This window comes from Balaenoptera borealis (assembly GCF_965194805.1).
Source record: "Balaenoptera borealis genome assembly, chromosome: 2".
In the NCBI taxonomy this organism is placed as follows: domain Eukaryota; kingdom Metazoa; phylum Chordata; class Mammalia; order Artiodactyla; family Balaenopteridae; genus Balaenoptera; species Balaenoptera borealis.
Window position 1 is genome coordinate 179,762,763 of NC_138867.1, and position 104,183 is coordinate 179,866,945.

At 51.4% G+C, this 104,183-nt stretch overlaps 3 protein-coding genes across 6 annotated transcripts; 1 reads left to right on the plus strand and 2 right to left on the minus strand.

The window, feature by feature from the left end:
* Positions 1-6,755: 6,755 nt before the first annotated feature.
* On the plus strand, positions 6,756-14,621 carry PEX11G (peroxisomal biogenesis factor 11 gamma). Its single transcript, XM_082379844.1, has 5 exons — positions 6,756-6,863; positions 8,224-8,412; positions 10,803-10,981; positions 13,379-13,441; positions 14,055-14,621. The coding sequence occupies exons 1-5, from the start codon at positions 6,804-6,806 to the stop codon at positions 14,284-14,286; spliced, it is 723 nt and encodes a 240-aa protein (XP_082235970.1). The 5' UTR covers positions 6,756-6,803; the 3' UTR covers positions 14,287-14,621.
* Positions 14,622-16,635: 2,014 nt separating this feature from the next.
* ARHGEF18 (Rho/Rac guanine nucleotide exchange factor 18) lies at positions 16,636-77,468 on the minus strand. Of its 4 annotated transcripts, XM_082379824.1 has the most exons (20): positions 77,322-77,468; positions 43,365-43,503; positions 41,707-41,819; positions 41,409-41,549; positions 39,709-39,959; positions 38,838-38,963; positions 37,019-37,136; positions 35,878-36,126; positions 34,238-34,314; positions 32,546-32,724; positions 31,641-31,732; positions 23,773-23,955; positions 22,588-22,725; positions 22,056-22,180; positions 21,244-21,300; positions 21,103-21,153; positions 20,515-20,994; positions 19,797-20,130; positions 18,903-19,019; positions 16,636-18,816 (listed from the first exon to the last, which is right to left on the minus strand). In XM_082379824.1, exons 2-20 carry the CDS (start codon positions 43,430-43,432, stop codon positions 18,662-18,664), a joined length of 3,054 nt encoding a protein of 1,017 aa, XP_082235950.1. In that variant the 5' UTR covers positions 43,433-43,503; positions 77,322-77,468; the 3' UTR covers positions 16,636-18,661. The 4 variants fall into 4 exon arrangements, with proteins under 4 accessions (XP_082235950.1, XP_082235948.1, XP_082235947.1 ...); XM_082379822.1 differs by lacking the exon at positions 77,322-77,468 and having other exon boundaries at positions 21,103-21,150; positions 43,365-45,237; XM_082379821.1 differs by lacking the exon at positions 77,322-77,468 and having other exon boundaries at positions 43,365-45,235.
* On the minus strand, positions 52,975-89,511 carry LOC309623204 (rho guanine nucleotide exchange factor 18-like). The gene is made up of 9 exons (XM_082379843.1): positions 89,204-89,511; positions 87,937-88,087; positions 87,160-87,274; positions 86,415-86,472; positions 86,041-86,085; positions 85,664-85,741; positions 84,653-84,755; positions 84,368-84,509; positions 52,975-58,018 (listed from the first exon to the last, which is right to left on the minus strand). Exons 1-9 carry the CDS (start codon positions 89,305-89,307, stop codon positions 57,924-57,926), a joined length of 891 nt encoding a protein of 296 aa, XP_082235969.1. The 5' UTR covers positions 89,308-89,511; the 3' UTR covers positions 52,975-57,923.
* Positions 89,512-104,183: the final 14,672 nt, after the last annotated feature.

Consider the following 104,183-nt stretch of genomic DNA (forward strand, 5'->3'; position numbering starts at 1 on the left):
ATCTGGCAACTGAAATGACTAGCCGGGCCACCTTGGAATAAGTAACTGGGCTCCTGTGAGCTTCATTTTGTTTCCTGATCAGGGATGAGGGGAGTGTATTTACCTCGGGGGCGGGGGGAGGGGGCTAATGAGTCTTAGAAGATGTGCTTGGCATGGGCCTGACCCCTGAGACTCCCTCTGTCCCTGGTCTCCCAGAGGATGCTCAGATGTTCCATCTGAGTCTGCATCCAAGTGTGGTCCAGCCCTGCCCACTGTGACCCAATAAGCTGCCTGGGACAACGCTATCACAATGGCCCCCCAGAAACTCTGGCGGGGGGGGCAACGGGAGGAAAATCAGGAGCGAGGCCAGAGGATCTTGCCTCCTGAGAGCTCAAGGGAGCCTGGCAAGTGACTTGACTTCTCGAAGACTCAGTTTTATCATCTGGAAAACGGGGCTGGGAATGGCAACCACTTCAGTGTGGAGGATTTGATGTCAGAGGCCGCTGATGTCCATTATCCCCATTTCCCCAGGTTTTCCTCCTTGTCTGCTTTCTAACACTCTTCTGCACAGGATAGGCCAAACTGTCTGAGTCACTGTACCGCTTAATGCCACTCCAGGGCTCATATACCTCCAGTGTAGCCTTAGAGACCTCTGTGCTCTCCACCTCCAGCCCCAAGACCGCCAGGAACACACATGTATTTGAACACATAGGGCTTGTTACTTGTTACAGCGGGGAGGGCATACTCTATGGACCTATCAGACTTGGGCTTGTCTTAGATGCTTCCTGGGAGGTTTCAGTAAGCGGGGCTTTGCTCTGTGTTGGATGCTTTTACCGGTTGGAAATATGACTTCCTTTTTTTGAGATGTTCTGACAAATAAAAATAATATATAAAAACATCAGGACAGGGAAGAGGGGGCGGGGAGATGGGAAGTTGATGCTTAATGGGGACAGAGTTTCAGTTTGGGAGGATGAGAGAGTTCTGGAGGTGGATGGTGGGGATGGTTGCACAACAGTGTGAATGCACTTAATGCCACTGAACACTTAAAGATATTTAAAATGGTGAGTTTTATGTATATTTTACCACAATACAAAAAATTTTTTTAAAGGAAAAAGCAATTTCTTAAAAAAAAAAAAAAACAACTAACAAACAGATGAAATAAAAATGTAAGGGTGGTGAACCTGTCCCAGTTCATGGTGCCCTAAATCACCTACTGAATGGGATCTTCCCTTCCTTCCTCTCTCCCTCCTTCCCTCCCTCCCTCCCACTCTCCCTCTCCTCTCCCTTCTTTCCTCCCTCCCTCCCTTCCTTCCTCTCTCCCTCTTTCTTTCTTCTTTCCTTTCCATATAGCTGACATAACACTGTGTGAGTTTAAGGTATACAACATACCGATTTTTGATACATTTCTATTGCAACATGGTTGCTATTGTAGCCTTAGCCAAAACCTCTATGGTGTCACATAACTATCACTTTTTTTCTAGTGCCTGCAACAATTAACATCTGGTCTCTTGGCGGGTTTAATGTTTATAATACAGTCTTCTGGTCTGTCGTCCCTGTACTTTGAATTTGAGCTCCAGGACTTATGTACTCAGTGGGTTCCTTTTCACTAAATTCAAGCGAAGTGTTGTTTTGTCCACTGGGTCGAGGTCCCATAACCTGCTCCCTAGCCCAGGGCTCTGCTGAGGGCTTTGGCCCAGCCAGGTTGATGCAAATACACATTTTCCCTGCCTGCTGGGAAAAGGAGGACCCAGGAGGGTGTAGATCCTGGCTGCTGTCAGGAAGCAAGGGGGAGAGGTAACACTCTTACAGAGAAACAATCATTTTGATCACGAAGTCTAAGGAATGAAGTAAGATTAAAGCAGCGATTGGCAAAGACACAGAAGTCATTTAGATTAGCCAGGAAACGTCTGGTCGCTGTTGTGATTTGGACAATGTTCATGTTTTGTCTGTGTTCAGACACCATGACGGAGTGGGCTTGTTTTGTCTTGTTCCACCACGGTCACAGAGCGGCCTTGTCCGACGTGGGCGTTCTGTGAAATTATTTGTGTCCAGCAGGAGAACACCAGCGCCTAGCTGTGATCACCAGGCCAGGCCCTAGCAACCACAAGGCCAGCTGTGAATGCCAGGCCAGCTCCTGTCTCTTTCCCAAAGGTCAAGCTCAGCCCTAACCCGATGGTGGCAGACGCTGGGAGGGCGGGGCCCTGCCCACAAGACTCACCGCTGTCTCCTTGGTGCCTAGAACGGAGCCTGGTTCACAGGAGGCATCAGAGAAATGCCTTGTGTTTTTACAAGGTCCATGGGGACAGTACAGGCTCAAGAGAAGGGATCCTGTCACTCATGGAGCCGCGCCACAGCCCAAGGGCCCCCTTCCCTCTGTGGGCCTTGGGCTTGGCTTGGACTTTTTCTGCTTTTTGAGTGTGTGTGTGTATATAGTTTTTGTTTTTAATTTTTTTTGGCTGTACCATGCGACTTGCGGGATCTTAGCTCCTCGACCAGGGATCGAACCCGGGCCCCCTGCAGTGGAAGCGTGGAGTCCTAACCACTGGACCCCCAGGGAAGTCCCTGGATTTTTTCTGCTGATGGAGCAGTGTCCCCAGTTAGGGGGTTGGGGAGCACACAGACCCCCACACCCAAGTCTTAAGCAAGGAGGGCTGTGGTCGAATGTGAGGATTAAAGAGTCTCTTGGATGTCGTGGGGGAAGTCAGGCCCTCGGGAGGAGGCTGGGGCTTGGGGTCCAGGTGAGAGAGAATGGGGGCTGCCTATGCAGGAGGCTGTGGGCTGGGAAAAAGTGGATGGATTCCAGGGATATTTTGGTGGCTGTTGGGACATGGGAGGGGCGTACTGAGGTAAAGAGGTGACAGTGATATCCAGGTCTGTGCCTGGGTGATGGGCAGGGGAGCCTCGAGATCTGAGTACAGAAGAGCAAGATGTTGCTGATGTCAGGCTGATGTCAGTCTGGGAGTAGCTGAGTGTGAGCGGGCTTGTAGGATTTGCAGGGCAACTGTCCACGGGGCAGGTGGGAGCAGGAGACAGGGCAGGATTGGAGAGAGATGGGGGGAGAGGCCAGCAAAGAGGTGGCTAGGGAAATCGTGGGAGTGATTAGGATCTCCCAGGACAGCGTGGATGGAGCAGAAACGGTGAGCTTTTGACAGGGCGCTGAGCCCCACAGGCAACACCGCTTACTGAGAACCTATTTTGTGCCACGCTGTGGGGATCTAGCTGTGACCAAGACAGATCAAAAGCCCTGCCCTGGTGGAGTTCACATTCTGTTGAGGAGGGACAAATAACTAGACAACCAGACAAATAACTAGATGACTACCTTAAGCAGCAACATAGACAGTTACGTTAGGTAGTGTTACCAACTAAGAAGAAAAATAAGACAGCAAGAGATGTGGGCAGGAAGTGCCCAGGAGGGTGTGCAGGGGAGGTCCCATGAGAGGATGACATTTGAGTAAACGTGAGGAGGAGGTGAGGGAAGGAGCCATGTGGGTATCTGGAGGGAGAGCCTTCCAGTCAGAGCCAACAGCACATGCAGAGGTCCTGAGTCGGGTATGGGCTGCAACTTCAAGGAACAGGAGGAGGGCAATGTGGTTGGATAGGAGTGAATGATGCTGGAAGAGTAATAGGAGTTGAAATCAAGAGGAAATTTTTTTTTTTTTTAAAGGAAATCAGTCAACATCATTAGTGATTAGGGACATGCAAAACAAAACCACAGTGAGATACCACTTCACAGCCAGTAGGAGATGTGCCGTCTGTCTCTCCTTACTGGTAAGCCAGCTTATCTTTCCCTGACCTCTATTTATTATTTTAGCCTCAGGAAAAATAGGAGGGCAGATGCAATCTTTCAAAGGAGGAAAGTATGTGCAGGCATCTCCTCAGCTGACGAAGAAGAGGAAGAAGAAAGCTGATGCACTATGAGAAGAGGATGGAGGTGGGGGGAGTAGGTGGTAAGACGTACGTACGTTAGTCCGGACTGATCCCATGCTGGCATGACAATATTTTTGGATATGCTGGGTTAAAATGTATTATTAAAATTAAGAGTCCAAGTGTTGGCATGAATGTGGAGAAATTGGAACATTTGTGCATTGCTGGTGGGAATGTAAAATGGTGCAGCCACTGTGGAAAAGAGTCTGGTGGCTTCTCAAAAAGTCAAACATTGTTACCGTATAATCCAGCAATTCTGCTCCTAGGTATATGCCCAAAGGAATTGAAAGCAGGGACTAGAATGAGTACCCGTACACCACGTTCATAGCAGCACTATTCACAAGAGTCAAAAGGTAGAAACAACCCAAGTGTCCATCAACCCATGAGCAGATAAACAAAATGTGACAGAGCCAGAATATGGAATATTATTCAGCCACAAAAGGAATGAAGTACTGAGACATGCACAACGTGGATGAACCTCGAAAACAGGGTCAGTGAAAGAAGCCAGACACAAATGTTCACATATGGTATGATTCTATTTATATGAAATGTCCAGAATAGGTAAGTCCATAGACACAGAAAGCAGATGGTGGTTGCTAGGGGTTAGGGAGAGGAGGAATAGAGTGACTGCTCAAAAGAGTGACAGGGTTTCCTTTGAGGGTGATGAAAACATTTTAAAACTCTAAAGGTGGGATGTCTGTACAACATGTGAGTGTACTAAATGCCACTGAATTGTACATCTTTTTTTTTTTAATATTTATTTATTTTTATTTGGTGGCTCCGGGTCTTAGTTGCAGCAGGTGGGCTCCTTACTTGTGGCTTGCAGGCTCCTTAGTTGTGGCATGTGAACTCTTAGTTGCAGCACGCATATGGGATCTAGTTCCCTGACCAGGGATTGAAACTGGGCCCCCTGCATTGGGAGTGCGGAGTCTTTTTTTTTTATTTTTAATAAATTTATTTATTTATTCATTTATTTAATTTTTGGCTGCATTGGGTCTTTGCTGCTGCACGCGGGTTTTCTCTAGTTGCTGAGAGCAGGGGCTACTCTTTGTTGTGGTGCGCAGGCTTCTCATCGCGGTGGCTTCTCTTGCTGCGGAGCATGGGCTCTAGCCGCGCGGGCTTCAGTAGTTGCAGCTTGCGGGCTCTAGAGCGCAGGCTCAGTAGTTGTGGTGCACGGGCTTAGTTGCTCCGCAGCATGTGGGATCTTCCCGGACCAGGGCTCGAACCCGTGTCCCCTGCATTGGCAGGCGGATTCTTAACCACGGTGCCACCAGGGAAGTCACTGAATTGTATATCTTAAAATGGTGAACTTTTTGTTATGTGAATTTCACCTCAATTAAAAAAAAAAAAAAAGGAAACAGGCTATGCTAACTTTTTGAGAAAATGTCTGATTTTTTTGACCGGCTAGTCCATGCAGACTGAGCAAAATTCAAAAGCTACAAAACAGTACAAAGGTGAACATTTTAATCTCTTCCCAGTGACAACCAAAGAACGTTGCTCACTGTCTGGCTCTACAAGGACTGAGTCATTGGCAACTGCAGTCACTGACCTTCATCACACCCTGACAGGAGTTCAGGGCGGAAGATCAGGAATGAGGCTCTCTCTGTTCGGGGAAAACCGGCAGGACTTCAGATAGATATTTTCAGGACAGATCTTTTATGAGCCTGGATTCTTGCATCTTTCCAAACTAAGGAAAGCACTAAAATCATTAACTGCGGTATCTGTTCCTCGTGACCAGAAGCAAACTTCTCCTGAGATGTGTGATTACACACACCGTTCTCCAAAATCACACATATACTGACCTTCCCCCCACCTTTCCCTCAGAGCTGTCTGAGGCTGTCTCTAGGGCTACAGTCCTCAGTAAATCCCTCAATAAAACCGAAACTCGGGCTTCCCTGGTGGCGCAGTGGTTGAGAATCCGCCTGCCAATGCAGGGGACACGGGTTCGAGCCCTGGTCTGGGAGGATCCCACATGTGGCGGAGCAACTAGGCCCGTGAGCCACAACAACTGAGCCTGCGCGTCTGGAGCCTGTGCTCCGCAACAAGAGAGGCCGCGATAGTGAGAGGCCCACGCACCGCGATGAAGAGTGGCCCCCACTCGCCCCGACTAGAGAAAGCCCTCGCACAGAAACGAAGACCCAACACAGCCAAAACCAAATAAATAAATAAATTAAAAAAACAAAACAAACAAAAAAACCCCGAAACTCACAGCTCTCACGGTGTGCGTTTTTATTTCAGTCAATACCAGCCACCTAGTTATTCTCTCTGGTGCAATTCCAGTTATCAGATTCTTGTCTATTCTTCTAGAACGGTTCTATGCGTTTCCTTGACTTTTTTTTTTAAAGGGGAATAGTTTATTTATTTATTTATTTATGCATTCATGCATGCATGACCTTAGTCCCAGGGACTGAACCTTTGCCCCCTGCAACGGAAGCACAGCGTCCTAACCACTGGACCGCCAGGGAATTCCCCAAAGTTTCCTTGACTTTCTAAAAATGCCTTACATGATATGACAACAGCCATCCATGCTCCCTACAGACAAGCAGACAATGCAGAAAGGGTGACGCAGGAAAATTAGAGAACTCCCTTCTTGGCCCACGGCAAACAGGTTGGTGCTTTTGCTTGGAATATTTGTGTGTGTGGGGGCAGTTGGTTACCTTTGAAAACACGGGTCGCTAACTCCGAGGGTCCACCTGGGGGCACAGGCCCTGGGGAGCGCACACGTGGCTGGCGCAAGGCTGCAAACTCCGTCCCTCCCAGCAGCAGACAAAGGGTCACGGCCCCGACAAACAGTCGCGGCCGCGCCTGCGCAGAACGTTCCTGGGAGCGCGCAGCCTGGCGCCGGGCCCGCCCCCCGGCGCGGCGCGCTGACGTCGCGGTGACGTCACGGCGGAGTCGCCATGGTGGCCCTGAGCGGTCTGGCGTCGGCGCTGGAGTCCTATAGGGGCCGCGACCGCCTGGTGAGGCTGGGGTGGAGCGCGGCTAGAGGTCTCGGAGTCGGGCCAAAGCCCCGAGACCCGGACACTGAGGCCAGAGAGGGAGCGGGGTCACTCAGGATCCCCCAGGGCAGAGGCCCTGTCCCCGAGTAGTGGACATGTAGGTTGTTCCGGCCACCCCATCGTGACTGGACATTTACAGGACCAACCAAATCCTCACGTTTGCACATTGGGATCCGGCCGGATCACTGTAGCTGGGCGTTGTGTGTCCCAAACAATATCGTATGAGGATTTAGGATGTTGCAGGGTCCCCTCTGGCTGGACATTTGGATCCTGAAAAATCCCCTGTAGTCGGGCACTTAGGTTGTTCTGGCCAATTCAACCTGGCTGGACATTTCCATGCCAAACAAATCCATGTCTGGACATGTAGGATCGGACTAGGCCACTGTAGTTGGTCCCTGAGTTGTCCCAAACAATCTCGTATGGGGATTTAAGATTTTGCAGGGCTTTCCCTATGGCTGGATGTTTAGGGTCTGACCACATCCCCTCTGGTTGGGTATTTAGATTGTTCCTTCCAGGCCCCTGAGGTCAGACTCTGAGCTTGTCCCAATCAGTCTCTTACAGGTAGGCATTCAGGTTGTACCAGGGAGTGTACCAGTAGCTGGGCATTCAGGTTCCAACCAAATCCCATATGATTGGGTGTTCAGGTTTTAACAAATGCCCCCGAGCTGGACATTTAAATTGCAGCGTTTTTGCCATTACAAAGGTGCTGAAAAGGAATTACAAGTAAAAATAATATATACAACAACAGGAAAAAGCAACTTCTGAAAAGCAGATGAAATAAAGATATAAGGGTGGTGATGCAGACCCAGTTCCCCGTGCCCCAAATCACCCACTGATTCCCAAATCACCACCGGGTTCCTTCTCACTAAAGTAATAAAAACAAATTATCCTTTTGTCCACTGGGTTGAGGCCTGGTCACCTTCCCAGTCAGCCCAGCCACAGAATTTGGTACAGCCAGGTAGATGCAAATATATTCAATACATTTCCACCTAGCCCTCCTACCTGCTGGGAAAAGGAGGATCCAGGAGGTGGGAAATGGAGGTTTCTTTTTCTTGTCCCCATCACATATGTCTCCAAAGACTGTGCCATTCAGTGACATGAGCCAATACTCTGTTAGTTTCCCAGTGCCTTTTGGACAGTGATGTCATTTGTCTCCATTTATCCCACCTACAAGTATCCTTTTCAACTTTTGGCTTTTACTGGAAGTTTGTTGATTGAGACTCGTCCTTCCACTTGATCTTATGGGGTCCACGGCCAGGTCAGGGGTGATCCAACTCAGTTCTGCATCAGGGCCATGCTGACTGCTTCTGGTTTCCCACAGATCCGAACGCTGGGGTACTGCTGCCAGCTGGTGGGCGGGGTCCTGGTGGAACAATGTCCTGCCAGGTCAGAAGTGGGGACACGCCTGCTGGCACTGTCCTCCCAACTCAGCCACTGCAGGACCGTCCTGCGACTCTTTGATGACGTGGCCATGTTTGTCTACACTAAGCAGTACGGCCTGGGGGCAGAGGTAACAGGGCGCATTGGGCTGAAGGGAGGGGGTGTGGACCCCGGGAAGTCAATGTCTTATGGACTGGTCTTTATAAAGGCAATCATGTGGGCAGTTTATTATTTTTTTCAATTTTACTTTTTTTTTTTTTTGGCCACATTGCACAGCATGTGGGATCTTAGCTCCCTGACCAGGGATGGAACCTGCGCCCCCTGCATTGGAAGTGTGGAGTCTTGACCACTGGACCGCCAGGGAAGTCCCCAATTTTACTTCTTTTGGAGACAATCAGATGTTCTCATTTCAATTTTAATTAAAAAAATTAGCTCATACGTTTGCACATCCGTAAAGACTGCATAATTAAAAAGTCTCTCTCCTTCCTGACCCTCTGGCCGCCAATTTTCCTCTTCAGAGGCAGCCACTGTTGTCAGCTTCTTGTGTTTCCTTTATGAGATCTCCTGCACCTGCACAGGCAAATACACATTGCTGACATAAATAGTTGCATGCCATTTACACTCTTCTGCCACTTGCTTTTTTCACGTAACAGTACAACTTGGAGGTCATTCCATATCAATCCAAAAGAAGCTCCTTCCAGGAATTCCCTGGTGGTCCAGTGGTTAGGACTCCATGCTTTCACTGCCGAGGGCCCAGGTTCCATCCCTGGTCGGGGAACTGAGATCCTAGCAAGCCACATGGTGCAGCCAAAAACAAAAACAAAAAACAAAAGAAGCTCCTTCCTTCCTTCGTTATGGCCACATAGTACACATATATAGCCAGGTGGTGATTTATTTAACTGATCCCCTGTTGGACATGTAGATTAGTTACATCTTGCCGTTACAACAGAACCGCATTATTTCACCAGTGGGTCTAGAGCAGTGTTCCTCATCCGGCCGGGATGGTGGTGTGATCTTGTCCTCCCCAGGGGATGGGCTGAGAAGCTGCCCTGGGCCAGCCTGGCTGAGTCATGCCCCCTTCCTGGGCTGCCCTGCCCCTCCTCACTGCTCTCCAGGGGTCTCCTCTCTGACCCGCTTACTCAGATGCTCCCCCATTCTGCCCCAGTGCCCGTGGCCTGATCATCCCCAATCTCAAGTGTTTCCCTGGACTTTCCTCCTGCTTTGACACCCATCTCTTCGGCTTCCCGTGCATCCCCCCATCTCCTCTGTGAGGACTCCCCTGAGTCCCCCGGCAAGGGGTGGGGGGCTCCCTGCATCTCCTGTGTCCCTTGGCCAGAACAAGAACCTCTTTTGTTGGTCCCCCCCGGCTCCCACCTCCCGCCCCGGTGAGAATCTCCTCCCCAGCATAGGGCCCGGACCTTGCTGCTTCTCAGGAAACACCAGCGGAATGAGCACGTTGGGGTGGGGGTGGGAGGCCCCGTCCTCACGGAGGGGTGAAGTGTGCCAGAACACCCCAGAAGGCTCAGGATGGCGGAGCTGGAGTGGGATTCAGAACCCAGAGGGAGGCAGGATCGCAGCTGGCCAGTAGGAAGGAGGCGGGCAGCGAGCATTGGTGGGGCCTTGGCTGGGAGGGCGGGGTTCCTGGGAAGACAGAGAAGAGGCAGAGGGTATGGCAGGCAGTGAGGATGACGAGGTTAAAGGTAGAGAAGTGAAGGACTTAGCTGGCGACCCGACCAGCTTGGAGGCCTTGAGGGGGCCGGACCCTGAGGGGTGGAGCCCAGGGTAGAGGCTCCGGCAGCCTGGACTGGCCCTGCCTCGCTGGGTGCAGGCAGGGGTTCAGGACTCAGGGTTGGGGGGCATGGGATTTGCAACTCAGCAGCCTGAGGCCCATCCCTGTATGAGACGGGGCAGCTGGCAGCTTCCTCTAAGAGCCTCAGTTTGCCTGTTTGCAGGGGTGGTGACCCCTTTCCGCTTTGGGGGAGGTGACCCAGGCCTTGCAGCGTAGTGCCTGCTGGAACTGGGCACCGGGTGTGTGGCAGCCCACCCGGCCCCCCCGGTCTGCCTGCTCAGGGTTCTCTGTGGGGCTGCCTCCGCTGCTCCCCTCTCAGGGTCCTGTACCAGACACCCACGCACAGGAACTAGGAAGGCTCTGATGCAGGGTGTCCCAACTTGTCCTACGCGGGAATCACCCGGGGACTTAAAAAAAAATTCCTCGTGCTGGGGCCCACCCCAGCCTTGGTGACGCAGAATCCCTGGGGCTGGGGGCTGGTTGTGGCATTTTTGAAACTCCCTGGGGGATTCCACTGAGCGGCTGAGTTGAGACCCGCCACTCCGCTGGGCAACGTTGACCACACTGCTGAGAAATCAGGCCTTTCTTCTCCTGCAGTGCCAGCTACAGGCCAGCCTGCCAGGCCTGGACGTTGCCCTGTGACTGCCACCTGGCATGGCCCGGGCCCCTAACATGGGCAGTGAGTAGGTCTGATCCCAGGCCCATCTCCCCCACCTCTCCCGGTCCCGCAGGAGGAGGCCATCTTTGTCCGCTGCGTGTCTGTCCTGGGCAACCTGGCTGACCAGCTCTACTACCCCTGCGAGCACGTCGCCTGGGCTGCCGACGCCAGAATCCTCCACGTGGAGTCTGCGCCGTGGTGGACGCTGAGCACAGGCCTCTGGGGCCTCTCGCTGCTCCTGGGGATTGCTAGGTGAGCAGCGCTGCCGCCCGCGGGGGGCCGCAAGGGAACACCTGAGACCCCCAGGCGGACGGGAAGACAGGCTGGAGGCGCGGGGGTCTTTGCCTCCTCACCACCTCACTGTATCCGCCCCCTATTGCTGCTGAAACAGATTTCCACAAGCTCGGCGGCTTTAAGCAACACACATTGATCATCTTAACAGTTCTGGAGGTCGGCAGTCCAAAATGGGTCTCACTGGGCTAAAATCAAGGTGTGGGCAGGGCTGAGTTCCTTTCTGGAGGCTCCAGGGGGGAACCTGTCTCCTGGCCTTTTCCAGCTTCTAGAGGCTGCCTGCATCCCTCGGCTCGTGGCCCCGTCCTCCATCTGTTTTTTGTTTTCTGATTTTTCAAAATTTTACTTATTTATTTATTTATTATTTTTGGCTGCGTTGGGTCTTTGTTGCTGCGTACGGGCTTTCTCTAGTTGCGGCGAGCGGGGGCTACTCTTTGTTGCAGTGCGCGGGCTTCTCATTGCGGTGGCTTCTCTTGTTGCAGAGCACGGGCTCTAGGCACGCGGGCTTCCGTAGTTGTGGCTCGCGGGCTTCAGTAGTTGTGGCTCGCGGGCTCTAGAGCGCAGGCTCAGTAGTTGTGGTGCACAGGCTTAGTTGCTCTGCGGCATGTGGGATCTTCCCGGGCCAGGGATCGAACCTGTGCCCCCTGCATTGGCAGGCGGATTCTTAACCACTGCGCCACCAGGGAAGCCTGCGGCTCCTTTCTGATGTCAGCTCCCCTCGCAGCCACAGTGGCTGTCGTGGAGCTGGCCCGTCTCTCTGGGCATGGCCTTCCCCGCGTGATTGGGCTGCCTGGGCTGGGCTCTGGCTGCTCTGAGGCTGCAGTGTCTCCTCAGGCTGCCTTGTGACCTCCGGCCCCAAGAGACTTCCCGTTCCTGCTTAAGGGGCTGCCTTGGTTCCCTTAATTTTTTTTAATAGTCTTTTTCTTGGGGGCAGTTTTAGGTTCACGGCAAAACCGAGCCGAAAGTAGTGTTCCCATATACGTACCCCCTACACACACACAGTCTCCCCTACCGTCCACACGGCACCAGAGCATGACATTTGTTACAATCGATGAACCGACGCTGGCACAGCATAATCACCGCGCGTCCATGGTTTACATCAGGGTTCACTCCCTGTGTTGCCCGTTCTATGAGTTTGGACAAACGTATAATGACATGTATCCACCAGTGAAGTATCATACAGAATATTTTCACTGCCCTAAAAATCCCATTTTTAGGATGAATACGCTCTGCCTGTTATTCCATTCATTTTTAGAGCTTCTGGTTTTCCCCTCATTTCTCTGTATGTGATGTGAGCAAGGGTGTGGGGCTTGGGAAGCATTTAGTGGGTGCTCATCATGACCAGGGGTTCCTAAGACCCCAGGGTGCCGGAGAGTCATGTGGGAGGTTGTTGAAATGTAGGTGCCTGGCCCAGGCTCCCAGAGGTCCTGATTCTTCAGGTCTGGGGGCCCAGGAAGCATCATGTTGCCTGAGTCCCCCCTGGTGGCTCTGATGCAGAGCCGCTGACCTCACTGCAGGTGCTGCCCTCTGTCCCCTCCCCTTAGGGGACATGTCACCTGGATGGGTACACAGTGGCTGGGAAGATGTGATCAGGCCCTGGACGGACCTCTGAGTCAGGAAGTCTGGCTGAGGTCAGCCTTCCAACTGGTGGGACTCGGCACATTCACGTCCCGGCACGCCCCACAGCCCAGGCTGCAGGGTGCAAGGGCTGCGCAGAGCAGCCTGATTGGACACCACAAGGGCCCCCCGAGTCCCCAGGGAGCACTAGAGGATGCCCGTCTGATGGCCGCCGCCTCAGTCTGCAGGCGCCAGCCCTCGGGGCCCAGAAGGTCATCTAGTTTCACCTCACACAGGTCTGGCCAGTGTCCAGGGTGTGTGTATGTGTGGGGAGGGGACAGGCCTGGCACCCACCTGGACCCCATTTCCCTGGTGAGCCAGCCAAGGCGCAGGGAGGGGAACAGCTTTCCCAGGCGAGCTGTGGGCCAGCCTCGGTGTCCTCATCCACAGAGGGGTGGCTTCCCGGCTGGGCCATCACCCCTGCACGTGGCACAGTGTTCTTTTGAGCTGTGGTCCTGGGGCCAGTGGTTCACAGGGGCTGGGCTGGAGCCTGACTGGCCAGGTCAGAAGCACCGGATGCTCCGGAACCTGCAGCCCAAATGGGTGGGGGGCCTGCCTTAGGGATGAGTCCCCAGGAACTTCTGGGGCTCCAGAAGGGCGCGGGACAGATGGAGCCACCCACTGGCGAGGCTGGCAAACTTTACAGGGAACCTGTGGCCACCGCGGCAGGCGGGGAGCCTCCCCTCAGGCCCCTGCGCACCCCACCCGGCTTCCCCAACCCCGTCCTCTGTGGTGTTGCAGGTCCCTGTGGATGGTCCTGAAGCTGAGACAGAGGCTGAGGAGCCCCCTGGCAGCCTTCACCAGGTGCGACGTCCGGGGTTTCGCCCAGCAGACAGGCTGACTTCTTCCTGCAGGCTGGGTCCCCCAGAGGGTCTCCCCAGGCCAGGGAGGTGCTCAGTCACCAGCGATCAGCCCTGCCCTGTGCAGGCCCCGTTGTTGGGGGGGCATGATGTGTGCCACGCCGAGGGGCCTCGCTGCTGCCTCCGGGTGGATGTAGCACTTTTACAGATGGGGAAACTGAGGCTAGCTGGAGGCCCCCTAGGCAGGAAGTGGCGGAGCCAGGACTCCAGGGCTGAGCCTTCACGGCCGTGCCCCCATCAGGGAGGATGATGGGAGATGGAGTCCGTTTGCTGAGGACCAAGGTCAGTCACTGTCTCATCCTGGGAGAGAACACGGGGTAGGGCCACGCCCAGCACAGGCCCAGAAGCTGCCCACCCCCCTGCCCAGCTCCAGGGTTCAGGAGGTCGGAGGTGTGGACCTGAGACTGTCGCTCCCGCTGTGGGCTCCCTCTGGCGAGTGTGACCTGGACGCAGCCCGGCCAGTCCTCCTCCCTCCCCAGCACTCCTTGCCCTGCCCGTGCGGGTGGGTGGGGGGCGCCCGGGCCTTCCCTGAGCGCCACCCCCCTCTGCTCCCACAGCCGGCTGCCCCAGGGCAAGCGGAGGGCCGTGGAGGCCCAGATCCGGTCGGAGGCGCTGACCCTCCTGAGCAACCTGGCTGACCTGGCCAACGCGGTGCACTGGCTGCCCCCGGGCATCCTGTGGGCCGGCCGCTTCCCCCCGTGCCTGGTGGGCCTCCTGGGCACCATCTCCTCGCTCCTCAGCATGTACCAGGCAGTCGGGGCCGGCGGCCAGGCCTACGCCGCCCCCTGACAGACCGGGGAGCCGGAACCCTGACGGCGGCCCTTCCCGCGGAGCAGCGATCGCCAGGGAGGGGCCAGGTCTTTAACTGAGCAGATCAAGGCCAGGTGTGGGGAGCTTGGCCAGAGGATGCGCAGAGCAGCCTGGGGCACGAGCCCCCAGAGGGGCGGGTGTGTGTGGGTGGAGTGGGTAGACCCGGAGACTCGGTGCAGTGGAACAGGCACCCGCAGGCCGGAGTCCTGTATCCAGAAGGCGAGCGGGGGAGCCGGGCTGGGACGGTGAGCGCCAGGTGGGCCTGAAGAAAGTGAAATGAGAATCAATTAAAGGTGGCAGTGCGGGTGCCAGGCCAGGTGTGGGAGCTTATTCCTAACGCCCCGGTCCCCCCTGTCCGCTCACTCACACGCCCTCTCTCCCGGGCGGGCGGGGGTGCCCCTGGGCCTTATTTTAGGGAGGGTGTGCAGGTGCCCCCGTGGGCCTGGGTTCAGCCTCCCGCGGGCCGGAGCCGCAGTGGGAAACCACACTTCCCCGCCCGCCTTCTGGAGCATCCTCGGCCGGTGGTCCCCTCCGACGCTGCCAAGCGCAGCCCGCCGACCCTGAGTGGCCCTCAGCCATGGAGGGCGGTCCTCCCTCCCCGCGGGCTCGGGCACCCCGGCCGGCCGTGGATGCTGCCTCCACCAGGCTGTGCCCGGGCCTCGTGCTCCTGGGCATCGCGGGGTGCCTGTCATGGCCGAAGCATCGCACAGCCACCGCTCGGACCCAGAGCTGCCGTTGTCCGTTCAGGGCTGGTCTGAGCATCTCCGGAGACGCCCGAGGCTCCTGTCTCCCAGCTCGTGGAGAGCATGGCAGGCAGGACAGGACGAGCTTGTTTTCCAGTCTGACGTTTGAGAGGCCACACGCATGTGGCCTCGGTGGGTGGTGGGCGGCCCACATCTGCCCCTCGCTCTTGCCTGTGACCCTCCACCTCTGAGTCCCGGCGGGAAAGCGGAGGGAATGGCGCTCTCCCTCACAACTCAGAAGCACCGGGAAGAGCCAATGAACTGGCCGTGTTTATAGTCCCTAAGGCCTCATGTGCTTTCAACCACATTTTGTTCTTTTACAAAGAAGGTACGTGGCTGGGAAGAGCTGGGGTGGGTGCAGGGACCCCACCTGGACCCTGGCTGGAGCCACTGCCCCATCCAATGAGGGGGGGCTCCTTCTGGGCTAGGGGAGGGGGGAAGAGGAGGGAGGGGGGAAGAGGAGGGAGGGGGAAGAGGAGGGAGGGGGAAAGAGGAGGGAGGGGGAAAGAGGAGGGAGGGGGTCCCTCTTCCCTCTGGTAAAGGGGGGCACGCTTGGCCTTCCCAGCACCCAGGGGCAGCAGCGACATTAGGGTGGGGGTCGGAGCAGCACCTGCTTGTCAGGAGACTCAGTGAGTTAACACCTGGAAGGCAGCGTGTTTGTCAGGGGATCACGTGAACACCTGGATGTGTAACACGGCAGGTCACAGGTGCCCCAGGAGGCTGGCGTACCCCGGGCCTGGGCAGCGGGGCTGGGACGCAGCTGCAGGGCCTCAGGCACAGCTGGGTGGGCTGGTGAGGAGGAACCGGCTGCAACTGTTGTGTGGCCACACCCCCTGCCCCGTGCCCTTCCCTGGGCTGGCAGCTCAGCTGCAGGTTGGGGTGAAGCAAGACAATTCCAGGGGACCGGGCCCCGGCGGATCTCCAGCTGTCATGCAGGACTCGGGGGGCGCACGCTCCGTCAGGGAGCAGGGAGGCTGAGGGGCCCCACCTTGTCGAGGAGGCTGACACCCCAGGACCACAGGGGCGGCCTAAGTGGGAGGGGACCGGCCAGGGCGGGAGGACCTGGCGGCATTCTCCGCACCCTGGCTTCGTCAGCGCTCCCCCGGGGGGCCGCCGTAGCCACCTTGGCACTGGCACTGCCTCCAACTTTGTCCAGATGGAGTCACTGTCCGGGGCTTCCTCAGCGGGAACAGAGCGGGCTACCTGGCCTGGGCGCTGTGGGCAGTCCATGCAACCCCTGGTCTGAGCTGCTGCCCAGCGGGGGGTAAGGTGCTGTCACTCGCCTGGGAGGTGTCCCCGCCTCCCTACATTCCCCGCCCCAGCCTCGGGGCGGGGGGAGCAGTGCGCCCAGCCGGAGAGGTGACAGCGGCGGCGGGCACTGCCGTGGTGTCCTGGGCCCACATGGGAGGGACAGGGCACCACAGTCTGGTTGGCAGGCAGGCCCTGGGCCTGGTGTGCAGGCCTCCTAGTGCAGCAGAGGGCCCGAGGCTCCCCTCCTCCCCGCCCCCCGCCCCGAAAGCACACTGCAGCACCAACCTTTGCGCAGGTGATCCTAAAACAAAACTCCGAAGAACCGCCACTCCGGTCAGCTTATCTCAGACACATTTATTGCTAGAATCAGGTCTTAAGTTCTAGGGCGGTTCCGACATATATCACAGTGAGGAAATGCTGCCATCATTGTAAAAGTAACTGTCGGGTGGACTAAGGTCATGGTCACGATGAACGTGCACAGATCCCACAGAAATAGGAACATCTGCTCGACCCCTAACTTTACAAATAAGACTGAGCTCTACCCAGGAGTGACCTCGGGGTCCTGGTGAGATGTGCCCACGGTGCTGCCCCGCTGCTGGCACCACCAGGAAATCTCCTCGGCTGATATCCACGTGGCCTCGAGCTGCTGATCGCCCGAGGAATCCTCTGGGAGGGTCACAGCGGATCTGTGGGTGGGGCTCGCGGCCCAGCAATGTCCTCTTCACAACAGGACAGGAACTTAAAAGTCAACTTTTCTAAAGTGCTCTGATGCGTCTCAGTACAAAACACAAACACTGATTACAGACGTGGCGCAGATGACCTGGACGTGTCCCGGGGCAGGGAGGCCGCTGCTCTTTGCTGCTCGCTGGTGCCGCAGGCCCTCGGGCAAGGGCGAGGTGGGGGAGGTCCCCAGAGGGGCAGGAAACAGCTTGGGAGAGGTCCGGAACCACTGTCAGTTCCTTGTCACTGCTGGCTGTGTCACCTCGCCGCGGGTGCCCGGGCTCCTGTTCCGCCAGGACTCAGTCTTCCCGCCAACGCTTCGGGAGGTACTGGGCTGTGGGTTCCACTGGGGAGCCTGGGGTGCAGGAAGAGGCTGGAATGCCCCGTCGTTCCCCTCCTCCCCCTGCCTGGTACCCAAGCCTGCACTTGGCCAGAGCTGGAACGTGGGTCTGACCCAGTTGCCACCCTGGGACTGTTCATGGACATGCGACGCCATCCCCGACACCTACAGCCTCGCCTCGAGGCTGGACCGGTGGCCCTCTCCCTCCTCCTGGGTGTTTGCTGACGATAAGCTGCGACAGCTCACTGCATGTGAGGTGCCCGCGAGGCGGCCGTCTGTGCGCTCACTGGCAACTGTCACCACCCAGGCCACATGGGTCCCTCCAGCGTTCCGCCCCACTGCCCTTTGTCCCAGCATCTGCCCATCGGCTCGGGACACCAGCCCTATAGGGACTACCCCCTGGCAGCCCTGGAACAACTGGCCCATCTCATGGGGATGGAGGACCCTCCACCCGGGGCTGGGACCCTAAGGTGTGTGCCAGCCCTGGCTGAAGCTCTGGACTTGGCTTCCTGGGCGCCTGGTATTCGAGAGGGCCACAGAACCACGCTGCCTTGGTGAGGCGCCTTGGGAAAGCACCGAGTTTGACAGGAGCAGGTTTTAAAAACCTCCACCAGATTAAAATGAGCTACGGTCAGTCCCTTCCAGGTCAGCCCCTTTAAGGACGAGTTTCTGCACCTGTAGGACCCGCCAGGCAAGCCATCAGCCAACCTCTCTGGCTGCCCAGCCCTGTGGCCCTGTCCCAGGAGAGCTGTGTGCCACCCCTGGCTGGGCTCATGTCTTGGCCTGGAGGTTCACCATGAACCCACTCATGGAAGTCAATTCTGCCTGATTCTGTGGACAGAGCCAACACCACTGGGCCCCTTCTGGTGCCATCATGACTCGCTCCAGGGTCTCCTGGTGGCCATGGAGCCCAGCCTGGGCCAGCATCTCCTCAGGCCGGGGTCTGGCCTGTTATCATGCTCTAGGTGGAACCACCACAGTTGGTCACTACCTTGGAAACACAGCCTGGAGTTGGTCTCTCTACCCAAACGGGGCGCTACGATGACAGCTCCATGGGTTAGCTTTGGTTCAACCTTCCGTTAAAAACTTTCCTTTTTGTGTTAGAAAAAATAGGTTTAAAAGTTGCCCAGGCACCACTGCTAATCCTACAGAGAGCCTCAAGATGGCAGGCCAGCGCTGCCCCGGCCTGGTGGTGGTTGGCAGAGGCCTACTTGGGAATGGGAGAGGGCCGGGGGGCGCGTCCCCAGAGAGCACGGACGGTGGCGGCACAGGGAGGGGTCTGTACCCCGAGCCACGCCCCCTAGAAGAAGATGACATCTTCCTTGCTGGCTTCTTCCTTGTCGAGTGGTGTGGAGGACAGGGCCACGGGTGGGGAGGATGCCCCCCAGGCCTTGAAGGTGAAGTACTCATTGGGGACATCAGCCGGGACCAGGGTCGAGGCTGGGAGGCAGGAGTCTGGAAGAGAGAGGGGGTGGTGGGTGTCACCAGCTGCCAGGCACCGTGGGTGCCAGGGAGTGGGGGTGGGGTGCGGGCCGGCTCACCTGGGGGGGGTGTGGAGCTGCGCAGGACGGGACTCAGCGAGCGGCGGCTCCGAGAGGCGTTCTCCTCTTTGCCCATGAACTTGTTGAGAAGCAGTGGCTGCTTCAGGTCAAATGAGGCTGGAAGCGGGAGGAAGGTGCCGGCTGGGGCGCTCGGCCTCGCTCCAGGCACAGGAGCGCTCTGCGGACCCGGGCCAGGGCCTCATCCCACTTCTCGCCCACACTTTCCCCAGCGCCCGTTCCCAGGGAGAGACCCCACTCAGACATTAGGCCCCAAATTCAGTGACAAAACCCAGGGCAGACACCCCTGCCCGACCACAGAAGGCCCTGCAGTCATTTAACCTTTGGACGAGAGGCCCTGTGACCCTGCTGTGGTCCTGGGACACAGGCCGTGCGCCCCGGGAATGTCCCAGGGACGCTCCCCCTGGGCCTGCCCTACCGGGGACCACTGGCTGCAGGGTGCTCTGGTGCAAGGGCTGAGTGTGCCGTCGGTGGAGCGAGGCCACCAGCAGAGCTGGCAGCACCTGGGCCAGCGCAGGGCGGGGCTCGGTGGCGGATAGGGAGCGTAGATCACTGCGCAACTTCCTGCCCGACTTCCCGCCCCGGGCGACTAACTGCGCAAAGGTTTCCAAGGCTCGTTTCTGAATCACCAGCACGTTCCCTTGTCCCTGATCCCAGTTTGAGGGCCAAGGCGGGAACAGGAGCTGAGGTTTGATGTTTCCATTTTTTTGCTCTTTGAGATGAAAGACCTCCACATGGGGGGTGGGGGGAGGGGGCAGCCTCAGCTGCATCACCAGCTGTGCCTTGGGGTTTCCTCCCGATGCCCCCTCCAGAGGCGAGGGGCCAGGCGGGCCCTGGGCAAGGTAGGGAAGGGGCTGCCAGGAGGCCCCGACTCACCTGAGCTCTCCGAGCGGTGGGAGCCCCGGCTCTTGCCGCCCTTGTCCTTGCCGCCCTTGGTGGAGGCGGCCAGCTTGGTGGGGATCTGCTGCTGCACGGCCGCCTGCCTCTGGATCTGGTTAGTGGCGCTGAGCAGCTGGATGGGCACGTCGCTCTTGGCTGGCCGACCCTCAGCCAGGGCGCTGTCCCTGCGGGTCACCTCGGGGCGCTCTGCGTACTCAGGCCCGGCACCAGACAGCAACAAGCTCACCCGGGGCCCTGGCGCTTTAGCCAGGGCCGCGGGCCCTTCCAGCCCTTCCCCGTTGAAGCTGGGAGTGTGGCTGGGGGGCTGGGCCTGAAAGAGCGACAGAAGACACCAACGGTGGTTCCTGCGGGAAGCCCTTCCGTGTCCCGCCAAGGAGCCGCGCCCCGCAGATTTGCATGGCGCCGCGGGCCAGCCTCGCCCGCACTCTGCCGGCTCCCGGGTGGGGCGGGGTTTTTGGAGATGGATGGACCTGGCCTGCCTGCCCGCCCAGCTCCCGGGCCAGGGGTGGCTTAACGGAAGCTTCTTAGCTGGGAGGGTCAGATCTGGGCAGAGGCTGACGCTGGCCCGACGGAGCTGCCATTTACCGCCTGTCCCGAAAACAGAGACATACACACCCACGCATGTGCTCACGCACTCACAACTCACAGACGTGCCCGCGCCCGCACGGGCCCAGGACGCACCGCCAGCGCTCACCTCTGCAAGCACCTCGGGCGGCAGCGCCCCGGCCGCCCCGGGCACCGTGCTCTGCTTCTTCACTCTGCGCAGCAGCTCCAGCCGCTCGCGCTCCCGCTCCACGGCGCGCTGGGCTTCGCGCAGCCGCTCCAGGTCGTGCTGGTAGGCCTGGCGCTGGCGCTCCAGCTCCTCGCGCTCCTGGCTCAGCTGCTCCTGCACCCGCAGCGACTCGCTCTCGCGCTGCCGCAGCCGCGCCGCGGCCACGTCCAGCTCCTGGCGCTGGCGCCCCCGCTCGCACTCCCAGCGCTGCTGCTCTAGCCGCAGCTGGCCCTGCAGCTTCTGCACGCCCGCCAGCTCCTCCCGCTGCTTCTCGAAGTTGCGCTGCCGCTCCTGCTCCAGCAGCAGGTTCCCGCGCGTCGACTGCAGCCGGAACTGCTTCTCGCGCTCCTGGATGGCCGCCCTCTGCGTCTCCACGTAGCTGTCCTGCTGGGCGATGACCGCCTGGGGGAAGGGAGGGCCGGTGAGCGGCCGGCTTGAGGAAGAGCCCAGCCTCCCCCCAACCCGGAGAAGGGCACGTGCGGCCTGCCACGCTCCCCGCAAGCCGCGTACCTGGAGGCTGAGGAGCAGCTGGGACAGTGTCTGGATCCGCCGGACGAGCTGCTGAGAGAGGGAGAGGGACGTTGGCGCTCTGCAGGAAGCCCCGCCGGGCGTGCGTGCCGGCCCCGGGGGGACGCACAAGCCCGCGCTTACCTCCGACTCCAGGAGGGCAGGCAGCCGGGGGCTGGGCTCAGCACCTGGTGCCTCCGCCTGTGGAAACACGGCATCACAGCACAGAGAGCTTCTAAGGGCCAATCCAACTCGAGCGGGACCCGCAGTATCGCTAAGGCATCCCCTTAGCACGGGACAGGCCCCTGCCTGCTCGTCTGTCTTGTGCCAGCCTTGGTGTCTGGAAAACGAGGGCGCAGGGTGGGTGCAGGGTGGCCTCCGGGAGGCGCGAGGGCGGCGGGCGGCGGGCGGGCGGGCTGGGCCCGCCGTGTGGGAAGCTCTGAGCCTGGCCCCGGGGGTGGGGTGGGAGGGGGTGGTTGTCGGAAGAGCCCAGGCCTCAGACCTCAGAGGCTCAGAGGTGGCCAGAGGCAGCCGGCCTCCAACTCTGACCCCAGCACTTGGCAAGGGTGGGCCTTCTGAGTCAAAGAGGAGGGAACAGCCAGTGACCTTGGCATCGGGGGGGGGACGGGGGAGGACACCCGTGCAGACTGAAAGCTCGTGGTCCCCGCATGGTGGCTCTCACCTGTTGCTGAGGCCGCCGCCCTGAGCCCGCCCCTCCCCTGCCTCCCGCCCCGCCCTTGCCAGGGCCTGCAGGAGGAACCAGGAGGTTCACCTGGCCACACGTCAATCTGCACATTGACTATTAGTCACCGTCAACCGGGACGACGCTGCTATTTGCCCTGAGACGGAAAAACCAGACAAGCCAAGCACAGGCTGTTCACCCTCACTGACGACAACTGAAAGCACTGGGGCCGACTGTGTGTGGAGCTCGGGAACATCCCAAGGAGGCAGCGTACCGCTTGCGGTGCTTCCTCGGAGGCCCCCGGGGTGTCACCGAGCCTCGAGTCCGGGCTGCCCGCGGGGCCCTGCCAGTCTCGGAGGCTGGGGTTGCTGCTGCAGACGTTCTTCTGAAAACTGCCATCTGAAACCCCAAGCCAGGCGCGTGAGATGCCGCGGGTCCCGAGGGGTCTGCATGCCCTGTTCCCCACCCTGCCCCCATCCTGGGTAGGAATCGTGGCCGGGCTGCTGCCTTCCGACCTGGGCAGAAAGGGCGGCATCTGGGGCGCAGAGACCAGCAGCAGGAACTGGCCTGGGTGCTGCTGTCAGAACGTGACTCACAACCCCTGGAAAGTTCCAGAACCCTGACCCCGGAGAGTTTATAGAAGGTTGAGGGGAATCAGCAGCAGAGATGCTGAACAGTAAACGTCTGGGCTTTGCCAAGGATGCTTTGTGAAGGGAACGTTTTAAGAAACTGCACATCCTCCTGTACCCGCCGACCTCCCGAGGTCCCGAGAAGCCCCAGCCCCGAGAGGAGGTGGCGCCACTCACTCTTGCCGGGGCTGCTGGCGCTGTCGTAGCCCCCGGAGGCCTCCACCCTCCGAGCTGGGGCCGAGGAGCCGCCCCCGTCATCCACCTGGCCGTTGGCGCTGCCCAGCCGCCTGCAGATCAGGCTCTGGATGTCCTCGACTGCGGAAGGAGATGGAGGGGAACCGAGTCACCCTGCGGCCCTGCCGTGGGCATCAGAGCAGGGTGCAGGGACCCGGGCCACGGCCTCGCAGGGTGTCGGTCACCCCCTCTGACTCTGTGCACCCCCTACTGCACCCAGGATGTGCCAATCTGTATCTACACGAGGCCGGACCTCGGGGCGCTCCGGTCCCTGGGCCTGGGGCTGCGCTGGGTCTAGGAGGGAACTCGGTGTGGCCACTGCCTGTGTGCTGACGGTCATACAGGAGGTCAGGGGCCACGGGAGGTGGCCTTGGGGGGGGCAGGGCTGGTCACACAAGGTGCTCGAGGACAGACGGGCTTTGGCCAGGTGAGGAGGTGGGGAGACTACTCCAGGCCGAGGCACAGGACATGAGAGGGTCTCGGGAGCCCAAGAACAGTGGTGACTGGAGGCGTGGGAGGCACGGCCGGAGGGAGCGAGGCCGGGCAGGAGCGCAGTCCCCGCGGGGCCCCTCTGGCCTTTCCACTGCGATGGAAAATTCTGTGTCGCCTGCCGCTCAAACAACAGTGACTGCGCGGCAGGAGGACACGCCCTGGCCTAGCATGGGGCTCAGCAGCTGCGTGGAAGTTTCTAGGAGCTCTGCAAGGACCCTGTCAGCTCCCGGAAGCAGGCCTCTTACGGGCCAGCGCCCTCCCGTGGCTGTGCGGCCAGGAGCCCCTGAAACGACCCACCAAATGTGTGTGTGTGTATTTTTCTGGGGACAGCATCAGTGACCCACTCATCAGAAAAGAGGAACCGTCTCAGCCAATTTGAGACCCCCGGGTCCAGCCCCGGGAGTGTTTGTTGAGTGAAGAGGAGATGGTACTTTAAATCTGCAGCGAGGGGTCTGCACCCGACTGGGTCCAAGGACCTTCCAGCTCTAAGCAGAACAGAGGCAGACAGAATCGTGCCCGGACAGGGCGGCCTGTGGGCCCCACGGGGCTGTGTGCCCAGCCTGGGGTCTCCCGGGAGCCCACCAGGCAGCACAGGGAGGGCGGGCCGGCGCTCAGCGAGGGCTGGAGGCCACTTACTCTCACTCATGGCCGACTTGAGAATCAGCTCCCCCTGCAGGTTCTCGGGGGCGTCCCCTCCCCGGAAGAGGAGGCGAGCCGGGGCGAGGTCCTCGAGGCCGCTCATCTCAGCCATCGCCAGGTAGATGTGCTGCTTCTCGCTGAGGCTCTGGGCGATCTGCTGGTCTTTAATGTTAAGCCGCTCTGCAAAGTGGCGATGGGCGTGGCGGTCGGCCTCCTCTGGGGTGGTTCCCCCCAGGAGCCGGTGTAAGGATGCCTCACAGGGCCAGGCGGGCCTCTGGGAAGCCTGCTGACCCACGCCCTGTCCGGGGCTGGACCTCTCCCTTCGTCCAACATTCCCGACAAGCAGGCAAGGGCGTGGCCCTGTCTCCAGCTTGTTTCCCTCAATTATAAAAATCAAACACGGTGGGGGCATGGGGGAGGACCATAACGGGCTGATTTTTATTAGTTTGGGACAAATTCAGAGCCTTATAAGACTTAGTTTTCTAATCTGCTTACAAGTCTCTGGGTTTTATACTTTTTTTTTTTTGGCCGCACCACAAGGCATGCGGGATCTTAGTTCCCTGACCAGGGGTTGAACCTGGGCCCCCTGCAATGGAAGCATGGAGTCTTAACCACTGGACCACCAGGGAGGTCCCTATACCTTTTTTTTTTGCTGCCATGACTACGACTTATTTTATTAGACTTTCTCACTGGTGATTGCTAGTATAAATATACACATCCCGTTCAGCTAAATTATTGAGCTCTCTTACATTTCAAATAGTTTTCCAGTTGATTCTACAAGATTTCCTAGGCAGATAATCATGTCACCTGCAAAAAATAATTCTGCCACCTCCCTACCAATCGTGATCTCTTACTTCCGCTTCTTCCTTTATTACCCTGGCTGGAACGTCCAGGAGGAAGATACTAATGGTGAGAGTGGGGGGGGTGGGGGGCCCTGCCTCGCTCCTGACTTTGATGGGAGTGTCCCTGATGGTCCAGTGTGAAGGATGAGATTGGCTTTTGGTCCAAGATAATAAAGAAGATCTTGGTGAAGGAAACATCTATTTCGAATTCACTAAGACTCTTGTCAGGAATGGGTGATGAGGAGACGTTCCTGTATGATTCTGTGGTATCCATGGAGATGCATCTGTGCAGGGCATGTATTTTATTACCCTCCGGCAGAAATAAGAGTTAGAACGGGACACACTGGAGAGGAGGTGCACCAGCCCCGAGGGAATGGCGGAGCCCTGACAACGTTGGAACAGCCCTGAGGCTGAGTGGATGGGCCCCTACTTTCTAGATGTTGGCCTTCTACCACTATTTGCCGTGTGGCTGACAGGATCTTGGTGCTCCAGCCTGGTGTCAGGCCTGAGCCTCCGAGGTGGGAGAGCCGAGTTCAGGACATTGGTCCACCAGAGACCTCCCGGCCCTACGTAATATCAATTGGCGAGAGCTCTCCCAGAGATTTCCGTCTCAACGCTAAGACCCAGCTCCACCCAATGGCCAGCAAGCTCTAGTGCTGGATGCCCCATGCCAAACAACTAGCAAGACAGGAACACAGCCCCACCCATTAGCAGCGAGGCTGTTCAAAAATCATACTAAGTTGACAGACACCCCAACACACACCAACAGATGCGGCCCCACCCACCAGAAAGACAAGATCCAGCCCCACCCACCAGAACACAGGTAGGCACCAGTCCCCTCCACCAGGAAGCCTACACAAGCCAGTGAACCAACCTCACCCACTGGGGGCAGACACCAAAAACAACGGGAACTACGAACCTGCAGCCTGTGAAGAGAAGACCCCAAACACAGTTAAGTTAAGCAAAAGGAGAAGACAGAGAAACACACAACAGATGAAGGAGCAAGGTAAAAACCCACCAGCCCAAACAAATGAAGAGGAAATAGGCAGTCTATCTGAAAAAGAATTCAGAGTAATGATAGTAGAAATGATCCAAAATCTTGGAAACAGAATGGAGAAAATACAACAAAAGTTTAAGAAGGACCTAGAAGGACTAAAGAGCAAACAAACAATGATCAACAACACAATAAATGAAATTAAAAATTCTCTAGAAGGATTCAGTAGCAGAATAACTGAGGCAGAAGAACGGATAAGTGACCTGGAAGATAAAATAGTGGAAATAACTACTGCAGAGCAGAATAAACAGAAAAGAATGAAAAGAATTGAGGACAGTCTCAGAGACCTCTGGGACAACATTAAACACAGCAACATTCGAATTATAGGGGTCCCAGAAGAAGAAGAGAAAAAAAGGGATTGAGAAAATATTTGAAGAGATTATAGTTCAAAACTTCCCTAACATGGGAAAGGAAATAGTCAATCAAGTCCAGGAAGCACAGAGAGTCCCATACAGGATAAATCCAAGGAGAAACATGCCAAGACACATATTAATCAAACTATCAAAAATTAAACACAAAGAAAAAATATTAAAAGCAGCAAGGGAAAAGCAACAAATAACATACAAGGGAATCCCCATAAGGTTAACAGCTGATCTTTCAGCAGAAACTCTGCAAGCCAGAAGGGAGTGGCAGGACATATTTAAAGTGATGAAAGGGAAAAACCTACAACCAAGATTACTCTACCCAACAAGGATCTCATTCAGATTCGAGGGAGAAATTAAAACCTTTACAGACAAGCAAAAGTTAAGAGAATTCAGCACCACCAAACCAGCTTTACAACAAATGCTAAAGGAACTTCTCTAGGCAGGAAACATAAGAGAAGAAAAGGACCTACAAAAACAAACCCAAAACAATTAAGAAAATGGTCATAGGAACATACATATTGATAATTACCTTAAACGTAAATGGATTAAATGTGCCAACCAAAAGACACAGACTGGCTGAATGGATACAAGACCTGTATATATGCTGTCTACAAGAGACCCACTTCAGACCTAGGGACGCATACAGACTGAAAGTGAGGGGATGGAAAAAGATATTCCATGCAAATGGAAATCAAAAGAAAGTTGGAGTAGCAATTCTCATGTCAGACAAAACAGACTTTAAAATAAGGACTATTACAAGAGACAAAGAAGGACACTACATAATGATAAAGGGATCAATCCAAGAAGAAAATATAACAATTGTAAATATTTATGCACCCAACATAGGAGCACCTCAATACATAAGGCAAATACTGACAGCCATAAAAAGGGAAATTGACAGTAACACAATAATAGAAGGGGACTTTAACACCCCACTTTCACCAATGGACAGATCATCCAAAATGAAAATAAATAAGGAAACACAAGATGTTTTAATAATGACACATTAGACAAGATGGACTTAATTGATATTTATAGGACATTGCATCCAAAAACAACAGAATATACTTTCTTCTCAAGTGCCATGGAACATTCTCCACGATAGATCATATCTTGCATCACAAATCAAGCCTTGGTAAATTTAAGAAAATTGAAATTGTATCAAGTATCTTTTCCAACCACAACACTATGAGACTAGATATCAATTACAGGAAAAAAACTCTAAAAAAATACAAACACATGGAGGCTAAACAATACACTACTAAATAACCAAGAGATCACTGAGGAAATCAAAAAATACCTAGAAACAAATGACAATGAAAACACGACGACCCAAAACCTATGGGATGCAGCAAAAGCAGTTCTAAGAGGGAAGTTTATAGCAATACAATCCACCTCGAGAAACAAGAAAAATCTCAAATAAATAACCTAACCTTACACCTAAAGCAATTAGAGAAAGAAGAACAAAAAAACCCCCAAAGTTAGCAGAAGGAAAGAAATCATAAAGATCAGATAGGAAATAAATGAAAAAGAAATTAAGGAAACAATAGCAAAAATCAATAAAACTGAAACCTGGTTCATTGAGAAGATAAACAAAATTGACAAACCATTAGCCAGATTCATCAAGAAAAAAAAGAAGACTCAAATCAATAGAATTAGAAATGAAAAAGGAGAAGTAACAACTGACACTGCAGAAATACAAAGGATCATGAGAGATTACTACAAACAACTATATGCAAATAAAATGCACAACCTGGAAGAAATGGACAAATTCTTAGAAAAGCACAACCTTCCAGACTGAACCAGGAAGAAATAGAAAATATAAACAGACTAATCACAAGCACTGAAATTGAAACTGTGATTAAAAATCTTCCAACAAACAAAAGCCCAGGACCAGATGGCTTCACAGGCAGATTCTATCAAACATTTAGAGAAGAGCTAACGCCTGTCCTTCTCAAACTCTTCCAAAATATAGCAGAGGGAGGAACACTCCCAAACTCATTCTACGAGGCCACCATCACCCTGATACCAAAACCAGACAAAGATGTCACAAAAAAAGAAAACTACAGGCCAGTATCACTGATGAACATAGATGCAAAAATCCTCAACAAAGTACTAGCAAACACAATCCAACAGCACATTAAATCATGATCAAGTGGGATTTATCCCAGGAATGCAAGGATTCTTCAATATATGCAAATCAATCATTGTGATACACCATATTAACAAACTGAAGGATAAAAATCATATGATCATCTCAATAGATGCAGAAAAAGCTTTTGACAAAATTCAGTACCCATTTATGACAAAAACTCTCCATAAAGCAGGCACAGAGGGAACCTACCTCAACATAATAAAGGCCATATATGACAAACCCACAGCCAACATCGTCCTCAATGGTGAAAAACTGAAACCATTTCCTCTAAGATCAGGAACAAGACAAGGTTGCCCACTTTCATGACTATTATTCAATGTAGTTTTGGAAGTTTTAGCCACAGCAATCAAAGAAAAAGAAATAAAAAGAATCCAAATTGGAAAAGAAGAAGTAAAACTGTCACTGTTTGCTGCTGACATGATACTATACATAGAGAATCCTAAAGATGCTACCAGAAAACTACTAGAGCTAATCAATGAATTTGGTAAAGTAGCTGGATACAAAATTAATGCACAGAAATCTCTTGCATTCCTATACACTAATGACAAAAAATCCAAAAGAGAAATTAAGGAAACACTTCCATTTACCATTGCAGCAAACAGAATAAAATACCTAGGAATAAACTACCTAAGGAGACAAAAGACCTGTATGCAGAAAACTATACAACACTGATGAAAGAAATTAAAGACGATACAAACAGATGGAGAGACACACCATGTTCTTGGACTGGAAGAATCAACATTATGAAAATGACTCTACTACCCAAAGCAATCTGCAGGTTCAGTGCAATCCCTATCAAAGTACCAATGCCATTTTTCACAGAACTATAACAAAAAATTTCACAATTTGTATGGAAACACAAACGACCCCGAATAGCCAAAGCAATCTTGAGAAAGAAAAACGGAGCTAGAGGAATCAGGCTCCCTGACTTCAGACTATACTACAAAGCTGCAGTAATCAATACAGTATGGTACTGGCACAGAAACAGAACTATAGATCAATGGAACAGGATAGAAAGCCCAGAGATAAACCCACACACAAATGGTCACCTTATTTTTGATAAAGGAGACAAGAATATACAGTGGAGAAAAGACAGCCTCTTCAATAAGTGGTGCTGGGAAAACTGGACAGCTACATGTAAAAGAATGAAATTAGAACACTTCCTAACACCATACACAAAAATAAACACAAAATGGATTAAAGACCTAAATGTAAGGCCAGACACTATAAAACTCTTAGAGGAAAACACAAGCAGAACACTCTATGACATAAATCACAGCAAGATCCTTTTTGACCCACCTCCTAGAGTAATGGAAACAAAACCAAAAATAAACAAATGGGACCTAATGAAACTTAAAAGCTTTTGCACAGCAAAGGAAACCATAAACAAGACGAAAAGACAACCCTCAGAATGGGAGAAAATATTTGCAAACAAAGCAACTGACAAAGGATTAATCTCCAAAATGTACAAGCAGGTTGTGCAGCTCAATATCAAAAAACCCCAAACAACCCAATCCAAAAATGGGCAGAAGACCTAAATAGACATTTCTCCAAAGAAGATATACAGATTGCCAACAAACACATGAAAGGATGTTCAATATCACTAATCATTAGAGAAATGCAAATTGAAACTACAATGAGGTATCACCTCACACCAGTCAGAATGGCCATCATCAAAAAATCTACAAACAATAAATCCTGGAGAGGGTGTGGAGAAAAGGGAACCCTCTTGCACTGTTGGTGGGAATGTAAATTGATACAGCTACTATGGAGAATAGTATGGAGGTTCTTTAAAACCCAGCAATCCCACTACTGGGCATATACCCTGAGAAAACCATAATTCAAAAAGAGTCATGTACCACCATGTTCATTGCAGCTCTATTTACAACAGCCAGGACATGGAAGCAACCTAAGTGTCCATCGACAGATGAATGGATAAAGAAGATTGGCACATATATACAATGGAATATTATTCAGCCATAAAAAGAAACGAAATTGAGCTATTTGTAGTGAGGTGGATGGACCTAGAGTCTGTTGTACAGAGTGAAGTAAGTCAGAAAGAGAAAAACAAATTCCGTATGCTAACACATACATACGGAATCTTAAAAAAAAAAAAAAGGTTCTCATGAACCTAGGAGCAGGACAGGAATAAAGACGCAGACGCACAGAATGGACCTGAGGACACAGGGAGGGGGAAGGGTAAGCTGGGACGAAGTGAGAGAGTGGCATGGACATATATACACTACCAAATGTAAAATGGATAGCTGGTGGGAAGCAGCTGCATAGCACAGGGAGATCAGCTCGGTGCTCTGTGACCACCTAGAGGGGTGGGATAGGGAGGGTGGGAAGGAGATGCGAGAGGGAGGGGATATGGGGATATATGTATACATGGAGCTGATTCACCTTGTTGTACAGCAGAAACACAACATTGTAGAGCAATTATACTCCAATAAAGATGTTAAAAAAAAAATTTTAGAACGGGATGAAATGAATACTATGTTAACATTATACTTTCAGGGGTCAGTGGGATTTCTCTCCCTGATTTCTTTTGGACATTTTTATTCCTTAATACCCTCAAACTTGCACCTCTCCCCGCAAAAAGAGATGAAATACATAGTGCCTAGTTTTATGTGCTTACTGCTCCAATGTCCCCTATGTTAAGCATAAACGCCACAGTGAGAGAGAGAGAGGAGGGAGCTGACTGAGACCACAGAGTACTGAGCTGGATTCTTGGCAGTGACCTCGCTGAAATCTCACAGGGATCTGTTAAAACCGGGGAGCAGAATAAGCACGATGTGGTCCACCCACACAATGGAATATTATTCAGCCTTAAAAAGGAAGGACATTCTGCCACAGGGATGAACCTTGAAAACATCACGCTTGGTGAAATAAGCCAGTCACAAAAGGACAAATATCCCCATTTATACGAGGTGTCTGGAGTAAGTAAATTCATAGACAGATAGACAGTAGGACAGAAGTTCCCAGCTGCTGGAGATGGGGAAAGAACGGGAGTGACTGCTAATGGGGATGGGGCTTCTTTCTGGGGTGATGAAAACAGCCTAGAATTGACTGTGATGGTTGCACATCCTTTTGGTATATACTAAAAGCCACTGCATGGCACACTTTAAATGGGTGACTGGTAAGGTATGTGAATTATTGAGCCCTTCTTGAGCGAGGACCGAGGGAGGAACCCTAGCGCCCCACCCCCCTTTCCCACACGCCCTCTGGAAGATCGCTACCCCAGGGCAAACGGCCCACAGAACCGCAGGACATGGGACAGCCCACAGCCAAACTCCTGGGCACTTGGGCGGCGGTTCGGCCCACGGCCAGTTCCGACGGGATAGAACAGAAAGGCTACTGCTGGGCCCAGGAGGGCTCTCGGGGCCAAGTCACCAGAAGAGGGCCACGTCGTGGGTGCGGAGGTGACACTGACCCCACCCCGCCCTTACCTTGGAAGTCCCTCAGCCTCAAGGCGCGGGCCTCAAGCACCTTCCTCTCCTCCTCGGCCTCGCTGTAGGGGCCCTCCTCCTCGTCCGGGCAGCTGCAGGGAGAGGGGACGGATGGGCGAGCACGTTCCACGCGCTGGCCGCCTCTGAAACAGCACTGAGGTCTGCCTGCAGGTCTGGCTGCAAAGAGCATCTCTGACGTGCTGAGAGATTTAGTTTGTTAACGGTCAACCGTGCAGGACAGAAACACAGCCGTCGGCAAGCCTCCAGTCGCAAGGTGTCGGGACGTAACCGGCCACAGGTTTTAAATGTCTGGCACAACTTGCAGGGGGTGGGGGGGGAGGAGGAGACAGAGCAGTTCATTCCCTGCGGACCTCCCAGATACAGGAGGCTGCAAGGCCAGCAGGGCCGAAGTTGAGTACTGAGGGGGCTCGAAGCAGACTACGGCTTTGAGAAGCTTCTGGGCATAAAGAGAGGCAGCAGAAGGCTGGGCAGGGAGGCCGGGCCACCGTCTGTCGGTGGACCAGGAGGCAGGCGTCACTCAAAACCACGGGGCTGGGGTCCTGAGGGCTCCCCTGGCCCGAGGAGGAAGGACAGCCCCCCGTGTCAGGTGGACAGCCCACCAATACAGAAGGTTAGAGCTGCGGGCCCCGCATCCTCCAGCCACAGACATCTGGGCCTTTTCAGCCGCTGTCGGAAGGGGCTGAATGGCGTCCTCTGTCTGCCCTTAGGTGAGGGGACGGACAGAGCACCGAGGTGGAATGACAGGGAGGGGAAAAGCGAAGGGGTCTCCCGCCTGCGACCCCCGGCACCGTCGCAGGCGCCCCAAGGTCTCTGCTGATTTGCCAGCCACCACAGCCAGGGGCACAGCCGCCGGTGGAGGGGAGGCCCACCCGCGCGCCTCTCACCTCTCCACGGCCCTGCGGATGTGGGCCATCCAGGTGTTCCTGTCCTCCTTGGAGCTGGTGTAGATCTCGTACATCTCGGGCCCGTGCAGGGAGGCGCTGATCAGAAACATGGCTTTCTCCTCGTTGGCCACCTCCCTCACGATGAGCTTTTGCAGCGAGATGATGGGGCGCTTGGAGTCCTGCACGGGTGGGACGGGGCGGGGAGGGTCACCCTGTACCTGCTGCAGCCCCACAGCCGTGGAGCCGTGAGCCGGCGGGGAAGGGGACTGGGGGGGAGCGGGGGAGGCGTGCACCCTGCTTATCCTCCAACAATTCGAAGCAGAAAGATTTTGCCACCTGGGGGAAACGGACACTATCGCGATGATATCCTCACATCCTTCTCACGTGCCTGTTCAACGTGCTTAAAAAATGTTCTATAATTGCTAACGCACGTACACTGTATAAAACTCAGAAGATACAAGAGCAGGCAGTCTGTGATGACAAATAAATCTTCCTCCCAACCCTGGGCCCCAAATACCCAGAGCCAACCAGTATTCCCAATCTGTGGTGTGTCCGACAAGAGATAATGCTCTGACCGACCAGTAAAATGCGCAATTTTAACTGGCTGTTATGGGCTATACTGCATTTCCCCCCATTCCCCACTAAATCCAGATGCTGAGGTCCTAACCTCAGAATGTGACGGTATTTGGAGACAGGGTCTTTAAAGAGGTGATTAAGTTAAAGCGAGGTCATGAGGGTGGGCCCTGACCCAACAGGACTGGTGTCTTTCTGAGGAGAGGCAATCAGGACACAGACACACACACACACACACGCACACAGAGGGCGAGCAGGGGAGGCCGTGGGGAGCAGACGGCACAGCAGATCATAGATGTCGCATCACCCTCGTGAGCGGACACACAGCACACACGAGGTGGGCTGGCGTCAGGGAGAGACCACCGTTTGGCAAGACAGTGTGACCTATTTCTGGAAACTTCCTGAGAAGCTAGTTTAAGTCTCTGGGAAAGGGGCGAGACTCTGGAGTTGAGTGACAAAGGCCACTTTCCTCTCCAGGTGAACCCGGAGGCAAACGGGTTCGCTGAGCCCCTCCACGGCGGTACCCACGGGTCACCCAGGCGAGCAGGGGCGGAGCCCGAGTCCCCGGTGGACGTGGGCCGGGTGGGATGGGCAGAATCCCAGCCTGACTCCGAGCCCTCCGTCCGCATGGAGCTCCCGGCCAGCTGGGCTCCCGTGACGCGGCTGTTCTGGGACCAGCATGCCGTGAGGCCAACGTGGTCATAGGTCCCAGGGCAGTGGCTGCCTGAGGGCGCATCCTCAGCGACGCGCTAGCTCCCCGGGAAGGAGGGACAGGCTCTCCCGGCGAGGTTGCCCGGGCCTGTGAGAGCCCGGGCGCTTGTGAGGGGAAGGGCCACGGAAGCACAGAGCCCGGGCGGAACTGGGCAAGATGTTGGCGCGACCCTGAAGCCGCCTCAGGCCACTGGACAGGAGCCCATTCTTGGCAAATTCTACTCCTGCCTTGCTGGCACCTTCTGGCCCTGGGGAGGGCCTGGGACGACGGGGTAACATGTGGATGTGCTCTTCTAGCCTCCTTGCTCTTGTGCTGTCCCCCTGCCCTGGCAGTGGGGCAGTCCCTCCCTCCCCGGCCCGTGCAGGCAGCTTTGAGCAGCCCTTTCTGCGAAGGGATGGGACACGTACCACGGAAGCAAAGACGTATTTTTGATCCTTTTCTTGTAGCAGCAGAAGCACGTCCGTCAACAGGACAGCAAGGACATCTAAGGCGAGAACGCAGAAGGAAACATCTTATAGGGTCCCGCCAGGCAGACGAGGAATCCCAGGCCGGCGCCACAGCCCGCAGGCGCCCTTCAACCTGACCCCACCCCATCACCCTCCTGGTTTCAGCTTTGAATGCCGAGCCCCTGGATGCTCGCGTCCTGCCTCCTGCCGTAGCAAAACTCTCGTGCCCGCATGGCCGAGCTTCCTGGTGGCGGTAGGCTCGGAGCCTTGTCCCTGTAGGGACATGGTGCGGTGACCCGCCCGGCAGAGCTGGTGCACGTGGGTGCAGATCCCGAGCTGTGTTTCCAACAGGAGCACTCGCGCTGCGGGAAACGAAAACACCGCCTCCTCGGGGTGCTTGTTCAGACACCCTCTCCTCACGGAACTCTGTCGCGCTGCAGCCTGCTGGGTTCCCCTAAAGCACTTACTGTGCTTTTCACTGTTTTTGTGCTTACTTCTCTCCTCTGCCCACCAACTGGAGCCCCACGTGGGCAGGGGCCTCTGCCACCCACCTCGGTGCCTGGCATGCAGGGGCTGCTCAACTGTAAACTGTACCTTTTGGCTGCTTTACCTGCTCAAATTAAGAACAAGCACATCCTGTCGTCTGGCTACCTGCGACGCCCCCCAAAGATCTTTAAAGAGGCTGATGCCAGTGGACAGGTTAGGATGCTTCTAGAGGCTCATGAAATGGACAGGAAACTCAGGGATGAGCCCCGGGCGCTCTCTGGTCTGGAACCACACCACGGATCTTGCAAGTAGGGCGTGGAGCTCGCCCCGAACAGCGGGTGGGATGCTGGCGGCCACGGAGGTCCGTGGCCCAGGTGGCATCCTCTACCCCCACTGGGGCCCGTGACTGTTGTTTAGAACCCTGGGGCCTCTGCTAAATCTGGGGTGTCCTGATACCCCGGGTTTCTGTTCAGGAGTCAATGACTCAGTGTGCCCTCTTCACCTGGCGGCCTTCCCTGTGTGCACCACACCATCTCAACCACCGGACACAGAGGGTGCTGGTACGACCACCTCCACCTCGTTCCTGCTCCACTTCTGTGCTCGACCTGACTCAGCAGGTAACCTCCCTTCAGCCGCGAAGCAGCCAGGCTGCAGTGGCTCTGTGCCAGCTGGTGCCCATCAACCCAAACTAGTGCTCACTCATCCAAGAGGGCACCCAAGTCTCCAAGGTGGTGCCACCGACCCAGGATGCCGTCCACCACTCCATGCTGGTGCCACCAACCTAGATGGCACCCACCGCTCCCAGATGGTGTCACTGATCCAAGATGGCGTCCACCACTCCAAGGTGGTGCCACCAACCCAGGATGGCACCCACCACTCCCAAATGGTGCCACCAGCCCAGGATGGCACCCACCACTCCCAAATGGTGCCACCAACCCAGGATGGCACCCACCACTCCCAAATGCTGCCACCAGCCCAGGATGGCGTCCACCACTCCAAGGTGGTGCTACCAATCCCAAATGGTGTTTACCACTCCAAGATGGTGCCACTGATCCAAGATGGCACCCACCAACCCAGGATGGCGTCCAGCAGAGGTGACTGGAGCGGGGCGTTACCTTTTAGGCGCCCGGACGTGGTCTTCCAGCACAGCGTGCCCTCCAGGTGGAGCTGCCGCTGCAGCATGTCCTCCTTGCGGAAGGTCAGCCCGTTCTTGAGCTTGCTGGAGGACTTGAGGTCCATCTTGCCCGCGATCTCCCTGAGGCGCTGGCCTTTCTCGCACTCGCTGACCCTGGCGTCCACTTGCGAGATGACGCCTTTGATGAGGCTCAGGGCCTGCGTCAGGTCTCTGTGGTCCTCGGAGTCAGCTGCCACACACAGCAGAGTTAGCGCTTTCCTTGGTCTGCGTCCACGAACGCGATGGAGGCGGACAGGCTACGGGGCCAAGGAGGTGTGTCCCGAGGCCACTGCTCACAGGACCCTCGAGAATCACCTTCCAACTCGAATTTCCTGAGATGTAAACACTTCTCCAAAGTAAACGTGACAGCCCAGCGTTTGGTTTTCACCAAGACAGAGCTTCTGTCGAACGCAGAAGCTGAGGTGCAAATCAAGCGGCAAAAACAGCCCCTGCATAACTCCGCCGGCCATTCCTCGGTAAATAGACGCCCCCCTGCCCTCCAGCTCTCCATGAAAGACTCCCTCCACCTCCGGCCATTACCAAGAGCTGGCTCCCCCCACTCCTAAGGGCTCTGCTTTCACGGCAGGGAACTTCGTGCGTTCTCCCACCACCCAAATCCCCTGGAGACACGGGAGGTGTGGTCAGCACTGCCCGGGCCTCCGGGAACCCCCGGCTGGGCTACATGCCCTTCCTCTCTGCCCTCCATGGCACCAGGCACGCGACACGGAGGTCACCTCTGGGCCTGTGTGGGTCACCCAGGGGTGACCTTAGCAAGGGCACTACCCGTGTCTTTTCATCCACTCTCCAATACTGACTGAGGGCTGCTCCAGCCCAGACCGTGCGGGGACTCGGGGGGTAACGGCAGGCGAGACCAGGCACCCTGGCTGGAAACCCTAGCACCCAGCACAGTGGCTTCTGCAAGGTGGCAGCTCAGTTAGTGACTGCTGAGCCCAGCTGAATCCGGAGAACCAGGGACAGATCGTAGAGTGGATTATCTAACCCACTATTAGAATAGGGGGTGGGGAGACAGAGACCCTCCTCCCCACCGAGCACCTAAGGGCAAGACAGGAGAGCTACCGTACCTTCCGTGTTCTGAATAATACGCTCCACCAGCACGGGGTACTTGGTTATGCGCTGGGTGACCAGAAGGATACACTCCTGCACGCCGAGCCGCCTCACGATGGAGAAGTTGCCGATTCTCTATGACACGGAGAAAACAAAGCCATGCTGTGTGGGTGTCTAATCCCCCGCCACGTCAGTTCATGGTCGGTTATCGAGTGATATCCAGTTCACGGTCCCTTTTCGGCTTACGGGGACCTTGTCCTTGCCGCTTTGCAGGTACGTGAAAGCAGGGACTGCCTGCTGTATACAGAAAGGCCACAAAGGCAGAGGCAGCCTCACCTGCTATAAAATGTGGGCCCCCGCAGAACCCGTTAGGAAGAAACCAGCGGGGGGGTGGGGGAGTGAGTGGGGGGGTGGTCCTGGGAATCCCCTGGAGAGCTGTCCACGTGCACACGCACATGCGCAGACCCTCGCCCTGCTGATGGCCGCCGGGACCCTCCAGACGCGCTGGGCTGGTGCTCCCCAACTGGCTCCCTGGCGGCTGCTGGTGCGCGCTTCTGGCTAAGAGCCTAGCAAGTGGTCACCTGAAGTCACTTGTTTTTCCCAGCCACATCATGTGGCTTGCGGCATCTTAGTTCCCTGACCAGGGATTGAACCTGGGCCCGCGGCAGTGAAAGTGCCAAGTTCTAACCACTGGACTCAGGCCCCCAAACGACCCTCTCCTTTTCACGTTTATCCACTGCCAGGATAATGGAGTGAAATTTTTTTAGATTTTTTTTTTTTTTTGGCCACACCTCGTGGCGTGCAGGATCTTAGTTCCCCGACCAGGGATCGAACCCGTGCCCCCTGCAGTGGAAGCGCGGGGTCTTAACCACTGGACTGCCAGGGAAGTTCCCTGGGGTAAAATTTAACAACCCTGGATCCTTAACTCTAGACCTTTAGTTGTTGGATATCACTTCAGGGTAGAGTCCTTGCGGTACAGGCTGCAGGTGCGGAGCTGTTGCGGGGTGCAGTGGGCCGGGGCTGCCGCAGGGCACATGCTGACGGCGCCCAGCAGCCTTGACCCAGGAGCGCCTCCCAGGATGCGGGGGGCGGGGTCTTGCCCGACCACTGACTCAGCTCCTGGGCCCTGAGCACTTGCACACTGTTGGGCAGAAAGAAGACAGGTGTGGGTCATTCCACGGGCTGCGGGGGATGCATGGGGACCAGACAGGGGAGGAGGTGACGAAAGGACAAAGGCTTAGAGGAAGGCAGGCCTTGCATCTGCCGGAGCATCCGAGGCAGAGCGGGTGGCTCTGGAGGGCCGGTTCCCGGGGCAGGGCGGCCCCTTGCGAGGACACTCATGTCCCCTCAACGGTCTGAGGACCCATGGTCATCCATTGAGGGGCATCTCAGGGGCCACCCTGCTGCGGCAGGAACAAAACCCTAGGCCTGCTTTGCTTTACACCCGGAGATTCTCCAGAGCTTTCACCACTGTGCTCTGAATGAGTTTGTGGTTAAAAATGAGACAGGGGCTTCCCTGGTGGTGCAGTGGTTGAGAATCTGCCTGCCAATGCAGGGGACACGGGTTCGAGCCCTGGTCTGGGAAGATCCCACATGGCGCGGAGCAACTAGGCCCGTGAGCCACAACTACTGAGCCTGCGCGTCTGGAGCCTGTGCTCCGCGACAAGAGAGGCCGCGACAGTGAGAGGCCTGCGCACCGCGATGAAGAGTGGCCCCCGCTTGCCGCAACTAGAGAAAGCCCTCGCACGGAAACGAAGACCCAACACAGCCAAAAATATAAATAAATAAACTTAAAAACAGATAAATAAATAAATACTATTTTTTTTTTTTTTTTACCTTGATCAAGTTTTGAAATTTCTTGTTTTGCTGCAGTAGCAACTTGTAGTGACTGACGGCTTCATTGTGGCCGCTACAAAAGACACCGTATTTTTCTTTCATTCTCTCCCCGTTTTCACCTGAAAACTGAAGAGAGGCCGTGGAGGCGTTACTAGAAGGAAACACAAAAACTTCCAGGGAATGTTTTCACCTCATTCGCCTGACTCTGCTAAAACGCAGATTGACTTGACTTGGGATTTCACTTTCTTGTCTGGCTCGCTGGCAACCGAACAGAGAAATGCTTCAGGACGTGGTGTCTCAGCGCAAGGTACCAAAAGGGAAAAGGAGAAGACGTCTGCACGTCACAGGTGCTTGTAAAACATCCCGAAATCCGAGAAGGAAAAATCAATTTAAGTGGAAGAATGTTAGAAAAATTCAAAAGCGAACAGCGTCTTCTTCTCATGCATCCTAGTTAGCTGACCTGGGACGCTCCGGGCACTCCGAGGGCAGACGAGGGGTCCTGGGTCCCCTCTGTCAATCTCGGCCTTGGCCCAGAAGTCCACTCAGAAGTCAGCTCAGGGTCAATGGCCCTACCATGGATGGCTCTGGTCCAAAAACCAAACAGCCGTCAAGACCAAAACAAATAAAAGCCAGCCAACCAAACAAACAAAAGCCCAGAACACCCACTGGATAGTGTCTAGACGAGTGCATTCACCATTTAGGTCTCTGTGTTTCTAGGCTGGTGGCAGGATGCGTGGCTGTTAAGGGGCCGGGACTGCAGTCCTCGGGGGCTGGGGCTCTCAGCAAATAGGGGGCATGTTCTTTCTGCATTGGAAGGAAAGAGACGGGGCAGGGGCTGGTCCAGGCCCTGAGCCGCCCTGGCCGCGCCCACCTGTTGTACCAGGAGGTCCCCGATCTTCTGGACGATGTAGTTGCGGTCACTGCCCTCCTCCAGGGACTCCTGACGGCGCTCCTTCAGCCGAGACAGGAAGTGGCCGTGCACCTCCAGCAGGTCGTCTGCGCCTGGGAAGAGCAGGCTGATGGCCTTGGGGCTGAACTGCAGCTCCTCCCGCAGGGCCCTGGAGTAGACCTTCAGCATGATCTTGAGCGTCCGCACGTGGTGGGCCTCCGTCTGCATCAGCTCTGCAGGGACAGGGACGCGGGACTTAGCGGTGCGGGGCCAACGCCCTGGCTCGGCCCTCCCTTGTCCCGCGACGGGCCAGGCCGGCTTCTCAGGTTTCTGTGAAGCCCTCGCCCTGGTGGTCTGACGGCCCAGGGGCCAGGCTTCCTGTCCTCCCGGGCCCAGCAGTGCTGGGGGGCCCAGCTTAAGGAGGCGGCGAGGGGTGGAAGGACATCAGGAAAGAGAGGACCCGGATGTGCGCTGGGACCTCAAATTCACAGGAGGGGTTCCTGCCTAATGTCAACCGAAGACGTTTCCAGGCTGTTTGAAACAAAGAAGACTGTTCTGACGAACACGCCTCCCAGGGATGTGAAACTTGCATGTCAGAGACCTGCCCCAGACTACAGCTGATGGGAAAAGTGGAGCTCCAGGGAGGATTTTAATTCACTGTTAAAGGCAAAGAAAGATTCGATTTTGTGATGGAGCTCCTCTGCCGTTTAAGTCAAGGCCTTGAAGTTGTTAGAGATGAAACAGAAGTCAGTGGTGCCGGCCGGGGCCAGGGTCGCCAGCCACGGGGCTGCAAGGAGTCTGCGCTTGCCCAGCAGTGGAGACAGCGTGGCACAGGGCTGCCCAGAGGGAAGCGATGGACGGCACCACCCCCCCGCCCTCTAGGCAGGACTCCTGGCCGGGCTCAGGCTCTCCTCCCCACCCACACCCCAACCTGCTCTGGCCCTGGCAGGGAGCTCAGTGTGTAAAATGCGGAAGGAAGTGAGTGTCCACTGGTGAGTGGACACCAACCACTGAGCAGTGTTGGAGGCCTGGAGGGACCCACGGGGGGGCACCCAGCCCAGGGATGGGCGGTGTCTGGGAGATGTGGTTTCCACGGTGACTGCAACATCCCATCTAAGGACAGCAGCTGCCCATGGCCAGGTTCTCCAACGGCCAGTGGGAAGGGGCGCCCAACCCGCAGCAGCACTACAGTCACACGCAGAGAGGGACCTGCCTCCAAAACCTCCACCACGCCCGGGCCTGTCTGTGGTCACCAGGGATGGCTGGGATGGGCCCAGGCGGTTTTCTCTCTCGGGGTCACCGGCAAGGTAAGGACGAGCCAGGACAGGGCATTCAGCCATTCCTGTCCTCGGGGACCGGTCCTCACAAAGCCCCGTCCGGCCACCGCCTTCCCGGCCCGGAAGGCAGGGCTCCCTGTAGGAGTGGGTGGAGTGGGCCACACAGTCTCAGGGAGGGTCAGCAGTGGAGCCCTGGCTCCCAGATGGAATTAATAAATTAAAAAAAAAAAAAAAATCAAGAAGAAGAAGAGGCAGGAGGTGGAGGAGGGGGAGAAGGAGGAGGAGGGGGGAGGGGGAGGAGGAGGGGGAGGAGAAGAGGGAGCGGGAGGGGAGGAGAAGGAGAAAAGGAAAAAGAAGAAGGAGGAGGGGGAGGAAGTGAAGGGCTGGCGTGGCAGGCCTCCTTACCATAAAGCACATCCTGCCTTTTCACCACCTCCCTCTTCTGTTTCTTCACATATGCGGGGTCCACGGAGAGGCTCCAGGACTCAGCCTCGAACTCGTGGGCATCTGCTTCGATCTCACGCCTCAGCGAGGCAGTGTAGGGGTCTGAGGGAAGAACAGGAGGCTGCTGCTCAGGGGCCCGGGGCCTGGCAGGCCTGGGGCTGCCCCTGCCCGTGCCGCCTGGACGCCCGGATGCGGGTCCTGGCGCCTCCCAGTGAGTGGAGACCACCTGACACCCGAGAAAGAATCGAGGTGACGGTACCTTCTATTAAGATGGAGTCAGCGTTCAAAGATGTAAGTGAAAGAGAGTCATCGGCTGCCTGCTTGAACTTCAGAGACAATGTGTCGGTTTCATCCATCTCTCCTGTGACTGGTCTAAATGGAAATCATAAAACCAGTCATTTAAAAAAACTGCATTAAACACACACACACACACACACACACACACATTCTACAAAGGCAAATCACGTTGTTACTCAATCTGATTAGATACTATTTGAGAACTTTCTGCCTATCAACATAAGCCTTAACTCACAGATCATTTTGAAAATTAGGAGACTATCTGTCAATGTGACATCAGGTCTTCTTCCATCAAAACTGCCTTTTTTGGGGGGGGAGTACAGTTGATGTACAATATTATATTAGTTACAGGTGTATAACATAGTGATTCACAATTTTTAAAGGTTATACTCCATTTATACTTATTAAAAAACATTGGCGATATTCCCTGTGTTGTATAATACACCCGTGTAGTTTATCTATTTTATTTTTTTAAATAAATTTATTTATTTAATTTATTTATTTTTGGCTGCGTTGAGTCTGTTGCTGCATGTGGGCTTTCTCTAGTTGCAGCAAGTGGGGGCTACTCTTTGTTGCAGTGCTCGGGCTTCTCATTGCGGTAGCTTCTCTGTTGCGGAGCATGGTGTCTAGACATGCGGGCTTCAGTAGTTGTGGCATGCAAGCTCAGTAGTTGTGGCTCATGGGCTCTAGAGCGCAGGCTCAGTAGCTGTGGCGCACGGGCTCAGTTGCTCCATGGCATGAGGGATCTTCCTGGACCAGGGCTTGAACCCATGTCCCCTGCACTGGCAGGCAGATTCTTAACCACTGCGCCACCAGGGAAGCCCTATCTATTTTATACATAGTAGTCTGTGCCTCTTAATCCCCTGCCCCTATCTTGCCCCTCTCCCCTTCCCTCTCCCCACTGGCAACCACTAGTTTGTTCCCTATATCTGCCATCAAAACTAACTTTAATTTAATGTTCAAGTACATTCTAAGGGTGCATTCATTATATGCTTCCTTTCCTGGCCACTGGAGCCCTCAGGAACCCCTGGAATTCTTTCTGGCCAGAGTAGGCTGGACACAGCCTCATTCCCACTTGAGATTGGAGGGAGAATCCTTTCTCGAGGAAAAAGAAAATCAGCTCCTTTCCCCACCGACTCATCCAAGGATGAGTGACATTTTTTTTTTTTTACATGAGGTTTTCTACCTGAATGCTGCTGAATGCAATATTATAAGAACCACCTCAAAGTCCTAGGAAAATCGGATTAAGGCATGAATAACAGGACACAAACTTCGCGGCAACCTCAGTGGACTCCCAGCCTCGTCTGGAGGACACAAAGGAGCCCTGTCCAAGGGTCCTTCAAGAGCAGGAAGCAAACTGGATCCAAATGGCCGAGGACCCCCAGAACACATCATTTTTGAAAAAGGAAAAGGAGTGAATCTCCAAAGCAGGTGTTAACAGCAATCTCGCCGCTGCAGGTGTTAACAGCAATCTCGCCGCTTGGTGGGGCTCTCCCCAACCCCCCCCACCCCCACCCCGAGGGTCTCCTTTCGGAGAGGCTGTCCTCGGGGTCCCTGAGGAAAGTCACCCCTGCTCCCTCCCTTCGTCAGCCCCTGTGGCAGAGGGAGTACCCGACTCACCCAAGTCTTGTCCCCGTTCCCGCCGGGCTGGGTGCTGGCTGTGGACCCCCCTTCTGCGAGACCGTCATGCCGACATTCCTGGCCAGGCCCGGGCTGCCATCGGACAGGAGGGTGGCCCTCGGGTGCTCCTTCAGGGATGCTGCGACGGAGGCAAAGACAGAGCTGGTGCTGAGGAAGTGGGCAGGGTAGCGGAGGTGGCCCGTCCGGAGGCCCCGCTCCGACTGGGGCCGCAGCACGGACAGAATCTTGGAGGTCAGCAGCTCGTTATCCAGAAAGACGTTCTCGCTCCACTTCCTGGGAAAAGAGCTGTAGAACGAGAGCTCGGGGCGGCCGCGGAGCGAGCTGGCCCCGTCGCTGCTCTTGGAGTGTGCGTTCCCCATGGTCACGCTGGGGGCACCGAGACCCAGCCGGGCTGTGCCGTTTTTATAGCCCCGGGGGTGATCCTTCTAGAAATGGAAAGCTGCTTCTCTTACTGTATTGGCTGAAGCCTCGGGTATGGAGGGCAGGAAATTGGTCCCCGCTGTGACCATTTAGTGTGGAAATCGCACAGTATTTTCTCCGCAGGTAAAATAAGAATGACACGACTACTCCTCCGCCCCATACCCCTCCGTCTTGGTAGGGGGTAAAAAGCAAAGAGCAGCTTACATCCACCGCAAAGAGTCTTAAGATCACGGATTGGGAGCTTGTGCCGACATCACACACATCTCAGATTGTAATTAATCTGAGACCGGCTGTCAGGATGATTCTGAGATGCGGAGACCATGGGGGTCTCTGGTGTTTGGCTGCACGCGCCACTGTTCGTAATTGCTCTGATAGAATTTGACTCCCAAGGTTGATGAGAGGCCCTGATCCTATATTATAAGGTGATCGTAAACCAACCTAACACACAACAGGGGTCCCGAAGGGTTGTCTGCCCTCATCTGCTCGTTAAGAGTTGGGATATTACTGTCGATGCCAACTACCTCCAATAGATCATATACTTGAATATGTTCTTCCCATATGTTATATGTTAATTCATTCGATCCTCTCAATAAGTATCAAGGTATGCAATCTTATCTTCACCTTGATAAATAAGGACAGTGAGAATTAAGAAGATGTGTACAATGTCCAGTGCCACTTATATTTGATAAATGAAAGCCCATGACATCACTCACAGGACTACCTGATTCAAATCTGCAACTTTTTTCATACTCGGTACTAGCAAGAATTTGTATGTTCTATTAAGGTCATAATCTAGAGACAAGTATTGATCTATTATAATTATACTTGAAGTACATGATTGTACTGGACTTTAGACACATACACCCAAACACATACATACACACACATAACAAAAACAAAAACAAACAACAACAAAAACAGAAATCTAGCATCAGATTGGATATTGAATAGAAAGGATGTTGAACACAAGTTAAGAGACAAAGAGTCAAATTATTTAAAAAAATAATGTGATATTAGAATAAGTGTTTAAAGAATGTGAATGTAATTTTTACCTTTTTTAATTAAAAAATATGTATTGAAAAGAAAAAAAAGAGTTGGAATGTTCAGATGTATTGTACCCACTGATCCTTCCCCATCGATGGAAAGATGCAGCTCTTGGAAAGCCAGGCTGTCATTAATGAGGCTGGTTTTTTTTTTCCTCCTCCTTTTTGACAAGTCGACCATTTAAGTCAAGCCTAGTTGCGACCGGCCGCTTGGCTAATTTATTTATTCTCAGGGTGAAAGCCACATTTGAAAGCTTTGCTCTAAGACAAACAGCAGCCTTGAAAAGAAATCTGGGGACTTCCCTGGTGGTCCAGTGGTTAAGACTCCACGCTCCCAATGCAGGGGACACGGGTTCCATCCCTGGTCAGGGAACTAAGATCCCGCATGCCGAGCAGCATGGCCAAAAAAAGAAAAAAAAAAGAAGAAATCTGTCCAGTGGCCTTCCTGACCCGGCTCCTGGGTCCCCAATGCACCCACCCACCAGTTTCTCTGTGTCACACAAGGAAAGCAGTTGGGACTCTGGTTCTGAGCAGCACGGAGACTACGTGATGCCATTTGGTCGGTGACCTCAAACATCCTGACGTCGTGATCATAAATAGCTAACAATGGCTATTATCATAGTAGACAAAGGTGACAAGGCTGTCGCTCACATACCAACACCCGTTTGCAATGGTGAAAATCATAAATCGAGGCCTCCACGGTCCAGGGCAGGCACTTCCCGGCATTTCTACGCCCAGTGAACTCCACCCAGGCAATTATGATCTGAATGTACAAATATGGGACAAATGCTAAAATGAAGACTTTGCCCTGGCATCCTGGTGCGGCTGACAGATTGCTCCTGTGATCCGAGGTCCTGCCTGAAGTCGGATGGATTCTGCTTTAATCAAACAGCCCACGGGAGGAAAAGTCACCCTAAACACCCTCTAAGAATCACTGGTTCCAGAGAATTTTTAGAAAATGATCGGTAATGCTAAATCTACGATAAATGGAATTAGATCTTCCTTGGATGATTAAGAAGACACTTGGAGGTTTTCATGTCTTGGGGGTCATGATTAGGGGCCCCAGGTACCACTGGACTCAAAAGGGTACAAGGGGTAGAATTCCAGCTAAAAGAATGATGAACTGGCCCCCTAAACGTATGATATAATTTACATATTCTGATCACTGGCTGTCTCCCCGGTAGAATGGAGGACAGTGCCTCCCACAAAACAGGTGCCAAGAAATCACTGTTTCACGGGGTTTTATTTAGCCATAAAAAGGAATGAAATTCTGACACTTGCTACAACGTGGACAAAACGTGAGGACACGGTGCTCAGTGAAATAAGTCAGACACAAAAACGACAAATACCCTCGGATTCCAGTTCTAGGAGGTCCCAACAGGAGTCAGGTTCATAGAGAGAAAAATTAGAATGAGGGGTTCCCAGGGGCTGAGGAAGGGGAATGGGGAGTTTTGTTTAACACGGACAGAGTATCAATTGGGGAAAATGAGGAGAGTTTTGAAGATGGATGGTGGTAGTGGTTGCCCAAAACTGTGAATGTACTTAATGCCACTGGACTGTACTCTGGTTAAACTGGTCACTTTTATGTTTATGTATATTTTGCCACCGTTTTTTAAAAAAGAAATCATTGTTTATTTAGGGTGATGGAATAGTTCTGCCTCTTGACTGTGGTATTGGTTACATCTACACCTGGAAAACATTTCATAGATACATACACTCCCCTTTCCCTCACAAGAGTGCAGGTAACAACTAGCAAAACCCAAATAGGGTCTGTCCCTGAGTTGATAACATTGTATCAATGTCTTGGTTTTGCCACTGGACTATGGTTATGTGAGATGTCACGAGTGGGGGATGCCTGGTGGAGGGTACACAGGAAGTCTATTTTTACAACTTCTTGTAAGTCTTGAACTACTCCAGAATAAAAAGTTACAGTCAATTCTTGTTATTCGCGGTAGTGACTGAATTAGCTAATACGGAACCACGGCTCCTAGGGGAGCTTCTGGCTGCACTTTTGCCAACCGGTCATCCTGTAACCTTGTTTTATGTGTGTTTCTATTGAAAAACGCATCATTTAACATATACTGTTGACTCATTAACCTTGAACTTGTGTCTGAACGAAGCTGGTCTAACAGATTTTCTCTGTAAGGCCCACTGTAGCCTTCTTGTGCTTAAGACCACTAGACAGCACTTCAGCGCTATGCTTGGGGGCCCCTTTGCCGAATCACCAACAAAGAGCTCCCCCCCACCAAAAAAAAAGGGCAAAACGTGTGGCACCAAATACACTGCAGAAAGGACACGTGTTTGCAGTATGAACCGAAGCAAGAATGCAGGGCACGGCCTGTTCGACCTCAGCTGGGAACGTGCGCCTCAGTGCCTCACATTTTTCACCGCAAGTGTCTCTGCACGTGACTGTGAAAACACCCCACAAGTACTGATTGGAGGGTTACAAATACATTTTAGCCAGTAGGTGAATTTGCAAAGACAGAATCCTGCATCCATACAATGCAATAGCATTCATCTAAAGAAGAAATGAGATGCTGAAACATGCTCCGATGTGGATGGACCCGGGAAATATCCTGCTGAGTGAAAGTGGTCAGGCACACAAGACCACGCAGTGTAGGATTCCATCTATAGGAAACATGCAGAATACGTAAATCCACAATGACGGAAAGTAGATCAATAGGTAGGTGCCTAGGACTTGGGGAGATTGGAGGGTGACAGCTAATGGGTATGGGGTTCCTCTTGGGGGTTCTAAAATTGATTGCGGAAAAAAAGGGGGGGAATTCCCTGGTGGTCCAGTGGGGGCCTGGGTGCGACCCCTGGTTGGGGAACTAAGATCCCCCAAGCTGTGCAGCATGGCCAAAAATAAAATAAAATAAATTGATTGCGGTGACTCTGAATACACTAAAAGCCACTGCACCGTACACTGAAATGGGTGCACTGTATGATATGTGAATTATACCTCAGTTAAAGCTGTTCAGCGGATAAACTCCTGTGAAGAAGGGTCACCTTTCTGCAGGAGAACAAGCCCAGTGATTTGTAGGTTTCACACCCAGTATGACTTAGTCATGCTGCCCCTGGCTCTGAGACAGACAGGAATCTGTATTTATCCTGCCCTCGTGTTTTCCTAAACCAGACAGCCATGGTGGGGCAGACAGGGGGTGGTGGGTCGCTGGGATCTGGGCTGTGCTGTCTGCACAGCCATCGAACCCGATTCGGAGCTTAATTAGCACCGTCTGCCCACCGCTGAGAGGTGCCATCGATCGGCATGCTCCTGGCCCGCTGCACAACCGGTCCACCACAGAGGGGACCCAGAGGAGAGCCACGAATGACAATGAGAAGTGAACGGTGAAAATGGAAAAAGTTCTTGGCTTGGAGGAAAAAACACACCCGTTCTCAGCCACAAACAGACAGCAGCCTCTTCTCATGATTTTTTTTTTTATTTAAAACCTGTTTTGCCTCGGTTTCTTCAAGTGTGGTCTCTGTGAGCAAATCAGACGACTAAGCTGGTGTGACAGCTACGATGATCCCACTCTGGGATTTTACTTGGACAACAGACCCCACGCCACAAAGTTCAGGTTAATAGGGGCTAATTTCCAGCGTACTTAGGCTCCCAAGTGACCTGCAGTCTATAAATCCTCTGATACACAAGCACAACCCCATCAGCCCTTGGGGGAATGTAAGGACCCACGAGGAAAGTCCATGAACAAGACCTGATAGTTAAGGACCTGCTGAAAGTCATTTTTCAAGGAAACTCATTATGACATATCAAGTGACCATCTTAATTGGGCTTAAACTGTCCTTTATAATCTAGAAGCATACTGGCTTCTAGAAACACCAACTTCCAAGCAAGAATTTTATATTCTAACCAACAAGGACCTACTGTATAGCACAGGGAACTATACTCAATATCTTATAATAATGGAAATTATTAATTATTAATAGTAATGGAAAAAAATCTGAAAAAGAATATATAGATATATATACGTATAACTGAATCACTTTGCTGTACACCTGAAACTAACACAACACTGTCAATCAACTATACTTCAATTAAAAAAAAAAAAGAATCCTATATTCTAAATGGCAGATTCCTCCTGCTGCTCGATGGGAAAGTAACTGGAAACATCTTTGGGAGGCAGCTGGGCCCAGGCACAGAGGTCCCTGCAGTTTTCTGCAAAAGGTCACGCAGGGGACTTCCTGTGCTCCCAATGCAGCCAGCCTGGGTTCGATCCCTGGTTGGGGAACTAGATCCCGCATGCCGCAACTAAAGATCCCGCATGCCACAACTAAGAAGTCCGCATGCCACAACTAAGACCCGGAGCAGCCAAAATAAACAAACAAATAAGTAAATAAATATTAAAAACAAAAAAACCACCAGCTGCCTGGCAGTTTCAAAGGCTTGGCTTCGAAACAGCTGCCCCTTTTCTCATATTTGGCCAGGTCCTAGGCCCCCCTCCCTGCCCCCATTCTTTGTGTCTTCGAAGACTTTTCTCTCAGGCTGCGAGTGCCACCTGTCTCTGGAGAGTTCTAGCAAGCACGGGCTGCGGGTGAGTGTTCGAGAGACAATTAAGAAAATCTGATACCAAATGAAGTTTTCAGTTCACAGTTCCCGGCTTGGCAGCCACCTGGGAATAGACTAAATCAATGCCGAGACAACTCATTGATTTCTCTGCCCTGCTTCAGTTGGATGTTACAAAAGCAAGACAGCATAAAAAAGAAAAAAAACAAAAATACAGGAGGGGGGAAAAAAAAACCCCAAACCCCAAACCTTAACCCCATGCCTCAGAGGACAAAGAGAGAAAAAAAAAAAAAGAAAAAAAAAGAAAAGAAAAAAAAAACAGGCATATTGGGGCTTAGAAATGTGAGCCAGAAAGAATACTCTCTGTGAACCTGAAATTAAAAAAATACATAAGCCCCCCCCCCATTCCCAAATTATGTCAAACCCAGCAAACATCACTTAAAAAAGAATTGCGGGATCTTCTTGACTGCGTGTGCAGAAGACTTAAAAATCGCAAAACAGTATAAAAGTAGAAATAACCTGTACTGCTACCACCCACAGTTAATTGCTTCTGGAATGAAGATTTATAAGTTGAGAATTAATGTTTAATAATGAGTGATCTAGAGATCTGTGTTGAAAAATCCTTCACGTATAGCAAAAGGATAATATAGTAGCAAATATATATTTTTGGCGTAAATATCATGCAGGACATGTGGGTTATACCATCAAGCGATATGCTTGCAAATCACTATTCTACAAAACAGTTTGTATTATTCTATGGATAATTCCGGAAGTTAATGCAGAAAGGACCAATGGCCATGTCTGTGGGCATAAAAATGAACCTCAACCTAAACTTCATGCTTTTCACAAACAAGAACTCAAAATGGACCACAGATTTAAACAGAAAATGTAGAACTATAAGACTTTTCAGAGCTAAAATAGGAGAAAATCTTCAGGAACTGGGGCTTGGATGGGTGAAAGAGTTCTTTGCTATGACACCAGAAGCCTGATCCACAAAAGAAAAATATATCTTTAAATTGACTTCGTCATAATTAAAAACATTTGCTTGGGCTTCCCTGGTGGCGCAGCGGTTGAGAATCTGCCTGCCAATGCAGGGGACACGGGTTCGAGCCCTGGTCTGGGAGGATCCCACATGCTGCGGAGTAACTAGGCCCGTGAGCCACAACTACTGAGCTTGCGCGTCTGGAGCCTGTGCTCCGCAACAAGAGAGGCCGCGATAGTGAGAGGCCCACGCACCACGATGAAGAGGGGCCCCCGCATGCCGCAACTAGAGAAAGCCCTCACACAGAAATGAAGACCCAACACAGCCAAAAATAAATAAATAAATAAATAAAAAATAAAAATAAAGGAATTCCTTTAAAAAAAAAAAGTAAAATAAATATCCTTTAAAAAAAAAAAAAGAAAAAAAAATCCTTTAAAAAAAAAAACAAAAACATTTGCTTGTGGAAGATCTGTTAAAAGGATGAAAAGACAGGCTATGGAGTGGGAGGAAATATTTTGCAAACTGCCTATCTGACGAAGGACTAGCATTTGGAATATATGACGTGCTCTCAAAATCCAACAGTAAAAATACAAACAACCCATTCAGAAAATGAGCATAAGAGATGAAGACTACATTTCACTGAAGAAGATATACAGATGGCAAAAAAGCACATGAAATGATGTTCAACATCATTTAGCCATCAGAGAAATGCAAAACCACCGTGAGCCGTCACTACCAGAACGGCTAAAATAAAAAACGGTGAAGATGCTGAATGCTGGTGAGGATGTGGAGAAACTGGATCACTGGATCACTCATACATTGCTGGCGGGAATGTAAAAGGGTGCAGCCGCTCTGGAAAACAGTTGGGTGGTTTGTAAAGAAAACTAAACAATTGCATTCTTGTGTATTTATCTCAGAGAAATGCAAAACTCAGGTCCAGACAGAAACCTTTACATGACAGTTCGCAGCTGCTTTGAGGCCAAAACAGGAAACAACACAGATGTCCTTCACTGAGTAAATGGTCAGACAAACTGCGGTCCACCCATGCCACGGAATACTGCTCCGCAAGGAAAAGGAACTGTTGATAACACACAACAACCTGGGTGGATCTCACGGGCATCATACTGAGATAAAAGCCAATCTCAAAAGGTCACCATATGATTCCATTTATGTAACATTCTTTTTTTTTTTTTTTTTTTTTTTTGGCTGCACCGAGCAGCTTGTGGGATCTTAGTTCCCCAACCAGGGCTCAAATCCAGGCCCCCAGCAGGGAAAGTGCGGAGTCCTAACCATTGGGCCACCAGGGAATTCCCTATGTAGCATTCTTGAAATGACAAAATTATAGAGATAGAAAAAAGATTTGTGGTTGCTGGAGTTATCCGTGGGGGGGGGGGGGCGGGCGCGTGAAGAGTGGGTGAGAATATAATGCAGAAGTTCAAGGGCAATCTGTGGTGATGGAACAGTCCTGCATCTTGAGGGAAGTGGTGGCTGTGGGAATCTACACATGTAATAAAATGGCATTGGACCAGACTCACATATTGTCCAGATGACAATTTCCTCGTTTTGATATCCTATTATATTTTAGTTACAAAGAAGTAACCAGTGGGGGAAACTGCGTGAGGGGTACACATGACCTCTCTGTACCACCTTTGCAATTTCCTGTGAATCTGTAATGATTTCAAAAGAAAAAGTGTGAAACAAACAAAAGCATCACCACCAACAAAAAAAAGAAAGAACACTCATGCCCAAAGTCATAAACAGCTCCTGCTGTCATAATAAAATAACAATTTGGGTGGCTTAAACAATAGAAATTTATGCCTTACAGTCCTGGAGGCTGGGAAGTCCAAGACTAAGGTGACAGTAGATTCGGCCTTTGCTGAGGGCTTGCTTCCTGGCTTCAGACGGCCACATTCTTGCTGGGTCATTACATGGTAGAGAGAGTGAGAACAAGCTATCTAGAGTTTTTTCTTATAAGGGCACTAATCCCATCATGGGGGCTCCACTCTCATGACCTCATCTATTCCAATCACCTTGCAAAGGCCCCACCTCCTATTACCATCACGCTGGGGGATTAGGGATGCAACATGGGAATTTGGGGGGAACACAATTCAGACCAGAACACAGTGAATAAAGCCGTGTTTCCTGCAAACTCATTTAATTCCAGAGCTTCTCTTATCACTCACTGGACACCTAAGCAGAAAGAACAAGCAGCCTTCCTCTTTCTTCCCTTCCTTCATCTCTTAGAGGGAAGGCCTCTTAAGAAGAATTCCTGCAGAAGGTGATGGACACTCAACCGAGATCTCAGAGAGCAGTTCTGATGGCCAAGGAGGAGGGTCTGGGAATAGTGCTTTGTAAGAAAGGCTTGGAGACATTCAGAGAGGGTTACAGTGAAAACGAGAAATGCCCGAGGACCTCATGGCAAGTCACCATAATTTGGGAGAAGAGACTGTAAGAGTATAAAAAGTAATGAGAGGGACTTCCCTGGTGGTCCAGCAGTGAGGACTCGGCGCTTCCACTGCAGGGGGCATGGGTTTGATGCCTGGTTGGGGAACAAAGATCCCACAAGCTTCGCAGTGCGGCCAAAAAAAAAACAACAACAAAAGAGCCACCCAACGGGGATGTGGGGCTGCTCCACTGAGAGTGGCCGAACACAAGACTTTGTCCTGGCTGGAAACCTGGGGACATCGTGCAGAAGCCTCTGCCAGGGGCCACCATGTAAAAGAGAAATGAGCAAAGGTGTGGATGGTAAGAAATGATACCTGGTTGAGAGAGCTGCCAGACGGCCCTGGGCCAGCCATCCCTGCCTGTCCCCGACCTCATGGGAGAATCTGCTCTTAATGAGTAAATCCCCAACATCACCGCAAGGCTTAGAGAAAATTTACTTTGGGGACTTCCCTGGTGGCACAGTGGTTAAGAATCTGTCTGCCAATGCAGGGGACACAGGTTCGAGCCCTGGTCCGGGAAGATCCCACATGCCGTGGAGCAACTAAGCCCATGTGCCACAACTACTGAGCCTGTGCTCTAGAGCCTGCAAGCCACAACTACTGATCCCACGCGCCACAACTACTGAAGTCCGCACACCTAGAGCCTGTGCTCTGCAACAAGAGAAGCCACCATAATGAGAAGCCTGCGCCCCGCAACAAAGAGTAGCTCCTGCTCGCCGCAACTAGAGAAAGCCCGCGTGCAGCAACGAAGACCCAACGCAGCCAAAAAATAAATAAATTAAATAAAATAAAATAAATTTAAAAAAAAAAAGAAAAATTTACTTTGTTATTAGCGTGAATGTTAAATACGGTCATCCCTCGGTATCCAGAGGGGATTGGTTCCAGGGCCTCTAAGGATGCCAAAATCCCAAAACCCAGGATGCTCAAGTCCCTCATATGAAATGGCAAAGTATCAATACAGTTGACCCTTGAACAACACGGGTTTGAACTGTGCAGGTCCACTTATAGCGGATTTTTTTCCCCCACTAAATATGTGCTATAGTACTATACAATCCGTGGTTGGTTGAACCTGAGGATGTGGAGCCACAGATATGAAGGGCCAACTATAAAGTTATACTCAGATTTTCGACTGCACAGAGGGTCAGCGCCCCTAACCCCCCCACCCCCCACACTGTTCAGCTGAATCTGCATAGAACCTATGCACACCCTCAGGTATGCTTTAAATCATCTCAAGGTTACTTATCATACCTAATACAATGTAAATGCTAGGTAAATAGTTGGCTGCGAGCACAGCAAATTCAAGTTTTGCTTTCTGGAAGTTTCTGGAGTATTTCTGATCCTTGGTTGACTGAATCAAGGATGTGGAACCTGTGGATATGGGGGGTGGGCAACTGTACCTTGTCTGTTTAGCTAAGGAACTGTGCCCAACTCATTGTCTGCCTGTGTCTAGAGAAAAGGGAACTGCGTGATCTTTTATGCATGTGTATCTTGCTGAAAATTAGTCCAAGTAAAAGATTTTTGGAAAGCTCAGGTCTGAAATGACATTTCGCTGGGTACACCTGACATTTGTGAATGTTACGTTCCCGAACGGGGCCTGCAACTTAGGAAGCATATGTACCTTAAAATTAAAACAAAAACAAACAATAACAAAAATGAATGGCCAAGGAGCTTCCTCTCTCTGAAATGGGTTGGTTGGTAGATAACTTGGAGGTTCATCACCTGAATGGCATTTTCCTTTTCTCCAATGACATCAATGAATATGTTGGTACCAAAATGCAGTAATGTTTTATAATGAGTAGATGCCTGCCTATTGTGATTATAGATAATTCCTCCTTTGTTTGGTTTTGTGTTAAGAGTTTACTTTCGAGAAGAAGAAGAAAAGAGGGGTTTATTTCAAAGACCTGATATCTGAGAGTAAAGGGGGAAGGGGGGGGGTCTTAAAAATTTGGAAGATGAACCCAGACAAAACTATAATTCAAAAAGATACATGCACCCCAATGTTCGTAGCAGCACTGTTCACAATAGCCAAGACATGGAAGCAGCCTAAATGTCCATTGACAGAGGAATGGATAAAGAAGATGTGGTACATATACACAATGGAATATTACTCAGCCATAAAAAAGAATGACATAATGCCATTTGCAGCAACATGGACGGACCTAGAGATTATCATACTAAGCGAAGTAAGTCAGAGAAAGACAAATACCATATGATATCACTTATAGGTGGAATCTAAAATACGACACAAATGAACATATCTACGAAACAGAAACAGACTCACAGACATAGAGAACAGACTGGGGGAGGGATGGATTGGGAGTTTGGGACTAGCAGATGCAAACTAGTACATACAGGATGGATAAACAACAAGGTCTTACTGTGTAGCACAGGGAACTATATTCAATACCCTAATAAACCATAATGGAAAAGAATATAAAAAGAATATATATATATATATATATATATATATATATATATATATATATCTGAGTCACTTTGCTGTACAGCAAAAATTAACACAACGTTGTAAATCAACTATACTTCAATAAAATAAAAAATGTGGAAAATGATTTGATGAAGAATCATGAGGAGTAAGGAAAGGGGGCAGGATCTGAAGGAGGAGGATGAGGGGCTGCCAAGGAAGACCACCAAGTTCAGATTTTCAAGGACTGGTTATTAGAACTGGACAATGCATAATTGCAAAGGATGACAATATTAGGGAAGTAGCTCAAAAGTGAAATCCGCTAAGTGCAATGTGGGCTCCTGGGCTGGATCCTGGCACAGAAAACCTGGTGAAATCTGAATAAAGTACGGAGTTTAGTCAACAGTAATGTGAACATCAGGGGAAACTACGTGGGGGGTATAAGGAAACTCCGTACTCTCTTTGCAAGTTTTTTATAAATTGAAAACTATTCTCAAATGACAGTTTCCTTTTTTTAAAAAAAAAGTTAAGTTCGGGAGGAACTGAGCCTTGTTAAAAACAAAAGAATAACATTTGAAAAGGTATGTGTGTGCGGGTGCTCCGAGTTATGTTTCAAAAGGTCAGGAATGGGCCAGGCCCCTCTTGGGACAGAGGGAGGGAAGTGACAAATAATCGAAAATATTTAGGGACACCCATGTTCACAGCAGCATTATTCACAGTAATGCTGAGGTGGAAGCAATCCAAGTGTCTATCGATGAATGAAAGGATAAACGAAACGTGGTCCTTTCATAACACTGGAATGTTATTCAGCCCTAAAAAGGAAGGAGATTCTGACACCTGCTACAACATGGATGAACCTTGAGGACATTATCCTCAGTGAAATAAGTCAGACACAAAAGCACAAGTACTGTATGATTCCACTCATGTGAGGTCCCTAAATGAGTCACATCCACAGAGACAGGAAGTAGATGGTGGGTGTCAGGGGCTGGGGGTGGGGGATGAGGAGTCAGCATTTAATGGGGACAGAGTTTCAGTTTTGGAAGATGAGAAAGTTCTGGAGATGGATGGTGGGGATGGTTGCACCACAGGGTGAATGTACTTAGTGCCACTGAATTGTGCACTTAAGATGGTTAAGATGATAAAGCTTTTGCACAGCAAAGGAAACCATAAACAAAACAAAAAGACAACCTACGAACTGGGAGAAAATATTTGCAAATGATGTGACTGATAAGGGCTTAATTTCCAAAATATACAAACAGCTCATACAATTCAATAACAAAAAACCCCAAAAAACCCAATCGAAATATGGGCAGAAGACAAAAATAAACATTTCTCCAAAGACATACAGATGGTCAATAGGCACATGGAAAGATGCTCAACATTGTTAATTACTAGAGAAATGCAAATCAAAACTACAATGGGGTACCACCTCACACAGGTCAGAATGGCCATCATTAAAAAGTCTACAAATAATAAATGCTGGAGAGGGTGTGCAGAAAAGGGAACCTTCTTACACTGTTGGTGGGAATGTAAATTGGTGCAGCCACTATGGAAAACAGTGTAGAGGTTCCTCAAAAAACTAAAAACAGAGTTATCATATGATCCAACAATTACACTCCTGGGCATATACACAGACAAAACTATAATTTGAAAATATACATGCGCCCCTATGTTGATAGCAGCACTATTCACAATAGCCAAGACATGGAAACAACCTAAACGTCCATCGACAGATGAATGGATAAAGAAGATGTGGTATAATATACATATACAGTGGACTATTTCTCAGTCATCAAAAAGAATGAAATAATGCCATTTGCAGCAACATGGATGGACCTAGAGATTATCATACTAAGCGAAGTAAGTCAGACAGAGAAAGACAAACACCATATGATATCACTTATATGTGGAATCTAAAATATGACACAAATGAACTTATCTACAAAACAGAAACAGACTCGCAGACACACAGAACAGACCTGTGGTTGCCAAGGGGCTGGGGGAGGGAAGTACTGGGAGTTTGGGATAAGCAGATGCAAACTATTATATACAGGATGGATAAACATCAAGGTCCTACTGTATAGCACAGGGAACTATATTCAATATCCTGTGATAAACCATAATGGGAAAAAATATAAAAAAGAATGTGCATATGTATAACTGAATCACTTTGCTGTACAGCTGCAATTAACACAACATTGTAAATCAACTATACTTCAATAAAATTAAAAATAAAATAAAAACAAAAAAAGATGGTTAAGATGATAAAGTTTATGCATATTTTACCTCTATTAAAGATGAAAACAAAATTAAAGGACCCAGAGTGTGTCCACATAATACCACTTGACAGAGAAGAAATGAGACTCCCCCCTCCCCATTTTTTTGGGCCACACCGCGTGGCTCGTGGGGTCTCAGTTCAGGGATTGAACCCGGGCCACAGCAGTGAAAGCCCGCGATCCTAACCACTAGGCCACCAGGGAACTCCCTAAAACGAGACTCCTTAACCGTGGTTTCCTTCTGTCTCCTCTGTTGGTGAGATGGCACTTGGACCAGGAAGGATCAGAGAAAACACGTTGAGAAGGGCGTCGAAGCTCAATGCAGGACGAGGGACGTGTAGCTGACCTCAACTCCTCAGTACCTGGCACATGGCTGTCCAGGGACACAGATGGCACCAACTAAAGTCGCCAGATCGGACAACTTTTGCGTCAGACACGGAGACAGTTGGCTGAGCTTGTGTGGAGTGCCTTTCGGAAGCCAGGGAGGGCAGAGTGACAGAAAACAACAGAAGGGCAAAGAGACCCTGATTGGAAAAGAGGAAGGAAGTTAATCTTACAAACTCGATGTTAATCACTGGCAAAAAATGGCTTATGGGCTGTGGGGATGGGAAATAGGCTGTGAATCCTGGGTTTCCCGTTTCCTGGAACAAATCAAGACTAAACTCTGAGAGGTGTACTTTGCAGCCCTACAGGAGAGTAGACAGAGAGAAGGTGTTTATAGCCACTACAGCAAATGGGTCGCTAATCCTCGTGGCTCTGGGCACAGTGGGGAGACAGAGTGGATACGGGCCCCTGTGGTATCAGCTAGGTGCTGGCTGAATCCCTCATGACATCCATGTAAATTCCAGGGGGTATTAAGAACTGATGAGTGCAGGCTGGGCGACTTTAAAATTTACTGGGCATCCACACTCAAGCTTGGTAATGGACTGATCTTACGTAGAAAGAGGGTCTCTAGTGGAATGCCAAAGGGCTCTGTCCTCGGTCTTGCCTGAGATGAGACCATAGGAGGCTCGCTTATCAAATTCACAGATGACATGGAGCAGAGAAGCTGCCCCAGATTTTGTTTGGAAATAAAGACAGAGAGATGAAGTAACACAAAGCTCCTTTTTTTTTTTTTTTTTTTTGGGCCGCCCCGCGTGGCACGCAGGATCCCTGACCACTGATCGAACCTGGGCCGCCTGCAGTGGAAGTGCCGAGTCCTAACCACTGGACCGCCAGGGAATTCCCAAACACAAAACCATCTTGATAGGCTACTATGGAGGAAATATCAAGAGATTCAGCAAAGATGGGGGCCATGGGAGGTTCCCACCTGTAGCAGCAGCACAGGTGAGAAAACCAAAGGGGTTTCTGGTGCCTGCAGGCAGGCTCGATAAACCAACAGTGTAGTGCACACAGGGTGGGTCATCTTAGGTCACAGCAGTATCAGTGCGATAACCAGAGCTAGGAGGGCCAAGCTGCTGGCCGGCCAAGCCTGCCCTGGAGTTTATCTAGGGCCTGGGCCAAGTTCAGTGAGTTCATTGGCTGGAAGTGGCACCCAGAAAGCTGTGTTCTAATAAGTACCATGGAGGGTCGGATGCAGGCGGACTGAGGCCCCCATGAGGGCCAACTCGGGCTGAGTGGGGTATGCCCCGCAGAGTTTATAGAACTACTGAGGGGTTCCAGCCGTGAATTGAGAGGAAGGGGCCGAAGGATGGGGGTGATGCTTGGAGGAAAGGAAGTCCAGGATGGCAGTCCCCATGAAGGGCTGGCTCATGGGTGGGCGTGGAATTGGGCTCTCCTGGGGGGCTCCCCTATGTAACAGGTGACGTTAACACAGACGAGGGATTTCTAGTTTTCCATAATAATTAAATAGCAACCGCCTGGGATTTCACAAACCAGATGGAACCACTGCTCCTGTTTTAGCACATTCCTTTCCATTCTTATTTCTGTTCATTTCAATGAGGTCACATGGTCGCCAACCATCAACCATTTCCGACCTACAAAAACGACCATTTCCGACCTACAAAAACGACCATTTCCCACGGTTTGACCTAATACACGGGTGAGCTCCTGCCCAAACTTAATTTTACATCCTGCCTTTCTGCTAAAGATGTGTCATAAACATTCTGCCAGCCTGTCAAATATATCGTGTAAAGCTTTTACAACAGCTTTCTCATGGAAATCTTTTGCAGTGGCTGTAAAATCACTTATTAAACACGACCATTCCTCTCATGTCGTGTTCTTGGGGTATTTCCAACGTTTCCCGTGGTTGTAAATTAAACTGTGATGGACGTCTGCGTGACACACTTCATCAGCAATGGATACTCTCCTGGGATAAATTCTTAGCAGCCGGGTCCCCCACCCCTTGTTTCCACAGTCCATCTTCCCCCACCATAGCACAGCCTGTCCGGAAGCTTCCTGAGAGCAGGCCGCTGTCTGGTCGAGCGCTGTATCCCCAGCTACTGGGGAGCTTAGTGGGTCACACTCTGCAAGCAGGGTCGAGGGTCTGGATTCTCAGATACTTTAGATCTACTCAAAAGAGCTCTTCGGGGGGCGGGGGGAAGGGATAAATTGGGAGATTGGGATTGACATAGACACACTACTATATATAAAACAGATAACTAATAAGGACCTACTGTATAGCACAGGGAACTCTACTCAGTACTCTGTAATGACCCAGATGGGAAAAGAATCTAAAAAAGAGTGGCTATAGGTATATGTATAACTGATTCGCTTTGCTGTAGAGCAGAAACTAACACGATGTTGTAAATCAACTCTACTCCAATAAAAATTAAAAAAAAAAAAAAAAAAAAGAGCCCTGCTGAGCACTGTGGTGAGCTGGGAGCACGTGGCCTCCCCCCACCAGGGAACTTGGACTTGACACACTTCCCAGGAAGAGGTGGCTTCCCCTCCGCCCACACTCATTCTCTCCCCGCATTGTCCCTGGGGCCCCTCCCCGTGCTCTTCGGGAGCCTCCGCCCCTCTGTGCAGGGCCCTCCCTCCGTGCCAGCGGGACAAGTCCTGGCCGTTTAGCCAAGGCTGTGACCTCCTTGGGTGGCTGCCCGTCCAGACTTGCCACCCCGGTCCCTCCCCACCTGCTGCCTGCGCGGCTTCCCACACACCTGATCGGCGTCCCCATGGCTTTGGTATAAAGTCCTAACTCCCTGGCCTGCTTGTGCTGGACTCTCCAGGGTTCGGGCCCCTCCCAGGCCTCACCTCTTGCCACCAATTGCACCCTGTACCCCAAGTGTGCTGTCATGCAGCACTGGGGAGCCGTGGAGTCCCTGGGGGCCCCGGCCCAGGTGCCCCTTTGCTCGGCCAGCTTTGGGGCCAGGTCAGAGTCCCTCTGGGTTGCCCTGCCCTGCTCCCCACCCTCGTGGTCTAGGCTTTCCGGTGCGCTTCCGCTACCTGCCCCCCACCCCCCTGCACACACTGCTTCCATCTCATTGCCTCAGGCCTCATCAAACCTTGACCTCCTCGAGGGTGACATCACCGGCCATCTCTGTGCTCACGGCACAGGTACACAGAAAGACCTGGTCCCTGCCAGGACGGTCAAGGGCAGACACCCAAGGGTGAGGCCTGCAGGGGTCGGGTGCGAGCCCGTCCTTGGCTATTTCACTTTAAAGACAACTTATCACCTTTCCACTTAAAAAACAAACAAAATCTCCACGGAACAGACTGGGCTCTGCTGGAAGGTGGGGGAAAGAAATGAGGGTCTGTCAACCCTCATGGCTCCTCTCTTGATGAACTCCCTGCCCACCCGCCCACCCGCCCCAGAACCTTATGCACTTTCTCACCCCCAGACCTGTCATTTACTGAGCCAGCATCACCCCGACAGGACCTGTCCCGTCCTGTGCGCCCTGAAAGTTGACCTCCCCCTGCCCAAGCCCACTCTTCTCCTGGGGTCTCCGTGGCCCTCTTGCTACCCTGGCTGACTTCATGAGGACAGCTTTCCTCCTCTGCACGGTGCCCAAAGACATTCCCACCCTTGGGAACTGGGCAGGCACAACTGCCCTTGGCCCCAGAGGGTGGGCTTTCCTGGCAGAGTTTATTTATTTTTATTTTTATTTTTATTTTTATTTATTTATTTATTTAGGCCACACTGTGTGGCTTGTGGGATCTTAGTCACCCGACCAGGGATCGACCCCGGACCCTCGGCAGTGAAAGCTCGGAGTCCTAACCACTGGACCGCCAGGGAATTCCCTCCTGGCAGGTTTTAAAGTTCTGTGTCTGCAAGCAGGCCAGACGGAACCCCATTACCCGTCTGGAAGCGGGGTGATGGGCCAGGTGGCCTCTAGCTTGTCAGGGGAAAGATGAGGGCGGGGCCGTGGGTGGTCTCATCTCTAACCCCCCAGATCAGGACCCTGTCTCCCTGGGGCTCCTCCAGCCCCAGAATTCTGAGAGATGCAGGAGGCTCTTCAAAACCTTTCCACACTGCAAGGTGACCTCTGATTAAAAAGTTCTGATGGCACACTAAAGAAAAACTCAGGTGCGTGGGGAGAAACCACACCCTTCCATGAAAACTGTTCGAAGCTGCTTTTTCTTCCGGGACATCTAAGAGTCAGGGACGCTTCATGACACAAAATATACGCTAACTATTCATGTGAGACCTTTATCCCGGCAGAAATGGGCCAATCCGTCCCCATGATCCCTCAAGCAGTCTAGCATAATTTCGGTGACACGATGTGTAGAAAAATATTACTCTGATTTTGCATAAGGGAAAAAATGAGGTTGGCATGGGACAGCTAGATTTTAGTGCCCAAATCACTAGATGTCAATTAAGTAGCTGGTGTACTGCCTAGGAGTGAATTCTTAGTAAGTGTTCTTTTTTTTAAAATATATTTATTTATTTATTTATTATTTATTTTTGGCTGCATTGGGTCTTCGCTGCTGCGTGCGGCTTTCTCTAGCTGCGGCAAGCAGGGGCCACTCCTCACCGTGGTGCATGGGCCTCTCACTGCGGTGGCCTCTCCCGCTGCTAGAGCTTGGGCTCCAGCCACATGGGCCTCAGTAGCTGTGGCCTGCGGGCTCTAGAGCGCAGGCTCAGCAGTTGTGGCTCGCGGGCTCTAGAGCGCAGGCTCAGTAGTTGTGGCGCACGGGCTCAGTTGCTCCGCGGCATGTGGGATCTTCCCGGACCAGGGCTCGAACCCATGTCCCCCACACTGGCAGGCGGACTCCCAACCACTGAGCCACCAGGGAAGCCCTTAGCGAGCGTTCTTAATAAACCTTAACCTCAAAGGTTTTTTTTTTTTGGGGGGGGGTGGGGCGGGCACTGGCTTAATTAGTCCATAGATAAATAAGGCACATCTCTGATTAATATCTAATGCCAAGATGGCGTTTCTCTAAATTGCTCTTCTTTAATAAAGATAAGAACTAACTGAGGCAAACTGCTAGTGGTGAGTCATCTTAGGGGGAAAAAAAAAAAAACAAAGCGGAACATTCTTGGGCATAAATCCAGCCAGCTGCATATTATGGTCCTGAAGAACAAATGTGGTACAAACTCTTCACCTGCAAAGATTCCTGGCTGATAAGAAACGGCCCTCATGAAACTCTGGTAAGGGCTCATGAAAAAAATGTCACCTATGTCACTGTTACCTGAATTTGATCCCTCAATTAATAGTACAGGAGTGAACTTAAAAAATTTTTTAAAGGAAAAATTAAAAGAAAATGAAAATCGGCCAATATTCTTGCCATCATTTACAAATGTCACTGTGCCCAGATCTTTATTTGCCTGGGTGTATACGACGACAGTTGTCATCACGGTGAATATACCAACGTTCCAAGTTTCGCATGCTGCTATGGTCTTTGTAAGTATTGCTTTAATCATTTCCCTGTTGTCAGATGTCAGATGTATGCATTCCAATCACACACACACACGTCTCAAAGGGACAGAATTGCAAAGGCAGAGGTTAGAAATGCTTTATGATTTTAGATATGCATCACCAAACTGCTTTTTCAAATGACTGTACCAAGGACAACCCTGCAGGAAAACAGGGGTAAAGAAAGAAAATCCTGGGAGGTGATACAACAAAATGACAACTAACTGCAGTTGCAAGGGATTTGGGGTGTTTTCCCCCTTTTTTCTATTTTCCAAATTTTCTGCAATGGTCATATGACATTTATAATTTAAAAAAAAAAAAGTTAATGCTAGGAAGCTGGGTGCAGGGTATGTGGGAACTCTCTGCACGATCTTTTTTCTTTTTGGCTGTGCCACGCGGCTTACAGGATCCTAGTTCCCTGACCAGGGATCGAACCCGGGTCCCAGCAGTGAAAGCATCAAGTCCCAACCACTGGACTGCCAGGGAATACCTGGCATGATCTTTTTTTTTTTTAACTCTTTGTAAATCTAAAATTATTTCAAAGGATTCAGCAGTTGGATGGCCGGAGGTTTCTTTAAATTTCTGATTAAATGGAAATTAGAGAGCAGAGTCTCTACCATAGGTCTCGTTTCAAGAAACATGACAAATTTCCATCAGTGGAAAGGCTGTTGGGTCTACACCAAAAGACAGGCAAATAAAAGTACATTTGTCTACTTTAAGGTAACTACTGAAGGCATATGACTTTTAAAAATAAATGCTGGCCTTCTGTGATGAGTTGATCATCTCTGAGCACTCACAGGCTGGAGGTGAGGCCCTGGGCTGCGCTCGGTCCTCCCGCGGGCAGCCACCTATCGTGCAGCGTGTGCAGTTCAGAAAACCCGTACTGACAAGGTAAGGACCACCAGGGCAGGCTCTGCCCCACATCTCCCGTGTGACTCATTCGTGTCCCACGAGAACCTGTCCTCCTCCAGCGGGCTGGTCCAGAGCATGGGGAAAAGCTGGGGCGGCTCCTTGGAATGTGGGGTCCTGAGTGAAAAGGGGCTTGGAGGGTCGGGAGAGCAAGACGCGGAGACAGACGCCTGTCCTGCAGCAGGCATGGCAGGGCCTCCAATTCAGGGCAAGGGCGTGCTCCTGAGACAGGCTGGGCGTGAGCAGTTCCCTGCACACTGGCTGGGGATCCCAGGCTGCAGATGCCCCTGGGGTGCAGGGGACAAACGTGGTTGGAGAGAAGACATAGCTGCAGGGCGGAAGTGAAGGGGAAGGTCAAGGAGGCCCAATCTGGGAGGTTTCTGCACCCACTCGTGCAGTAGTTACGTCTATAAAGTTGTTGTGAACACTGAGTTAGTGGATACCGAAGCCGTTGCTTCTAGGGCAAATCTGGGGTTAGGTTCCAAGAGCCTCTGGTCATATTTTCATCAACCCATTAATACAGAGCCTTGTGTGATGTGTGTTTCTGTTGAAAGGCGACTTACTGAATACATATCGCTGATTCACTAACACTGAACTCGTGGCCAACAGCTCTGTAACTCACAGAGCTCGTGGAACACTCGTGTTTTCCCCAAGAGGGAGCATCGCAGCCCCCCTGGGCTTAGGACACTAGACAGCGCTTCAGCCCTAGGCTTGGGGGCCATTTTCAAAACAGCGACATTGCCAACAGAAAGCACAAGAATGCAGAAAATGTGGCACTAAATACACCACAAAAAGGATGCTTGTTTACAGAACAAGCTGAGACGGGGTAGGCGGGAAGGCGGAGTGTGCAGTTCAACCTCAGCCAGGAACGCGCTGTTGAATGGCGGAGAAAGCGCTGTGGGCACTGACTTGGGGGGATTACAGATAAACTTTAGCCCGTAGGCGAATTCGTGAATACAGAACCCACAAATAATGAGGAGGGTACTGCATTTTCATGTTTTACTTAGGAAACTCCACGCAGGTGGGGACCTCTGTGTTGTTGGTTATGGGCACAGGGCCTGGTGCGGGGTGGATGCCCAATAAATATTTGCTCGGGGGAGGGAGGGAGAGAGGCAGGGGAGTAAGGGAGGTGCCTGGTCTGGGGTTTGGAAGAGAGAAACGAGGAGAAACAAAGTGGGGTGGAGGGACAATCGGGGAGGGGATGCCTTGTGCGCAACGGTTCTGTGGTGGGCCTTAGGGGGCCCCTGGGGGTTATACTTTATCCTTGAAACTGAAGCTACAGAAAGGTTTATGCATGAGGGTATTAGTTCCGATTTGCCTCTGGAAGTAGCGGATGCGACCGGGCAGCAGACTGGAAGGGGCCGAGGGTGGAGGGTGCCAGGGCCACCGACCCGGGGGTGGGGGACGGGCAGGGCAGACTTGGGGCCAGGAGGGGGAGCAGTGGCGGGTTTGACCCAAGCTGCTTGGGAGGACTCGGGGTGATGGCAGGTGGCAGCTAGACACAGGAGTGGGGCGCTCAGGAGACAGGTTTAGAAGAGGGATGGAGATTTGGGCAGAGGACGGTACCCGAAGCCAAGGAGTAGACGAGATTCCAGGGCTAGGGAGACTGCTTTGCAGAGCTGCCTGGGGACTGAATGGGACAAGACACGGAAATGACAGCCCTGAGGGGCCCCTGCTTTGTTGCAAGTAGTACCGGAACAGGAAAGGGGGGCGAGGAGTAGTTCATCTCAGAACCACTAGTTCAAACTATTATTATCAACTGAAAGCTCTAGGTTTTCTCACAGGCTGTCATTCAGTCCTATTTTCCCATCCTATATGTCCATAGTTGCTTATTTAGACCAGTGGTTGATTCAGATCCCTGGGAGACATTTGGCAGCATCTAGAAACATTTTTGATCATGACTGCCAGGGGCTATGGGGGGTGCTCCTGACATCAAGCGGGTCACCACCAAGGATGCCACTCGGCATCCCGACCACGGAGAACCAGCTGGCCCCAAATGTCCACGGCGTCCAGGCCAGGAAATGCCGAGTGAGATCCAGGCATGGGGATCGAAACATTCCTTGCCCCGAAGCCCACCTCGCTGGCTTCAGCTAACTACTTCAGTCGCTGAGATTTGGGGGGCCCCGATTTTAGGACACAGAGATGGAGGCCACCCCTCCAGCTTTGATAAGCAAACTTTCCACATCTTTGCTTTTCTAAATGACATGGTAGGGACTTCCCTGGTGGTCCAGTGGTAAAGAATCTGCCTTCCAATGCAGGGGACTTGGGTTCGATCCCTGGTCAGGGAACTAAAAGCCCGCATGCCACAACGAAGACCAGACACAGCCAAAAAAAAAAAAAAAAATTCCATGGTAAAGGACTGGTGGACAGAGCAGAGGATGGAACCTGGGGGGCGATCTCCCTCTAATTAACTCACTAATTAACGCCCTTTGGGAACTTTCATCCAACTAGTTATAAGCCTGGCCAAACGGTGATTAGCTCAGAATTATTGTAACATCTCTGTGTGCTTCTCACTTCTGCCCCCAAGAATGATGTCCAGGACCCGATCTGACGCTTCCCATCTCCCCACGTTCCACTCCGTTTTCCTGGTCTACTGACTAGACGGTCACCTGCCAGAAGAGGAAATGAGGCTGATGTGACACCATTTCTTCCTAATGATTCATGCTGGCTTTCAGGCTCATGACTTCAGCTTTGATAACCCACTCTTCTGGGGGACTGGGGGATGACAGCAGGTTGGCTGGTCTCTAGTTGGGAGACTGCCCTGGGCCAATTCTTCTGCTTCCTTCCCAGGCCTGGGACCATACTTACCAGACGCCAGTCTTCTGGTGGAATGCCTGGAGATGTCAGAGGTCATGGGTATCTAAGACTTGCTTTTAAGTTCTTACAACCCTCTGGTGTCAGATGCAATGAGTGTAGAGAAGTCTTACCATTTAACGATTAAAAAACAAACAGTCTGATTCAAAAATGGGCAAAGGGCGTGAATAAACATTTCTCTAAAGAAGATACAGAAATGGCCAATAAGCACGTGAAAAGATGCTCAACATCCTTACTGCTAGGAAAATGCAAATCAAAACCACAATGAGATGCCACTTCACACCCACTAGGATGGTACAATGGAAAGTAACAAGGGTTGGTGAGGATGTAGAGGAACTAGAATCCTCATATGTTGCTGGTGGGAATGCAAAACAGTGCGGCTGCTATGGAAAAGTGTGGCAGTTCCTCAGAAAAGTCAAACATAGAATTACCATATGATCCAACAATTCCACTTCCGGGTATGGACCCAAAAGAACTGAAAGCAGGGACTCAAATAGATATTTGCACACCCGTGTTCATAGCAGCATGGTTCACAATACTCAAAAGGTGGAAGCAACCCAAGTGTCCACTGACAGATGAATGGATAAACAAAATGTGATATATCCGTAAAATGTAATATTATCCAGCCTTAAAAAGGAAGGAAATTCTCACACCTGCTACACCTGGGTGAGGACGTCATGCTCCGTGAAATAAGCCAGTCACAAAAGGACAAATACTGCATGACTTCACGTATACGAGGGACTTAGTGTAGTCAAATTCTTAGAGGCAGAAAGTAGAATGGTGGGGGACAGGGGGCTGGGGAGTCAGCGTTTAATGGGGACAGAATTTGGGAAGATGAGAAAGTCCAGGAGGTGGGTGGAGGGGATGGAGGCACAGCAATGTGAATCTATACTTAAAAATGGTTAAAATGTTTTCTTAAAAAAAAAAAAAAAGCACAACTAGAGCTGTAGGAGACTTGACCTGCGGAGCGAGCATGTGCTGCTCAACCATCGTGGATTTCAACCTCCTCCCACGAACCTGACATCCCCGGGACAGAAGACAGACTCAGACAGCACTTAAGAACGTCATTCCTCCTTCTCTACTGACAGCTGTCCTGCGTGATGGATGGGACCCTGAGAGCTTCGTTGAGGAACTGGTTCCGACACCCAGGGACCCCCATAGTGCTCTGTAAGTGGCCTGGAAGGCACCCTGTAGTGCTCACTCCTCAGAGCTCCCTTAGCATTTGACAAGGATGGTTCATGGAAATAAGGGGAAAAAAACGCTCCATTTAGTGTTTTGAGTCATTCTGCTGAACAAGTTTAACCACTGCATGGGGCGGGGGGAGCGGGGAGGCGGGGGTGTCCCTGGAACTTCTTACCAAGAATAAACTAGTAATTACCATATGATCCAGCAATCCCACTCCTGGGCATATATCCAGACAAAACTCTAATTCAAAAAGATACATGCACCCCTATGTTCATAGCAGCACTATTTACAATAGACAAGCCATGGAAACAACCTAAACGTCCATTGACAGATGAATGGATAAAGAAGATGTGTACATATACACAATGGAATATTACTCAGTCATAAAAAAGAATGAAATAATGCCATTTGCAGCAACATGGATGGACCTAGAGATTATCATACTAAGTGAAGTAAGCCAGAAAGAGAAATACAAATATCATATGATATCACTTATATGTGGAATCTAAAAAAATGATACAAGTGATCTAATTTACAAAACAGATATAGACTCACAGACATAGAAAACAAACTTATGGTTACCAAAGGGGAGAGTGGGGGGGAAGGAGAGATAAATTAGGAGTTTGGGATTAACGTATACACACTACTATATGTAAACCAGGTAAACAACAAGTACCTACTGTATAGCACCAGGAACTATACTCGATATCTTCTAATAATCTATAATGGAAAAGAATCTGAAAAAGAATATATATATACACACACACACACACACACGCACATATATATATTTCTGAATCACTTTGCTGTACACCTGAAACTAACACAATATTGTAAATTAACTATACTTCAATTAAAAAGAAATTCTATAGTGATTTAAAAAAAAAAAAAAGAGTAAACTAGTAAGGATCACACCTAAAGGATGACATTGATCACCAACGGAAATGGCCTTCCAACATGAGGTTGAAAAAGGGCAGATCTGGTCGGGAGGACAGAGGTATGACCCTGACACTTTGGTATGAACACAGCTGGGGAAGAACATGAGGAGGACACCCCTGCACTGTCCAGGCTTGTCCCAGAGCTTATCCACTCCCCTTTGCTGCATTTCACACTACTTTCTGGTGTCAGGAAGGAGGCACCTTCAGTCTCATCCACAGGGAGTTCAGACCCTAAGAAAGCATATGCCTCGTGGGTAAGTATTTCTCGTCCCTCTGAGTACAAGGCCAGATGCTTGTGCTGGCCCCAGCAAAACCATTCCACCCCCTTAGGCCCCGCCAGGAAGGGCAGCCGGCTTTTCGTCATTGGCGTGTTTTAAACAATTATGTTAATTCAACTGACTGTCCAGAAATCAAAATGACATGACTGAAAAACACTTTAATGAAAACAGATGATTTTGAAAAGATTAATTCAGGTGTAGCTACTACACATCTGAAATCTTCCAGAAAACCCCAACTGGCCTTATTATATATTATTACTATTTTAAAAACCTTTAATGCAGGAAACACAGAGCAAATGTTAGCAAGAGGTGGCTGGAAGGAGGGCAGAGGAAATCAAACACTTGACAGAGGCCAGTGGGTTTCTCTTTCAGCAGATAAAAAGCATTCTGTTAAAGGCGGAAGGGAGGAAAGAAAAACTTGCACCTACAATGCCAGGAAAAACAAACAAACAAACCTGTTTGCTTGCAATGGCCTGGGAAATTATTCAAGGGCACTGCATTTCTGTCAAAAGACAACCGAAATGGTGTGAGGGGTAGGTGAGGCTTAGCAAGACCCTCCATGGGGAGTTCCCAGTGCAAACTCACACCTGCGAGGAACTCCTGTCCCTCCTGCACCTGTGTCCCTCACCAAATTTACAAGATCAGAGTCATGGGCCTAGAAGGAGAACAGGAAAAGTCATGAGCCTATTGTAGGGGGTGGCAGACCCTGGCCTGTGGGCCAGCCACCTGTTTTTGTAAATAAAGTTTTACTGACTCCCAGCCAGGCCCACTTGTTTCCGCGTAGTCTGGGGCTGCTTTAGCAAGTTGGGTAGCTGTGACCGAGGCTGTGTGACCTGCAGACACTATAATATATACTATCGGGCTCTTTACAGAAAAAGTCTGCTGAGCCCTGGTCTACTGTATCTCATTGGTTTGTTTTGGAAAGGAGGGCCTATTCCCAACAATCAAGATGCACCCAGCAGGGCCCATGGGGCATGGGAAACTCCCATTTTTAATCTCCGACACACACGAGGGAATGGAATAAAGGAAGCAGCAAAGTGGCTTAACGGTGTGGAGTCGTTACTGAATTCCAGAGCCCTGAAATAGCCCATGCTGGTAGCAAACAGGTATGAGGTGGGTTTCTGAGCATCTCAAGGTCCTCACCATCCTAAGAATGCCGGCTCTAACCAGCTCCTATATGAGGAAAATTCCAGAACCTTGCAAAACCTTCATTAGTATTCCTTTTAGTGCTGCAATGGTGTGAGCTCGAATATATTTTAATATATCTCATGTCTCAAGGTCAGGAAGAAAACACGTTCATGCACTTATGTAAGCTAGGTGCAGGGCTAGGCAGACGGAACATTTTTTTCCCTCTCTAAGGTACAAGAGTTTTGTATTTGATGAGGGTGGTATTTGAACGCATGGAGAAGGAGCAGATTATTCAGAGTACAGGCAAAGAGCCAGACATTTTGACCCACTGTAATATATTAGGCACCTATTTATACTTTATAGCAAATTATATTCACAGAGGATTCAGATTTAGAAGCTTCCAAGCAAGGAACTAGTAGTTCTCCTTAAGATCTCCTCTTTCCTCTTCTTACTTACTGGGTTCCCGAGAGTGAGCCGAAGTTCAACACTTAACTTTAAAATACCTGAAAATTACAATGTGTTCTAAAGAATGTAAGAATGAAGTACTAATAACCCCCGTAAACTTGTTCTCATTTACAAGTCACTGGAAATAGAAAGTTCCTGAGGGGGGTGGAATAGGGTCCCCCCCAAGATTCATGTCCACCTGGAACCTCAGAATGTGGCCTTATTTGGAAACGGGGTCTTTGCAGATGTAATCAAGTCAAGGATCTCAAGATGAGATCATCCTGGATTTAGGGTGGGCCCTCCTAGATCCAAAGGACGGTGTCTTTATAAGGGAAAGAAGAGGGAGATTTGGACGCAGAGAGACACACCGATACAGAGACAGACAGACACACAGAGAGGAGAAGGCCATGTGAAGATGGAGGCAGGGGCTTCCCTGGTTGCGCAGTGGTTAAGAATCCGCCTGCCAATGCAGGGGACACGGGTTCGAGCCCTGGTCTGGGAAGATCCCATATGCTGCGGAGCAAATAAGCCCGGGCGCCACAACTACTGAGCCTGCGCTCTAGAGCCCACGTGCCACAACTACTGAGCCTGCGTTTCACAACTACTGAGCCCACATGCCTAGAGCCTGTGCTCCGCAACAAGAGAAGCCACCATCCTGCAACGAAGAGTAGCCCCTGCTCGCCACAACTAGAGAAAAACCGCACGCAGCAACAAAGACTCAACACAGCCAAAAATAAAAATAAATAAAATAAATTTATTAAAAAAAAAAAGATGGAGGCAGAAGGATGGATAAACAACAAGGTCCTACTGTATAGCACAGGGAACTATATTCAATATCCTGTGATAAACCATAATGGAAAAGAATATGAAAAAGAATATATATATGTATAACTGAATCACTTTCCTGTACAGTAGAAATTAATACAACATTGTAAATCAACTATATTTCAATTAAAAAAAAAAATGGCCAAAGCCAAAGATCGCCTCTGGCCACCTCTAGAAGCTGAAAGAGGCCATCAAAAGGAAGGATCCTTCCCTAAAGCCTTCTGAAGAAGAATGGCCCTGCAGACACCTTGATTTCAGACTTCTGGCCTCCAGAACCATGAAAGAGCATATTTCTGTCATTTTAAACCACCCATTTTGTAGTCATTTGTTACAGTAACCCTAGGAAACTAATACAGTTCCTCAAAAGTCAGCGTTATTGTGTCACCAAGTGCTTCATCCTTTTCTAAACATTTTTTTACCGTCTGGTGCACTGGGACCCCAGGGTGGCATTCTGACACTGAGGACCAGTTGAGGACCAGGCCCATTCATGAGTTGGGAAGACAGTTTATAATAAAATAGAATAGAAACTACCAGAGTAAAACTTTGGATCCCATGGGTGGGTGGGTGTGTGTGTGTGTGTGTGTGTGTGCGCGCGCATGCTTATGGCATCACTGTGTAAAATGTTAGTTTTCATTATGATCGTGGTCAAAACCAAACACACAATAGTGTCCCAGAAGCCCCCATATCCAGGCCCATCTACAAGGCGAACCTTCCAGACCAACAGAAAGCAACCCCAGTTTTAAAAAATCTCCGGGGGCAGTGTTTAGTTTTACCATCTAGAAGGCCTTCAGATTTCACCTTAACTCCGTTTCTGCTTTTTGTTTGTTTGTTTGTTTGTTTATCTTTTGGTCGTGCCTTGCGGCATGTGGGATCTTAGCTCCCCGACCAGGGATGGAACCCGTGCCCCCTGCAGTGGAAGCGCGGAGTCGTAACCACTGGACCGCCAGAGAATTCCCTCCGCTTATTGACTAGAGATCAGTTGTCCAGGCAAAATCCATAGAGACAGGAAATAGATTTGTGCCTGGGGACAGGGAAATGGGGGGTGAATGCTAATGAGTAGGAGATTTCCTTTTCGGGTGATGAAAATGTTCTGGAATTAGTGGTGATGGTTGCACAACTCTGTGACTATATTAAAAACCACTGACTCATACACTTTAAAAGGGTGAATGCTATGGTATATGAATTATAATATCCCAATTAAAAAAAGCAGCAGCAGAATGGCTGACCCTGTGGATGGCAGAGCTCTCCCCAGCAGGTGGGGAAGCTGGGGGCCTTCCCCTTTGATCACAGCTCTGGGAATATTCTAGAAGAGGGAGAAACACCACAAGGAAGGTTTTAGCTTCTTGATCATAAGCGGGGAGGGGGTTGGGGGGGAAACCTGGTGACAAATTTAGAAGCGCTGATTTACCAGATGTGACTTATAATTGGGCCTCGGATTTCTGGAGTAGACCACTGTGGTTATGCTTCGTTTAAGAAAAAAACTATATATATATATATGTATGTAGATATATATTTGTTTTGAAAGAAGTTATTTTTTTTTAAAAAAAAAAAGCAAAGTTGTGTTCACTGTTGTAACCCTAGGACCTGGTTCACAGAGGGTGCCAGGTAATAATCTGCTGAATGAATGAATGAATGAATGAACAAACACACCCAAACACTGCAGGAGCACTCCACAGGCAATGACAACCCTAGGAAATAAGGAGTGGTATTATGTTTCTAATTTGATAGACAGGAAGCTGAGGATTAGAGAGTTTTCGTTGCACCTCCAATACCACGGAAGCAGACCTGAGCTCCCTGCTGCCACCTCTGTGTTGTTCACGGTGCTCACGGCTGTGTGTGCAGAGAAGGGACTGCAGGGCAGGTCAGCGAAGGTGTGGTGACAGCGGCTTGCTGGGGAATGTTAAAAAGCCTGGAATGTTAGAAGCTTCCGTGGTAGAAGGACAGACGGAAAGGGAAATGAGATGGCGCGGGGGTGTGCACAGGAGGCTCCCAAGTCAAATGAGAAGGAAAACCAGGTGCACGAGTTTCCTACTGCTTCTGTAACAAACTACCACAAACGCTGGCTGAGAACAACGCAAATCTATTCTCTTTCGGTTCTGGAGGTCCGAAGTCTAAAACAGGTCAAGGGTTTCCCTGGTGGCGCAGTGGTTAAGAATCCACCTGCCAATGCAGGGGACACGGGTTTGATCCCTGCTCTGGGAAAATCTCACGTGCCGCGGAGCAACTAGGCCCGTGCGCCACAACTACTGAGCCCATGCAGCGCAACTACTGAGGCTGCATGCTGCAACTACTGAAGCCGGTGCGCCTAGAGCCCGTGATCCGCAACAGGAGAAGCCACCGCAATGAGTAGCCCCTGCTCGCCGCAACTAGAGAAAGCTCGCGCGCAGCAACGAAGACCCAACGCAGCCATTAAAAAAATAAATAAATAAATAAAATAAAATGTAACCACCCACAAGGCGTCAAATGTATATACTCTAAATTAAACCTTTAGAATATTTTTTTTTTCAAGATACGATGGCAAATCAGCTGTGTATTTGCTACTTGGAACGTAACCAAACGCTACTTTAATCTCGGTGGAAAACTATGAATCTACCTAAGGACAAAAGCAAAGAAACGCCAGTTGAATTTAGTTTACACCCAAGGCAATTTTAACCACACAAAAAATGAGCATAGCTGCAGGGGTCCTTTCCCTGAGACCTCCACAAGGACATTATTTTAATCACTCTGCCCCTCCCCCGTCAGCCACATTCCTCCTCCAGAAAAATTCCTACCGGCTGCTCCAGAGCTGTGACTGGAATTGTTTTGCACCTGGAGAGAGGGTTTTCAAAACAGAGCAGCTCTTTGCCACTTTCAGGGGAAAAGTAAAGTTTAACTAACAAATAACAAAGAAACAGTGATTGGGCTGGACGTAACAAAGACCTCGGGGCTTAAAATGACTTAAGAGAGCCGCGATGAAAATGTTTAGATGAAAGTGTTTAAAAAGTCATCGATGGAATTTGAGGAAATGGAAACAGGACCCAGGATGAGTGAAGAAAAATGAAGGAGACCTTGACACAAGGATCAGAAATATGCTAAACACGTGGAAGGTAAACACCCAGGGAGGCACAGCTGGTGACCACAGCCCTAGTCCCAGGCACTGGTGACATGGGCAACAGGCCCTGCAGCCAGCTGTAATCGTTACTGTGTGACAAGAATGAAAATTATACCACAGTTTCTGCCAGGAAAAACGTACGTGCCACCACAACTTTCAACGTGGGGGCATTCTTAAGTAGACTGAAGGAAAAAAGAGAAAAAAAAGAATCAAAGAATCCCTTTCTCCTTTCCCTCAGGTATGCCACTGAAAAGGGATGTAAGTGATACAAACCCCAAACAAGTTACATTTACAAGAATTAAATTTAGTATGCCCGCCGGCTGTATGCTCTTACTGGATTTAGAGCAACCTTTTTTTTTTTCTTTCCCACTCAAAAGGGCTTGACCCATAGAACTAGCAAGCTATTGATAAAGCATAAAACTCTGACCCAGTCCAAACAACCAAGATGCTCAAACTTTCCAGACTCTTTATTACTTGGAATGTCAACTTAAAAATACAGGCCTGGGATGGACGTAAGGAAGGAAGGAAGCAAGGAAGAAATAATGCCATTTGCAGCAACATGGATGGACCTAGAGAATATCATATTAAGTGAAGTAAGTCAGAAAGAGAAAGACAGGGCTTCCCTGGTGGCACAGTGGTTAAGAATCCGCCTGCCAATGCAGGGGACACGGGTTCGAGCCCTGGTCCGGGAAGATCCCACATGCCGCTGAGCAACTAAGCCCGTGCACCACAACTACTGAGCCCGTGCGCCACAACTACTGAGCCTGCGCGCCTAGAGTCCATGCTCTGCAACAAGAGAAGCCACCATAATGAAGCCCGCGCACTGCAACGAAGAGTAGCGCCCGCTTGCCACAACTAGAGAAAGCCCGTGCGCAGCAACGAAGACCCAACACAGCCAAAAATAAATGATAATAAATAAAATAAACATAAAAAAAATCTTATCTATAAAAAAAAGAGAAAGACAAATATCACATATCACTTATATGTGGAATCTAAAAGAATGATACAAATGAACTTATCTACAAAACAGAAATAGACTCACAAACATAGGAAACAAACTTACGGTTACCAAAGGGGAAAGGGGGAGGAGGGATAAACCAGGAATTTGGGATTAACATACACACACCTGTTGTTTACCTGTTTATATATAAAGCAGGTAAACAACAAGGATCTACTGTATAGCACAGGGAACTATACTCAATATCTTGTAATAACCTATAATGGAAAAGAACCTGAAAAAGAATATATATAACTGAATCACTTTGCTGTACACTTGAAACTAACACAACTTTGTAAATCAACTGTACTTCAAAAAAAATTAAAATTAAAATACAGGATTGGGGGCATGCCATATGCACGGAGTATATAACATTTATTGAGCATTCACCATATGCTAGGCGCTGTGTCATGCACCTTACACATATGATCCCATCAAATCCCCAACCAATCCTTATTCCCGGTTTAAAGGTGGGGAGACTGACTGAGACTTAGTGGTGGAAACTGGCACCAGAACCCAGATCTGATTTGACACTCAAGCCTGCGCTCTGGACACTTCTCCGTACAGCTCCAGAATTACTCATTCACCCGGATACCTGCAAAATCATCCCGAGAGCGCCCTTGGCCATAGGGCTGTTCACCTGTCCTGAACTCTCTCTAGTCAACAAGAAGGGACCCGCCCTTCCTCGCTCCTGGCTGGAGTTCCATTCTCCCAGAACGGAGGCAAAAGGGGGAAAAACTGTTCTTCGCTTCTATGGTAAAACTTCACGAACACTTTTGACCCCTTGGGCCAGCCGTCTCTTCTACCGCTTCGATCTCAACAGGGCATCAGGCAGAAAAGACAAGGAGAAGACAGCTACAACAAACCGTGCAAGACCAAGGGCCTCTCATTCCTGCACCGCACCATCTAAATTCTCCCAAAGAGAGAAACTGGAGAGAGAACTAAGGAAGACCCAAAGCACACACACTTCGTATGTTTTTGTTATACCCCAACGATCAGATCAATTGTCAGGAGGACGTCTGCTCCGCGGAAAAAGTGCTGCTCGGAGGCTTCAAGTCCCCCGGTGCTGGGTATTGTTATGGTTATCGCCACATCCCAGGTCCTGCCCCGGGGAGCTCCAGAACCTGGAACCCGTGTCCTTTCCCGGCTGAACCACGGAGGTTGCACCGCCCAAGCGCTGGGGCTCGGACAGAACCGGCGGGCATCGTCTGCGCTCTGCATTCGCCAAACCCAGCCCACAGGCACGGAAGGGGCAGCCTGCACTGCAGGACCCGCCCGCCAGTATGGACGAGCCCATGGGGGCCGGGCCCGAGGCCGAGGCAGCCCCGGGGTTCCAGCGCCCGAGGCCGCCCCCAGGCCCCGACGGCGCCTCCCCGGGACCCGAGCCCCGTTCTCCTCAGCCCCGCCCCGCCGGCCTCACCTCGGTCCCCCGCAAGTCACTCGCCGCCCCCAGCTTCGTTAGCGTCCCGGCCGCCTCTGCCGCCCGGCCTCCCGGGATCCACTGCCGCCCTCAGCCCGGAGCCGGAAGCGGGAAGCCGCGCGGGCGAGGTGCGCACGCGCCGCTCCGCCCCCGAGGGCGGACCAGAGGGTGTGGCCCCGGGAGGGGGCGCGGCCGAGAGGATCGGTGGGTCCCGGTAACTAAGGACTTGGATTGAAGCTGAACGTGTGGTCTCAGGCAGGGGTAGTTCGCTCGGGTTTACCCGGGGCCAGGGGACTGAAGAGTATTTGCGAGGAGGGTGAGAGTGATCCTTGAGGGGCGGGTTAGTGGAGCAGGGGGGCGCCTACGGGCGATCCTGAGGGGAAATCCGCGGGGTGGGGGGCTTTTTTTGGGAGGGGGTCAGTGGGGCGCTGGGGTATCTGTGGGACTGGGGGGCGCTTAGAGGGGATCCTAAGAAGAGATCAGCGGTGTTGGGGGGCGTTTTGTGGGGTCAACGGGGGCCTGGGTGATTAGCGGGACTGGGAGGTGTTTCCTGGGAGAAGATAGCAGTGCTGGGGGGGCGACTTGGGGAATTAGGGGTGTCTGGAGGCGGGAGTTGGGGTACAGTGGAAGCCTGGGGGCATCTAAGGGGGATGAGTCCGGGGGCGAGAAGTTTGAGAGGGGAGAGTACAAGAAATGGAGAGAACAGCTCTGTCTCCTGTGAAGAAGTGGCAGCATAGATTACAGGAAGTGAAGATTACAGGTCTTGGAAAAATGAGTCATATATCTCTCAGGTGGTCCCAGACACCCCAACATAGGTACCACCAGATACCCCAAACACATACCAGACACCCAGGCAGATGCCATCAGATACTCGCTTTCAGGCACCCGCAAATAGGTCAGACACCCACGTAGGTCTGTTAAATGCCCCCAAACTATTCAAAATCTGAAAAACATGCCAAATATCTCAAAAGTACCGGACGGACACCTTCATCCAGGAGCCATCAGATACCCCCATACAGGCTTTCAGACACCCAGAAACATACCAGAGACCCCACATGGACACTTTCAGACACCCTCCAACACAGATGCTATCAGATACCCCCAAACAGGTGTTCAGAGTCTGAAACACATGCCAGACACCCACACACAGATGTTTTTAGACACCTATAGCCATGCCAGATGTCTCTCCAAGTGTCAGCACCCCTCAGGTGCCATCAGCCATCCAGGTCCTGAGGCTTCTTGTCTAACCCAGGTCCCCCATAAGTGGAGGGGGTGGGCAGGAACCAGGAGAGGGGCCAAGCACCTTTCACCTAAGGCCCAAGTTGTTCAACCAGGTCAAGGTCGCCCCAAACCAAACTCACCTCAAAACACACACAAGCTGTGGTTGAGATCTCTCAGTTCAGACACTGGGTGGCAAAATCCCCAAGCGACCTGCCTTCACTTTAAGTTTAGGCTTCATGATCAAGAGAGGGAGCATGTCCAGGGAGTTGGAGGGTCCAGAAGTGCAAGAACCCCACCCCAGTTGAGGCCATCAGATACCCCCCCGCCAATTGAGGTCAGAAGCCCAGACACAGGTATTTCGAGGTCTCGATGGATCTGTAAATGTTCACTCTCTGAATTGCTATGACTTTTGGACTTTATCCCAAAGGCAATGGGGAGCCATTGAAGATTGTAAGCAGGAAGAATGGCATGATCCTTATTTCTGTAGCCCCCTTGGTTATAGAAACCTTCAGGTTGACAAAGTTCTCCCCTAAAACCTTTTCAAGGGGCCTGTCAGGAAGGAGAGGTATCTCTTGTCTTCCTTTTATCCATCCAACCATTTTCTGCATTTTATTGAGTCCTTATCATGGGCCAGGGACTCTGCTAAGAGCTAAGGAGCTATATGTCTATAGCTGCATTTCTCAGTCTTGGTACTAATGACAATTGGGGCTGGATAATTCTCTGTCGTCAGGGACTTCTGTGCATCAGAGGATATTGAACAACATCCCTGGTCTCTTCCCATTAGATGCAAGTAGCACTCCTAGTCCTGACAACCAATAATGTCTCCAGATATTGCCAAATGTTCTTTAGGGGGACAAAATGGCCCTTGGCTGACAGCAATTGGCCTCAGAGACGCTCAGAACTTACAGTCACCTTATGCTGGCTTCCTGGGGAGGTGGCCCTTCGCTTTGTTTTAGAGAATGAGTAAGAGTTATGTGGCAGAGGGAGTTCCAGGAACAGCGCTGAATGAGCAAGGCGCAGGTGATGGGCACAGGCAGCCACAAGACTTCAGGGTGGCGGCGCTGGGCAATCCCGGTAGCTGAGCAGTGGGAGAGAAGGGTGGAGGGGTAGGCGGGGTCAGACCACAGAGGGACCTCAGAGGTCAAGGCCAGGAACAGGACTGTCTGGAATGGTGTTCCATCAGCGGGGCTGGTCTCTAGGAAAGCATCTCAGCTTTACCCTGGAGACGCACCTTCCATAATTACCTGGAGCGTGACTCATTCACTGTTGTGTTTAACTTACTGTGGGGCTGTTTCCTTAAGTCAGTAACATCTGGTTTTGAATACCTGCGATGGGAGGTAGGCTTGTGACGAGTTATACCTGGGCAGTGCCTGCTCTCAGCCTGCTGGGAGTGAGACACAGCTGTTCTGGCCTCACACGCTTCCTTAGACAGGTGTGGGGCTGTGGTCAGAGCCCAGGGTTAGGGTCTGTGATTTAGATGCTAGCTTTGCCTCCTCAACAACAAGAAATAATGATGATGTCAGTAGGTGCTACCATTGCCTGTTAAGTACCAGGCATCACGCTGAGCTCTAGTCACGTCATTTCTGTGACACGAACTCCAACCTTCCCTGACCTCAGAGGGTTGTCCCGAAAGTCAAATGATGTTTCCAGGAGGTGGAACTTGACTCCTGCCATCCCGAGAGTAGGCTGGATTGAGGGACTCGCTTCCAAAGAAGAGAGTAGGGAAATGGGAAAATAGTAACCTGGCAGATGTTACCTTAACCAGGTGTTAAAGGTTAACATCTTCAGGGATGTCATGTCAATAGCACGTCCCCCCGATCTGATGAGCCAGGAAGGTTCCCCAAACCCATAACCCCTTTCTAATTATAAGAAAACATCAGACAAACCCAGATTAAAGGACATCATACAAGACACCTGGGTAATATTTCTCAAGACTGTCAAGGTCATGAACAATAAGAAGAGACGGAGAAACCCTCAAAGACCAGAGAGACTGGGAAGACAGGGTGACTGAAGATAATGTAGTATCTGAATTGGATCCTGAAACAGAAGGAGAACACTAATGGAAAAAACAAAACAAAACTGGTGAAATCTGAATAAAGTCTGGAGTTTGGTTAATAGTACTGTACCAGTGTTGGTTCCTAAGTTGTGACAAACATATTGTGGTCATATAAGATATTAACATGAGGGGAAGCTAGGTGAACCACGTGAGGGGGCTCTCTCTGCACTTTTCTGTAAATCTAAAATTAAAGGACTTCCCTGGTGGCACAGCGGTTAAGAATCCGCCTGCCAATGCAGGGGACACGGGTTCGAGCCCCGGTCTGGGAAGATGCCACAAGCCGCGGAGCAACTAAGCCCTTGCGCCACAACTACTGAGCCTGCGCTCTAGAGCCCACGAGCCACAACTACGGAAGCCCACGCTCTCTAGAGCCCGTGCTCTGCAACAAGAGAAGCCACGCAATGAAGCCCACACACCGCAATGAAGCCCGCGCACCGCAACGAAGAGTAGGCCCCGCTCACTGCAACTAGAGAAACCCTGCATGCAGCAATGAAGACCCAGGGCAGCCAAAAAAAAAAAAAGAAGAAGAAAAATAAAAAAAGTTAAAAAATAAAATGAAAAGTTTCAGGGAGAAAAGGGATCTGCCACCCGCTGGAGGGTTAAGAGAGTCCTCAGATAGATATTTGTATACTCTAAGTTAGGGTATAATGCCAAAATGCAGCAAAAGATTCCACTTACAAGTCCCAGGTCTGGTCTTTTTTAAGTAACAAACAAAACATTAAGTTATCCCTCCTGCCTGCCTTGCATTGCATTCTACCCGTGGTAATTCGTTGGTTTATGCTAGCCACAGACAGCAATCCACGACAGTTTCATGCTTATACCAAAGAATGGAATCTGATTCTTAGTACCTGGTATTTTGCCTGTAAGTCTACTGATAAAAGATTATTGGAAGCCAGTCACAGAATCTGAAAATAAACTCTAGTCTCTCGTTTACTATTTTAGGGCTTTCATAGAAGCCAAGGACTCATTGCAAAACATTTTTGCAAGGATGACCGCTTGTATTCCATCCAGGAACAATACATTTTTGCCTGGTTTAGGATTACCGGTAGCTTATTTCAAAGCGAAGGAAAACCAACTGAGCACGTGTTTGCTGTCTTTAGAACAGTTGGCAAAAATATGGTATGAAAGTGTTTTCATCTTCCTATTATTCTAAATATTATTGTACAGAGCTATTATTAATGACGTTTTTTGGTGGGAAAACCTTAAAAAATTGCCCCAAATATGGACATTAAGCACGTCAAACAACAGAGTGTCCTTGGTATGTTAAACTTTTGGTTTTCATGTATCTGTAATTTAATTTTCTTTTAAACTATAAAATTTTGCCTTTGGTACAACTAAAAGAATTAGAAGTTAATTTTATTAAGCAAAAAATAGGGACTTCTCTGGCGCTCCAGTGGTTAAGACTTCCTCTTCCATTGCAGGGGGTGTGGGTTTGATCCCTGGTGGGGGAGCTAAGATCCCACATGGCTTGTGGCCAAAAAACCAAAACATAAAACAGAAGCAACATTGTAACAAATTCAATAAAGACTTTAAAAATGGTCCACATCAAAAAAAAAATGTTAAAAAAAAATTAAATGGCATCATGTGGCAGTGGATTGGTGATCAGGGGCTCAGGCTCTGAGTTCAGACCCTGCTGTGTGACCTTTGGCAAGAACTTAACTCCTCTGGGCCTCAGATTCCTCATCTGTAGAAAGGGGGAATACTAGTGCCTATCTTACAGAGTTGTGAAGCTTAATGAGGAAATCTGTTTAAAGGACTTGGTGTTTGGGATATTGTATCTGCTCAGTATAGTAATGTTACTCTCTAACTATTTGTACAAAGTCTTCTGTGATTGTAAAGTGACCTTCAGGAAATTAGTCCCTGTTGGAACCCTCATCTTCAAGGTCAGATGTGTAAGGGGTTCATTGATCTGTTGGCTACTGTAAGTCACTTCCCTGGGTCTTCCTTGCTGCTGGGAAAGCTAGCTCGGGGATCGGCAAACTTTGGCTATAAAGAGCCGTAAGGGAAATATTTTCAGCTTTGCGAGCATGCTGCGAAATACTCAACCCTGCCATTATAGCGTGGATGCATTTCTGTACTGTCCACGGCCCAGTCCCGGATCTTTGACCTCATTCTTCCTCCTGCCAACCTCCCACTTGCCCCTTGAATTTGATGCCTGAGATACAGCTCCGTGGGGCTTGATCCTGGCCCTCCAGGGAAGTCTCTGTATCCAGCAGACCTCACCCCCCCGACCCCCAGAAGAAGAGATTAGGAAGTCAGCAGAAACAGGAAGTCACCTGCTGCTTAAAAGGACTTTAAGATGCTGAAGACTTTGCAAAGCCCAGGTGGCCTCCGCTGAAAACAGCTCATGTGTTGGAAAGCGGGTTGGAAATCTTCCAATGCAGAGAAAGCTCCGAAGGGGAGACCCCTGACAAGAGCGGCCGGCCAACAGTCCCACCACCAGCAAAAACAGTGCTCCGGAAAGAGGGAGGAATCAGGAAGAAGGAAGACGCCCACGTGTGGGGCCGGGCAAGGAAGAAATGCAAAACCTGCGGCTCAGGTCACAGGAAGACACCTGCCCTGCAGGTGGAGGGACAGCTCTCACCGCACGGCCCATCCTGGGGCCAGTTCTCTATTGCACTCCCCAGTGATTCTCACCGGGGCAATCCTAGCCCCCAGGGGACATTTGGCCACATCTAGAGACATTTTTGGTTGTCATGACTCATGGGATGGGGGGTAATAGGTATCTAGTAGGTGGAGACCAGGGATGGTGCTCAATATCCTCCAATGCACAAAACAGCTCCCCGTTCCCCCAACAAAGAATTACTAGGCCTCAAATAGCAATAGGGCCAAGGTTGAGGAACCCTGCACTAGCCTGAATTTGCAACTAACATGCAGTTGCCGGTGCCTCCTCTGTCTCCCTTACAAAGCCCGATTTGTTTTCAAAAAGGTGATATGCTAAATCTCAGAAAAGGCCAGAGTCATCTCCCTCCAAGGCCTCTGGAACCCAGTACTTTTTCCTGAGCAGACACCATTACCCCCCAGACAGCCCCGGGAAGCAGGAAATTGCCTGTTATGGGCTGATCGTGCCTCCCTGCACCGACCCCAATTCATATGTTACAGTCCTAATCCCCCTCAGTACATCAGAAGGTGGCCTTATTTGGAAATAGGATCATTGCCATTTTATTTAGTTCAATGAGGTCATACTACGGTAGGGTCGGCCCCTAATGCAATGTGACTGGCGTCCTTAGGAAAAGGGGAATTTCAGACGTAGACAGGCATACAGGGACAATGCCATGTGAAGATTATAGTTCTGCTGGCACAAGCCACCGGACTTCCAGAAGCCAGGAGAGACACCTGGGGTGAACCCTTCCCTAGCACGTTCAGAGGGAGCCTGGCCCTGCTGACACCTTGATGTCGAACTTCTTCAGAACTGTGAGACAATGCATTTCTGTGGTTTAAGCCAACCAGATGGTGTTACTTTGTTACGCAGCCCTAGCTAACTAATATACTGCCCGAGTCTGGATTTTGCCAAAGGATTTTTGCAACGACGAAAGCCGAGACTTAAAGGGAATTTGGTGGCGGCGGGGGGGCCGAGCTAATCAAATGGTCCCTGCTCTTAGGGATGGATCCCTGGTGACATCCAGGAAGCCAGCGTTGGTCCGAGCTCAGAAAGGGTGAAATAGGATGAGGATGCAAAGAGCGAAGGAGGCCATGAGAGCGATTTAGGGGAAGTGAAGGAGAGAAAGTGGCTGCCATCCAGGGGGATGGGCTGGGCCACCAGACTTACCAGAGCTCAGAAAAGGTTTGCCACACAGCGGGCAGCTGGAGTGGCCAGAGAAGGTTCCTTGAGCCAGCTGGTGCCCGTTGACACATTCTTTCCGCTCTCGAGCATCCTGACCTTTGTCTTTCAGAAGCACTGGGCTCTTCCCCTGTTGGGGACAGAGGTGGGCCTTAGAATGCCCTGTGCATCCAGTCTCGCCTCGAATCAGAGAGATCTGGAGCCAGGGGCACCCTGACAAGCTGCAGAAGGCAGAGGGGGATTCCCCCCCTACCCCCGGCCCGGCCCCCTGACCTTCTCCTTCTGCCTGGTGACTCGGCATCGGAGGGAACTAAGTCTGCGCTTCACCCTGGCACTCCTGTCACTTCTCTCCATCTTCCCCGCTCTGTCCTCGCTCCTGAGGGGCAGAAAATTTGGTGAGGAGGACGCAGCAGACCCAGAAGGCCCTTCTGAGCCAGTCCTGCAGGTCGCTTCTGGGATCCACCTGGAATCTGTCTCCCTGAGGCCCCTTCATCCTGTTTCACCCCTGCTGTGGTCCCTAACTCTCTCCCTCCTTCTCTCACTCACTCATTCACTGAACGAACATTTACAGAGGTTTGCAAATTTCAGGAACCATGGGGACCAGGTTTGCAGAGGGGAAGGTGACATGGTCTCAAACTCGAGGTCCCTTGATGGGCCGTGTCCATCTCAGCCTCCTCCCTCTGATTCATGCCCCCTTCCTATCTCATCAGCCTAAAATCCTGCCCATTCTTCCTGTGGAATATCTGTCAAACCCAGCTTCCCTCTTCCCATCCAATGCTCCAGCCCCAGATCGTGCCTCTCCTGGATGACTGGCACACCCTCACTTAATAAATATGTGTTAAGTCATTGACAAAGAAACCCAGTCCCTGCAGAATCTAGTCCCTGGAGCGAGATTCTGTACCCCCAGTCTGTACCCCTGACAGAGCTGTGCTCCTTTGCTTCCCAGGTGTGATCTGGCCTCTGCTGACTCCCCCTCCCTCCCCTCCTCCCAGCCCCACCCTGACACTGTTCCTGAGGAAGGCACCGATTTCTTTTCCCCATCCTCATTTCTTCGTATTGCTGAACTCCTACTCTTCCATCGGAACCCAGCTCAAGCTGTCACCTCCTCCAAGAAGTCTTCCTCTGCCCTCCCAGGGCATATGACGAGCCCCCCTACCACCCCTACCGTTGCCCTGGCGGTTCCAGTGAGAGGATGGGGGCCCCAGCTCCTGCCCCCAGCTCAGGGCCCACAGTAACCTCTTGTGGGAATCCAGTGGAGGCCCGCCAACAGCTCTGCGTACTCACTCGGACAGGAACTCAAACCAGGTGAGGTTTGAGTGGGCTCCTCCGGGGCTGATGGACAAGTGAGCCCTCTGCCGGGCCCTGCAGGATCAGAGGGGACAGGCACAGCAGCAGCCCTTCCTTCCTCCCGCAGATGCCCCCTCTCCTGCCCCTCTCCCTCTGGGCTCCTGTGGATAGGTGTGCCCCCCGTGCCATGTCTGAGATCCCACCATCCCTCCACATGTGGGCTCACCTGTGCCTCCTCCCACCTCCCCTGTCACCGTTTTCCTCCCATTTCTCCTTGTCTTCACACCTTTCCCCCTACACTTTCCCCCTACACCTGTCCTCCGCATCTGTCCTCACATACCTGTTGCCTCACACCTAGCCCCCTTTCCACTTACCCATGGTACTGTCGGAGTTCTTGAAGCACCTGCTGGACAATCAGCCTGCCATGGCAGATAAAAACAGCCCACAGTCGCCCCACATGACAGACATTCCCCAAGGCGAGCCGTGATTGCCCGACCCGCTCCCGGGTCCTGATGCAGCCCCTAAACTGGAGCCCCAGCCCCTCCCCATGCTGTCGAGAACCTTTCTGAGGGGCCTGGGTCCCTCTCCTGGGAGAAGGATGGTGTGGTAGAGAAGATCGAGATTATTATAGGGGGACAGTGGCCGGTCACTTACAGCCAGTGATGCTACACCCTGCATCCCTCCTCCCCAAGCCTGGACTCCTTGGCTGTCCAGGGGGTCCCTCCCTGACCCAGGGGCGGACACTCACACATGATCTGGCTCCACGTGGTCCTTTTCCATGCACTCCAGCACCGGTGGATCCAGGCCTGGAATCAGCCCCCACCCCAAGAGGCACAGGCGTGAAGGGGGCCCTGGGGCAGGACCAGCCCGGCATGGTGCCCCCTGAACCCACCCCTGCAGAAGTGGAGACGGTCCAGATGTGGTTTGCCACTCTCAGAGGAGGAGAGGTGAAAAGAGGGCAGAGAGCCAGGGATGGAAGTGTCCCCGGCGTGTCATGAGTGCTTAACGACTGGCTAAACGCTTTACACATATGCGGTCAGTGAACCCTCCAAGCGACCCTAAGGAGATACACTAATCGTCCCATTCTCATCGAGAAAGCTGAGGAGGCTTAGAGACTTGCTAGAAAGTGGTAGATTCCGGTTTGGTCTGTAGGTCTGCCTGACACCAGAGGGACACAAGCTCTTCAGATAGAGATTCAGAGACAAAGAAGGAGATAAAGAAAGAGACAGAGTCAGAGGGAGAAGAGGGAGCCCTGCGGGTCATTGCAGTGTTGTGTCCACCTTGGAGGATCCCTGGCGGGGGCGGAGGGGGGGGCGGAGGGGTGGGGGAAGGGCAGATGATGCAGGAACCACCCCACCCCCTCCCCCAGCATTCTGCCCATTTCCTGTCCAGGGGACCCTAAGCCCCCTCCACCAGCCCCATCCAGGGGACCCTCCAGCAGAAACCCCCTACTCCACTTGGTTTCAATGAAGGAAACCCCCAGGCTGGGCTACCTTGAACCGCTGGAGCGGGCACTTCCAAAGCCGGAAAGACTTCCAGGGAACTGGTCTCATCGAAGGACACGGGAACCGACCGTGACCTCACTCTTTTTTCGGGGCTGTCACATTCCTGCAGGGAATAAGCATCTCGCTAAGCCTGGAGACAGCCCAGGCTGCAGGCAGGCTCCCCGGGTCGAGGGTCCCCAGCCTTCAGCTGCAGACAGGGGTTGCCCCCAGCCGTGGGGCATGAGCACAGGGTTGGGACTCCACAGCAGCTGAGGGCTGGGGCCATACCCTCCCCAGCCAGGGGCTGCAGTCCTGCCAAGGACCACCAGCTCCAAGGCTGGAGCTCTGGAATTCTGAGCCACAAATTCCAGCCATGGCCAGTAGTTTCCCCCCAAGTCATGGTCATGGGCAAAGATGCCCCAGGCCGAGGCAACAGCTCCGAGCATGCACTCCCCAGGTTTGGGCTAAAATCTCAGACCTCAGACGAGCCCTCCCTGCTTCCAAACTCCAGTCGCAGGCAGGGCCTCCTTCCAGCTGCAAAGATGCGGAGACATGCCCCTGCTCCCCAGCCCAGGGGTGCACTTATGGCCAAGGAGCCCAACCCAGCAAAGGACCTTCAGGTCTGGGCTGCAATCTCAGGACCCAGCGACTCCCCAGTCACGGGCTGTACCTGCCATGATAAAGCAGTCCCACCAGCTATGGGCAAGGCACTCCTTGGCACCTGCAGAGACAGCGCCTGAGCCCACAGGTGTGTTATCATCTGGGGTGGCTTCAGGTTGCACCCACCTTGTTTGGTGCCTCTGGGGGGGTTCCGCCCCCAGACAGACACCCTTGGGTCCAGGCCTGCAGGCCCTCTCCTGGCAGGTTCAGAGCAAGGCTGGCCAGTGTCCGAGGGAGACAGGGCCCCTCATTTGCAGCTGAGGCTTCGAGGCTGAGCCTGGTGGAGGAAGGGAGGGAGTCGGGTCTCTTCCACCTGGTTGCTGCCCCAGTTCCAGCATGTGAGGCATGGGGGCCTGGAGGGAACCTGTGGGTAGCCCTCTGGGGGGGCAGGGCACAGAGAGGGGTCCAGCTCTCCCAGTACCAGAGAGGTGGGTGGGGAGTCTGGCTGGGGGATTTGATGCTGAAGTTCCATGTCCATCGCAGGCCCACTGTTTTTTGTTTTTTGGGTTTTTTTACCTTTTTATTTTTTGGCCCAGTAGCATGTGGTATTAACTTAGTTCCCCGACCAGGGCTCAAACCCATGCCCCTGGATTGGAAGCTCGGAGTCTTAACCACTGGACCACCAGGGAAGTCCTCCCTCCCACTGTTTATTTTACACAGACTGGATTTCTATCTGGGGGGACCTGTGAGGGGTGGAGGGGGCAGCTAAAGCACCCCTCTCTACCGTTTGGGGCTGCCACTGTGGTTTGTGGGTGGCACTGAGCACGCATCTGTGTTTTGATCACAAGTGCATCTGTGGCTTTGTGCACGCATGTGCAAGTGACATGTTTATGTGTCTCTGGGTTTGAGCAGGGGGAGGGTGCACGCCTGCGCGTTGAGCGTGGGCGTGTACGCCCAGGGTGCACGGGCAGGTGTGCACATGTAGGTCCGAGCCTGCCTGCCGGGTTCACGCAGTTCCAGTCTGGGCTGGTGCACGCTCCTTCAGCGTGTGCGTGCTTACCCATGCACACGGATTTGTGTGCGCACGTGGGCTCTGTGTGCAGACCTGCATCTCCGGAGAGGGCCTTTGGGGCTGCCTTCTGACAATGCAGACACCTCTGGTGGCCCTTGTGCTAGATGACAGAGAGGGAGGGGGGCAGCGTGGCCTGGCCGCCCTGGGGGTGTGTCCCAGAAGGCGTTAGCTGGGTGGAGGGGGGGACGACTGACCTCTGCCAGGTCTCAGAGCAGCTCCGCGACCTTTCCCAGCTGCGTCTTCGAGGCAGGCCCTGGGACCCTGCCAGGCTGGAGAAGGGCGAGTCTTCTCCGGCTTCTTCACTAGGGGGCCCACTGCCCCTGGCCCCCCTAGGCTGGCTTTGTGAAGGGACCTCAAGGCCCAGGTCCTGGATATACTCACTGCCCTGAAGGTCCCCCAAGTCCAGGCTGAAGTCCTCCGAGCTCTCGCCACCGCCGAGCAGCCCTGGAATTCCATCCTCCTGGAGACGGATGGGGAAAAGGCATTGACCGAGGGCAGCAGAGGCCCCCAACTCTCAGACCCTGCCCATCCCCCTCCCATCCAACCTGGGTTCAGCGCCCATCTAGTGGCAGGTGGGGTAGAATGGGGGTGGTCCCCTCAGTGCAATGTCTAACCCAGGCCTTCAAGGCTTTATCCCCCCAAAAGGGGCCAGAAATCTGGGCTGGCAGACCTGATTCCACCTCCCTTACTGAATTTCTGTCTGATGGGCTTATGAAACAGACAAAATAACCTCTGTCCTGTCGGCTCACCCAGCTTGTTTTAAGCCTCACGTTAGATCATGCCTGTGAACGCAATTTGTAAAAGCGCTGCACGGAGGTAAATTATCCTCGGTGCTACTGCTACTGGTGGAATTTCTGGCAGTGTCAGGGCTCCTAGTCTTTTTTTTTTTTTTTTTGGCTGCACTGCGCGGCATGTGCTATCTTCATTCCCCTACCAGGGATCGAACCCGCACCCCCTGCAGTGGAAGCGCGGAGTCTTAACCACTGGACCACCAGGGAAGTCCCAAGGGGCTCCTAGTCTTTTCCCGGGGCTGCTTAGGGTGTCTACTCATGGGTCTCCTGTACCCTAAGTCTCCCTCCCAGGCCTAGGGTGAGGCAAGTGAGGCACTCACCTCGGACACAAAATTGTAGGGGGTGCCCCAAAACTCAGGAATCAAGAAAATCATACTTTAATACAATATTAAAAAAAAGAACTCAATACAGTGCAAAGAGTTCCATGATGAGCAAATTATCAAAATGTTAAGACATGACAGTTTTGGACCCCGCACCTCGCTTGCCTCCCCCTATTTCCGGCCCTGCTCCGTCCTACCAGAGGGTAGCCTGGAACCTCTGCACTCCTAAATCCCCTGCAATAACTTCCGCTCCCGGACAGCAGAAGCCTGAGCTCGTGAGCACAGTGCAAAGGGCTCCAGGGTCGGCTGCCTCCCGCTTCTGGCCCCTCTGCAGCCTCACGTTGCAACCCACCCATGAGGCATCGATGTGCCAGGCGCTGCTAGACACGGAAGATACACAGGGGTGGACGATGATTACCACATCCACCAAAGCAGCAACCAATCTGCACCCAGAACTACACGGGTGTTAGCCCTAACCCCACCGCAGCTCCACCAGGGGGCGTTGTTGTCCCACTTTCCAGATCAGGAGACAGGCTCAGGGAGGAGAAAGGACCACACAGTCCTGGGCCACACAGTCAGTAAACCGCAGAGACAGAGCCAAACTCAGATCTGTCTGGATCCAAAGCTCTATCCTCTTTCTTACCCTTGTTACTCTTCTTTTTCCTCTCTCTCCCTCCCACTCATTCTATTTGTCATTTTTTTTCCCCCCAGTCAGAGCATCTGCTTTTTCCTCTCCTTGGAGAACCTCTTCTCCCAAGCCACCCAGAGGCAGCCTGATGAACTCCTATTCACCCATCAAAACCCAGCTTGGGCATGCCCTCCAGGCTGCCTTCCTGACTCCTCCAGTCTAAATAAGGTGTCCCTCCTTTGGGCTGTCAGGATCTGCAGGACAGGGACTGTCCTTTTCCAGGCCTTTGTTAGCACTGTCCTCAGACAGGGCTTTGTGGGTAGGTGGGGAGTCCTCTACCAGCGCTCCATGCAAAACCAACCCTGAGATGTGACCCCAGACATCTATGTGAGCTCAGGCAGCCCTTGATGGACTGTCCCAATTGGTGGCCTGAAGGGCCCACTGAGAAGACCTGGCCCCCTTCATGAGCTCTATAAGAGGCCCCCAGGATAGGACTGACAGATAAAATATAGGACGCCCAGTGAAATTCCAATTTCATATAAACAACGAATTTTTTTTCTAGTGTAAGTAGATTCCAAACATTACAATATTTGACATTCAAGTCTAACTGCGCATCCTTTAATTTTATCTGCTCAATGTTGCAACCCTATTTATCCCCGGACCATTTGGCCGGTCATGGCCAGTCTTTACTAGGGGAGGGGGAATAGGAAGGTCCCTGCTAACACTTGGTGTGGGGAATTTTCAGAGAAGCAGCCAATTGAAAGTGGAAAACACCTGCCAGCCAAGAGCCACGCTCTTGGTCGGCTGTGGATCTTGGCTGGCAGGATGCAGGTGGCAGTGTCCACACCTGCCGTGGAATGAGGGTGGAAGAGCTTTGCAGGGTCTGGCTTTTTCTCTCACCTCCGCCACTTGGAGCTTTCTACAGTTTTGACACCTTCCTTCTTTTTAAAAATCGTAGTAGAGTATACATAACATAGAATTCACCATTTTAACCATTTTTAAGTGTACAACTCAGTGGCATTAAGTACATTTACACTATTGTGCAATCGTCACCACCATCCATCTCCAGAACTTTTTTTCATCTTCCTCCAAAGAAGGTTTGTACCCATTAAACAGTAACTCCCCATTCTCACCTCCTTGAGCCCCTGGTCACCTCGACTCTACTGTGTCTTATTGAATTTGCCTATTCTAGGGACCTCGTATAAGTGGAATCATACAATATTTGTCCTCTGGTGTCTAGTTTATTTCACTTAGCATAATGTTTTCAAGTTCATCCGTATTTTAGCATGGGCCAGGATTTCCTTCCTTTTAGAGGCTAACATTCCATTGTATGGATGGACCATATTGTATGGATATAAACAAAACTACATTTTGTTTAGCCATTCAGTCTTTGATGGACATTTGGGTTGCTTCTACCTTTTGGTTCTTGTGGATTATGCTGCTATGAATATGGTTGTACAACGTCTGTCTGAGTCCCTGCTTTCACCTCTTTTGGGTAGATCTGCAGAAGTGGGGTTGCTGGATCGTACGGCAATTCTCTGATTGGCTTTTTGAGCCCCGGCCATACTGTTTTCCATGGTGTTGAATCTTTCCTTTGCACCCACTGATCTTTTTTTGGGGGGGGGCGCTGCACTGCGTGGCATGTGAGATCTAAGTTCCCCGACCAGGGATCGAACCCATGCCCCCTGCAATGGAAGTGCAGAGTCTTAACCACTGCACTGCCAGGGAAGTGCCTGCACCCACTGATCTATCTTGCTTCCCCCCACCTCCCTGGCTGTTCCTTCTCGGCCTGCTGCTTCCTCCCTGTATCTTTCATATACCAGGGTCCCTCTTCTTCAGTCTCCGTCCAAAAAACCCACACCTCTGGCCCTGGCTGGTCCAGGTTCCCCTGGTGCTCCTATGACTTTAGCGGCAGCCTCCCCGAGATCACTCCGATCCCATCCCTGGTGCCTCGGTAACCTCTGCCAACTCCTGTCTCCTCTGCCACGGCCCCAAAAGTTTCCTTGCATCTCTGGTTTTCATCCTCCTGTAACTATAAATACATCAGGACAGCCTCTTGGCCTGGGCCGGGCCGTCTCCACTCCCTCTCCTACATCTGGCCTCCTTCACAGGAGGCAGAAGTGGGAACCCCGCCAGAGCTTTGGGTGGAAAGGGATGGTGGGCAGCTGTGGCAGGTACCAGCGATGGAGGGGGAGGGAGGGGGCTTTGTCCTTTGCTGGGGAACTTGTATCTTTCCTCCAACATTTCCTGGGTCAGAAATGGGAGCCGGCCCACTGAGGGCCTTCCCAGGCATCTCCCTGAACATTTGTATGCTGGCCCTGATGCCCCAGAGAGGATACAGTAAATCCAGGCTCCTGCTCCTTGGAACCCTGGGGAACCTTGAGGGATGGGTCCCCCCTCAATGGCAGGACCCAGAGACGAGATGTCCCAGGAATTCCCACTCTGCCAAAGGGCTTGCTGCGTGCAGATTGAGATAGTACGTGGATCAACGTTTTTAAAAAATGTAAATAGTTATTTATCTCCTTGTATATTAAGAAAAAATAGCACACCAAAGCAACTTCAAGCATATCATTTCTCTGGTTCCATTTCATCGTGTAAAAAAGGAATTGATTTCAAACAAAAGAGCAAATAAATAATAGGGACAGACAGTTTTCGGATGGTTGGAACGATAGAAAGGCCTTAGTCAAGGTTTGCAATCCCTCGCGTGTCTTTTATTAGCTCAGTGTGACCTCAGGCAAGTTTCTAACCCTCTCTGGGCCTCAGTCTTCTCATCTCTAAAATGGGCATGATGCTGCCTTCTTGTAGGATGGCTGGGCAGGTAAAATGAGATGATGCTTACACATTGCAAGCCCTCGATCAATGGAAACAGATATTGGTTGTTGAAACCATGGTTGTTGTTTTTATACTTCAGGAGTCAGGGCCCTTCCTCTGGGCGAATTGATGACCCTGCCAGATGGACCTAATTGGAGTAGACTGATGACTAAATCCAGCGATTATAATCAAGGATGAGCGAATGTTCTAGAAAATGGGCTGGAGAAGAACTGAAGGGGGGCCAGCTGACCCTGTTTGAAGAGACAGAAATTCTGGTTTGGAGTTCTACTTAGAAAATCCCTTTTTTGTTATTATTATTTTAAACTTAAATTTAATTTTTTTTTAAGTTTGAAAATAAGATTTATTCTAAGCCAGATCATATAGAAAATTCCTTTTTTTAAAAAGGACAAACCCTGGGGTAATCACTGGTGTGCAAAATCTACTAAGGACAACTCAATTAGGACAGGTTAGACCATCTTTAGACAGTTTCTGTAACAAAATAAAACCCCCAAACCCTACTTCCAACCACATAAAATAGTGTCTATGTGACATGTAAATGATTTCTTGAGCTGGCTATATAGGTCAAGTTGCATATATTTTAAAATAATTTACATCTTACCAGTATATATATCTTTTTCAATGAAAAGTCCTACTGAATGTTTTTTAAAAAGACAGAAAGAAGGAAAGAAAGAAAGAAAGGAAGAAGAAGGGAAGAAAGAAAGGAAGGAAGAAAGGAAAGAAAGAAAGAAGGAAGGAAGGAAGAAATCAGGGAGGGCTTCCTGGAGGAAGTGACAGTGAGGGAAGCCCTGAGGAATGTGTAGGAGTTAGCTAGGTAGAGGCTCTGGGTGAGGGCATTCCAGGCATTAAGAGAACAGGATGTTCAGAAGCCTGCTGGCTTGAGAGCTCACGGTGCTTCACCCCAAAACTGGCAAGATTTCCTTATGGCTGGAGGGGTGTGTGTGGGGGAGGGAATGGGGTTGGATCAGCAGGCCTGGTAGGCCAAGGAAAGATTTAATCTCTTAAGTTCCAAACAATGGTGGTGTGGAGGCCAGGGGGCTGTGATTTGCCTTCAGAAAGATTATGCAAGATGCAGAGCCCAGATAGGCTTGGACAGGGGCAGGGCTGTTGCAGCAGTGAAGATACCTGTGCAAATCACCTGGGTGAGCAATTACAGTGGCCTCCACCAGGGCAGTGGAGAAGGAAGGAGAGACATGGACAGAATTGAGGGTTGTACAGGTGTAGTGTTCACAGGGCTTGGGGAGGGAAGGGCAAGGATGTTGCCTTCTGCTGCTTCCAGCTCTGGTGACCAACTAGATAAGGACACGGATGCCGGTGGCGGGGCTTATTTGGTGATGGTGGGGTAGAGCTTCCCCGTATATACCCAGGGCTCCCTGCTTCTCCAGGTACACGCTTCCTCCATTGCCATCCTATCTGCCCAATTGCCTGCAGCCCAGGGTTCCTATTCCAAGAGGTCCAGAGCCCTGGAAGGATCCAGAACTAAACTTGAGTCCTGGTCCTGTCTTCATTTACCCTGGATTCTCCCTGACACCTAGGCCAATTCTTTCCCTGCTTGGACCCCAGTATGCTCTTCTATAAAATGACAGGGGCAGATACACAGAATTTCCTACATATGGTTTGACTGTAATGGACCCTCCTTCCTTAATGTGGTGGGTGTTATAAAATGCCACCCAGACCCCCCCTTCAGTGAGGATGTGCTGCCCCAGATGCCGGGGGTGGGCTGCCAGCAGATGGCTGTCGGCTGTCAGTCTCCTTCTGGGAAGTCACATCCCTTCCTGGGCAGTCCACAGGCCACGACTGATTGATGTGGGGACGTAATGGCTTGGCCATCTCTGCCTGAATTAGGACCACTTTGCAGGGCTGTTCTAGCTCAGAGGTCCCCATGGGAGCTTTTTCTTCCTTTTTCATTGATTGTTCTACTCACCCATGCACCCATCTAGCCACCTTTCCCTCCTCCCTCCCTCCCTTCCCTCCATTCTTTCATCCATCCATCCATCCATCTCTTTTGTCAATCCTTCCTTCCTTCCATCCATCCATCAACCCTCCCCTCTACTCATCCCACCCTCCCTCTTCTTGTTCCAGAAAGGATTCATTTCCTCATCTGTAGAATGAGATAATAACTACTCTGCCATGTTTTGATGAGAGTTCCCTGAAATAATGCACACAAAGTTCCTGCAGGTGCTAAAAAAGTGTACTTGCTGCCACAGGCGTCATCAGCTCCTGCCCGTCTCAGCAGTCAGACACATGCCTGCTCATCCTCCATGACGGAGAAGTCTGGGTCCTCAGGCCTCCAGGGTCCACCGCTGCTCTTGGTGGCTGAGTCTGCAGCTCCAGAGTCAAAGGGCTGGACACATGGCTTGGGCTCAGAGCCTGTGGGGAAAGGAGGGACAAGGTGTCATGGCTGAGTGGGAGGCCTGAAGAGTCAGGGCCTGAGTGCTGCATCTGGGCCTCAGTTTTCTCACCTGTAAAATGGGATGGCAGGGGAGGATGGTCCCAATGATCTTTTTTTTTGGCCACACCCTGTGGCTTGTGGGCTCTTAGTTCCCTGACCTAAGGGATCGAATCCAGGCCCTTGGCAGTGAAAGTGAGTCCTAACCACTGGACCGCCAGGGAATTCCCTCTTTAAGCCAACATACACGACACCACTCGACACCACTCGTGCTGAGCCTGGGACAGATATTTCTATTCAATCCCAGGGCTCTTTCTTCCTGAGCCATGGTCCCCTCGGAATGCTTCCCAGTGCATCATTTTTGGAAGCCATCTCCAGCTGATCCGAGTTAGCTCATGAGATGAAATCGATTTGTCATGCCTGCTCTAGCAAAAAGCCCTCATTTTCTAGAATGGGTCCCTAAGACCAAATGCAAGTACCCAGTGCCCACATTTAGAGGGTCTCTAATGGTAGAACTTCCGGCTGTCTCTGTCCCTATATTGTACTTCGAGTTCCAGGGACCCCTGGGTGGCATGGTATCGAGGAGAAAACAAGGGGTTTGGGGTCAACCAGACTGTGTCCTTGCCTGGACCTGCCCCTAATGGCTGCACACCTTTGGGGAAGTCACCTCTCTGAGCCTCAGTTTCCTCACCTGGAAGGTGGGTGTGATGGTGCCCACCTTTCAGGGCCCGATCCTGGGGTGCTTGGACACCTTCCTTGCCCTCCAGGTCAGGAGGGTGCCCTGGCTTGATCTTGGGTGTTGGGTGGAGCCTTTTGCCGTGGGAGAAACAGGCACCCCCGACTCTCTCCCCCTGCCCCTTACACTGCAGCTAGAGCGCGTCACCCCTGCCTATCCGAATCCCCACGGAGGTTACCCACCACCTGCAGGAAGAAGGTCAAATGTCTTGGTCCAACCACTGATGTCCTCCAGGATCTTCCTTCTGTGCCTTGTCCCTGCCGCTGCAGGACCCACTGCCTAAGAGCCCCCCATTCCTGTTGTAGGGCCGCCTGCCTAAAGACCTCATCCTCTTCGCTCCAGAAATCTTCGTCCACCCCCCACCTATGGTGCCTCTCTCCCGCGCATTGCGTTGTACTGCACTGCGTTGCATTGCCTTGGCATCTGGACTCCCTTCACTCCTCCACACCCCCTGCAAAAACATCCTGGGTCCTGCTGAAACCAGGGAGCTGAGGGGAGAGTGCCTGGAGCTGAGGCTGGAGGATATGGATGAAGGTGGAGGCGAGGAGTCCAATGGAGGTGATACCCAGAGAGACTGACCAGCACATTTGCGGTAAGAGCGATAGAAGCTTCAGGAAGGGCCAAGGTGGGGGTGGGGATCGGGATGTCAATGCCTTTGGACAGTGGCAGTTAGGTCCTCATCCGTTCCGTAGCTTGGGTCCCCTGTGGCTGGGTGACCCCATGTCTCAGCTTGCTGGGGACAGTCCTGGTGTATGCTACTGAGTCAAGTAATGATTAACAGTAGCCCACTTTCACCCTCCAGAGGGTACAGGTGGGGTGATCTATTTTGGGGCCACTCTGCCTATAACCACTGCAGCTGGCAGAGGGGAAGGGGTGATGCTGTCCTTTTCTATCCCAACATGGGGTGGGCTCTCTGTACCCACTTACGTTCCCTCTCCTCCCAGCTGTGTAAGTACAAACACTGCCCCAAGTTTTGGGGGTGCCGACAGTTGTATAATTTGGGGAGCCTTCTTTAAGAAAACGAATACAAAATTGTGAATGCAAAATTGCTGGGGCTTTTGGAAGGTAGCAAGAACAGCAGAAAATAGCTAAGGCAGAAATAAACACATTTCATAAACAGATGAATGAAAAGGTATCACATGGGCATAAAAAACTCAAGGAGTCTGGAAAACATTTTGGCAATTCTTCAAAAAATTAAGCATAGAGTTGCCATACGACCCAGCCGTTCCACTCCTAGGTCTATACCCAAGAGAATGGAAAACGTAGATCCACCCAAAAACTTGTACATGACCGTTCATGGCAGTATTATTCTCAATAGCCAAAAGGTGGAAACAATCCAGTTGTCCATAAACAGATGACTGGATACACAAAATGTGGTCCATCCATACAATGGAATATTATTCAGTCATAATAAGGAATGGAGTTCTGGGAGTTCCCTGGCTGTCCAGTGGTTAGGACTTGTGCTTTCACTGCCAAAGGCCTGGGGTTCAATCCCTGGTTGGGGAACTAAGATCCCACAAGTCGCACAGCACAGCAAAAAAAAAAAAAGACGGAATGGAGTTCTGACACCTGCTATACCATGAATGAACCTTAAAGACATGCTGTGACATCACAGAAGTCAGTCACAGAAGACCACATGTTATGCGATTCCATTTATATGAAATGTTCAGAGTAGGTGAATCCATAGAGGCAGAAAGTCGATTAGTGATTGTCTAAGGCTGGGGAGAAACGGGAAACTTTGGGGTATGACTAAAGGATACAGATTTCTTTTGGGGGTGATGAAAATGTTCTAAAATTGATTGTGGTGATGGTTGCACAACACAGGGCTTGTGGGATCTTAGTTCCCTGACCAGGGATTGAACCCGGACCTGGCAGTGAAAGCGAAAGCACCAAGTCCTAACCACTGAACCGCCAGGGAATTCCCATCACTGCAAATATTCTAGAAACCATCACTACTTGCCCAGCTCCTCTCCCAACCTGACTGAGGGCCTCTGTTCTGCTGCCCTCATTCAACCTTGCATCTCCCGCGAGGCAGCTTCTATGACTCAGGGAAATGTAGAAACACAGCAAGCAGGCTGTGAAGGACGAGAAAAGCCAGATGTGGGGTTGGGTCCTGGAGGCTGATGGGAGCTTGGAAGGGGAGGGGGAGCCGCCTGGAGGGGCCGCCCCATCCCTCAACCAAGGCCCCAGGGGGTCTCAGGAGAGGATGCAGGGTCTGCCTGCTTTCCTGGGCAGGGGTCTCACAGAGGCCTGAGGCCTCCCGCAGCCTGTAGAGGCCAAAGGCAGAACCTTATGCCTTGCATCTGTGACCCTAAAAGTCCGGGATCCAAAGGCTAAAGGTGAAAGGCCAGGGCTGAGTTTATTCTTTGCATGGAAGCTTCTGACCCAGGAACAGGCCGAGCTTGACCCTGATGACAGACTCCATTCTGATTCCAGTGTCACATGTTGAGCCTCAAACTTTGTGTCACAGACTGAGCCCCTAACCCAGTGTCGTAGACTGAACCTCAACCTAGTGTCACTGACTGAGCCCTGACTTTGGTGTCATGTACTGACTCCTGATCCTGGTGTCATGGACTGAGCCCTGATCCTGGTGTCATGGACTGAGCCCTGATCCTGGTGTCATGGACTGAGCCCTGATCCTGGTGTCATGGACTGAGCCCTGATCCTGGTGTCATAGACTGAGTTCCCATCCTAGAGCCACAATCTGAACCCCAACCCTCATCATGTGCTGAACCCTGACCCCAGGTACAGACTGAGCCTTAGTTCTGGTGACAGATTATCTCCTCCAAGCTCCAGACTTTGTCTCCAGTGGCCTCTGCCTTTGTCTCCAGTGGTGACTGCCTGATATTCCCACCCGCACTCCAATCTCAAGCTGTCGAGGCCAAACTCCTTGTTTTCCTTCCTCCTTCTGTGTCCCCATATCAGTGTGACTGCACCCTCTTCCCAGTGATCCTGCCAGAGACCCGGAGATGAGCCTTGCCTCCTCACTACCCCTCAGGACACCAAGCCCTGTCAATTTCACCTCCACGACATTTCTCTACTCCATCCTCTTTTCTTTTTGCCTCTGCTACTATCTTAATGTCAGTCTCCATTATAGCTCTTTCTACACAACCACAACTCTTGTTGAGATTTTCCTGCACAAACGATTGCCAACCACAATTGGCTTCTTCTGTCCCAGTAGCTGGTATGTCTTCTTGGCATGACATTTCAGAGAGTCACCCCCCTTCCTCTGGTCCTCACCCCGAGACTCCCCTTAGAACGACATTCGAGCCCTTTTCAGTCTACCCTCTCAACTCGCCCCACACACCTGAGTCCCTAACTCACTATTCTCCTGTGTGCCTCTGTGCTGTTCCCACCACCCTTTTCCACTCTTCCTGCCCTGGCAACCAAGGACTTTCTCTGATCCTCTGCAGACCGTCTTAGCCAGAGGACTTTGGATTCGTCTGCACCCCTTTTCTACTCCCTGTTGTACTTTAACTGGCTTACTTGTTCGCCTCTAGACCAGGAGTTTCACAGGCCAAATCTGACTCAACACCTGATTTTATAAATAAAGTTTTAGTAGCACACGGCCACACCCATTCGTGTACGTATTGTCTGACTGCTTTCATGCTACAACTGCAGAGTTCAGTAGTTGTATCAGAGACCATATGACCTGCAAATCTGAAGACACTTACTCTCTGACCTTTTACAGAAAAAGTTTGCTGTCCCCCGCTCCAGATTGTGAGGCAAGTTCTGTATCCAACCCACTTTTACACCCCCAAGTCCCAAGTGGTAAAATCTTATGTGTGTTGATCAGTTCCAATATGCCTTGCCTTGTGCTAAGCCTGTCATGTTCTTTGCATTCTTCTATCCTCACAACAACCCTCTGAGTCCCTACATTATGGAAGGGGAAACTGAGGCTCAGAGAGATGTACTGACTCATCCAAGGTCATACTAGACTGGCAAGAGGCAGAGTTGGGATGTGAACCCAGGTATTTCTTGCTCCAAAGCAAGGGCTCACAACCACACAGCTATCCTGTGGTGAGCAGATGAATGGATAGATGGGTGAATATATGGTTGGATGGAAGTGTGGATGGTTGGATGGATGAATGAATGAATTGTTGAATAGATGGATGGGTGGTTGGATAGTTGGCTAGCTGGCTGCCTGGCTGAAGGGAAAGTTGTCTGGCTGGGTGGTTGGATGAATGGATGTTTAGATGAGTGGATGGTTAAATAAATGGAGGGATGGGTGGTTAGATGGAGGGATGGATGCATCGATGTGTGGATGGATAGTTGGCTGGCTGGCTGGTTGGATGGATGGATGAGTAGATATTTAGATGGATGAATAGTAGGGTGGTTAGATGGATGGATGGGTGGATGGATGGACGGGTGGATGGATGGATGCATGGATATGTGGATGCATGGATGGATAGTTGACTGTCTGCAGGGTTGAACGGATGAATGGGTAGGTGGTTGGATGGATGGATGAGTAGATGGTTAGATGGACGAATGGATGGATGTATGTGTGGGTGCAGGGATGGATGAATGGGTGGAGAGTTGGGATAAGTGCTGTGTCAGTGTCCAGTGGCAGTGATGCATTACATTCAGGAGATGGTATTCTGAGGGAATGAGGAGGGGAGAAACGTAGATAGAAAGAGGCAGAATTGTGGCAGAGAAGCCGGGCAAGAAGGAAACCAAGTTGAGACACAGAATGCACACATTACATATACACTTATGATGTACTAGGGAATGAGTGAAAAAGTATGGCCGAAATGGGTAATTGAGCAACTGAGGGGAAGGGCCAGTGGGGCTCTGCCCCAGGGAGCTTCCTGCAGGTCCCAACCCCACTTCCATAGTCTTGTCTGCCTCTCCAAATCCACTCCATTATTTTCCCAGGAGGTCCCATCTGGTGCCCAGACAGCCAGTTACAGAGCTTAAGAAGGGCACAGAAAGGCGAAAGAATGGAAGGACTCAGTTAAGGAGTCCCTCTCTGCTCCCCACCCCCATGCTTCTCGCTAAGGAGCCGCCTATCAGCCTGTATTCAAGTTCTAGGCAGACTCTTCCAACAGCAGTCCCTGCCGCGTCAGCCATAAAAGGGTTGAAGAGTTACCACTGGTTCCCACAGCTCACTCCCCAACCTGTCGGCCTATAAGTCACAGCTTCAACCTTCCCGGGCACGGAGACAGGGTGCGCTGGGCGGCCAAGAGTGGGTAGACCTTCATAAGGATCTGGGTCCCAGGTGGGATCCGTGACTGATACCCTAATTCTCTAACATTACCGTCCACTGGTGGATTTAAAAACCCTCCCCAAGCCCTCCAGCTGCCCACACTGGTAGCTTTGTTCACTGGCCAGAACACACCACAGAGGCAGCCTTGAGACAGACGTGGTTCCAAATCCTGGCTCCTTCAGCATGTACTTGCTGTGTGATCCTGAGATCATCACTCCTCCGTTCTGAGCTGAACCTCACAAGGGCTCAAAAACTGGCAGCAATTTCCACTATTATGACTGCTCTTCTGTTGCATCTCAGTCTGCACGCCACCTTCTCCCTCCCCAGCCCCAGCCTCCAGGTCCCCCGATATTCTCGATATTCCAGGCTCCTCCAGTACAGCGCCTGGCACACGACAGGTCCTCAATCAGAGTGTATGTAATGAACAAGCTAATGAATCTTCTTATTGACTGCTCTCCTGCATGGAAACTCATTCATGAACAAGTACTCGGCTTATGCAGGGGGTACGGGGGGCTCCTATCACACTATCCCCCATGCCCCATGGCCTTGGACACCATCTGGCTATCTCCCAGGACTAAACTCCTGCCGAGATTTAAGAAATGCCTTTTTGCAAAAGCAATTCACCCAGACCTTGGGGGATATGATACAAGGGTCTCTCCAGCCCCCACGTAGTAAACTGAAGTCCTGGGACCCAGGGGGGCTACCAGCCAATGTGTGTGTGTGTGTGTGTGTGTGTTCTAGGGAGGTGTCTACCAGCATTTCTGGAAGTCTCAAACCTCCTTCCTTTTGCTGCCTCTCTGAACCTCTGTCCTGCAGCCATTCGGGAACAAATAACGTCAGGAACCCCCAGGAAGCCACCAGGCTACCCCAGTTCTAGGGTGGATTCTCCTCCTACAGATTTACCTCCCAAGACAAGTTCCTGGCTGAGCCTGGGGAGACGTTTCCTCTGAGACAAGAGGGACCCATCACAAGTCTGTGATGTTCTGTTGGGGTCCCAGGGAACCAGAGATCATGAAATTTGGGCCTGGCTCAGGCAGACTCTGTGCCCCTGGGCTGAGGAAAGGCTTGGGGTGGGATGGTGGGCGGGCTGTCCAGGGAGCCCTGCCTGGGTGGCCGGTGCCCATTGCTCACCGCCTGCCCCCTTACCTCTCTTGAAGGCCCACCGCTTCAGCCAGAGCTTGGAGAGGGCCGGCCAGGAGTGGTTGAGTGCTGGGCTAGCCATGGGGGCCGTGTGTGCGAGCATGTGAGTGAACAGCGGATGATGAAGGCAATCGGCTGGGAATATCTGCCAGGACGGGGCTGCCAGCAAGAGGGGCGGAGACTGTCTGCAGGGGCTGCCAGATGCATCAGCTGATGGGAGCTTGGGGCTGGGGCGGGGGGGGGGCGCGCCCGGGGACTCCAGCCTTGGAGGAGGCCAAGTCCTTAGTACTACCCCCCACCTCCCCTGCCCTATAGGCTTTTCACCCTGGCTGGACAAGACATTCCCAGGAGGAGCTGAAGGGTGCAGTGAGGGGTCCTCAGAAAACAAGTATAGACTGGGTCCGGAGGTGGACCTGGGTATTCATGAATGTCTGAGTGTTTGTGTGTGTGTGTGTGTCATTGCCTCTGTGCTTTTGATAGTGCATTTGTGTGTCAGCAGAGAGTGTGTGTTTTCAAGTCTTGAGTGTCAACTTGTCTATGGGGGGGGGTGTATATAAGCATTTTAGGGTTTTTTTCCCCAGTTTCATTGCGATATAATTGACATACAGCACCGTATAAGTTGAAGGTGTTACATATACGGTGAAATGATTACTACAGTAGGTTTAGTTAACTTCCATCATCTCATACAGATACCAAAAAAAAAAAAAAAAGAGAAAATAATGTTTTGTTGTTGTTGTTCTGAGGCGAACTCTTAGGATTTACTGTCTTAGCAACTTTCAAACACACCATGCAGCAATGGTAACTATAGTCACCATGCTGTGCATTACACCCCCAGGACTTATTTATCTTATAACTGGAAGTTGGTACATTTTGACCCTCTTCATCCGATTCCCCCACCCCCATCCCCTGCCTCTGATAACCACAAATCTGATCTCTATGAGTTTGGTGGTGGTGTTTTTTTTTTTTAATTTAATTAATTTGTTTGTTTATTTATTTATTTTTGGCTGCGTTGGGTCTTCGTTGCTATGTGCGGGCTTTCTCTAGTTGTGGCGAGTGGGGGCTACTCTTTGCTGCGGTGCGCGGGCTTCTCATTGCGGTGGCTTCTCTTTTTGCGGAGCATGGGCTCTAGGTGTGCGGGCTTCAGTAGTTGTGGCGCACGGGCTCAGTAGTTGTGGCTCGTGAGCTCTAGAGCACAGGCTCAGTAGTTGTGGCCCACGGACTTGGTTGCTCCGCGGCATGTGGGATCTTCCCAGATCAGGGCTCGAACCCGTGTCCCCTGCATTGGCAGGCGGATTCTTAACCACTGAGCCACCAGGGAAGTC

What these genes read in the sequence shown, in the direction of transcription:
- PEX11G (XM_082379844.1), top strand. Translation starts at nt 6,804, where the DNA reads ATGGTGGCCCTGAGCGGTCTGGCGTCGGCGCTGGAGTCCTATAGGGGC. An exon ending in AGTACGGCCTGGGGGCAGAG is followed by an intron (nt 8,413 to 10,802) that starts GTAACAGGGCGC and finishes CCGGTCCCGCAG; the next exon opens with GAGGAGGCCATCTTTGTCCG. An exon ending in CTGCTCCTGGGGATTGCTAG is followed by an intron (nt 10,982 to 13,378) that starts GTGAGCAGCGCT and finishes GTGGTGTTGCAG; the next exon opens with GTCCCTGTGGATGGTCCTGA.
- ARHGEF18 (XM_082379821.1), bottom strand. Translation starts at nt 43,744, where the DNA reads ATGGGGAACGCACACTCCAAGAGCAGCGACGGGGCCAGCTCGCTCCGC. An exon ending in GGGACCTCCTGGTACAACAG is followed by an intron (nt 38,964 to 39,708) that starts GTGGGCGCGGCC and finishes GCCTCTCTTCAG; the next exon opens with TTTTCAGGTGAAAACGGGGA. An exon ending in CTGCCCTCCTGGAGTCGGAG is followed by an intron (nt 21,154 to 21,243) that starts GTAAGCGCGGGC and finishes TCCCTCTCTCAG; the next exon opens with CAGCTCGTCCGGCGGATCCA.
- LOC309623204 (XM_082379843.1), bottom strand. Translation starts at nt 89,307, where the DNA reads ATGCCTTTTCCCCATCCGTCTCCAGGAGGATGGAATTCCAGGGCTGCT. An exon ending in CCCCAGAGGCACCAAACAAG is followed by an intron (nt 87,275 to 87,936) that starts GTGGGTGCAACC and finishes TATTCCCTGCAG; the next exon opens with GAATGTGACAGCCCCGAAAA. An exon ending in CACGTGGAGCCAGATCATGT is followed by an intron (nt 86,086 to 86,414) that starts GTGAGTGTCCGC and finishes CTGCCATGGCAG; the next exon opens with GCTGATTGTCCAGCAGGTGC.